The 108901-nt window shown below is 42.9% G+C and overlaps 1 protein-coding gene across 1 annotated transcript; it reads left to right on the top strand.

Annotated features, from left to right (window-relative positions):
- The first annotated feature begins 32735 nt into the window (after nt 1–32735).
- On the top strand, nt 32736–108551 carry LOC144681605 (inter-alpha-trypsin inhibitor heavy chain H3-like). The gene is made up of 23 exons (XM_078543341.1): nt 32736–32921; nt 33007–33063; nt 35211–35240; nt 35568–35728; nt 38792–38896; nt 44098–44260; nt 44371–44481; nt 44563–44691; nt 44781–44897; nt 52426–52594; nt 55811–55936; nt 63116–63297; nt 66175–66360; nt 69796–69935; nt 70273–70430; nt 74307–74357; nt 80399–80428; nt 81760–81783; nt 93176–93289; nt 94744–94945; nt 98126–98298; nt 108018–108129; nt 108235–108551. Exons 1-23 carry the CDS (start codon nt 32832–32834, stop codon nt 108377–108379), a joined length of 2775 nt encoding a protein of 924 aa, XP_078399467.1. The 5' UTR covers nt 32736–32831; the 3' UTR covers nt 108380–108551.
- The last annotated feature ends 350 nt before the right edge of the window (nt 108552–108901 follow it).

Raw genomic sequence — 108901 nt, 5'->3', positions numbered from 1 at the left:
AATGAGTTCCAAATTTTGTCATAAATTTCAAATGGAAGTACTTTCCCAGGTAATGTTTTTGACAGATTAATAAGACTTTAAACTGAGATGCCCTCTGACTGCTTAGGTGAATGCAAAAGACTTCATGGTGCCATTCAAAGAAGAGCAGGGAGTTGTACAAGTGCCCGTACCAAGACATTTATCTAAAACAACACCAAAAATAGATGAATTGACCATTCATTCACTTGCTGTTTGTCACACTCTGCTTTGTGCAAAGCTACATTTTCCAGCGCAACAAGAACGACTGCACTGCAAAAAGTAATTCATTGTCTGTAAAGTGCTTTGGGACATCGCAGGGCATGCTAAGGCGTTAAATAAATACAAGTTCTTTCTTTATCATAAGTCAAGTTCTATGTGACTAAACTTTAAAAATAATGTGCCCAAAAACGATACACTAAGGCCTGACTTTCTACAGACTGGTTGATTGTGGATGGTAGCAAGAAGGTGAAGAGAAAGCTACCAGTTTTATTATATTAGTGCCACATTTAATCACTGATGAATATAATTGAAAACAATTTACAAAAAGCAGAGTTATTACTGTGAAAGGGATGACTCAGTGCTCAGACTGATTATACCCAACATGCTAAGTGATAAAAGCATGAATAATTGAAAATGACATTGTGTTTGGGTCAATGTTATGCATCCTAATATTATGCTTCCTCAATTAGGTATAATGTTAACAAATGAAGGGCAGGTTGCATTTGTTTGAAATTTGAAATTTTGTGCAGGAATCAGAATTCACCCACCTTCTCAAGGGCAATTAAGGATGGACAATAATTGCTGTTAATGAATGAATGAATGAATGAATGAATGAATAAATTCTAAAAAGATCAGTTTTCTGTTTTTAAGTTGCATTTACATTTTGAATAAGTTGTTCTCAAATATTTATTGAAATTATAAAAATGCTAAGCCAGCATGTATTTCCTCTCTGTCACACTTGAAGTAGCAAGACTAAAATTTCTGTGTAACAAAATATAGTGAACTAAAGTAGTAATTTAAGCCAGGAACAAGTGTCTGTAATGTGTGAGTGATCTTGCTAGAAATAATGAAAAGTAAGCAGGGTGATGACCTGGTGTTCAAATGGCAATTAATTGCTGACCTCATCCAATGTGTATTTAAGAACAGTTAGGCTTTTTGGCCTTGAAGGGATATAAATCACCTTAGCAGCAGAATAATATAAGCTACGTTCTGCATTACAATGTGGACGTGGTCCTTATAAACATGTTATATTCTGACCCACAATGAATAATTCCATGGACGACCACTAGAATATATATAAAAAGATTGAAATCGATCCCTCGCACCTCAGATGTTGCACTTTGTCATACATGTGAGGCACTGTGTCACACACAATAAAGACAAGGAAACTATAAAAATGGAGGACACCTCACAACCAATTTTGGCAATGTCACAGACGAGAATTTCCCCTATGTATTTTCCATATATAAGTGCATAAAGGATCCATTTCTGAGTGTGAGTTTATAGCTCAATTTTTTTTCTTTTCATTCCAGAAACAAATATAAATGATTCTCTGCTACTAGCTGTAAATTTTCTAGACACAGCTCACAAACAAAAGCAACTGCCTGAGAGGAGTGCCTCCATAATTCTCTTGACTGATGGTGATCCAAATGTGGGTTAGTTTAAAAAAAATCTTCTTACTCGTTATAAAGCTATTGAAATAATCAGAATGATCAAATATTATAAAGGCCTTACACTTATAACATGCATTTTTTATCTTCTAAGATTTGAATAATATTTTTATTTACAGAGAGGTTAATGTGAGCCAATAGTTGTTTAATCATAAACATAATCATGGTAGATTTAAATCAGAGATGAGGATGAATTACTTTTCTCAAAGGGTCTTGAATCTGTGGAATTCTCTACCTCAGAGTGCAGTGGATGCTGGGATGCTGAACAAATTTAAGGAGGAGATAGACAGATTTTTAATTAGTAATGGGTTGAAAGGTTATGAGGAGAGGGTGGTGAGTTGAAGCTGAAATGAGATCAGCCATGATTGTATTGAATAGCGGAGCAGGCTCGAGGGGCTGAAATGCCTACTCCTGCTCCTAGTTCTTATGTTCTTATAATCATAATTATATCACTAATGATTTGATCAGACTTATATTCAATAGTAGGACTTAGTTTTGCACCTGATCATATGAGTTTCTAATCTTGGACACTGGATGCTCCCCCAAAAATTGTGAAGGGAACTTGGAAGATGATGTACATTAACCCACCGTATTATTGTTAGGAAGCGGCAGATGATGTGTGCCAAATGGACCAAATCCATAAGAGAAATGTGGTTGCACTATCACAACTGCTTTTATTACAAGATGTGTGCACAAATTTAGAAATAATAAGTCCACCAAGACCTTTAGAGATTTAAAAAAGTTAAATTAAAATATTTATTAACACAATAAAAGATGTCAAGCACATACATAAGACTACAATTACTACTATAATAGCTCCTAAAATTCCTAATTAACCTAACTCCCAGTTACACTCCCTTTAAGGCAACAGTCCACATAGATTTTGGATTTAAACCAGACTCAGAAAATTAACACTATACCCTGGACAGTGCAATTCCAAATGGCTTTTCTCCAGTTTCAGTTTTGGTAGACAGCAGATTTATGCACAAATGCGGGAGGCTTCATTAAGATTATTTCAGACATTCCTGTTAGATCTTACATGGCCTTCTCCAGACACATAGCCTTTCATTCTCCTTTATATGTTTCTCTCTTTTTAATATGTAAATTCCATTGTTTCATACATCTTTGAAACTGTATCTCCCTCATAATATAAAAACTTTCATGTTGTCACTATATATTATCATTAACCTCTGGGAAAAATAAACACATTCCTTAGCCTTGCTTATCTGGCTATTGGTAAACAGACTCAAATCCCTTTGAAATCCAAATATCCCTTAATTTATCTAAAAATGCAAATTCCCTTCACACCTTACATGCTAAGCCAGCATCCATGTTTACTCATTAGCATGTCAAGCACCTAGCTTCTTTTGATGATTTAAACTTGCAGTTTACTTGACTCCAAATGTAATTAAATCACACATAGACAGATTCAACTATAAACATACTTCACAATAAACCAGAAAAATATTATGAAAATTATTATACTTTCATGGCATTACACTCTTGTAATTGGTAACACAGTGGAGTTAATAAAAGAAAGTTATTTAACCTTTCTCACTGCACAAAATTGTTCATTGCTTATGAAGACCTAAAAACTGGAAGAAAACTAATTTAAAAGGAGTTTAAGAGAAACAAAAAAACAAGTTGCTGAATAAGATAAATTTATTCACTTCTATCACAGGAGAAAAAGACCCAGTAAAAATCGAGATCAATGTTAAAAATGCCATACGGGCAAGGTACAGCTTGTACTGCCTTGGTTTTGGTTTTGATGTTGATTACAGTTTCCTGGAAAAAATGGCACTGGATAATGGTGGTGTGGCTTGACTAATTTATGATGATTCAGATTTAGCCTTGCAGCTCCAGGTAAGCAGATGATTCATTATATTAATGAATTAATAAAGATTAATTCATGTCTAGAATCAGATTCCAGCACAGTCCCCTCATTCATGGCGGGGCGGGGGGGGGGGGGGTGCGGGTGGGGGGGGGGGGGATAGAAAAAGGTGGTGCCATTAGTGCAGTTTGCCTTTGCTATAACAGAAAGGAATTTCATGTGAATAGAAGGAGGAGAGGTAAAGTAGAATAAATGTTTGTCAGGAGCGGAATATTGCGGAGAATTGATAACATTTTGCCTGTTGTACAGATTACATAGGTAAACAGCCTCACACAAAAATAAAAGGAAACACTGAAGTGATACAAACCTACAAAGATTTGATTGATCACATTGCTCTGTAAAGAATACGCCTTTTTTACCTCAGCATTGCTGATAACCTTGTTTTACGATGGAATAGCTTCATTTAATTCCATTCCAATTTTTTACTGAGGGAGGATATGATTGGGTTAGAATTTGGGTTAATATGCCCAAGGTGTATAAACTGCTGATAATAGCTGTCAAGGTTCACATGAGAATAATGTGAAGTACCAAAGGACGTCAAGTATCCATAACCTCGATTTGCCCACTTAATGTCTTCAGGAAAGTAGAAACTGGAGAGGTAAAACATAAAATTACCTTAGCATTCAATCTATGAGCCGTATTCTATCTTTTTAACTTCCAGTTGGTTAAGGACTCTATATAGACCAAAAATGGTAGATTTGATTTTTACATACCGTATGTATATTTGCAATAGAGTCCAGGAACTTATGACTTTGTTGTTAAGAGGAAAGCCATCTTGTTCATGGACCATATCCTTCCTCTGGGTAATTTCTCCCAGAAAAAGAATTTCTCCACAGGTGCAGGCTGAAACATTGTACAGTGCATAGCTATCAGCATTTGTGTCAATTCCCCCATGTTATTTACATAATATTTCAATACTAACTTTCCCTCCTGAATCCAGACTCCAACTGATAACTTAAAATTGGAGAGATTTCAGGAGGAGGATAGAAGGAAGGAAGCTAGACTGATGCTGGGAGGAAGAATTTTTGACATTCATAATAAGGATCGGTTGGAACAACATCCGATAGGGATTCTATATATTTGCACCTACCAGCTGAATATGAAGATGAGAATTTTGATAAATAGAAGCTCTGGAATGTTTGCCCTCGTCTTATATGAAGGTGATAGATTTTTGAGTGAAAATGTGAGGGTAGAGTGGCCTATATTTTAAGGAGCCAACTAAGATTGTTTACTGCTAGGTTTAATTCTTGACATAATTAATATTCTGTAGAAGTGCTTATTTTATGTAAAGAAATGTTTGTGGGGTGGAATGTGCACAACATAACAGGAAATTTAAAATCACTATACACACACCAAACTCTTTGACCATTTCAAAGCCTCTGAACCCCACATCTGGCAAAATCATTATTTTACATTGGAGTCCCCTGGTTTGACTGCAAGCCAGAAACATAGCAAAATATTTTCTCACTTTTTCATAACTCTTAAGGATGCAAAGTGGAAAAAAGGTCTCAATGCGAGTGGCCACAACCTACCTTTGAGACAAAACATCCAAAACCTTCAATAACTTGACTTCCTTCACCAGTAATCAAAGAAGAATTCTCTGGACTATCCTGAATCATATTCCCTTTCCTGTGGGTTCTGAGGGAACACGCTTCTCTTGTACCATTGCTACAGTTTTAACAAGCATTCCCTTTTCTGATGCAACCTTTCCTGAGGATTCCTTAAACATTCCTACTACTGCAATAGTACTACCATTTAGTTTCCAGCAATCAGCCTAAAGATGTCCCACCTTGTTACAGTGGGAACATCTGGGCCTTTGAATGTCACTTCCACCCTCAGCACCTTCCTTTCTGGCCTGAGGAGGAATTTCCTGGGATTCCCAACTGCCCCTTCTCTTCCCTGATTACTTGCCTTCCTTTCAGCTTCCCACCTTCTCTCCTTCTCGGGTTTGTGGGGGTGACAGAAAAAACTTTTGGATTTATGGAATAGTTCATGATCGTCAGTCACCTCCGCTGCCTGTCTAGCTGTTTTAACCCTCTGGTCTTCAACATGGGTTTTAACTACAGGAGGAAGTGAATCTTTAAATTCTTCCAAGAAAATTATTTTTCTAAGAGCTTCATACATTGAATCAAGCCTTAATGCCTGTATCCAATGGTCAAAATTACTCTGCTTTACTCTCTCAAACTCAATATAGGTCTGTCTAGACTGTTTCCTTATATTCCAAAATTTCTGCCTGTATGCCACAGGGATCAATTCATATGCACTAAGAATAGCCTTTTTCACTGCATGATAAGCCACAGAAAGCCCTTCTGACAGTGATGCATAAACCTCATGAGCTGTACCCACCAATCTACTCTGTAAGACCAATGTCCAGATTTCTTTTGGCCACTTCATTTGCTTAGCCACCTTTACAAAGGAGATAAAGGATGCCTCTACATCCCTTTCCTCAAACTTTGAGAGGGCTTGTACAAATTTAAACATCTCCCCACTGGGCTTTAGGTTGGAGGTGGTTGTTTCACCATCAGAACCTTCCTCAGCATCTGAGGCCTCTTTTTAAAAGTTCAGTCTTTTAAGTCAGTATTCCCTTTCTAGTTCTTTCTCTCTTTCCTCCATTGCTAACCTCTCCCTCTGGAGGTCACATTCTCTTATTGTATTTCATTTCCTTTCTCTCCCCTGCCTTTCTACTTACTCCCTTTGAAGTACTCTGTTTTTCCTTTTCCTCTCTTTCTCTTTCTTTTTTTTTTCCTTTTGCCTCTAGCCTTTTCGATTCCAATTCTCCTTATTTTTCCTTTTCTTTTGCCTCCAATTCAAATCTTTGCTGTTGCGATTGAATCTTAGCCAATTCAATTGACTCACCCCCTGGGGAACGTGGTCTCTCTGGTATCCTTTCCAATTTCAAATGTCACACTATTATCTCAACTGTGTCTACTTTCCTCGCCCCTACAGGTAATTCTAAATCCAGTTTATCCACCAATTCCATTAGCTTACTCTTGGTTCATTTTCGTAAACCAGTCAGGATTACCTCTTCCATCTGTAAAAAAGTCTTAGCAACCCCCAAAGCCATTTCGAATTCCAACCTGTATCCTATACTTCACTGCAACTCCAATTACTATGCCCAGTACCCCTACATACTCATTTTTTAAGGATTCACAGATCCCACCAAAAGTCAAGCATTTCCAATGCCACAACTGATCCTACCTTATGACGATTATCCTAGACGAGCACCCACTTTGTCATGATCCCAGATGATGTTACTACTGGACAGGTCAGATTCCAAGGTGGAATCCGGCTTGATAGATCCTAACTTTTATTTTTGGTTTAGAGACGTGGAGAGTGGCTACTGAACAGAGTCACAAGAGTCAGCTGATGAACTTTAACAAAAGAATAAAACATTTAGTAAACAAGGAAAGATGAACTATATTACAATAATCCTTGCCCACAGCTATACCTTTACAGATGTATACAGGTTTGTAAGGATAACATAAGTTACACAAAGCTATTTTATACTCTAATGTTCACAGTAAGTACACAGTCCATGTAAACCAATAGATGACCTGTGATCAGGCACACCACACTCTGAAACCAAGTGACAGATGCCACCCCAAACAGATGCTATGGATCTCTCATCAACTCCCCCCAGATGATTGTCATACTGTGAGCCAACTGGTTTCACTGAACTCAGTCTTTCACATGAAGGCTTCCAATCTCCACTCTCAAAGAACCCACTTTGCAATCTTCTCCCAAGCTATGCTTTTTCTTGGACACCTTCCAAAAGGATCATTCTCCAGGGTTTCAAACTCTCCTTCTGATGTTCCTCTCTTCTGAATTGCCACATGCAATCAAGCTATGCCTTCCACGCACTCTCTCTCAAATGCTCAGCCGTGCCATCAGAACGCCACTGCTTCACATGCCCATAGTAAAGAGTTACAGACCTTCGGCTGTCTCCTTGGATCTCCTGGCTTCTCACAAACCTATTTTGCTTTAAGTCCATGTTCTGCAGCTTTCTCCCTTTAAGCTTGGAGCCTTCCTCTGCTCCTTACTTTTAACTTCACTTAACAGGACCTTTTCCAGATTCCTGTCCTTGCTCTTTGACTTAACTGTCCTCTTGGGACCTTTCCTGTCCCACTCCCTGTTTTTGGGACTTCTTTAGATTTTGGAACCTGCTCTTGCAATTCCCTCTCCTGTGTCCAGCTTCTCCTGGTTCCTGCCTTCAACTGAACTCAAACTGCTTTCGGTTTTTCTGATTCTCTCTGTGTGGGCCTCCTGTTGTTAGGCAATAGCAGAGTTTTCTTCTACCTCATGTTTGTTTTAACTCCCCTTCAAGAGTCATAAAATTTAATTAAAATGCAGGCATCTTTTAAAGTGAAACTAAAACTCAAGTTGCCCCCTTTCTTAATACACCAATACAGAAATACAAATCAAACTTAAACTTAAAGCTAAAACTCATTTCTAACACCCACAAATACAAATATAACTTACGTAAACTATCTCTAGTTCCTAACAAGTAACAAAATATCCCTACTTTTATATTCCATTCCTCTTGCAATAAATGACAGCGTTTCATTCGCCATTTTGCTAACATATATAACCAATTAGAAATATATAACATTTTTACCTCAGCCTGCACATCAGGGTTGGTTGTGTTAGCAGACACTTTGTACATAAGAGGGAATAGTAGCGTTTGGCCAGTGCTGTACCTAATCTGATGATCTGTGTTGCTTGTTGGTATGTTAATGATTCATTTAATTAGCTTTAAATGAAATGGCTTTTAAAATTGCCTGAATCCTTAAGATTGTGTAAATGCCTGCACTTATTTGTTTTCCTACAGGGTTTTTATAATGAAGTGGCAAATCCCATGCTTTTGGATGTTGAGCTGCAATATCAGGAAAATGCCATTTCAGAATTAACAGAGGTCAATTTTAAACAGTACTATGATGGATCTGAAACTGCGGTAGCTGGCAAGATATCAGACAACAGTCTAGATGTATTCATGGTAGAAATTACCGTTCAAACTGTAAATACCCAAACTCCTCATACGTGATATTTCACTCTGCAGTGTAGCATTTTCACAAGAAAAAAATTAGCTTTAGAGCAAAACAGATCTAAATTGTTACAGAATATTAGTTCCACTTCTAAAATACTTGCTACACTTTGAATAGCATCATAAGTGAAAACAAGAACCACAGCAAGTTGGCCAGCAGAAAGGCTCAATTTTACATGACAACTTATAACTCTCTCAGAAACATTTCAAAGCTTCATACAATGTTAACTACTCTCTTTGGACTGCAGTAACTGTTCTTATGTGGTAAATGTAGCACATAAGAACAAAATCTGACAAACAGAAATGTGAGGAATTATTCACGTTTTTTGTGGTTTTGGTTGTGGTCAGGTGGCGGGGGGTGGGGGGGGAGTGGGCAGTAGTGAGCGGTGGTGTAGGCAATACAGTTCTTAGCTCCTTCTTAAATAGTGCCATTAATAACAAAGAGCTTCCATCTATATAGCACCTTTAACATAAAAAAATAACCCAAGTGTTTCATAGAGGAGTCAAAATGAACATTGTGCTTAAGTGGGCGGATTGGAAAAGATGATCAAAAGCAGGGTTGGATTTGAAAATATGTTTAAAGGCTTCAAGAAGTGGCGCAGGAGGGCAGAGAGAGGGAATCCTAGGAATTACAGCTGACAGCTCTGCCATTGATGGTGGAAGGGAAAGAGGGAAGGATGCATACATGGCCAGAATTAGGGAAATGTAGAGCATAGCATAGGGTATAGCAATGGAGATTATCATGGAGGCCCATGTCTTGAACCTTCTAATTTAGAGAAAAGTGTGCCACCAACAAAGCCAAGGTGACATTGACTTAAATGGGTTAACATTTTGTGTGTAACCTTCATCACATCTTCTGCTGTGCCTCCTTTATTCATACCTCTTTAATCGCCTTTGCCCATCTTTCCCCTTTTGCAAAGTTCACTTTGGGATCTGATCTCCATGTGAAGTGCCTTGGGCTATTTTGCCATCTTAACTTGCCTTATAAATGCAAATTCTCATTACTGTTTTTGTTTCTCTTTCAGATGCTGATCAAATTGAACTTTTAAAGCAGCTTTTCAGGTCTCAGAGGTGCTTTACAACTTTGAAATGCAGTGAAAAAACCGAAAGTGCTGACAAAACTCAGCTGGTCTGGCAGTATCTGTGGAGAGAGAAACAGAGTTTTGGAAAAGTCATATTGGACTCAAAATGTGAACTCTGCTTCTCTCTACATGGATGCTGCCAGACCTGCTGAGTTTTTCCAGCACTTTCTGTTTTTATTTCAGATCTCCAGTGAGTTTTGCTTTTATTTGAAATGTAGTGCCTGTTTTTGGGTAGACAATCGCAGCAGCTATCTTGCACACAAGATGATTTTCCCTGTGTCTATTTGCATATGCATTTGGCTGTTTTTTTTTACTTTTTAACTTCCCTTTCTTTAATTTCTGTTCTTTTACCCCCTCATACCCATATCTCTTGTTGTCAAGCCTCCTTTCATTTCTTCCCCTCCACCGTATATTCTCTGCCCTCCTAAATCCCCATTCCAACCTTTCAGTACTCCTCCATCTTCCTACTCTCCTGCCAGCCCTTCAGGCTTGACTCCTCCTTAGATAGTCTACAACTTCTCTCTGTGCTTCTGTTGGCATCCTCTGAAGGGCCCATTGAGGTATTCAGTGCTGTGTCATTACAAGCAGTAACCCCAACTGCTCCATCCTGCTCTTTCACCAATTTCCCAGCCAATGTGCCCGCTGGGGGATAACCTTGCCCAATTCACCACTTCCTTGCTGACCCATGGACTTTGACAGTGAATTAGCTACTACTGCCCCTCTGCATCCCTCCAGAATGTCCATTCACTTGTGAACAAGGCCCTTGTCATCCATGAGCTTGTCATGAATGATTGCATTGACATTGTGGCCTTAATGGAAACCTGGATGAGGGGTGATGACACTTTCCCCTTAAATGAAGCCTCCCGTCTGGCTATACCTTCCGTAACTTGTCTCACCAAGACCACCGTAGTGCAGTGTGCCTGTTATCACCAAATCACACCTTACTCCTCTAACACTTTCCCCTCCTTTGAGCATCTTACCTTGTTCTGCTGCTTTGCCTCTGCACTGAGCAACTTCTCATCCTTGGTGATTTCAAACTCCATCTTAGTTCACCATGCTGTCTTTCCTCTGAGTTCACTGCCTTTCTATCCTCTCTTAATCTCTCCCTCCATGTAAACTCCACAGCTTATGTTCACAGCCATCCCCTTGACCTTGCCATCTCATGTGGTCTTGGTATTTCCATTGTATCAATTATAGATAAGGCCAACTCTGATCACTTCTTTTTAACACTCTCCACCCACATCACGTTCCACTATCCCAAAACAACCTCCTTCTGTGTCTGCCCTTGGAAAAACCTCTGCTAACTCACTTACAACTGGGCTTTTAAAATTCCAATTGTCTAGCCTTTGGCCCTCCTTTCACCACAACATTTCTACAACTGATGATTTGCTCAACCATATTCTCACCTCCACCTTTAATGCCCTTGACCCCATGAAAGTCATTATTCTCTCTCACTCTGGCCATTCCCCTTGGTACGGTCCTCATCTCCGATCCCTAAAGTTCAAGGACTCAGACTTGAAAAAGGATAGGGCATTCAGTAGCTTTAGCCATTCATCACCAGATCAGGCTGGACCACAGAAAGCACTGTCAGGTCCTGCTCTTGTCTCCCAAACATGCTAAGTCTTCCAGGATCATCCAGGAGTGCAAAAATAACTCCCATTTCTTTTCTCAGTCTTCTTAAACCCCTTTCTCCTGTCTCCTCCACCCTTACCTCCAACAACTAGTGCAAGGACCCCATGGACTTCTTTGTAACAAAGATTGAGACTGTTCGATCAACTGCCTCTGCTACTTCCTTTCTGTCTCCTAGCCCATTGACCAAACTACCTCTAAAACATCTCGACCTATCGCAGAACTCGCATCTTTCTCTATTCTTTCTCCTCTCTCCCTTTATGGCATCTCTGAGCTCCCCTTGTCCATAATACTCACCTGCTCTTTCCATAACTCTACTCCCACCAAACTGCTGATCACTCAACTTCCCTTCCTGGCTCCCACGTTAACATATGTTGTTAACGGCCTCTCTCTATTCAGATACTTTTCCTTTCTCCTTCAAATCTGCCATCATCACCCCCTGAAAACAATGAATACTTGACCCCATCGTCCTTGCAAACTAGCATCTCCATCTCCAAAGTCCTTGAATGTGCTGTCACTTCCCAAATCTGTGTCCATCTTTTCCAGAACTCCATGTTTGAATCCTGGCATTCAGGTTTCCGTCCCTGCCATTGTACCAAACTGGCTCTTATCAAAATCACAAATAACATTATTGTAACCGTGACAAAGGTACGCCATCCCTCCTCATCCTTCTCAACCTGTCTGCTGCCTTTGGTTGACCACACCATACTCCTCCAATGCCTCTCCACTCTTGTCCACCTGCATGGCTAATCCGTAGCCAGAGAATCACCTGCAATGGCATCTCTTCCTGCTCCTGCATTGTTAGCTCTAGTGTCCCTAAGGAGTGATCCTTAGCTGCCTCCCATTTCTCATGTACGCGCTGTCTCTTGGCGACGTTATCCAAAAACACATTGTTAGTTTTCAAATGGACACTGATGACACCCAGCTTTACCTCTCCGCCCAATCTCTCAACCCTCAGAATGCTTTTTTGACATCCAGGACTGGATGAGGGAAATTTCTTCCAATTAAATATTTGGAAGACCAAAGCCATTGTCTTCAGTCCCTGCTACATACTCCATTCCCTAGCCACTGACCCCATCACTCTCCCTGGCAACTATCTGAGGCTGAACCAGACTGTCTGAAACTTGGTGTTATATTTGACCCTCAGATGAACTTCTGACCACATATCTGCACAGCCACTGAGACTACCTATTTCCACCTCCATAACATCAATCAACTTCATCCCCGCCTCATCTTATCTGCTGCTGAAACCCTCATACATGCATTTGTTACCTCAAGACTTTCCCATTCCAGTGCACTCCTGTTCGACCTCCCACATTCTACCCTCTGTAAACTTGACGCGATTTAAACTCTGCTGTCTATGTCCTTATTCACATCAACTACTTCATCCATTACCCCTGTGCTCACTGATCTACATTGTCTTCTGATTAATCATCTTTATTTTAAAATCCCAGAATGGTCTTGACCCTCCCTGTCTCTGTAATTTCCTCCAGCCCCACAACCCTGTGGTATGTCTGAGCTCACCCAATTCTGAGCATCATTGATTCTAATTGCTCCACTGTTGATGACTGTGCCTTCAGCTGCCTTGCCCCTGAGCTCTGGAATTCCCAAGCTAAACCTCTCCACCTTGCTTTCCTCCTTTAAGATGCTCCTTAAAACCTGCCTCTTGGACCAAACATTTGTTCATCAGCCCTAATATCGCCTTATGGGGCTTAATGTCAAATTTTTGCTTTGTAACGCACCTATGAAGCACCTTAGGACATATTATTACGTTAAAGGCAATATATAAAAGAAAGTTATTTTTGTTAAGATAAACACACCCTTCAAGTGTGCTTTCAATGGCTGAGGAGATCAGTTTACAATCTTATTTGGTGTACAGCTGAATTAAACACTTCCATCCACACCAGTGTGGCAGTCCAAATTATGTGCTGAGGTTCTGAAGTGGAGCTAAACCCTCGATTTTCTGACTCAAGGGCAAGAATGCCAGCAATCAAACCAAGTTGGCAGCCAGTGCATGAACAATATGATTTATTTTGATCATAAAGTTCCCGCATTCAGTTTTTTTATCTCTGACAACATGCCATAGTTGATTTTACGTAAATTAAAATGTCTTCCCAAGAGCAGAATGATTTTTTTTTAGGGAGTCAGATTGAAATCTTTAATATCAGCAATTTTGATGATGTGATTCCCTTGCAGGCCAGCAGTAATTTATCTCTTGAAGGTAAAGTCAACATGTCAGAGGCAGAGAGCATTCTTCAATATCAGCAATATATTTTTGGTGACTTTACTGAGAGATTGTGGGCATTCTTGACTATTCAACAACTCTTAAAACAAAGGTAAAGTTGGGATTTCTTGCTTTCTACAACATCATACCATTGGTGATTAGTATGCAAAACAGGATGAGCTCATATTTGAATAGATTTCTGAGCAATTTAACAGATATAACACAATAAGCTTGGATCATAAAAGGAGAATGTAATGTGTTAGCCAATCTAAGCTAAGGCAGCAGTGGGGAATGACAATGTGCCCCTCAGCACCTCTGCAGCTGGGAAGGGGAAAATGCTGACCAAATTGGTCTCCCTAACGATTACCAAAATTTCTTGCTATGGGTACAGTAGCATAGTGGTTATGTTAAGGCCTGGACTAATGATCCAGAAGCATGAGTTCAAATCCCATCATGGTACCTGGTGAATTTAAATTAATTCATTTTTGGAATAAAAAGTTAGTGTCAGTAATGTTGACCATGGGCAGAATCATGCCAAATTTGCACTAAGTGCAGTAGCGGGCGGGAAAAGTGATGTTTTACCTGCTGGCTGCAATGGCAGCTTTTCATGCCATATCATCCCAATCCAGTCTCATTAATCATACATTCCTTGGAAACACGCCATTCCGATGGCGGGCAGGGTCTCACCTCGCCGCTTCCTCATGTCGGGTGCCATATTTAAAGTGCAGCCGCGTGCACACCTCTCAGTGCCTCCAGCCCAGGACTGCTGTGCAGAAGACATTTCCCTGAAAGTAAAAAAAGATTGTAGCCCTCTGATTCAGTGACGCATCCCTGAAATGCCTTTTCAAAGCCGTGGAGGCCTGCCACGATGTCCTCTAACCCCACTCTGGCTGCAGGAGTCCTGCAATGTCACCACTTCAGCTTAGTAGGCGATGGCAGTGGTGATCAGTGCCAATGCTGCATAGAAGAGGTTGGCCATCCAATGCAGATAGAGGATGAATGATCTCATCCGTGCAGCCAGGGTAAAGCACCATCTCATCATTCGAAACTCACACATTCAAGCCCATCACACATTCACTGCCAGCTCAAGGGACATCACCTCTCACTCTCTCACCCTTACATTTCCATCTGGCCTCATCTCTGCAGACTGCCTCCCCAGCCTTCACCATCTTGAGGCCACTTGCACAGATCAACATGTGTCCCCCGCTCCCACACCCTCAGATAACCCTATTCCCCAGTACAGCCCTTACCCTACGGCTTATTACCTTGCCTGAGGCCACTTCTCCCCGTTCTGCAAGCAAGCCCTAGCCGTGCAACTGTTGAAAAGCCACCCCCGCCTTATGGCTGGTCTGGTAGGTACAGACCCATCCGTAAGTCCCTCAAAAGTGATGTGGTGCTGTCTATGAAATCTGGTGCTAATGACTGCGAGTGCTGCCCATAGCAAGGTAGGCAAAGAAACCTGAGCGAAGTGTAGCTCGCCAAGTGCACGTTGCTTATGTACAGTTGTGAACATGTCACCAAGCAATCACGCCAACATGCTCGGATGATCCAGAGTGGAGGGAATAATTCCAGCAAGCAGGGCTTTTAATGATGTGCAGTTGTATTACAATGAAGTTCCCGACGTCTGATGGTGGGAAATGCAGCCCGCTGTTGACGAGCAGAGCGGACAATTGCAAACTGGCTTCACGACGTTGTGAAACCAATTTTTGGCTTCCTTGCCACATTGTCCGCTCACGCCGCTAAACACGCCCGCCACCAACGGGCACAGAAAATTCCACCCCATGAAACTACTCGGTGAAGCTGCAACACAGGATGACATGCATGCTGAACAGCAGAAGTAGTAGGTTATATACAGAGCTTTAGCAATCTCAAGACCAACGGATCTGATCGAAGCTCTTGCCGCATCCAGTTGTGAATGATAGTGGGCAATTAAGCAACTAACCGGAGGAGGAGGCTTCAATCATCCTCGTCCTCAGTAATGGCAGAATGCAGCACAGGAGTGAAAAAGACAAGGCTGAACATTTGCAACCATCTTCAGCCAGAAGTGCCAAATGGGTAATGCAACTCAGTCTCTTCCTGAGATCCCCAGCATCACAGCTGACAGTCTTCAGCTAATTTGATTAACTCCATGTGATATCAAGAAGTGGCTGAAGGCACTGGATACAGCAAAGGCTATGGGCCATGAGGATTTGTAAAGATTTGTGCTTATGCCTATCAACCATCTACATGGTCAGGAGTGTGATGGAATACTCTCCACTTGCCTGGAAGAGCGCAGCTCCAACAGTCAAGAAGCTCAGCAACCTAGGACAAAGCACCCCACTTGATTAACACTCTATCCGCAACCTTAATCATTCACTTCCTCCACCAGTGGCCTACTGTGACAGCAGTGTCTTCAAGATGCATCACAGCAACTCCCAAGGCTTCTTAAATCAACTTTCAAATCTGGGACTTCTCCCAACTAGAAGAACAAGGGCAGCAGACACTTGGAGGCACCATTGCCTCTAAGTTCCACCCTAAGCACATCCAATTTGAAATTATATCGCTGTTCCTACATTGTCACTGGGTCAAAATCCTGGAAATCCCTTCCTAATAGCACCATGAGTGTATCTACATCGCAGGGACTGCAACAGTTCAGAAGGCAGCTCACCACGAACATCTCAAGGACAATTAGGGATAGGTAATAAATGCTGGCCATGCCAGTGACACTCACATTCCATGAATTAATTTTAAAAAGCACTTCTATTGTTATGATCCCCATACAGACCATTAACTTCTAAAAAGATATTTGAATTCCCAGTCACCGACTTAAATGAGTTGCACGACAAGATTTCCCATTTGAAGACTTTTACATTAAATTAACAAACTAAAAGCAACATTCTGATGAAGGGTCATATGGACTCGAAACGTCAACTGTATCCCTCTCCGCAGATGCTGTCAGACCTGCTGAGTTTTTCCAGGTATTTTTGTTTTTGTTCTAGATTTCCAGCATCCGCAGTATTTTGCTTTTATATTATATTGACTAAACATTACTTAGTAGGCAATACTATAAACTACAGAATCGATAACCTTTATCACTGTCTTAACTCAACCAAAAATACCACACCACGTACGCAACATGCTCTCCATCAGGACAAAACAGCCCACTTGATTGGCACACCATCCACAAGCATTCACTCCCTCCATTACCGACGCACAGTGGCAGCAGTGTGTACCATTTACAAGGTACACTGCAGGAACTCACCAAGCCTCCTTAGACAGCCCCTTCCAAACCCACGACCAGTACCATCGAGAAGGACAAGGTCAGAAGACACATGGGAACACCACCACCTGGAAGTTCCCCTCCAAGCAACACAGCGGCCTAAATTTTACCTTTGGCGGGCGCGCGCGATCAGCGGCCCAGCATTGGCCCACGACTGCGATTTCATGCTGGCTGGCTGTTAATTGAAAAGCTCAGCGCTGCCAGAGCAGAGGTGGGAAGAGGGCGGGTGATGATGTTTCCCCGGGCACTGGCGAGCACTGTGAGAAAGCTCCCTGAAGGCAGACAGCTGCCTCAGGGAGCTGCAGACCTGAAAATCATCAAATAAAGTTTTAAAAATTAGCAAAAAAATGTCCATACATCACGATCAGGCACCTGAAAATATAGCTGATAAAAATGCCGTCCACAGGTTTTTATTTTATTCCAGAACGGAAATCTCATCCTGCCCTTGGATGGGATTTAATGAAAAATGTAAAGGCCACCTGGCCGATTCACCCGTCCGCCAACCATAAGGTTGGACGGACCATGAAAAATCAGAGACAATTGCACCATTAATGGGCTTAATTGCCCTTTTAATTGTTGGTGGGTGCTCTTCCGACTTTTGTGCACACCCGTTGAGCAAAATATCACACTCACCCAGCGTCATCTTGCGTGATTTTACGCCCGATCGGGTCATGTGTGTCCGCCCGTAAGATGTAAAATTCAGCCCACCATCCTGACTTGGAAATATATCACCGTTCCTTCACTGTCACTGGGTCAAAATCCTGGAGTTCCTTCCCTAAAGGCACTGTAGGTGTACCTACATCACATGGACCGCGGTGGTTCAAAAAGGTAGCTCACCACCACCTTCTCAAGGGCAATTACGGATGGACAATAAATGTTGGCCTAGCCAGCGCTGCCCACATCCCAAAAATGAATTTTAAAAAAGTCCACAGGTTCAGTCTTTTCAGGAATCAATCTAAAGTCACTCCCAATAGGTTCATGTCTCCTCGTTTTGCCAAGTTGTAAGTCAAGTGACCATTGCAGTGCATTTCGGAGAATTCCCAAACTGACTACCAGCAGTGAGGCCCACTCTGCAATTTCTCCTCCTAGCCTCATCAGAGCAAATCTTTCATGGTCTTTAGAGTGCCAAGGGGTGTATCGCTTCGTCCAGAGACCATTTTCCCTCCCACATTCTGTCTGATCGCTTACAGGGAACCCACAACTTTCTCCTCGCAGCTGACCAAACCAGCTGCAGCCCTTGCCCTTTGTGAGGCATCTTGACCTCTCTCTCTCTCTTTCTGTCCAAAGACTCTGGGACCAACAGTCTGTCCACAGTCAGCCCAGCTGCTCCTGCCTTTGTTTTCAGATGTGAACATTTTGCACCTTGCTCTCAATAAGTCTCAACTTGGGTCTTTGGCTTGTTGCCAGGCAGAACTTCACTACTTCATTTTACCCTGAATTAAAGAGATAGCCCAAAACATAATCATCTTCTAAAATCTCACATTTGTAACAATATGGATGGGAATAAAAATAGATTTGGATCGTCTATGAAGATCCCTTGGTCAAATAACCTACCAATACTAGGTCCAGTCTCTTCCATGAACAATGGCTAATTGGGGAGGTTGTCTCTGCCTTTGAAAGTATACCCTGGCATGAGTCATTGCTTTCAGAAGAGAAGGCGTAAAGGAGAAAATTGAACAGAAAGTTGAGGAAAAAATTGATGTTTTATTTGTTGAAACATTTCTCATAACTCATGCAATCTGTCCCATTTTCAGAATTTCAGCTTGTGCAGAAGAAAAGAAAATACTAACGGACAGAGCCTTGGAGCTTTCACTAAAGTACAGCTTTGTAACGCCACTAACTTCTGTGGTTGTGACTAAACCAGAGGAGGAGAAAATGGATGTAATCCTCATGGCTGACAAACCCATTGAAAATGGTAACCTTTTTGTTTAGTTCTTTGGTTTAAATTACTCTTCTTCGGATGTCGCTTATATTTTGGTATAGTTTTTACAGAGGAAATATTTATTGTAGAAAATACCTTGACAGTAATTCTCAAAATTGCTTTTGGTGATTACAGCTGATAAAATAATAGGTTCATAAGTCATTCCTCATGCTATTTTAAAACTTCAAAAATTAATAATTTATTTATTTGGATGGTCATGGTAATTTTTAGACTTTGTATACTCTTGCAATATTTGCACTTCCCAAGAATGTATTAACCATGATAACAGTGCAGAGGGCAGTATTTTAGGCAATACGTCTGACCTGGGGTGGATAGAAAACCTAAAATTTCATTATTTGGGGCACAGATTCAATAAGAAATCAATTCTACATTTGTTTACTACCTGAACTGGCAGGCAGCTGAGGATTTAGGATGTTTGATAAACAGCTGGCCCTAAGTTTCCACACTGGGTTTCATCCTCAAGCAGGAACGTGCACTCATCAATCTTCTGCTGAAGCGAGTAGCAGCAAGCTGGAGAAACGGCACATAAACAGGAAACAGGGTTCCTGTGCAATCAACCTGTATCACTGGGGCCTCAGTACAAACCCCTTACCCACTGGTGGAATGACAGAAACAATACTGCACATTACTTCTAAAGACTAAGTGGCGGACTAATCACCTTAAATTGAGCAAATGAGGAGGCTATCACTTGGCTTCGGGGATTTGCATTCGCTAAATAAATCAATATATAGGAAAGTGCTTGCCTCAGTGTGTTGACCAGGTCACTGAAATGGATGATTCATGTGTGATGTTGTGCAACTTCTAAAGAATACCTTCCACTTGAAGGTTCTGACAGAGACACCCAAAGAAGGGAGAAAGGCAATGCACAAAGGCAAAAAAGTTGAGCACACAACTTTAGTGAGACTGACTGACAATCCCTCTTGGCTAGGGTATAGCAAAAGGAGAGTGAGGCTATTGGGTTCATGGGAAGCAGCCAAAAAAATGTCCATTATCTGGCATGCGTGGCAAATTGGTGGTGCAGATTAATCAAGAATGCCAGTTACCTAAGAGTTCCACGTTTTCAGCCACTCAGAAAGCTCCTGGACGAATTGTGGTGATGCGGGTGTTGAAGTCTCGCGAGAGATGCAGGAATGCGCAAATCTGATGAGCAGTGCTGCGGTAACATGGTGCTGCAGAACAGTGGGAGGCTGAGGCCGAATTGAGGGCAGGCCGCATATAACAACAACCTGTGAGTTTGACAATTTTTAGCAGCTACGTGAGAGTGGGACTGACTGGGAACATATGTTAGCCCCAGCTCCAGTCAATAAACAGACTCAGCAGAAATCTCGGTCAGTAGAGAATTCTGGTTGGTATAGAGTGCCGATAATAAAGTTTACTGGAAAGGCTTACACAATAAAATTTATGTAACAAAAATTGAGAAGCCACTGCATACTGCAGATTGAATTCCAGTCACCTTAAAGTGATTACATTACAAGTTTAAAATTTCAGTGACAATGACCTCAAGTGGTCCAGAACTGGGGAGAGAAAAAAGCAGCACACATATTGGAACAAGTCAAATATAGCACAGCTATAATTTCAGTAAACTTAATTTCATCTAAAACCCCTGATGACAAACTGCTTGAGATTATATTCCAGTAATCATTCATTTTTACCTATGCTTTTCAAAAGATTTGAATAATTTTGGATTGATTATAATTGAATGCATAAAAATAATCTCTACCTAGCTTCTCAGTCTCCGTCGTGAAAGAAAAGAATCTCACAGTAACGGTGGGAGATGGTGCAACATTTATTATTGTACTGCATCGGGTCTGGAAAAAACACCCTCTGCACAGAGACTTTCTGGGGTTTTATACACTTGACAGCCACAGGCTCTCAAAGATGGCCCATGGATTACTGGGCATGTAGAGTGTTCACTTAATTACCTACACAGTGGAAAGAATTTCCTTGCATTTATGTAGCATCTCAGGATGCCCAAAGCATTTCATAGCTATTTAAATTTATTTGAAGTAAAGTCACTGTTGTAATGTAGGGAAAGGTGGTAACACTATGCACACAACAACATCCCACAAATACAAATGACCTAAATAACTGTTTTAGTGATGTTCGTTATGGATAAATGTTATACAGGACATTAGGAGGGCTCACCCTGTTCTTTTTTGAATAGTGCCATCTAACAAATGGTAAGTAACATTCATGCCACACAGGTGCCTGGAAATGCCCATTAGAATCTAAACATTTCCCCTTGACATTCGGCAGCATTACCATCGCTGTGTTCCCTCACTACATCCCAGGAGTTACCATTGACAAGAATATTGTGATTATAAACACTGTGGCTACAAGAACAGGTCAGAGGCTGGAAGTTCTGCAGTGAGTAATTCACCTCCTGACTCCCACCATCTACAAGGCACAAGTTAGGAGTGTGACAGAATACTCCTCACTTGCCTGGATGAGTGCAGCTCCAACAGCACTCAAGAACTTGACACCATCCAGGACAGAGCAGCCCTTAATCGTCACCCCATCCAGCACCTTAAACATTCACTCTCTCCATCACTGGCTCAAAGTGACAGAAGTGTTTACCATATTTAAAATGCATTGCTGTCACTCAACAGCACCTTTCAAACCCGAGACCTCTACTACCTAGAAGGGCAAGGGCAGAAGATCCATGAGAGCTTTAGCATCTGCAAGATCCCCTTCCAAGCCACACACCATCATGACTTGGAACTATATTGCCCTTCTTTCACAGCCGTTCAGTCAAAATCCAGGATCTCCTTTCATTACAGCACTGTGGGTGTATCTCCACACCATACAGACTGTAGCAATTCAAGAAGGCATCTCATCACCATCTTCTGAGGAGCAATTAGGGATGGGAAATACATGCTGACCTTGTCAGCAATGCTCACATTCCATGAACAAATAGAAATGATCTTTTAAATCCCCTCAGACAGCACACAGGACCTCAGTTTAATATTTCATCTAAAGACTTAGCTTTGTCAGTGCAGTGCTCTCATAGTACTGAAATGTCCATCGAGATGATATGCTCAGATCCCAGGATTGGGGCTTGAACCCATGGCCAGAATTTTACATCCCAAGGTCGGGCGCGTGCCTGACCTGATCAGGCGCAAAAATCACACGAGATGACATCAGGCGAGCGTCCCAACGTCATCGCGCACTCACGCCATATTTCACTTGGTGGGCACACGCAAAAGCCAGAAGCGTGCCTGCTGACAATTAAATGGGCAATCAAGCCCATTAACCGCCTAATTGTCTGCGATTTTCCGTGGCCTGCCCAACCTTACAGCTGGCGGATGGGCAAATTGGCCAGGTGGCCTTTACATTTTTCATCAAACCTCACCCGTGGGCGGGATGAAATTTCCGTTTGGAAATAAAATAAAAAATAAATGTCTGGGGATAGCATTTTTACGAGGTATCCTTTCAGGTGCTTGAGTGTGATTCATGGATACCTTTTTTTGCAGTTTTTACATTTTTATTTAATTATTTGCAGGTCTGCAGCTCCCTGAGGCAACTACCTGCCTTCAGAGAGCTCCCTTGCAGCACTCACCCGTGCCCACTGGGACGTCATCGCCTGTCCTCTATCTGCCCCCACCCCGGCAGTGCTGAGCTTTTCAGCCCGTGTTTCATGCTCTCTGGCCAAAGGGAAAAGTTTTGGCCCATGCTTTCTTATTCAGAGATGATTGCTATCACTGAACAAAGATCTGCACCAGCTCTAGCTCAGTTTGCATTTTGGAGTGGGGATATTTTATATTTCTTAGTATACTGTAAGGCAGAATTTTACCTTCCCCCGCTGGCGGGTTTGTAGATAGGGGGTGATGACCGTCAATTTCTCGGATGGCCTTCCCACTGGGCTCCCTCTCGCCCCAACCTCTCCACAATTTTACACTTGGACAGGCAAAGACTAGGCATGCCTGCTCGCCCTTACCTCAACTGAGGCCTTTAACTGCCAGTTATTGACCAGTTATGGGCTATTTCCCACCAACCATCAATTTTTAGACCGGTGGGAGGAGTTCAGGGACAGAGGGAAAGCTCGGAAATTAACCGTGTTCACGTCTCAGGCAGGAAGGGGGTGGGGGGGCTCCTCAATCAGCAGCTTCCTTTTAACATCGGGCACCCACCAACTGCCTTCCCCCCCATCCTCCAACAAAGTTCCAGCCCCTCCAGGTCCCCCACCACCACCACCCCCACCAGCCTCTCCACCAACACACCCACCCCTCCAGCCCACATCCCTGAGCCTCACCTCCCCACCCTGAGGCCTCTACACTTACTTTGTCCTGAACCCTTGGGACTTAGGCTCCAGGGACTGCTTGCTGTCCCAGTCCTGTCCACTGTAGCTTCTGGCACTGCAGGGTCTAGAGAGCTGCCGGCCAATCAGATTGGCCAGCAGCTCTATCAGGCGGGACTTCCACCCAAGTGAAGGGCAGAAGTCCTCCCTCCAACCAATTAATACTTGTTGGAGCGTTGAATGGCTGTGGGGCAAGCGGTACCATCAGGGATGTGTTCTTCACCAACTCCTCGGATGGTGGGAAGGGAAACCCCACCGTCCTAAATATCCTGATGATGTATTTGTGAAATTCTAATTTTTAGCCAGAAGTGATTTTATTTGATATTCACACAGGTCAATTTTACCATGATGTTGATTATAAGGTAGATAACATTCACCCTGGATCAGACCCAGAAAAAACAGATGCCACAATGGTTGTAAAGGGTCACAATCTTATTGTAACAAGGTAAAAATTTCAATTATGCTTTAAATTTACACAGCTGAGAATATTTTAAATGATATTTTTGGAAACCATAATTTTTTGCATATAATTTTCTTTTACTTAGAGGATGGCAGAAAGATTACCGACTGGATCCAAAGCAGGGTGCCAATATCTCATGCTGGTTTGTTCACAACAATGGGAAAGGATTTGTTGACGGAATTTATACTGACTACATTGTTTCCTCTTTATTTGACTCAACATAGCCGTAACATCTGAGCAGTTTAATAAATAAGACAGTGAATGCACGTAATTATAGTTTTTATCTTATTCATACTTTTTCATGCAGATCATGTCAAAACCTTGTAAAGCACTACACAGAATAAGTTAAGTTTGAAGTCCAGTAATTGATGTTATGTAAGAAAGCAGAAGTCACTGCTTTTCATTGATACTATGGGATCTTTAAGAGCCACCTGAATAGAGAGCTGTGACCTTTGAACATACGAAGATATGAAAATGCCTGACTAGAAAAGATTGGCTCGTTGATCTAACCTATCACTATTAATCATTTTTTATTCATGTGGGTCTACATTGTCTCCTGGGTCCATGTTGGCACTTGCGAGAGGCAAAAAAAAAACCCCAGATAATAATCCAAGCAATTATAGGGAAAATAAATCTGAATCGTTCTTCTCTAAACCAACTTTTCCAACCTATTTAATTTAAATAATTTGTCACAATCTAGTTCTACCATTATTTTAAATTCCTCAATCATATCATCTCTGAGTTCTAAATGATGTCTCACCTTAGATCTTATTAAAGGATAAAATAATATGTTTATAACAAATGCCCGTGAGGATGTAAGATCATTCCCTGTTTGCTTTAGATATAGCTTCACTATACTGGCTGAGAAACTTTAAAGAATATAAGCTATGTGACACCTAGGCCTTTTCCTTTCAACACTTGCTGCAGTACCATGACCTGTAGGGTATATGTATAAGTATCTATTTTGTCCATATGCATAACAATGTACTTGGCTAAGTAATATAATTTTCAAATTGCAGGCTAATTTGCTCAACATATCTAGGTGTGAGTTTAGTCTCTTCCATGGTAACAATGTCTCTATGAAGCTGGAACTTAAAGAACCCATGACATTTTGACAATGAGTACCACCTCCCAAAATGCAGCAATCACTTAGTATTTTAGCCGTCCAACTGTACATTTTACAGATTGATTGTAGCAGAATAAAATGGATATTTTATTCAATCATTTCTCTGGCAATCCTACTTGAGTATTTGAGGTATTATTTCTCATCAAAAACTCTCTAAAATAAACAAATATAATTTTTGAATCATTGCACATGCCAAAGGCCACAGTTCTTTATCACCACTCATCCAGCATGTAGAACCTGATTAAAGCAGCAGATAGAAGAATTTCAGATGAATGTAATAAGCATTAATATCAGCTACGCTCAGTTGGTAATAATCTTGTCTCCAAGTCAGAGATTGTGGATTTCGTTCTAGGGCTTGTGCATTTTGCTGCTGGCTGAGCAGCCCTCTCTTGCTGTGTGCAGAGGCTGCCAGCTTATTGAAGATGCCTCCCTGTGGCAGGCAGGTTATTGGAACCAGAGACTCCATGTCACATTGATGGGATCATGAGCTTGAAAAACACAATCTGGACCAAACCCAATCCAGCGGAGGGATCTCCCCCTTCATCCCAATGGATCCACCGGCATTGACCTTATTTATTTCTTCACTGCATGCAGGCCAGAGAGGATGCCTCCATCTCCATGTGAGTGTTGACGAGGATGTTAAGAGGCTTCAAGGCAATTTAGACAAGCTGAGTGCGTGGACAAATACATGGCAGATGCACTATAACGTGGATAAATGTGAAGTTATCCACTTTGGCAGGAAAAACAGAATGGTGATAGATTGGGAATGGTTGATGTACAAAGGGACTTGGGTGTTCTTGTACACCAATCACTGGAAGCAAGCATGCAGGTACAGCAAGCAGTTAAGAAGACAAATGGTATGTTGGCTATCATTGCAAGAGGACTTGAGTACAAGAGCAAGGATGTCTTACTACAGCTGTACAGGGCCTTGGTGAGACCACACCTGGAGTATTGTGTGCAGTTGTGGTCTCCTTACCTAATAAAGAATATACTTGCCATAGAGGGAGCACAGAGGGCTGTGGAGGCCAAGTCACTGAATATATTTAAGAAAGAAATAGATTTCTTGACTCTAAAAATGCCAAGGGGTATACGGAGAGAGCAGGAGTATGGCGTTGAGATTGAGGATCAGCGTGATCATATTGAATGGCGGAGCAGGCTTGAAGGGCCAAATGACCTACTCTTGCTCATGTCTTCTATGTTTCTATCTTGTGGCGCCTTCACTGCAGCACCCGCCAAGCAAAATATCGCGCGAGTGCTCACCCGATGTAATCTCGCACTATTTCACGTCCGTTTGAGTCGGGCACGCGCCTGCCCATGGGACATAAAATTCTGGCCATGGTATGATAGAAATCAATTAAATTTCTAAAGCTTTGAATAATTCTTTCTGGGAGCTGACTATTCTTCACTATCCTTCTGGAATTCAGTTAGGTTTAATAAATCACTTACAGGCCACATATCAGGATATGGCTTGTCTATACATCCAAGCTGAATAAATTAGTTGCCCCCTTGTGGGTGTTGCAACTATCTTGCATCTGGTGGGCAATGGATGTAAAAGATTCATTGTGACAAATATTCAGTTCCTACTTCAGTTCATATTCTTCTGAGCCATAAGCACAGAATAGATACAGATTCAGTACTGAAAAATAATGTCCTTTATGTTAATCCTCAGGAATCAAATGCTTTCTCTTAGGATGTGGTGGGATTCCTATTCTTCATTCAGCTCACAGACTGCTGAATATCATTCTGTTTGGGGAATAGAGTGTACTAAAATAAGGTTATGGGTAAAGTAGAATAATGTAATGTCTGTGCTCTGTCTATGACTGAAGGGCTTTGCTCACTTGCATCAATTGAAATTCATCCCAGTGCATACATTAATGGAAAGTGTTATATATTACAGGTTCTTGTTGAAGCAGATTACAAAGTAAAGGACACAATGTTAACAAACAACATGCACAATTTTATACATTTATTGTACAACTCTCCTGCAAGACTTAAAAAAAACTGACTATTTCAAAGCAACATGTCCTTCTCAAAGCTTTTCTCTTTTCTATTATGTGACTCACCCATTTTAAACATATGCTTATAAAAATTGACACAAAATATGAGACACACCAAATTGTCTTCCCATTTCAACCATCCTTACAGCATCTCTGAGTGATGGTCAATTTATCACTGATCTGAGGAAAATTATGGGATGTGGATATATGCTCAGTTGGAACTGGTTGAGATTTATAATCTTTTTAACTAGTAAAGAATAGAAAATTCCTACCTAGGAATGTGAGTTTGATTCGTATTCAGATCCCATAGGTCAATGTCAAGAAACATCTGAACTGCTTCTCTTAACTGTCCCTCATTGTTTTTCTTCAGTTTCTTCACATTCCCTCGCTTGCTCAAGCTCACTCATTTGTTCTTTGTTTCTGTCACCCTGTTTCTCTGTATCTTCCGAGGTATGAAAGGAGTTCTTCAAGATGGTGAAAAGTGCTATATCAGCTCCTTACTCCACAGTTTGCTTTGTAAAATCTTAATGGCTTTATAAACCCTTGTAGCCCCAGATAATGTTCAATTAACCTTAAACCAATTGGGTGGAAGCAGTTAAAATTGACCGGTTGATCTCCCATCCAATATCCCACCATTTTCCATTTTAACCGGTGTCGCCTAGCAGGTGGTAGTCTAAAGCTGGTGGGGACCTTATTTAAATAAGCATAATTTTGTCACCTGTGTCTGTTGGAAACTTCAGCTCCTGCTAGCTCCCCGCCACCACCGCCCAGGCTCCCCACCCCCCAACAACCTTGTGGTCTCTAATTAAGTGGGTCCATCTGTATTTCTAAACTCATTAGGGGGCTGCTGGCCTGGATGATCCCATCAATGGGAATAGTTGTGGAAGGTGGTACACCTTAGCTCATCTGGCCACCTCTACTACACTGAGGCACCTTCTGAAAATACGAACATGCGAATCAGGAGCAGGAGGAGGCCACTCGGCCCCTCAGGCCTGCTCTGTCATTCAATAAGATGATGGCTGATCTGAATTTAACTTCAACCCCACATTGCTGTCTTCTCCCGATAACCTTTCACCATCTTGTTAATCAAGAATCTATCTAGCCCTGCCTTAAAAATATTCAAAGACTCTGCTTCCACCACCTTTTGAGGAAGAGGAAGCAACCTCTCCAAATCCATTCTGTCAAGACCCTTCAGGATCTTAAAGGTTTCAATTAAGTTGCCTCTTACTCTTCTAAATTCCACTGGATACAAGCCTAACCTGTCCAGTCGTCCGCAGCTAAGACCACGGAATCTTGGCTTATGGGTTTTTTTAAATTTGTATAAGAGATGTGAGCGTAGCTGGCTAGGCCAGTATTTATTGCCCATCCCTAATTGCCCTTGAAAAGGTGATAAGCTGAATGCATGAACTACTGCAGTCCATGTTGTGTAGGTACACCCACTGTGCTGTTAGGAAAGAAGTTCCAGGATTTTGAACTGCTGTAGCGAGGGAATGGCGATATAGTTCCAAGTCAGGATGGTGAGTGGCTTGGAGGGGAACTTGTAGGTGGTGGTGTTGCCATGTGCCACCTTCTGTCTAGGTGATAGAAGTCATGGGCTTGGAAAGTGCTGTTGAAGGACCCTTGGCAAGTTGCAGCAGCACATCTTGCAGATGGTACACACTGTGCCATTGTGCACTAGTGGTGGAGGGAATGAATGTTTAAGATGGTGGATTGGGGTGCTGATCAAGCAGGCTGCTTTGTCCTGGAGGTGTTGATCTTTTTTTTTTGAGCTGCACTCATTCAGGTAAGTATTCCATCACACTCCTAACTTGTGCATTGTAGATAGTGGACAGGCTTTGAGGAGTCAGGAGGTGAGTTACTCATCAGAATTCCCAGCCTCTGAACTGCTTTCATGGCCATTATTTATATTGTAGGTCCAGTTAAAATGCTGCCTCGATGTCAAGGGCAGTCACTTTTTTTTTCATTCACGGAATGTGGGCTTCACCAGCTGGGCCAGCATTTATTGCCCATCCCTAGTTGCCATTGAGAAGGTGGTGGTGAGCTGCCTTCTCAAACCACTGCAGTCTATATGGTGTAGGTACACCCACGGTGCTGTTAAGGAGAGAGTTCTAGGATTTTGACCCAGCGACAGTGAAGGAACAGCGATATATTTCCAAGTCAGGATGCTGAGTGACTTGGAGGGGAACTTCCAGGTGGTGGTGTTCCCATCTATCTGCTGCCCTTGTCCTTCTAGGTGGTAGTGGTCGTGGGTTTGGAAGGTGCTGGTCTAAGGAGCCTTGGTGAATTCCTGCAGTGCATCTTGTAGATGCTACACACTGCTGCTGCTATGTGTTGGCGGTGGAGGGAATGAATGTTTGTGCGTGCGGTGACAATCAAGCGGGCTGTTTTGTCCTGGCCGGATCAAGCTTCTTGAGTGTTGTGGGAGCTGCACTCATCCAGGCAAATGGGGAGTATTCCATCACACTCCTGATTTGTGCCTTGTAGATGGTGGACAGGCTTTGGGGAGTCAGGAGGTGAATTGCTTGTAGCATGATTCCTAGCCTCTGACCTGCTCTTGTAGCCACAGTATTTATATGGCTAGTCCAGTTCAGTTTCTGGTCAATGGTAATCTCCAGGATGTTGACAGTGGGGATTCAGTGATGGTAATGCCATTGAACATCAAGGGGTGATGGTTGGATTCTCTCTTGTTGGAGATGGTCATTGCCTGGCACTTGTGTGGCGGAAATGTTACTTGCCACTTGTCAACCCAAGCCTGGCTATTGTCCAGGTCTTGCTGCATTTGGACATGGATTGCTTCAGTATCTGAGGAGATGTGAATGGTGCTGAACATTGTGCAATCATCAGCGACCATCCCCACTTCTAACCTTATGATGGAAGGAAGGTCATTGATGAAGCAGCTGAAGATGGTTGTGCCAAGGACATTACCCTGAGGAACTCCTGCAGTAATGTCCTGGAGCTGAGATGAATGACCTCCAACAACCACAACCATCTTCCTTTGTGCTAAGCATCACTCCAACCAGCGGAGCACTTTCCCCCTGATTCCCAATGACTCCAGTTTTGCTAGGGCTCTTTGATGCCACACTCGGTCAAATGCTGCCTTAATGTCAAGTGCAGTCACTCGGGAGTTCAGCTCTTTTGTTCATGTTTGAACCATGGCTGTAATGAGGTGAGGAGCTGAGTGGCCCTGGCAGAACCCAAACTGGGCATCAGTGAGTAGGTTATTGTTAAGCAAGTGCTGCTTGATAGCACTATTGATGGCCCCTTCCATCACTTTACTGATGATCGAGAGTAGACTGATGGGGCAGTAATTGGCCAAGTTGGATTTGCCCTGCTTTTTTTTTTGTGTACAGGACATACCTGGGCAATTTTCCACATAGCTGGGTAGATGCCAGAGTTGTAGCTGTACTGGAACAGCTTGGCTAGGGGCGCAGCAAGTTCTGGAGCACAAATCTTCAGTACTATTGCCGGAATATTGTCAGAGCCCATAGCCTTTGCACTATCCAGTGTCTTCAGCCATTTCTTGATATCATGTGGAGTGAACTGTATTGGCTGAAGACTGGCCCCTGTGATGCTGGGGATCTCTGGAGGAGACCAAGATGGATTATCCACTCGATATTCTGGCTGAAGATTGTACCAAATGCTCCATCCTTACCTTTTGCACTGATGTGCTGGTCTCCTCCATCATTGAGGATGGGAATATTTGTGGAGACTCCTCCTTCAGTGAGTTGTTTAATTGTCCACCACCATTCACGACTGGATGTGGCAGGACTGCAGAGCTTAGATCTGATCCGTTGGTTGTGGGATCAGTTAGCCCTGTTTCTCACTTGCTGCTTATACTGTTTGGCATGCAAGTAGTCCTGTGTTATAGCTTCACCAGGTTGACATCTCATATTTAGGTATGCCTGGTGTTGCTCCTGGCATGCCCTCCTTCACTCTTCATTGAACCAGGGTTGATCCCCTGGCTTGATGGTAATGGTAGACTGGGGGATATGCCGGCATGAGGTTACATATTGTGTTCGAGGATAATTCTGCCGCTAATGATGATGGCCCACAGCACCTCATGGTCATCCAGTCTTGAGTTGCTATATCTGTTCGAAATCCATGCTATTTAGCATGGTGGTAGTGTCACACAACACGATGGAGAGTATCCTCAATGTGAAGGCAGGACTTTGTCTCCACAACGACCGTGCGGTGGTCACTCCTAATGATGCTATCATGGACAGATGCATCTGCGGTAGGCAGGTTTGGTGAGGATGAGGTCAAGAATGTTTTTCCCTCTTGTTGGTTCCCTCACCACCTGTCGCAGACCCAGTCTAGCAGCTATGTCATTTAGGACTTTGCCAGCTCGGTCAATGGTGGTGCTGCCGAGCCACTGTTGGTGGACATTGAAGTCCCCCACCCAGAATATATTCTGTGCTCTTGGCCCTTGCTACCCTCAGTGCTTCCTCCAAGTGTTCAATATGGTGTTCAGCTGAGGGAGTGCGGTACGTGGTAATCAGCAGGAGGTTTCTTTGCCCATGTTTGACCTGATGCCATGAGACTTCATGGGGTCCAGAGTCGATGTTGAGAGCTCCCAGGGCAACTCCCTCCCGACTGTATAGCACTGTGCCACCACTTCTGCTGGGTTTTTACAAACAATCGACAATGATTCCATGGTCATCATTAGACTTTTAATTCCAGGGCCAGAGTTTTATCCTCGTTGGGTGGGCTCAGCGGGAGCAGGCGGGGGCTGTTGGGAAGCCGGCCGCCGCCCATGGTTGGCTCCACTCCACGAATTGGCCCGCCTGCGTCGATCGCGAGCATCAGCGCTGAGTGCTACCTGTGTGGGCGGGGGGAGGAGGATGAGCGAGCCTGGTGCGCAGTTTGTGCATGTGCGTGAAAGAGCGCTTCAATCTCCCTGAGGCAGCTCTGTGCCTCAGGGAGATTGAAGCACTTTTAAAAAAAATTAATAAATACAATAAAAATTTAATGAAATATGTCCCCTCATGTGACCATGTCAGTGAGATGGGACATGTTTTTAATTTCAACATAAAATTTTTAATTAATTTGTTTTAGCTTTAGGAAACCTCATCCCGCTTGTGGATGAGGTTTCCTAAAAAATGTAAAGGCCTCTTGGCCTTTTTGTCTGCCCACCAACCGTTAGCTTGGACAGGCAGCGTAAACTTCAACTTAATTACCTTGTTAATGGCCTTAATAGGCCTTTCAATTATTGGCGGATGCGCAGCCGACTCCGGCGTGCGCCCACTGAACAAAATACCGTGCGAGTGCGCGATGACATCGCATCATATTATGTTTGGGCGTGTCAGGCGCGCACCCGCACGCCGAAGGTAAAATTCTGGTCCAGATTTTTATTGAATTCTATTTCCACCGTGATGGGATTCAAACCCAGATCACCCTGTGTTTCAGGATTACTAGTCCAGTGACAATACCACTACGCCATCGCCTCCCCTTATCTTTCAATTCAGCTCTTCTGCCCATGTTTGGTCCAAGACTGTAATCAGGTCTGGAGGTGAGTGTCCCTCATGGAACCCAAACTGAGCATTGGTGAGCAGTGCGTAGGTGCCACTTGATAGCATTGTCAACGACACCTGCCACCACCTTAGCGATGATTGAGAATAGACTGATGGGGTGGTAATTGGTTGGATTGGATTAGTCATGCTTTTTGTGGACAGGACGTACCTTGGTATTTTTCTCATTGTAGGGCAAATACCAGTGTTGTAATCACTCTGCCTCTGTCCATCATTTGCCTTCTAAAGAAAACATGGAAGTTCTGCCCCCTAGAAGACAGGAGGGAATCTCAAACTGAGGAGACCCAGCGCAACCATTTTTTAAAGGTGTTCTGCCAATCTTCTGACAGAAATTAATCAGAATATCCACTAAACATCCTGACCCTAAAAGTGGGAGACCGGCAGAACCCTGTGGAATTATCCACTCCTGTAACTAAAATAATCAACGAATTTACATTTCAGCATTAAGCCCCATATACAGACTAATCTTTGTTCCTGACTGTTCAGGTTTCACAATTTCTCTATAAACATCTTTGTTTGCTTTAATTATGCTGACTGTTATATCCTCCACTGGGTCAATACTTTTTGGCAATTGTAGGAGTATGGTCAATGCCACTGTTGCTTATTAACAGAGTTCAGAATAAAACCTAGTTTCTTGTAACTCAATTGATGCATAGCATTGTGCAAAATGAAGACAATGTTGTCCTTTCTTTTATTAATTTCTATTCCAGCGTTAATATCCTCTGATTTCATAACAACAGAAGCAGAGCAGCATAAGGTAATGTATTATTTATAATGACCAAATATTTATAATAACCTTAACTGGCTGATAGTTCAAACATTTTAATTTTTATTTTGAGCAGGGTGATTATGCGAACACTTTGTCAAATGATCTGAAGCTGGCCAGAAGAACCCTGAAGGTATGCAGCAGCTAACCTGTACATGCAAAAATACTGAGCTTCATTTAAATACTTTGAAATGCTATCTCAAGTAAAATTTAACAGGATTAACTATTGATTATATGCCTCATGTCTGAGTTTTGACCAATGCCAGTCATAGCAGACGTTGTCCTCACCAGTCGTGATTTACAAGCCTCATACACAACTGAAACTATTTTCAAACCACCCACTAATTTGATAAAAATAATACAACAATCGAGGTAACTTTTCCAATTGAAATCCTGTGCGAGAGTAAACCAAGGACAATTTTATTAATCCTCATTAAACCCTCTGGTTAGGTTCCAGACTTATGATCACCATCTAGCATCTAATTTTCTTCAGCAGTGGATACTGCTTCAATTTGCTGTAAGTCTTGCTTTGCTTTGCTCTCGGTTGATAACAACTGTCAGTGCAGCCACCAACTGTGGATGATTTTTGTACCAAAGGATCAATTATTATGATGTCTTTGGTGCAAAAATCATCCTGAGTTGATACCCTATTTATTGCAATTCATAGTACATGATTCCTGTTTATTAAATGTGAAATATATTCCCCAATTGCAGTGGTATATGAGCCTCTTATGAATTCATGAGGTATAACTGCTGATTCACAAAATTAGCTGGCACATGTCAATGAACTTTAGTGGAAACATTTATTTAATTTATAAACCCTCATGAAACCTCATCCCACCCATGGATGAGGTTCCATGAAAAATGCAAAGGCTGCCTGGGCTCTTTGCCTGCCCGCCAACCTTAAGGTTGGACGGACAGCTTTCTCAATAGGGTTAATTAGTTAATTAATGTCCTTAACTGCCTTAACTGGCCTTTGATAGTTCAGCGGGCACGCAGCCGAATTGGCTGTGTGCCCGCCAAACTGAATATCTAAATGACACGCGGTGACGTCAGGACACACGCCTGACGTCACCCCATGTCATCTTATGCCTTGGCGAGCGGGCCCCAACCCCACTCGCTGAGCCGAAAATTCTCCCCCAAATAAACTTTTGCACCATTCTGAGCGATTGTATCAAGGTCTGTTGTGCATTGCATGGGATACATGGCATAGAGACAGGCAGTCTGGCCCAAGCAGTGCATTTTGGCATTTATGCTCCACTCAAGCCTCTTCCCATTTTTCTTCATCTAAATCTATCATCATAACTCTCTATTCCCTGCTCCCTCATATATTTGTCTAGTTTCCCCTTAAATGCATCTATCTTATGCATTTCATCCATTTCCTGTGGTAGCAAGTTCCACATTCTTAGCAGTCTTTGGGTAAAGAAGTTTCTTCTAAATTTCCTATTAGATTTCTTGGTGACTATCTTACATTGATGGACTCTAGTTATGCTCTTCCCCACAAGAAGGAACATTCTCTCTTTATCCACTCAATCAAAGTCTCTCATAATTTTAATGACCTCTAATAGGTCACCCCTCAGCCTTCTTTTATCAGGAGAACAGAAACCCAGTCTGTCAATTCTTTCTTAACATGTATACCCACGTATTTCTGGTATCACTCCTGTAAATCTCCTCCGCACCCTCTCCAGTGCAACTATATCCTTTTTATATGGTGACCAGAACTGCCACTGTCTACATGCAGTCTAGCCAAGGTTCAACACAGATTTAGCATAACTTCCCCACTTTCCAATTCTATCCCTCTAGAATTCTATCCCTTTTTTTAAGGCCTTGCTAACCTGTGGTGCAACTTTTAGCGATTGATGTATTTGTACTCTGAGATCCCTTTGTTTCTCTACTCTACTGAGATTTGCATCTTCCAGGTAATATGTGATCTCTATCTTCCTCCTACCAAAATGTAACAAAATAAATGTAATTTATTTGTGTTGAACTTCATTAGCCAATTATTTGCCCATTCTTTAAGTTTATTAATGTTCTCCTGTAAATTATTGCAGTCTTCAGTATTGACTAACCCTACCCACCCCTTGAAATTTGGTGTAATCAATATTTTAATTCATAAAGGAGAGAGGAAAACTTTACAGTGCTGATATTTTAATTTATTTTTCTGGGTATCAAACATCTAATTCTTTGGAATTTAATCGCATTTCTTCTGTAATTCCATTTGCTTGCATAATATGTAGTTTGAAACATTGATGCCTTGGTCCTTTTCTTGGCTGTCAACAGAAAAGAAGCACCGAGGAGCATGTCAAAAAAGTAGGTTTAATTTCTCTGATACCATTTATTTCAGTAACAATTTGTGTTTATTGTTGATATGTTGGGTGATTTTTATCAGTCCCATTAAATTCTCTTCTTCCTCTACACAAATGCTGAATTGACTTTGTTTTGATGATTTATTGGGACTGTGATTTTGTGAAATGTATTTGAGGCTACCATTTGTACACTGTGACCATTTAGTGTGAAAATATTAGATGCTTTATCGTTAATGTTCCACTAGAACAACAGAAAGCATTGATTTAATTTAAATTGGTCTTTCTAGTTATTTTAGTTTCTTGCACTAATCATTTTTCATTGAAATAATAGGGGGATCTTGAAATCTATGGTATGAAGATTGATTGCAAAGTTACATCTAGATTTGCTCACAATGTGGTAATCACCCGGGTGGTAAATCGAGCAAATGAGTCAAGGGAAGCTTTCTTTGAAATGGAATTACCCAAAACAGCCTTCATTACCAACTTCAGCATGTGAGTATCAGCTTGATTATTCAGTCAACTTAACTAATTAGCATGAACTAGCTGTTTTATACTTACTGTGTGAAAGTGTGTGTGAAAAATTTGTAGATATAGTACAGTATATAAAACTAAAGATAAACTATTGTGATTCTACCTCAACAAATTAATTTTGCTTGGCTTAGGGAGGGTGAAAGCCATTTATAAAATTATAACACTTTATAAATAGAGGCATAGAGTATAAAAACAAGGAAGTTATGATAAAATAACTTAAAATGCTGGAAATGCTTAGCATGTCAGACAGCATCTGTGTAGAGAGAAGCAGAATTAAAGTTTCAAGTTGATGATTTTTCATCAGTTATAATGAAACTTTAAAAAGGTTTTGCCTAAAGTTCTGTGAACTGTACATTAAGAAGGATGTGAAGTTTTATGGAGGATGAAGAAAAGATTTATGAGGATGACTCTGGGAATGAGGGACTTCAGCTACACGGGTGAATTAGAGAAGCTAGGTTTGTTCTCCTTAAAGGAGAGAAGGTTGAGTGGAGATTTGATAGGGGTGTTCAAAATCTTGAGGCTTCTGAACAGGGTAGTTGAGGAAAAATTGTCTCCATTGGCGGAAAGGTGAAGAACCAGAGAGCACCGATTTAAGGTTCCTGGCAAAAGGACTGACGGTGAGATGAGGTAAAACCTTTTTACACGGCGACTGATCTGAAATGCACTACTGAGATTATGCTGGAGGCAGATTCAATCGTGGCTTTCAAAAGAGAATTGTATAAGCGTCTGAAGAGAAAAAGTTACAGGGCTGTGGGGAAAAGGTGGGGGAGTGGGTCTAGCTGATTTGCTCTTGAGGAGGGCTGACATGGACACAAATGGCCCACTTCTGGACTGTTATATGATTTATGATTCTTGATTTTATTGCATTTTGCTTGTTTCAAAGTGATTGCTACTGACTTATTATTTCTGCCAAATCAAAATGTAATTTTGTGCAGTTAAAAACACATAAGGCTATGGGCCTAGTGCTGGAAAATGGGATTAGAATTAGTACTTGTTTGACCAGCGCAGAATCGATGGGCCAAAGGGCCTTTTTATGTGCTGTAGACCTCTATGACTCTAAGAGCACTCCCATATTTAGAAGTCAGTAAGCCTATTTGAATTTGCTGCAACGATCATACGTCTGATTTTATGGGGTTTTTTTGAACATTGGGGAGGAAAAAAGTGCCATTGTGAACTAGGAAGGGAAACAGTTTATTAAATAATTTTGTGAAAAGGTTACTGAGCTGGATTTTGTCGGGGCAGTGGTGGCCCCAATGGTGGTCTGGAAAGCTGGAGTAATCATGCTTAGGCTGTTCTAGAAATCTCCGGATCCTATGGTAATCAGGCAGCTAATAAACTGCCCTCAGGCCTCCTGTACCATTAAGAGGTGAAATCCCACATCCAGGAGCTGCCAGCCATTTGGAGGGTATGGAGGCCTTGAGGCCCAGCAGTGCCACTGGGAGCAGTGGCCAGCGTTGGAACTGTAGCCAGCCCAGTGAAGCAACTTTACCCTCAGGAGAAGATAAGTGGGGTCAAGGTTGCCGGGACTGATCAGGCAGGCACAAGCTAGAGGGGAGGAGAATGGTTGGTCAGAGCAGTGGGGGTGGTGTTACCATGGGTGGCCATGTCACAGGATGGCCCCTCTATGGGCCTCCGGGTGCCCTACCCTCCTGCTCACAGGAAGGCTGCAGTATTTACCTGGTGATTTCCCAATGCAGCAGAGGCCCCCCCCACCCCCTGCCATCTGCTGGTAAACTGCCAGTGGCAGTGGGAAGAAGCACTTAGATGGCCCTTAACTAGCCACTTAAGGGCTCCAATTTGCCTCTGGGCAGGAAGACCTCCCTTCACTATCCCCGCCGCTGATATAATTCGATGGCATCTGGAAGATGACACCATTATATGTGACCCCCCACCCCTGCAGTGCCTCCCAACCTGCTCCCGAGGGATTCATTAAATTCTGTCCACCATTTAAGATTCAGCTGGAGAATACCAATACATAACGACAATATTGTCAATTCCTCTGCAAGAAATCACAAAAATTTCAGCAATCTTCTAACTGGCTTGTAGCTATTATTACAAAATCATTTGTAGGCATTTGAGAAGTTATTGGCCAGTTTCTCTTTGTAAACCCCTTTTCAACTTGCAATATCCCTATCATTTGTAAAAATTCGATGACAGGATGGCAAATGCTATAAAGTTGAGTTAGAGCATGAAATAGAATTACTGAATGGCTCTAATTCACACTAACTTTGGAGCACATTGAAAAAAGATGTCTTTCCTTATTTTATGCCTTCTTGTTGAAATGCTACATGATAGAAGAATATTTAATTTCTTTCATAAGAATTGACACGACTGTAATTTGAATGAATTGGGATAAGAGCAACTGGTTCAAATCAGTCCAGATGAGAACATTTCTCCATTCCTTTCTATCTCTGACAGTTTTTTTTTAGAGATTTGCAACTAATGTTGTCTCCTGCCATACACTCCATGCTCCTGAGATTGTCTGTTCAATGGTTTTAAGTTCTCCCTGCTTTATTCCTCCAAGGTCTCATTCTTATCTCCTCCCTGACTTTGCTGTGCTCTTACGACCATCTTTCCCCTTTCATTTTGCTACATGACTCCAAGATATTTGCAACCCCTATAACTCTGGGATTTACCCCTCATGTTTCTGAAGTTATATCTCTTTGCTCCCTGCCTCCAAGATTTTTCCCATCTATTACCTGGTATCATTCACCTAATCTCATTATCCCAGAGATGTCCTCAATTGTGTTCAAGCCAAACTTTCTACTCATTTTTCTGCATCCATAGCCCTCTATACTGCCCTCTCAGTATTTTCAAGATCATCCCGCTAGGTGTACAAATATGTGTTGAAATATAGTACAGCAATTAATAATTAGAAGCACATTAAATTAATGCGTATATTCCTCCTCGAACAGAATGAATGTAATTGAAAATAGTTGGTTAAAAGAAGGAACCAGGGGAGGAGGTATAAGAGAAGATGAATGAACCAAATTCCTGTTATCCATGTGATTTCTCTCTCTGTAGGACTCTAGATGAAGTGACATATGTGGGAGCTGTGAAAGAGAAAGAAGTTGCTCAGCAACAGTACAAGCAAGCAGTTTCACGGGGACAGACTGCAGGGCTTGTAAAGTAAGAACAATTTCCTAACTTTTAACTAATGACTTCCATTCTTCATCATTTTATTCCCTACACTATTTGATGAGTGAAACTCCTTGGGATTGTGCCCATGTCAATATTAACTGCAAAGAAATGAGAATAGGTACATGAAATTCCAATGGGCAGTGCCCCTCCTCCCACCCCGAAACACGTCCATTTATCATCACCTCTTGCCAAGGCAGTTTTCAACACGCCTGGTGATTATTTAATTAATTCTACGCAATCTTACCTTTTTCCCAATAGAAAATTCCCTGGGAATGAAATTTCAGAAAATAGAGTTACAGTGATGTATTGCAGTGATGTTTCTCCACACTGAATGATTGCGCACAGAGATTCCCTGCTGGCAGTATGGGATCACAGAAACGCTCCATCTACTTAAATAGCTTTTGACAAATATATCATTCATAACACAGTTTTAATGTTTGGATCTAACCAATTTAAAGGTGTAACTCAGGCAGATGCAATTGGAAAAGCTGGCAGAGACCCATAATGCCATATCTTCATCCACTTTGTACCCATTCAGGGTAGTGTCCTAGGCCCAACCATCTTCAGCTGCTTCATCAAAGACCTTCCCTCCGTCAGAAGTTCGCTGATGATTGCATAATGTTCATCACTATTGATGAGCCCTCAGATACCAAAGCAATCCATGTCCATGTGCAGCAAGAACTGAACAACATTCAAGCTTGGGTGAATCAGTGGCAAGTAACTTACATGCCACACAAGTACCAGGCAATGACCATTTCCAACAAGACAGAATCTAACCACCTCCCTTGACATTCAATGGTATTACCATGGCTGAATCCCTCACTATCAACATCCTGGGAGTTACCATTGACCAGAAACTGAACTGGATCAGCCTTATAAATACTGTGGCTACAAAGGCAGGTCAGAGGCTGAGAATTCTGCAGCGAGTAGCTCATCTTCTGTCTCCCCAAAGCCTGTCCACCATCTATAAGGCTCAAGTTAGGAGTGTGTTGGAAAACTCTCTACTTGCCTCGATGAGTGTGGCCCCAACAACACTCATGAAGCTTAACACCATCCAGCACCTTCCAATCCAGCAACTTTTACCACCATGAAGAACAAGAGCAGCAGATGCATGGGAACACCAACACCTTCAAGTTCCCCTCCAAGTCACAAACCATCCTGACTTGGAGCTATATCGCAGTTCCTTCAGTGTCACAGGTCAAAATCCTGGAACTCCCTTCCTAACAGCACTGTGGGTGTACCTACACCACATAGACTGCAGCAGTTCAAGAAGACAGGATCAGCACCACCTCCACAAAGGCAATTAGGGATAGGCAATAAATGCTGGCCTAGCCAGCAATTCTCACACCCTGCGAAAGAGTAAAACAAAACTGGATGCATCACATCCATTTCTGGGAAAGGGGAAAACAGCACAGGGAGCTCCTGACCAAAACAGGTAGGAACTTCATTTAAATATTGATTCGAGGACAGCACATCCTGTTTACCATTTCCCGAAATATTTGCATGCAGGATAAAGGAAATACTCTACTTCTGGAAAAATTAACTTCTCTGCAGCCAGGATTTTCCATTCGTCGGGTGGGCTCGGCGGGAGCCACCAGCGATCAGCTCTGCACCGCGATTTCACGCAGGCGGGCCACGAACAGCAGCGCCGAGCACTACCTGTGCAGGCAGGGGGAGGAGGGAAAGTTGGGTCCAGCACTCTTTCGCACAAAAGAGCGCTTCAATCTCCCTGAAGCAGCTCTGTGCCTCAGGGAGATTGAAGCGCTTTTTACAAAAATAAATAAAAACATTAAAAATTCAATGAAACATGTCCCCTCATGTGACTGTGTCACATGAGATGGGACATGTTTTTAGTTTTCAAAATAAGCTTTTATTTAATTTGTAATAGCTTTAGAAAACCTCATTCCGGTCGTGGATGAGATTTCCTAAAAAACATAAAGGCCATTTCGCTTGCCCGAAATATCGCAAGACAGCGCGATGACGTTGGCCCAACATCATCGCGCGTCATTTTATGTTCTGGCGTGTCGGGCCCATGCCGAATGTAAAATTCTGCCCCACGTTTCTGGCAGCACAAATAATCCCCAGCACAAATAATTAATTCATGCCACAGTTCAGGTTAATTCTTCCGCTGAGGTATTTCAATAAATAAACTAGTGCTATTTGCTGCAATTCTTATGTTTGATGCAATTGTTGTCGTTGAGTCTGATGGATAGAGAGGAGTGACTGCAAGGTTGTGGTCTGCTGAGTAATTCATATACCATTAACTGAGATTGAATTACATCTTGATAAAGGCCTGAATCCTGTGCTTGTCAGGCGCGTGCAATTGGCAGGTCTGGAAGCAGATGCGATATGCGTTTCTGGCCATGATCCGCCACCAACTGTGATTTCACACTGGCTGGCTGGCCTCTACAGCCCTCTGCAATAGAGAATTCCACAGATTCACTACCCCCTGAGAGAAGAAATTCCTCCTCATCTCTGTTTTAAATGGGTGACCCCTTACTCTGAGATAATGGTCAGGATTTTTCAGTCGGTATGCAGGGGCGGACCCGACACGCTGGCACGTAAAATGATGCGCGATGATGTCGGGCATGCGTCCTGACATCATCGCGCTGTCTTGCGATGTTTCGCTCTGCGGGCACACGCCAGAGTCGGCTGCACGCCCGCCAATAATTAAAAAGCCTATTAAGGTCATTAAGGAAGTAATTAAGTTCAACTTTACGCTGCCCGTCCAACCTTACAGTTGGCGGGCAGGCGAAAAGGCCAAGCGGCCTTTACGTTTTTTAGGAAACCTCATCCACGAGCAGGATGAGGTTTCCTGAAGCTTTTACAACTTAAATAAAAAGTTTCTATGACAAATAAAAACACAGTCACTCGAGGGGACATGTTTCATTAAATTTTCATTGTTTTTACTTTTTTTTTAAACAATCGCTTCAATTTCCCTGGGGCAGCTCCGCGCCTCAGGGAGATTGAAGTGCTCTTTCGCGCACTGGACCTGACTCTCCCTCCTCCCCCCGCCTGCATGGATAGCACTCCGTGCTACCGCTCATGTATTACGCTGGGCAGGCCTTAATTGGCCCGCCCACGTAAAATGGCGGTGCGGAGCTGATCACAGGTGGCGGTTGGCTCCGCGACCACTCCCACTGAGCCCGCCCGACGCGGGAAAAATTCAGATCTAGGTCCCCTGGACCTAGGGGAAACAACCTCTCAGCATCGATCCTGTCAAGCCCCTTAAGAATCTTATATGTTTCAGTAAGGTTGCCTTTCATTCTTTTAAACTTCAATGAGCACAGGCCCAACCTACTCAACCTCTCCTCATAAGAAAATCCCTCCATCCCAAGGATCAACCTAGTGAACCTTCTATGGACTGCCTCCAATGCCAGCATATCTTTCCTCAGATACGGGGATCAACAGCTGCTGTGGAGCTGCAGTACTGTAAAAATGAAATGAGGTGAATAAAATTGCTGCAAACTGTGTCAATACTGCAAATTCAAGCACCTGCCAGCAGACTACATAACATCTCATCCCTCAAAGGTCTTCTTTATATTTTTTAACCCTAGACAACTTATCCCACCCTGGATGGAGTTTGTAATGAAAACGTGAAGGCTGACTGCCCGATTGGCCTGTCCGCCAACCATATAAGTGGACAGGCCACGTAAAATCGGTGACAATTGGCTCCTTAATGGGCTTAATTACCTGCTTAATTGTCAGTGGGCACGCTTCTGACTTCTGTACATGCCCACCGACAAGTAATGTTGCGCGCGAGTACGATGATTTCGGGATGTGCATGTTCAACGTAAAATCCTGGCCAATATTTTCTTCTATCCATTAGGAGTTCCTTCAACCAACACCTCAAACAGAATATTTGGTCATTTATTTGATTCTTATTTGTTGGATTTTATTGTATGCAAAATGGCTGTTGCCTTTGCTTACAACAGTGGCTACGATTCAAAAGTAATTCAGTGGCTGAGAAGTGTTTCAAGATCTTGTTAGGGTGTGAAACACACTATGGGCAGGATTTTCGGGTTGTTGAGCGGGTGCGTTGGGCGGGCCTGGGAGCGGCTGGGAAACGGCCCACCGCCCGCATTCAGCACCTGACCGTGATTCCACACTGGCTGGCCAATTAACGCCCAGCCACCATGAAAGGCTCAGCGCTGACGGGATGGGGGCGGGAGGAGGGAGAGCACTGGCGTCAACGCGGAGCACACAATCAAAGCTCCCTGAAGGCAGAGAGCTGCCTCAGGGAGCTGGAGAATTTAAAGCCAAGAAATAAGGATGTAAAAACACATCAGACTCAATCACCTGAACATATAGATAATAAGAATTCTGCCTAAACTTTTCTTTTTAATTGATATCAGAAATCTCATCCCACCCTTGGATGAGGTTTCCTCAAAAATCCGAAGGCTGCCTGGCCGGTTCGCCCGCCCGCCAACCGCAATGTTGGACGGGCAGTGAAAAATCACTGCTAATTGAAACTTTAATGGCCTTATTAGGCCTCTTAATTGTCGGCGGGTGCGCTGCCAACTCTCACGTGCGTCCACCAACCGAAATATTGCGCATGGGTGCAATTACGTTGGGACACTGTCCCGGCGTCATTGCGCGCTATTTTACGCCTGATCGGGTCAGGCATGCGCCCGCTCACGAGACATAAAATGCTGCCCTATATAATTGTAAGTCTTTCTTTTACTGCACCCAAAAATGGACATTCTTTATGCATCCCTCATCATAATGATGTAAGCCCTACACTGGGACAGCGACATATCATGAGAAGACTGTTGTAGGGTGGCCGAGTTGCACTATTAATGATAGCGTTGATCAGCAGACACTTCCTAGGTGGAAACTTAAAGATTATTTACAATGCACTCAGCAGTAACTACACGTGTACTTTCAACTCCAACTCGAACTCTACACTGATTAAAACAAAAAACTGCGGATGCTGGAAATCCAAAACAAAAACAGAATTACCTGGATTGCTCAGGTAGCCCGTGCTACTCTCCTATTGGTTACTGCAGATCATGTGATCTTGCCTAACCAATATTATTCTTAAAGGTACATTACACACTAAATAAAACCATAATTACTACAAATACAATGAGAGTTCTTTTCCTCAACGTTTCACGTAGGATTCCATTATCTTCTGTGGAAGTAACACAGATATTTTAACTTGTGGGTTTTTTCTCTGATTTCCAAAGAGCATCTGGAAGAAAAATGGAGAAGTTTAAAGTGTCAGTAAATATTGGACCGACCAAAAAAGTCACATTTGAACTAACATATGAAGAATTATTAAAACGTAACCTGGGGAAATACCAGATGAATATCAGAGTAAAACCTCAGCAACTTGTCAACCATTTCCAGGTACATTTCTAAAGCAGCAATATTACTAATGCATTTTAGTTGTGGCTGTTGTTGATTTTTTTTATTTGATGATAATTAAATTCTCTTACATTTTGAATTGCTGTTTCCAGATTGATGTACACATTTTTGAACCACAAGGGATTGCCTTTCTGAATATTGATGCAAAGTTCTTAAATAATAATCTGACTTCACTTGTGAAAAAGACTCTTACTGGAACAAAGGTAGGTACATAACATTGTAGAAAAAAATCTTTACCTTAACAATCGCTGTAAAAATTAACATTGAGTCACTGCTTCATTCAGGGACATGTTTCCTTCAAACCAACGCTTGAACAACAGCGCAAATGTCCTGATTGTCATGAAACAATTCTGGATGGAGATTTCATCATAGGGTATGATGTCAATAGAGACCTGTCTGCTGGTAGTGTTCAGGTAATTGAAAGTTATACTTAAAATGGAAGTCTCATAGGGTTCTATACTCTGATGATTTTAAAAATTTTATATTGTATATTCTTTTCCAGATTGTAAACGGATATTTTGTACATCACTTTGCACCTGCTAATTTATCCAGAATCCCTAAAAATGTCATCTTTGTGATTGACCACAGTGGATCCATGTCAGGGACTAAAATGCAACAGGTAAGAAAAGCCTTTGGTGCAGGCGGGTTTCCTTACTCTATTTCCTTCCCAGGTTTTCTCAAGCTCCAGACAAAAGAGTGACTAATCTGTTTCACATATCCATCAATATGAGAAAGAAGAAAAAACTTTCATTTATTTAGCAGCTTTCACAGCCACAGGATATCCCAAAGTGCTTTACAGCCAATGAACTTTTGGAGTGTAGTCACAGTTGTAATGTAGGGAACACAGCAGCCAATTTGTCCACAATAAAGTCCCACAAACTGCAGTGTCATAATGGCCAGGTAATCTGATTTAGTGATGTTGGTTGAGGGATAACATTGGTCAGGACATCAAGAGGCACCTCTGCTTTTCTTTGAAGTAGTGTCATGGGTTCTTTAACATCCATGCAAGAAGCATGCAGGGCCTTGGTTAATATCTCATGTGGAAAATCCCTGACAGTGAAACAAGCTCTCTGTAGGGCACTGGAGTGTCAGCTTTGATTTTGTGTTTGTGTCTCCTTCTGACACAGAGGCAAGCGTGTTAACGTTGAGCCACAGCTGTTCACTAGATGCTGTTTAACTGGTCACAAGGAAGCACATGACTGTGCTCCAGGCAAAAGTATCCCTCTGATTCTTTTCTCCCTCGGTGGGGCTGAACATTCATCCAGTGCCCCTGCGCAGCAACTGATGAAGACGGGAATATTAGTGACATGGAAGGTTGAATCTGTCTGACCCACATCAGTGGTACTCTGCTTTGGTGGCTTCAGTGCACTAATCTTGCAGTGAAGAAATCCTCCCTAAACCTCTCAGCCACTCTACCTACCTTTCTTCCTTTAAGCCATTCCTTGAAGCCTAGTTCTTTGACCAAGCCTTTGGCCATCTACATTAATATTGTCTTATGTGACTCAGTGTCATATTCTGTTTTATAATGCTCCTATGAAGTGCCTTGGGTCATTTTATTAGAGGCTATATAAATACATGTTATTGTTGAATTTCCACTGATAGACAGAGAGCTCATATGATGGATCAATAGGAATTCAATAGATGTATATTTATTCTTACCTAACAAAGATCACAATAAGAATGCCTTACTAGATTAAATACAGGATACAACATGTTGTACTCCTACACTCTTAAAGCGACATTGTTAATATTTGGCTTATAAGTCTATAAGATAGATAATCAGCTTGGTTGAAGAATTGTCCACTCCATATGGCCTTTATGAGAAGGTTGCAGAGGAGCAAAGTTATATTTTAATTATCTTTCTCTGCACCCTTCCCCCCTCCAACTACATCTGCCGCCCGCCCGCACACACACTTGCACGCACGCACACAGCCTGCAGATAAACATTCTTTCGGCAAAGCACATTGTGCTGGAAGTACACAGCATTTGTAAACAGAAAAGTGTGGGAATTTGACTCAACTGCAATTGGATACAATGGCTTGAATTTTGCTGTGGTAATAACAGTGAAACTATTGTTACAAATGGGTGAGGTTTCCGCAGTTCGTTATGGTCTCGGTTGAGGTACCCCAAATTGTTATGCTCCTGGGTGAGGGGGGGGATGAACTGGCTCCCTTTCTGTATTCAACCCCCTCGATTGGATGCAACAAGGTTAATTCAAAAAGGATCCCTTCCCTCATGGATACCTTTTCCCAGTCCAAATGTATTTATGTTTTAAAAGGAGCCAATTTAACCATGCTGTCTTGAGTCAAAGAGAGAGTGAGTTTATTAGTTACTAAACGTGAGGAAAAATAATAAAAACACAACACACATACACACAGATAAGAAATAAGAAATTGAGTTCAAAAATAAAAGTTAAAAAAGATATACGAATCAGTCCTAGATAGTGAAATGTTGTGGCCATTAGTTGGGGTGATTCCGGTAGCGCTGACTTTGGCAGTTGAGCAGTTGAGTTGGAGATTCTTGATTCTGCAGGTTAGCTGAAGGGAGTTGTCCTGTTTCCTTTCTGACTGTGGCTTTGCTGACTTGTGACTTGCTTCTAGCAATCAGTGAGAGAGAGGACTTTTTTTTACCTGCAAGCTGCAAGGATGCCCATTGGTGTTCTTCACACACACACACACACACACACACACACCCACCAGGACAGAACACCAGACTAGCACACAGAACTAGGGTTGCAGTTGGCATTTTAAAACCCGTTTCCTTGTGTATTCCTGGAAGGGAAAAAAAACAAACATGTCTTTCGTCCAGATCGGTTTCTGTTTCAACTCAGTTCATGTCCACAGTCTGGGATATAACTCAACAGGGGGTGGTTTAGGCTGAGATGGTAATCATTTTTCATTATCTCTGCAACCACAGGAGATTACAGTTCAGTTTTTGCACTGTATATTTTCCTTTGAAATGCCTCTGTCTGGAGGGTCACTCCTTTTAGGTGTGACATTCCATTCTCTCTGAACTAGTTGGTCAAGTAATCCATATATGAATTTTCCAACAATTGGTGCCTTACAGTCTCAGCCAGTTCTGCCTTGTATGTCATTTTTAAAAAACACATGTCTTACTTAGAAGTTCAATATGTCCATAAGTAATTCAGGGATGGGATCCATGGTCATGACACTATTGGTCTTTGCCATCATTACTCCACTTACAGTGACATCACCTTTTGACTTTGCACATGCACAGAATAACATGGAAATCCAGAACTTGATGTCAGGGAGTCTACCATCAGCCATATGGTGCACTGTACAGGCTTCCAGAGACATCAATTTCCATAATAACAATGAATTGATGGGAACAACAACTGTAACACTGTTAGTTTCATTGCAAAAGCCCTGGAAAAAATGTTATGTCTTGTTGAATGAGTACATTAAGTGTACTAATTTCACACTTAATGCTAATCAGCCTCACTGGTCCTGAAAGGCTGATATTTGCGGAATGTCAAATTTCTCCATGATGATTAAAAATTTCTTATTCCTAAAGACGTAGAGTGGGATTTTCTGGTCCAAAACCAGTGGGAATCATTGCGGGCAGGACAGGAAAATTTGGAGAGCCATTGACTTTTAACGACTCTCCAAATTCTCCCATCCGGCCACAACAATGCCTACTGGTACTGGGGCTGGAAAATCCCACGCATAAACTATTTTTTAAAGTCTATTTATCATTATTTTAGTTTCTATATTAATGCAGTCAGACATTTGTTCCTCTATTTGAAAATTTAAATTAAAAATGAAGGATTTTAAGTGCCTTAATTGCCTAGCTTGCTCTGTGAATACTTAAACGTAATTGTCTAACTGCTTACTCACTGCCCCTGCACACCAAAATATTGCCTTGATTTGGCGCCAGATTTAAATTGCCTTCGGGAAAGGGAAAAATCCCACCAAAGAGATTGCTAGATTTTTGTGGAAAGCTTTCTTCAAGGTCAGTGTTGAATTCCTTTCTTTCACCACTGACTCCAAAATCCAGGGCAATTATACTTTATTTAAGTCTAGTAACATTTAACTCCTTACAGTGCATATGCAATAGTTTACAGAACCAAACAAAAAGCATATCACCCTCTCCATCCTGGATAGAAGTGTGTCTTTTAATGTAACGCAATAGATCTGTTTCGTTTTTTCTGGGTGTTTTTCCTCTTACCTCTAAATTCTTCTACTCTAAACAGCCTGAGCACTTGACTTTTACATACCTAAAATGGAACCACACACAGCCTAATGCAATCAATGTGTACCACGTTTACTTCCCTTGTTTCCGATCACACCACTGTCCTGCACCAATCAGACTTCTGACCATGTCTTGTCTTCAAGGTTCGTTCTGCCTATAGCATACAGTTTGCTGACTCGCTGCTCTTCATAGAATAGCTGCTTATTTTTAGTGCCTGCAGATGCTAGTTAGGCATTATAAATGTTTTCACCAACTTTTTAAGCTTTTTCTTACAGCCCCACCTTGCGGGGGAAAAGGTACCCCCTGTCACCCCTCAAATACTGCAGCCTATTCACAAGTAACTCCACGGTCTTCAAAGTTTTTTGGCGCCTGTTGATGACTCTCAATGCATGTCTCAGACAGCAGTTGAGACAATACCTGGTGCTTTTCAGTCAGAATTCCTTCTGATGTTCCAGTTTCTTCCTTCATTAACTCTTCTAACCGTGTCTTCATTTTATATCCATCTCCCACATAGGGCAAGATTTTTCAGTTGGCTTGCAGGGGTGGACCCGACACGCCAATGTGTGATGACATTGGGCATGCGTCCCAACGTCATTGCGCTGTCTCGCGATGTTTCGTTCGGCGGGCGTGCGCCGAAGTCAGCTGCGCACCCACCGATATGTAAACAGCCTATTAAGGCCATTAAGGAACTGATCAAGGTAATTGTTAACGCTGTCCATCCAACCTTAAGGTTGGCGGGCAGGCGAAAAGGCCAAGCTTAGCATTTATTAATTTAATTAAAAATTTTCCATAAATATAAAAATATGTCCTACCTCATGTGACACAGTCACTTGAGGGGACATGTTTAAATAAATTTTTAAACCTTTTATTCATTATTTACAATAGCGATTCAATCCCCCTGAGGCAGATTGAAGCGCTGTTTCGCGCGCATGCACGAAAGAGCCCTGGCCCCGACTCTCGCCTCCCCCCCACCCGCACAGGTAGCGCTGAGCGCTATGGCTCGCATCTTGCGCTGGGTGGGCCTTAATTGGTCCACCTGTGTAAAATGGCGGCGCGGAGCCGATCCCAGACGGCGGTCAGCTCTGCAACCGCCCCCACCTGCTCCTGCCGCCTGAAAAATTCAGGCCATAGAGCCATTATCCATGTGGATTATGCCTTCTATCCTTCCTGCCATGCCTATATTTGTATCAGCTGCAAATCTGGCTACAATACACTCTATCCCTTCACCCAAGTCATTAATATAGATTTTAAATAGTTGAGGCACCAGCACTGACCTTTGGCACTCCACTAGTTACACTTTGTTAGCCTAAAAATGGCGATTTATCCCAACACTGTTTCCTGTTAGCCGGCCAATCCTGTATTTATGCTAATATATCACCCCCAACACCATGAGCTCTTATCTTGTGTAGTAGCCTTTTATATGGCACCTTATCAAATGCCATTTGGGAATCCAAATACATTACATCTACTGGTTCCCCTTTATTCACCCTGCTTGTCATATGCTCAAAGAACTCTAATAAATTTGTCAAACACGATTTCCCTTTTATTAGGCAATGTTGATTCTACTTGATTGTATTATAATTTTCTAAATGTCCTACTACTACTTCCTTAATAATGGATTCCAGCATTTTCTCAATGACAGACGTAAAGCTAACTGGCCTATAGTTTCCTGCTTTCTATCTCCCTCCTTTCTTGAATAAAGAAAAAAACTTTTGCAGTTTTCCAATTCACTGGGATCTTTCCAGAATCTAGGAAATTTTGGAAGATTAAAACCAATGCACCCGCTATCTTTACAGCCACTTCTTTTACTACCCTAAAATGCAGGCCATCAGGTCTAGGGGACTTGTCAGTCTTTAGTCCCATTAGTTTTGCCATTATTTTTCTCTAGTGATTGTGATTATTTTAAATACCGACTTCCCATTTGCTTCATGATTTCCTACCATTCTTGGAATTTTTTTTGTGTCTTCTGCTGTGAAGACTGATACAAAATACTTGTTCAGAGTCTCTTCCAATTCCTTATTTTGCAATATTAATTCCCCTGTCTCACCCTCTAAATGTTCAATGTTTATTTTGACCACTCTTTTCATTTTTAGACACTTATTGAAGCTTTTACTGTCTGTTTTTAAATTTCTAACCAGTTTTCCCTCATACTCCCTCTGGGACTGGCAACGTTTAGGAATCTGGGAACTATTGGGGGAAGTCTAGCAGCACTCAGAGTGGCAACTGATAACATTCAATGTATGGTTTTGCACCGTTGGAACATGACAGCACTAAAGAGGCACATAGCAGCACTTGCAGAGATTGGGTTTGGCAATACTTGGGAAAGGTTGGAACGTGTCAACACTCAAGAAAACTGGGGTTTGATTGCATTTGTTATGGGATCTTGTATCTGGGGATACTGTGGACATGCATCGCTTGCAAATTATGGTCTAGTCATAATCGCTGGAGGCAAGCATCTGGCAGTAATTGGAGGAAGTGCTGTGGTTTTGCAGCATTCAGTCTAAGGGCAAGAGGAGCTGGAGCTTGATAGCAACTTGGTGAACACTTCGGATGACTACACATGAAGGGCGAGTAGTGGCCCTGAAGTTAAAAACCCACCTATGCTACTATTCACATCATCATGCTACATTGGTTGCAGAATGGGAAACATCTCTGGGAATTGTAATTAGGCAGATATTTCTCCACATCTGCATCCAAAAAAAATCAAACTCCAGAGATTGTTTTGTGCAGTAAAAAGTGCATTGTGGAAGCCCATTCCTTCTGTTATTCAGTTTCAGAGTTATAATGCAGGGGGTCAAGGGATATCAAGGGATATAGGAAGAGGGAAAAGTGGAGTTGGGGCAGAAGATCAGCCATGATTGTATTGAATGGCAGAGCAGGCTCAAGGGGCTGTGTATTTTTTTTTATTTGAGCTGTGGGTCTGGAGCCAGACAAGGTAAGGATGACAGATTTCTTTCCCTAAAGCATATTAGTGAACCAGGTGGGTTTTTGCAATGATAGTTTCATGGTCACTATCACTGAGACTAGCTTTATATTCCAGATTTTTTAATTGAATTCAAAATCCATCAGCTGTAGTGGTGGGATTTGAACCCATGTCCCCAGAGTATTAGCCTGGGTCTCTGGATTACTAGTCCAGTGACATTACCACGACGCCACCATCTCCTCCTGTATGGTCTACTCTTGTTCCTTTTCTGACTTTATGTTCTTATTACCCAGGGCTTTGTCATACTTGTATACTCAATTATTATCTTAAAGCATATAATAATATGGTCATTATTGGCTAGATGTTCCCCTGTTTTTACTTAGTTTATCTGTTCTGGCTCATTTCCCATTGCTAGATCCGATAGCAAATCCTCCCTTGTTGGAATTCTTAGATATTGGGTTAGAAAGGAGGTTTGTAAACATTAGAGGAATTGTACTCTTTATCCCTTTTACCTAGCTCTTCTGGCCAATTAGTATCACGCGAGTTGAAATAATCTGTGATTATTGTTCTATGTTTCTTACTAATTTCCCTAATTTGTTTGCATATTACAAGCTAAGGTTTTGGTGTAAAGCATCATCATTTTGTTTGTTTCATTAATATGGCGTCATCTATTTAGATGTAAATGCAAGTATCAACTGATTATACTGTAACACAATTAAATTATACATACCTACTTCAGATTTAAGCAATAAATAATAACAATTCTACAATTCTACAACATGCTTTGTAAATCTACTTTAGTACAAGTCAACTTCAAACTATTTGGTCAAACTTACCAGTGCATTCTCTTATTCATTGTGTGTTCAGCTGGGTTTCATAAGGGCTATCTTCATAGCATAACAACATGGTGACAAAAATTGAATCAAACCCTGTTGTGGCACTACAATTAATGTAATTGTTAAAGTTGATGCTCTTAAGTTACAATTGTAAACTTTTGTTTTATCTCTTCCAGACAAATGAAGCTCTTCTAAAAATTTTAGATGATATGAACCCAAAGGACTATTTTGCAATTATTATATTTGATGATACTTATAAAACATGGAAAAATACCATATTTCAAGCAACTCCGAGCAATGTGAATAAAGCTAAAAAATTTGTACAAACTATTTCAGCCAGAGGAGGTAAAGATAACTGCTTTCATTAATGAAAACATGAGAATTTTTTATGCAACAGTTAACGAGGAAGGTAAATATAGGGGAATACTTATTCTTCAAAGTGTACCCCATTCATTTGTCCTGTTCAAGGTCTCTCTGCTGCTTTTATTCCAATCAGGCTATCAGGTCACAAGCTGGTTACTGGGTTACAGATGTGAAGAACGCTGTGGATGGCTGTGGTGGGAGACTTTGGCAGAGTTATGTCTGTATTATCACCACCTGATTTGAAGGGGACAAATGAGGGTTAGCTTTAAGTGCCAAGGGTGAACAGGGTTAGAATTGACTGCAGCTTGATGTGCAGAATGTAAATGGAGAGATGGAAGTAAAAGGGGAACAAGTGGATAAGGCATGATGTCTTCTCAAGCTTGCCATTCAACACAGCCTTGTTCATAAGACTTCTCCCCTGTCCATGATGGCCAACACGTTTTTTTTTCTTCCACAGGGTAGAGGATAAGCAGGGTGGTTTTGGTCTTCCACCAGAAAGAATGGTGTGTCTTAGTGGCATCCCCATGAGGTGCTTGTCTGTCATGGTTGTATAGTTCATATGTAATAGGAAATATGTGAGGTCTGAGAAATTGAGAATGGCAGTAGTGGGGAAATTAAAAAGTGCAGAGAGAAGGAGAGGTATATTTTAGTAACTTTTGGTGAAGGAAAGCTGAGAATTGTATAAAACACTGGTGAGGCCACAACTGGAGTATTGTGTGCAGTTCTGGTCACCACATTACAGGAAGGACGTAATAGCTCTGGAGAGAGTGCAGAGGAGGTTTACAGGAATGTTGCTAGGGTTAGAAAAGTGTAACTACAAGGAGAGATTGGATAGGTTGGGGTTATTTTCCTTAGAACAAAGAAGGCTGAGAGGTGACCTGATTGAGGTGTACAAAATTATGAGGGAAATAGATAGAGGGGACAGGATAAAATTGTTTCCCTTGGTGGAGAATTCTAGAACCAGAGGACATAGATTCAAGATAAGTGGCAGAAGGTGTAGGGGGGACATGAGGAAGAACTTTTTTACGCAGAGGGTAGTGGGTGTCTGGAATTCGCTGCCCAAGTTGGTGGTAGAGGCAGAAACTCTAAACTCCTTTAAAAAGTACCTGGATCTGCACCTTAAGTGTTGTAAGCTGCAGGGCTATGGGCCGGGTGCAGGAGAATGGGAGTAGAAAGGGCACCTGGGTGTCCTCGGGCTAGCATGGACAAGATGGGCCAAATGGCCTCCTTCTGTGCTTTAACTTTTCTATGGTTCTATGGTTCTAAGGGGTATTGTGAATAGTGAGGCTACAGATGGTGCAAGTGTGAGGTTGGAGTTGTTGAGGTGAGAGGAAAGATTCTTATCTTTATAACTGTGGTGAGGATTGAATTTATTTTGACATTTCAGTCATGTCCTCAAAACTAAACTCGTGGCATTAAGTTCCACAATAATCACTTCCAGTGCACAGTGGAGATGTTTCTTGGAGTGATTTCTGCTCCAGACAGAATTTGTCTCCTCCTATCCATTACCTGGACCAAAGCCTCCAACATCATATTAGGAAATTTGGTTGCTGTCTCTGGACCTTGGGCTGCCTGTAGCAACATAGCTGTCAGCCAGTCCACTGGTGCGTTAGGGGACTGGTGACCTGCTCTGACTGGGTGGAGTCTAAAGTTTTGAATATAGCTGCACTTATGACCTGTTACGCTATATTTTTGACGAATCTTGATAGCCAATGATTTGATATCCTAACCAATATTGGTGGCAGTGATTAAACTTTGTTCAGCACAAGTGTGACTTGATACATTCACAGTATCTATCTGAGTAGCAGCTTACAAGGTATAATCATGTGTTATATTATCACTCTGATGCGTTGGGTAAAAGTCACGGTCACCTCAACCCAAACTCCTACTTCTTCCTGAGTGTCTTGGCCACATCACCTGCCTTATCCTCAAGTTTCTTGTTCTGCCTGTTTGTATCCTGCTTTTTAAACCCCTTTCTCTAATTCCAAACTCCTAAACTTCACTAAACCAATTATTGATTGACATTCATCATCTTATTATCCAATTACACAAATGCCACACACACATGGCCATTGGTTTGCTCAAGTTTCGGTCTAATAATTCCTAACATCACTTATTTTTCTACTGTTGGAACTGTTATCAGCACAGCAGTGGCACTACAAAGGACGTCTTTTACACTGGAGATATCTACTGCCCTTAATGGTCTAATGTTTCCAGATGGAGGGACTTCTTTCTTACCATGACCTGAAATAAGGCACAATCCATTATTACTCCTTGTTACATTCCAATTGAGGTGCCTGTTCTACAATCCCATAGGAACATAAATACCACTGCTAGCCATTCTTTCTTATTTCTTCTCTTTTAATTTAATTTTAATTAGCCACACTGTCACAGTTCTACCATCCCCACTCCCCTCATCTTTTAAAGGAAGGAAAGAAAGACTGGAACCTATATAGTATTTTCATGCCCACTGGATGCCTCAAAGTGCTTTACAAATGCTTTTAAAGTGTAATTGCTGTTGTAATGTAAGAAACGTGGCAGCCAATTCACTCATAACAAACTCCTACAAACAGCAATGTGATAATGACTAGATAATTTGTTTCTTTGTGATCTTAATTGAGGGATAAATATTGGCCAGGACACTGAGATAACTTCGCCACTCTTCTTTGAAATAGTGCCACGGGATCTTTTACATCTACCCAAGTAGGCAGAAGAGCCCTGGTTTAATGCCCCAACTGAAGAACAACACCTCCAACAGTGCAGAGCTCCCTCAGTACTGCACTTGAATGTCAGCCTTGGTTTTTGTGTTCAAGTCCTGGAGTGGGACTTGAACCAGAACCTTGCAACTCAGGCAAACCAAATGAGTTACAGCTGCAAGGCGTAACAGTTTCTTAAATTACTACAAAGGTAAAACAAAGCACAGATATATGTATAGGTATTATTGGGTTTATAGAGTAGCAGTGTTTAAGCAGATACATTTTCCAATTATGTGGTTATTCTACCAAGCAACTGGTGCATATACTGGAGGACTCCCAGATACTCTACAGAGCCACTTTGCAGCTTTGACCCGATGGTTGTTAAAAACAGGAAGTCAGCTGACACTTTAACGTCTGAAATTTAGCTTCCTAATTTATATTTTGGTGGGTGTCGTTATGCCGTTCTAATTTCTGTAAAAGACAAGAATATCTTTTGTTGCAGGAACAAATATAAATTCTCCTATGTTGGAAGCAGTAAGACTTCTGGACAAGGCGCATCAAGACAAGCAACTGCCTGAAAGAAGTGTCTCCATGATTATTTTGTTAACTGATGGTGATCCAAATACAGGTTAATGAAAATAAATACCTTCCATTTCTGTTTTTTGAAGATTTAGTTACAAAACTAAAGCTCAAAACTGGACAGGGACAGGGTAGATATGGGAAGGGTTTTTTTTATTCATTCATGGGATGTGGACATCGCTGGCTTGGCCAGCATTTATTGCCCATCCCTAGTTGCCCTTGAGAAAGTGGTGGTGAGCTGCCTTCTTGAACCGCTGCAGTCCATGTGGTGTAGGTGCACCCACAGTGCTGTTAGGAAGGGAGTTCCAGGATTTTGACCCAGCGACAGTGAAGGAACGGTGATGTATTTCCAAATCAGGATGGTGAGTGACTCGGAGGGGAACTTCCAGGTGGTGGTGTTTTTGTCCTTATCTGCTGCCCTTGTCCTTCTAGATGGTAGTGGTTGTGGGTTTGGAAAATGCTGTCTAAGGAGCCTTGCATTCTGAGGATATTAAGCCTTGCATTCTGAGGATTCCTTAATTTGCTGCTGGTAAAAAGTTGTTTGATAAATATTGCAACATTTTATAACCAATGCCTTCAGGTACTAAAACACAAAAATAGAAAGAAAATGCCCAGTTGCCTTCCTTCTAGAAATTTCCAAATCAAGGGGGTTGTCCCTGTTACAAATTCTGGACTGTATTTGAAATCTCCCTTGGTTCACTTGCTTAAGCAGTCTGAGCTAATTCCTACTGCCTTTAACCTATGCATTAGTGGGACCCAGGAGCATAACAGTTGTCCCTTCAGATTATATTTCACTGCCTGAAAAGAAACAGATTGTGTTCATGTAGCTCCTTTCGTGACCACAGCACCACCCAAAGTGCTTTACAGATAATTATTTTTGAAGTTTAGTCACTGCTGCCAATTTCCTCAGGGACAGGTTCCACAAACAGCCATAAAACCTGCTTTTTGTGGTGTTGGTTGAGAGATAAATATTGGTTGGGAAACTGGGGAGAACTCCCCTGCTTTTCTGCAAATTAGTGCTATGGGATGTTTAAATTCACCTGAGAGGATTTAATGGGTGAAATTTTCCCAAGTTTGCACTAAGTGCAGTAGCGGGTGGGCAAATAGGCATTCCACCCGCCAACGGCGATGGCGAGTTTTCATGCCGTATCATCCCGAGCCCGTCACGTTATTTATGCATTCCTGGGAAACACACCGTTACCATGGCAGGTGGACTCTCATTTGCCCACCCGCCATTGCATCACACTAGCCGCCAAGTTAAAAAGGCAGCAGCCAGCACAGCGCCCATCACCACCAGCTCAACACCACTGTCTGGGAGACATGGTCAGCAAAGGGAAAAAGACTGCAGCCCCCTGCTCCAACGATGGGTCCCTCAAGCGACTGCTGGATGCCATGGAGGCCCGCCAGATGTCCTGTACCCCAGCTCTGGCTGCAGGATGGGCAGCATGACAAATCCAGCTTGGGAGGCAGTGGCAGCGGTGGTCAGCGCCAATGCCCTTCAGAAGAGAACAGCCACCCAATGCCACAAGCGAATGAATGATGATCTCCGTTCTGCCAGGGTAAAGTCACTCTTCTCATCACTCTCAACTCACATGCTCACAAACCCATCACATATCCACAGGGCCCTCACTCACTGCCAGTTAAAGGGACATCACCACTCACTCTCTCACCTCACTGTCATCGTCCTCATCCATCCATGGGAACACTTACCACCCACACAGGCCAGGCATACTTGTCATCTGGCCTGGCAGGTGACCTGCTTACACTTTCTCCATCTCTATCCATGCAAGACAAGCTGGCACACAACAAGAGAAAGAGGGCGCAGACCGGTGACAGAATGCCCAAAATCAAGGTCCTCAAGGACTTTGAAAACAGCCATTCAGCTGGCCGGCCACGATCTGGACTGGTCCTGTGCTGACAGTGAGGTTGGAACTGCTCTACCAAGTGAGGATCCAGCAGTGCGACATCCATCAGACAACCATGCCGTGAGTGATGTCTCCTCTTTCACAGGCCACCTTCATGCACTAATTATCTCCCCTTGCTCTCACAGGCACATCTGTCAAATGGCCGACAGAGTCCATGACTGAGGGCCTCCAATCAAGCCCCTGAAGAAACCTCTGAAGAGGAATCTGGAGGCACCCTCCCTGAATTCCCGTCACAGCGCTCACCCACACCCTCCACCAGAGCAGAGACACACACTTCGGTGGGGCCTAGGTTTAGAGTAGCCCGGGATCACAATCTGGTGAGCACATCGCACTGTCTGATTCACAGCAGGCAGCGGCAGGGGCTTCCCTGGTGTCCGGCACTTGGAGGACTGCTGGAGACTAGAACATTGCTGAGTCCAAGTCAGATGATGAGCCTCTGGACTCGGTCATGTCACAGTTGCTGGAACTGCAAAGGAAAGCTCAGGAACATCAGGAAGGGATGTCCGCTGCACTCCTCAGATTGCAAGGCACGATGGAGGAGTCCTTCAGCCTTCAGGCTGAGGTGATAGCACCAGCATGCCAGCACACCAAGGTCAACAATGGTAAGGCGGTGGCCAACATGGAAACCTTGGTCTCGGGCTGCACTCCAACAGTGTGTATGCGAGAGGGGTACCAGGAAGCTTGATCTCACTCCAACTACCCCTGCTCCTCAAGGAGTCAGCCTGGGGCCCCCGGGCACCTATAGGGAGGAGGATCAGCAGGTGCGCACACTGGGTCCATCCATCCAGGTGACTCCTAGAATATCTAGCCATTCCGACTCCCCTCTTCCTGTGACTTCAGCAGCTCCAGCTCCACAGGCTGAGGAGCATGCCACTACCACACAGAATGACCCCGAAAGCAGGCTGGGGCCCTCCCAGCCTCGGCCCTCCAGAGGACGCCCACCAAAGTCATCACAGACAGAGCATCGCAGTCAGCAGGCTGCCTCCACTTCAGGTGTGGATGTCCGGGCAGCAACAAGACAAGATGGCAACACCACCACCTGGAAGTTCCCCTCCAAGTCACTCATCATCTTGACTTGGAAATATATCACCGTTCCTTCACTGTCGCTGGGTCAAAATCCTGGAACTCCCACCCTAACAGCACTGTGGATGTACCCACACCACATGGACTGCAGTGGTTCAAGAAGGCAGCTCACCACCACCTTCTCAAGGGTAATTAGGGATGGGCAATAAATGCTGGCCTGGCCAGCAATGCCCACATCCCATGAATGAATTAAAAAAAGATGTAGCGACAGCATTAGGAAAGTTAAAGAGAATTAGTAGCATTGCCTGGGCACGGGTGTTAATCACTTGTACGTACTGTTCATTATGGTCAATTAATTCCCAAGAATGTCATCCTGCCTATGGCTCCTTGTTCTGATGAGCAGTGTTCGTGTCACTCAGATGTAAAACCTTTCTGCACAAGGTAAAGGCAGGTGTCTCAGTCCAGAGCCTCTTCCCTGTGCTCTGTGCAGCCTTCAGGCCAAAGTGATGGTCTGGCCTCACACTCCTTGGAGACATTACTGATGCCTGCATGTCAGCGGTGCTTGTCATTGCTGCCAGAATGTAATGGGTGAGCACCACAGAGTTCTCTCATTCTCTGTGTGCTCTCAGCACCTTTAAGGAGGGGCTGGTCCCCATCTCTTCAGCATCTGTGACCACAGATGCTGTGCTCCAGCTCCCGAAGGGCTCAGGTGCTGAGGGCAGCCAAAGCATCAGATGCTTCTAAAGTTTCATGACTATGTCTCTATGAAATGACCCTGATCATGGAGGCAAGCGAGCTGCCCTCAGCCAGACAGGAGTCAGACGTTCTCATAGGTTGTGTGAAGATTTATGGAATGTCCTCAATGTACGTCATCATCATCCTCCTGCAACTGAGCGACCATTAGGCCTCCACTGCATCTCCATGACAGGAGCATTCTCACAGAGTGTATTTGCGTTGCTATAAGCTAGACTGGAATCAAACGTTCACAAATGCGATGTGAGGAACTGTGAGCTCACCTCACTGCACGTCATCATCATCCTCCACAAATCTAGCAGCTATGAGGGCCTCCAGAGCGCGCCTGCCTCGTCTGGCCAGTGCGAGGGCCTCATTCCCATCATCGTCGCCTCCAAGGACCTCTTCTCCCTTATTCCCTTCGGCGTCCTCCTCATCGGAAGAGGCATGTGGCTCTTCCATCTCCTCCTCAGCCAGCTCATCTCCCCGTTGGAGCGCCAGGTAGGAAAGGGCACAGCAGACGATGATGATGTGTGACACCTTCTGCGGACTATAATGCAGGGCTCCACCAGACCAGTCCAGGAATTGGAACCTCATCTTCAGCATCCCAATGGTCTGCTCCACCAAGCTGCGAGCTGCAGCATGAGCCTCATTACGCCATCGCTCTGCTGCAGTCTGAGGCCACTGTACAGGTGTCGTCAGCCACAGCCTCTGCGGGTAGCCCTTGTCCCTGAGGAGCCAGCCCTGCAGCTTCTGTGGACCCTGTAAGACTCCAGGGTTCTGTGACCGACTGAGGATGTAGGCTTCGTGCACACTCCCTGGAAACTGTGCGCACACCTGCAGGATGCATTTCTGGTTGTCGCACACCAGCTGCACATTCAGCGAATGGAATCCTTTGCAGTTGACATAGTTGATCACTTGTTGCGACAGAGATCTGAGCACCACACGAGTGCAGTCGATTGTACCCTGTACCTGTGGGAAACCCAAGATCTGGGGAATCCAATCGCTCTTGCATCCTGGAAAAACTCAGTTCTGTTGAAGCGTCATTGGACTCGAAACGTCAACTCTTTTCTTCTCCACCGATGCTGCCAGACCTGCTGAGATTTTCCAGGTAATTCTGTTTTTGTTTTTGTTTGGGATTTCCAGCATCCGCAGTAGTTTTTTGTTTTTTCGCTCTTGCATCCTGGCTGTCCTGGTCCCAAGCAAAATGCACAAAGTTGTGTGCCCTCTCAAAGGTGGCATCCTGACCTCATGGATGTATTTGTGGGTGGAGGCTTGTGAAATCCCACAGAGGTCACCTGTGGAGCCCTGAAAGGAGCCACTGGCATAGAAATCGAGTGCCGCAGTCACTTTCGCAGACACTGGCAGTGGATGCCCTCCATGTCCCCTTGGCGTCAAATCCTGCAGCAACTGGCAGATGTGAGCAACTGGTTCCCTAGACATGCGCAGTCTTCGGCGACATTGGTTCACAGTCATCTGCAAGAATGAAAGGCGGCGTCTTAGACCCTGAGTGTCGCTAGGCACCGGTTCGCTACGGCTCTTGGGCGGTGTGTGCGGAAGCCTCAGCCGCCCTTCTTCCTGAGGGTGCTGCTCCTGCCTCTGCGAAGCCAGGAGCCTCAGTCACTCTCTCCTCCATCTTCTTCATGCTCTGTAGGCCATCAGGCATACAGCTAGTTCACCAGGTTCCATGATGTAGTTCTCCTGCAGGATGAAAGAGAGAGACATGTGGTTAGCATGGGTGTACTAAGAACCCGTCCTGGTTAAGTGTGAAGGCCCCTTAACGTTTCCTGGAGAGTGCTGGCCACTATTTAGATGGCCAGAGATTAGTGCGCTGTGTGGCTGCCTGAAACCCCACAGCCTCTGCCCCAGTCCACCCGACCAACTGGTGGCAGCTTTGCCCATTGGACTGCATGCTGTACTCTCAGCTCATTCTCCTAACACACACTGCAAGGCTGCGCTGTTAGCTTTAACCATGGGGGAGACTGGTCCAAACCGGGATGCTGACATTGCAAGAGACTGTGAGCACCTCCGGCAGTAACTGCTACATGGCCAGCTTTAGTGAGGAGATTGTACAATATGTGAAGTTCAACTGTTCTGCAGCCCACTAAAGTGCTTATTACTTTGCATACTGTGCCCAAGGGGTGAAAAGCATTAGAGCGCTTGGTGGCACTTTGATGCCTCTGCATTTCTTGAGTGGGCAGATAAGCTAGGAGCCCGACCCCAATCGTGTCTGTGTGGCTGCGCCTGAACTGTCTCAGTTTCAGAGGAATAGTCACTTTCTACAGGTTTTCCGAAAGCAGGGCCACTTCCTTCACCCACCCTGCACCTCGTTAGCCCAAATTCTTCTGAGCTATATTCAACGGCAGTGCTACCCTTGCCCCACCCCCCACCACCAGTTGCCTCAGAGGCAGGGCTGCCCTTAACCATCATCCCCCCTGCCATCAATTGCCTCAATGGCAAGGCTGCACTTGACCCCCACTCCCCCTCACCTTCAAACGTAGCCTCTGAAGCAGGGCAGCACTTAACCCCCCCTGGCACCTCGAAGCCTGAAAAGCAACAGGTGACCCTGGCCAGCTCTGCAGAACGTTGCTGTGCACTCACCTCCAGTTCACCCGAATTGCAGGCCGCCAAGTGCACATCGCCTCTGTGCTGATGTGAAACAAATCGGCGTGCTTTCCCACTGACATGGATGGACGATCCGGTGGGGATGCAAGAGCCTGGCGGGATGGCCTGATAATGATATGCTGATGTATTACAATGAAGTTCCCGGCGACCGATGGCAGGAAACACAGCCCGCCATCAGCGAGCTGAGCGAACAATCGCGACTTGCCTTCCCGCCGTCGTGAAACCGATCGCGCCATATTGTCCGATCGTGCCACCTATCAAGTCCACCGCCAGTGGGCATGGAAAATTCTGACCAATATCTCATTTGAATGGCAGCACAACTGACAGTGTAACTCCCTCAGCACAGTACTGTCAGCCTAAATGATAGTGCTCAAGTCTCTGGAATGGGCCTTGAAGCCTCAACCTTCTGTTGCAGTGGCCTGTGAGCCACAACTAACACCTTACAGACTTGTACTCCTTCCTTTTCTCCAAAGGCAGTTGTTAACACAGGCTGAGGTAAAGTTTGGCTTCAATCAAAATTTGCTTTATACCATAGTAGGTTAAAATACACAGAATAATGAGATTGAGGAGAGTGGCTTGATACAATTTCTCCAATATCTATTTGTGCATAATTACAGAAGAGTTCAGCTGTCCAATAGAAGCTAAACTATTTCTGAAGTATATGTAATGCAACACATGTATCAGTAATAAAAATACTAGAATGTATAACTTAGTCATTCTATAATTGGGACCTAAGCTACTAATAATGAAACCCAAGTTAAACCTTCTCCCATCCTGACAGAACCCCTTAAAAGTCTGTGAAAAATAGAAATACTTCAATAATAATTTATTTTGCCTTAGGTTTGTAGCACATTTACTCTAAGAGCTCAGTTCACTAAATGAATGTTTGCAAGATAAATTATATTTGTTTATTTTTGTTACAGGAGAATCAAACCCAATAAAAATCCAGCAGAATGTTAAAAATGCCGCCAGCGGCAGGTACAATGTGTACTGCCTTGGTTTTGGTTATGATGTTAAGTACAGTTTTCTGGAGAAAATGGCACTGGAGAATAATGGTGTAGCACGGAGAATTTATGAGGATTCAGATGCTCCCTTACAGCTCCAGGTAAAATTATTAAATATTTACAGAATACTGAGATTGAGGAGAGTGGCTTGATACAATTTCTCCAATACTATACTTACTATAGTCCAGAATTTCCTCAGAGATGCTCCCACTGCTGCTGTAACTTCAACGTAAGTGCAGCCAAAAGCCTGTTGACACTAGTGAACTGGACTACAATCGCACTTCTGGTAAAGTTGTAGTGGTGGAGTGAGAGCCTCTCTGAAGAAATTCACAGTACTTCATTCACCTCTTCCCATAAGTCATTTTATGTACTGGGTGATATTTGATGGTATAATGGCTGGTAACTTGTACCTTGCAAGTCTGACTTGCAGTAAAAATAGTCAGGCACACTACAGCTATTTAATCCAATCTTAGTTCCACTTGTGGGGCTACATATAAACATAAGAACTTAAGAACAAGAATAAGAGCAAGAGTAGGCCATTCGGTCCCTCAAACCTGGTCTGCCATTCAATAAGATCATTATTGATCTGATTGGGCCTCAACTTCACTTTCCTGCCTGCTGTAACCCATAACCTTTCACTCCCTTATGATCCCCTGCTTTTTGGAGTCGTGAATTCCAAAGATTAACAGCCCCAAAGAGAAGAAATTCCCCCTCATCTCCATCTTAAATGGGAGACCCCTTATTTTGAAACGGTGTCCCCTAGTTCTAGATTACCCCGTAAGGAGAAACATCCTCTCAGCATCGATCCTGTCAAGGCCCCTCAGAACGTTAAATTTTTCAATGAGATCACCTCTTTTTCTTTTAAATTCCAATGAGTGTAGGCCCAACTTTTCCTCATAAGACAACCCCTTTATCCCAGGAATCAACCTGGTTAACCTTCTCTTGAACTGCCTCTAAGGCAAGTATATCTCTATTCCTAAATAAGGAGACCAAAATTGGATGGAGTACTCTAGGTGTGGTCTCACCAATGCCCTGTACAGCAGTAGCAAGACTTTCCTAATTGTTTGCTCCATCCTCCCTTATAATAAAGGCCAACATTCCATTTGCTTTGCTAATTACCTGCTGTACCTGCATGTTAACATTTTGTGATTCATGTACAAGGACACCCTGTTCCCTTTGTACTGTGGTCACCAGCAGTTGCAGTATTAGTATTTAGTCAGCCTGACTGGGGTCTTGCCCACCGGTCTGAGAACCGACAGTTCTGGGGGAGACCTGATAGCATTAAGAGCCCCTCAGGCACTTAAGTGGCCAATGTTGGGCCCTCCCCAGAATTCAGGACCCCAGCGGTGGAAGTTCCATAGGCCAAGTGCCAGCCAATCAGTGGCCGGTAGCTCTCCATTGCTCATCAGTGCCACTTGGCCTATGGAACTTCCATAGTTGGTGACAATGCAACCATTGGAGGCCCAGGAATGCTGAGGGACCCCAGGCCAAGGATTAGTGAGGGCAGAATGAGCTCGGAGGGAGGGGGAGATGGTGATGGGGGGGAAGGGTGGGGGAATTGTGGTGGCAGCAAGTTGTATGCAAAGGATGGGGTGGTGGCTATCAGCACCTCCCTCTTTCTGATGCAGAGTCCCTCAGTCAGGCAGGGAACCATCCTGTAAGGCCACCGACAAACCTGGATTTGCTGCACTGCCTTTGGGAGACACAGGAAGGCCATGTGGCTCCCATTTAATCCCTGTGGCACTACTATATTGGGGTAGGCTCAGGGATAATGGGTGTCAATTAATTGGCTTAGTAATGAGCATAATTGACATCCCACACCAGCGGCCAGGAAGCTAACACCAGCCCCTTCCGCTCTCAGACTTAATCCGGGGAGGTTTTGCTGCCACCGAGAGTGACCTGTGGCCTGTCCTGCGATTAAGTGGACCCAGTCGTCATGTTTCCCACTGTGACAGGCTATATTAAATCCAGCCCTATATGTGTAAATTAAGGACTTTGCAGCAGATTTCCTCTATGTTACTTTAAAAGTGGTGTAGTCATCCAGGATTTCCTTGGCTTGTGTTAACGCTTTGCTGTCCTTATTATTCTGTTTTTCAGACATAAATACACAGAGAAAAGTAAGAGATTCAATCACCAGCAGCCATTTAAACCATATATGAAAATAAATAAACAATGCAATCTTTCATGTATAAAGTTCACCTATCACACATGCACAATACAGTTTGGGTATTTTGGAAAGATTTACTGCTTAGGGCCATTTATAACATTTCAGTATAACAGCAGTTTCACTTATAAGTCACAGCTTTTATTTTTGTCCTGCTGATGTATATGTGAAGCATTCAAAGAGCTCTAAGGTTGTCAGAATTCTTTGAATGGAATAGCAACAGTAGAGAACATTATGATGAGAAGATTTTCTGACAGGCATAGCTTGGGTCAATTACTTGGCATAAGAAGTCCTTGCGTAGTCTTGTCTTGACATCTTTCGATAGGTTTACCATCTTCTTTCAAATTTGAACCAGGGCCTCTGGGTTTCATAGCAGTTTTTAGCCTGTCAACGTGCCAAGCTTGTGGTAACATTTTTTTCGTTGGAAGGTGTCCTTCAGTGCACTAACCTCATCTTTTCAGTATACATGGCAGTATGAAACTCAGTGCTGCATCAGTAAATTGAGAAGCCTTCCTTGTCCAGGAATTCTGCAGCTAATTGCTCCATCCTTTAGATGGCAGGCAAGAGCACAGATATTTTGCTGCTGTGGTACTTTAAATAATCAACAGTTTTGAACGGTCCCTGAGCAAGCCAACTGTCAAGTTTGCTAAAGCTGAGCAGAAAAATCATATAAAACCTCAATATCAGGAGCAAATATTCCTGCAAGTGCATTCTGACCTCTGTTCATGTTTTAATAGGAGTTTCCAGGCTAAAAACTTATCAGTACTATGATTATTTAGAAATAATGTCAAATTCTTTATTTTCTTTTTCACAGGGTTTTTATGATGAGGTGGCGAATCCTTTGCTTTTGGATATTGAATTGCAATATCCAGAGAATGCCATTTCAGAATTAACGCAGAGCAATTTTAAACAGTATTACGATGGGTCTGAAATTGTCGTGGCTGGCAAGATTTCAGATGATAACCTGGAATCACTCATAGCTGAGGTCCTTGCTCACACTGTAAGTACTCCATCAGTTATTTCAATTTACATTTTGAATGAATCATAGAAGCCAGTATTGCAATAGAAAGCTATTTAACCCTTTGTGCTTTTGCCAGCTCTTTGAAAGAACTATCTACTTACCTTTACCTCTCTCCCCTTCTCTCATACCTTACCAGAAATGTTCTCTTACAATTAATTATCTACTTCCCGCTTAAAAGGTATTATTCTGGATTCCATTTCCATCACCTTTTCTGGGAGCTGTAAGGTTATCCTAAAAAATCCTATAACAAAGATTTTCGAAAATCATAGACTGATATAGCAAAGACCATTTGGCCCATCATGCCTGTGAAGGCTCTTTGAAAGAGCTAACCAATTAGTCCCACTTCCTTGCTTTTTCCTCATAGCCCAGCAATTTTTTCCATATCAAATATTTATCCAATTCCCTTTTGAAATGTATTACTGAATCTGCTTTCACCACCCTTTCAGGCAGTGAATTTCAGTTCATAACAATTCACTGTATAAAAAATAGTTTCCTCCTGTCACCTCTGGTTCTTTTTCCAATCACATTATATGCATGTTCCCTGGTTGCTGACCCTTCTATCATTGGCAACAATTTTTCCTTATTTATGCTATCAAAACACACGCACATTTTGAATACCTCTTTTAAATCTCCTCTTACTTTTCTGCTCTAAGAACAATTCTAGCCTTTCCAGGTAATTGAAGTGTTTTATCCCTGGTACTATTCTAGCAAAGCTCCTTTGCACCTACTTTAAAGTTTCTTTCTAATATGTGATGCCCAGAATTTTTAAAAAATTCATTTATGGGACGTGGGCGTCGCTGGCTAGGCCAGCATTTATTGCACATCCCTAACTGCCCTTGAGAAGGTGGTGGTGAGCTGCCTTCTTGAACTGCTGCAGTCCATGTGGTGTAGGTGCACCCACAGTGCTGCTAGGGAGGGAGTTCCAGGATTTTGACCCAGTGACAGTGATGTTGAGTGGCTTGGAGGGGAACTTCCAGGTGGTTCCCATGTGTCTGCTGCCCTTGTCCTTCTAAATGGTAGTAGTTGTGGGTTTGGAAGGTGTTGTCTAAGGAGGTTTGGTGAGTTCCTGCAGTGCATCTTGTAGATGGTGCACACTGCTGTCACTGTGTCTGTGGTGGAGGGAGTAAATGTTTGTGGATGGGATGCTAATCAAGCGGGCTGTTTTGTCCTGGATGCTGTCAAGCTTCTTGATTGTTGCTGGAGCTGCACTCATCCAGGCAAGTGCAGAGTATCGCATCGTACTCCTGACTTGCACCTTGTAGATGGTGGACAGGCTTTGGGGAGTCAGGAGGTGACTTACTCGCCACACGATACCTAGCCTCTGATCTGCTTTTGTAGCCACAGTATTTATATGGCTAGTCCAGTTCAGTTTCTGGTCAATGGTAACCCCCTAGGATGTTAATAGTGGGGGATTCAGCAATGGTAATGCCATTGAATGTCGAGGAGCAACAGTTAGATTCTCTCTTGTTGGAGATGGTCATTACCTGGCACTTGTGTGGCAGAAGTTTTACTTGCTACTTGTCAGCCCAAGCCTGGGTATTGTCCGGGTCTTGCTGCATTTGGAGATGACTGCTTCTGTTTATTGAGCTAGTATTTTAAGGGCAGAATTTTCCCCCCGTCAGGGGGGGAGCTTTAGGATTTTACGTGGGTGGGCCAATTAAGGCCCTCCCAACGTGATGTCCGCCAGAAGGGCTATGCACTCCCGGTGCGGGCGGGAGGGGATTCCCTAAGCCGAGAGTGCGCTCTTTCACGCGCATCTCCCTGAGGCTAAGTACTGCCTCAAGGAGATCGGCGCCAAATTCAAAAATGTTAAATATAGAAAAATATAACTTCCTTGACATGTCCCCTCATGTGACACTGTCACGAGTTGAGACATGTCCATCACTTTTAATTAAACACTTATTAAATTTTTAAAAACCTACATGAAACCTCGTCCCACCCGTGGATGAGGTTTCATGCTTCTTCTGAAGCCTGCTCTTTAATGAGTTCAATTACTTTTTAAAATGGCCTCAATTGGCCGTTGACAGGTCGGTGGGCGCACAGCTGATTCGGCTGCGTCCCCGCCGACCTGAAAATTGAAATGACGCGGGCCCCGCCCCCCCCGCCTCAATATCCTGCCCTAAATGTCACTAAATAGAAACGTATTTTGCACTATCCCCTTAGTTACCTCTGTGTTCCAGCCCTGCGCTAGAATATTTGATATTGCCACCCTTCCTCCTCCTATTTTTCCTACATTCCACTGGAATATTTATGACCAGAAATGTTCAATTTCCAGTCTTTCTCTGGCCTGAACTATTGTATTATACCCCTCCCCCACCCATAGATACTTGTACTTCAACATTGCCAATTTTATTCACAATACCCTACCTATTAACACATGGGGTTGAGTTTTACAGCCCCATCACAGCAGCGGCAGGGGTGGAAAATGCAGCGAGCTATTCAAAAGTCCATTGACTTCTGCGGAACTGGAAAATCTTGTCAAGATCTGTTTCTTTCTATCTTTCCTAGTCTTCATCTGTTTTTGATTCGTTCTGCTTCTTTGTCATGCCTGTCCCCTTCCCCTACATAGTAATTTAAATCCTCCTCCCCATCAGCACTAGGTTGGATCCAGCATTGTTTAGTTGAAGTTTGCAGATCACACCTCTGATAAGAACATAATCATAAAGAACAAAACAAAAATAAAAATACCTGGAAAAACTCAGCAGGTCTGGCAGCATCTGAGGAGAGGAACACAGTTAACGTTTCGGGTCCGTATGACTCTTCAACAAGTTCTGTTGAAGAGTCATACGGACTCGAAACGTTAACTGTGTTTCTCTCCGCAGATGCTGCCAGACCTGCTGAGTTTTTCCAGGTATTTTTATTTTTGTTTTGGATTTCCAGCATCCGCAGTTTTTTGCTTTTATCTTAGTGCTATAATCATAAAGAAAGCACTTGAACATGTGCTAAGGATCACATCCTTCACATCCTTAGCACATCTCACATTGTGTCATTTACTTTTGAAATGTAGTTAATGTTGTTATGTGGCAACCAACTTGCACATAGACATAGTAAGGTGCCAAAACCAACCATGAGACCTCTGACCAGTTAATCTGTTCCAGTACAGTTGGTTAAGGGATAAATGTTGGGCAGGACAGTTATAAACTTCAAATCAACACAAAATGGTAATAAAATACTATCTTGTTCATATTATATATTGTGTAAATCCTATCAGTTTTTGTTGTGCAGATTTATGAGAATAATTCAGGTGCTTTATGCCTAACACGTAAAAGTAAAAAGATCGCAAATCAACAGTGTCTTTAAAAACATAATTAACTGCAAATTGTGAGCTTATGTCATGGAACAAAGAACAAAAGTGTAATATATTCTTCTGATATTTAAGCACAAGTTTCAATCAAACCTTTAATTCTCCCACAGGCCAATGAAAACCTAACTCTAAAAGTTGAAGTGAAGGTATCAGAAGTTGAAAATGTTACTCAGCAGCAGCAATACATTTTTGGTGATTTTACTGAGCGACTGTGGGCTTATTTGACCATACAACAGTTCTTAGAGAAGCGGTAAAGTAGCAAGAGTTTTTTGTCTGTGAGCTTGAAATATAGAAATGTAATTTATGTACAAGTGGTAACTGGCAGACTTGCACAGCTGGTTTATCAACACCTGAAAGATAGATTAATGTTTTGGTTCTTAACCCTTCATCATTCTTTATTCTTAGCTGTCACCAGAGTAAAATGACTAATGATCATTTAAGTTTAATCATCTGTTTTGATTACTTGTAGAGGAATATAAGCAGTTAAAAATGATTGCAGGAACATTAGTTTAAAAGGTAGGACAAGTGTTTACTGCACTGGATAACAATATGTTACAAAATTAATTGCCACCAATTGTTATATTCAGGGTTTCCGCAGAGACCAATGAAAAGAAAATCCTAACAGACAGAATCCTGGAACTTTCACTGAAATACAGCTTTGTAACACCGTTAACATCAATGGTTGTCACAAAACCAGAGGAAAATAAGAAAGACAGCTTTGTGGCTGACAAACCGTCAGAAGATGGTAATGTTTGAATAAAACTACATTTCGTTAAGCCTTGATTTTGCAATTGACATTCACCTTGTATATCAGTCAGCGCATTGTGTGTAGGTTTGATTTAGAAAGCTACAACTTTATGTTAATGCAGAACATTTTTCAATTAATTGTCAATTATATTTCTCTGTGCTTCTAAACATAAAGATCAAAAATTAAATTTTACAAAAAAAAGCATTCTGAACAAATCAAGATTTTTCATATGACTATCAAAGGCAGCAAAGAGTTTTAATTGTATTGAAGGAAGGCTGACCTTCAATGAAATTGTTCCTTACAAGTCGGTACACCATTTTATATTGAAAGAAACATGATGCGATGAAACAAATTATGCAATAATAATCCGTTGCCGTTGCTTACCAAAAAAGGATTTGAAAACAAAGCAGGAAGGCTGGCATGGGCAGGTATTGAGGGAAGGGCCCAACGCACTCCTTCCGCCACGTCATTTTAGCAACAGGAAGGAGGCAGATTACCTGTCTGCTGGGAGGCCAACTGAGACACTTAATTGACCAATGCTTGTGTCAGGGACCAATTGGCATATGTGGAGACCACCCAGTTTAACCTGGCAGCCTCCCAGCAGGCTTGAGGGGAGGGAAGGGGCAGATGGGGGCAGGTCCTACTTTTCACAGATGCTCCATGGCTCAAGAAGGGTCACCCTGGCAGCAATGCCCACCCTTGTGGCAACAGTGCTGCTGGTACTTAATGACCATCAAAATTCCAGCACAATCGTCAGGGCCTGCCTGCTTCCGGCCATTGAGGCTCCTTCTCTCTGGTGTTGCAGTCTCAGCAAAGGCCACCGCGCTGCTGAGGCTGGTGAGCCGCCAGTCAACAGATGAGCTGCCATCCTTAACTGGCAATATGCCGCCATGAGTTCTGCTTCTGGCTGAAGCAGGGTTTAATCCTGTGTTCAGCCCTGGCAGAAAGACTTCTGCTGTCATGATAAAATTCACCCTGAGGTTTTGCCTTCTTATTGAATACTTGCGTATTTATATAAATTGTAATCTTACAACATAAGTTGCAGTGTAACAGGGGCAGTATTTGCTTTGCAGGCTCTATGCAATGGTTTGTTTTGAAACCCCTACATTTTACTAAATCTCGTTAATGAAAACATCAATCCAATCTATCATGACAGATCTTCAGTCGAATTTTGAGATCTCTCTGACAGATGAATGGCCCAGGGCCCTATTGTTAGTGCAGAAACCGGGCATACTTGCCGGTTTTTTTTTAAGTTTGAACCCATAGTTGATTTGCAGAATCTAGATGGCCAAGTGTTGCCACAGTTCTGACCCAGACAATGCTGGTATCCCGTGCCCAGCTGTTGCTGTTTTCTGTGCATTCAAAGTGAGCTGAGGAGCTTTGTGAATGTGCTAATGTGCTTTTAGTGACAGCCTTCCTGGAAACCTGCATTCAGGCTCAAGGTCTGGGCCCTGAAGTCAGCGCAGAGGCAACTTAATTTCAACCTAGCTTGTCGTGTGTTTTCCTCTGCCTCATTGATTGGCGATTAGTCGGCAAACACCGTATGATTGTTTCATATGATTATTAATCAGAAAGCTGCAGTTTCCAGTTATGATTTCAGTGTTCAAGCCTTTAGTTAGAAGTTTGTAGTTTCCTGTGGAGGCCCTAAATGTTGGCCAGGTCAAACTGTTCTGTCGGTCATATCTGGCCGGATTTCAAATCCCTGGTAAAGCCTTTGGCCCTTCATTCACCAAGATACCTCTGGAGTTATTGTTCTGCCCATCATTCTCTCTCATCCAGCTTTGATATGGTATCTCAGTCCTACTGTCTTCCACCCCAGTTATTTCCACCTTATACTCCTGTCTACACTCTCTCAAGTCCCAGGGGACAGTCTTGATCATGTCTGATGCAGAACTTGTTTAGCCATCCATCACTATGTCTGACTGGCCACATCAAGCACTAAGACCTTGCTGTCCTGTGGAAAGAAACAAACATGCATTACTCCATGATAATCCTGAAGAGCAAAAATAACCTCAAGCCTCATTTCCCCTCTACCAACCTTTTAACCATCACAAAGATTAAAATTATCATGCCTCTTCCGCTTCCTTCCTACTTCAATTCCTCCATACTTGCAAATGATCATCCCATCTGAAATGTCCCTTTCCTCAACAAAGTTGAACATGTTGGCACCATCCAAATCCGTGTCCGTCTTTCCCACAACTGCATGTTTGAATCTCTCCAGTCAGGAATCTGCCCCTACCACAGCACACCAATTACATCCTCAGTGACTTTGGTGCATTATACCTCCATGCAAGCTTTGACAGGTTGGTCACATCATACCCTCCAATGCCTCTTCTGTGTTGTCCAGCTCAGTGGGACTGCCCTCATTTAATTCCATTCTTGCTTATCCAATTGTAGCTAGAACACAGCCAGTCTCTTGCACCCCTACATAATTACCTCTGGAGTTCTTCAGGGATCTATCCTTCAGGGGCCATTTTCTCATCCAAATGCTGTGCCTTAATGACTTGATCGGAAGCCATGGGTGTCAAGATCCAAATGTACGTCAACAACCTGGAGATCTACCTCTCCACAATCACTTGACCACTGCACTGTGTTGTTAGATTGCTTGACTGACATCCAGTTTTGGAAGAATTATAATTTCCTCCAGGTAAAATTGGGAACACTGAAGCTTCAGCTCTGGACAATCGCTACCAATTCCATCCCTTTTCCCAGCCACTGTCTCATGTTGAACCAGGGTATTCACAACTTTGTCACCCTATTTCAACCCAAGCTGAGCTTCCAACCTCATATCCTCTGTCACAAACTGCCGACTGTCACACCTGTAATCTCGCCCTACCCTCTGCTCCTTCCTCAGCTCACTGCTACTGAAACCCTTGTTAATGATCTTTTGATCTCAAGACTCAACAATTCCTTTGCCGTCCTGGATGTCCTCCCATCCCCCACACTCTAGAATCTTAAGCTTATCAAAAAAAATTTGCTGTCTGTATCCTATTTCATAGTAAGTCCCTTCTGCCTAACATTCCTGTCTGTAGTTATCAACCTTAGTTTCTAGTTCGCCCAATTACTTAAATATAAATTCTCATCCTTGTGTTCAAGTCACTTCATGGCCTTGCCCTTCCTACCTCTATGAGCTCCTTCAGTCCTACAACCCAATGAGAACTCTACATACTTCTGACTCTGACCTCTTATTCATCCACCATCTCTCTGGCCCCACCACCAGTGACTGTACATGTAGCTGTCCAAGCTCTACTTTCAAGAATTCCCTCCCTAAACCTCTTCACTTGGTTGCCTCCTTAAAGACCTTAAATAAAACCTACTTCTTTGACCAAACATTTAGTCACTCATCTTTCTTTGAATTTGCTTTCATCTTGATCTGATTATACTCTTGTGAAGTATCTTGGAACAATTTACAACATTAAGGATGCTATAGAAATGCAAATGAAAGGTCAATGACCCATTTCTCTCTCTAGAAATGCTGCCTAATCTGGTGAGTAATTCAGGGGGAGGGGGTGGTGTAGTGGTAATGTCACTGGACTAGTAATCTAGAGATCCAGACTATTACTCTGGGGAGATGGGTTTGAATCCTATCATGGCAGCTAGTAGAACTTAAATTCCATTAATAAATAAAATCTGGAATTGAAAGCTAGTATCAATAATGGTGTCCATTGTAAAAATCCATCTGATTCACTAATGCCCTTTAGGGAAGGAAATCTGCCATCTTTAACTGGTCTGGCCAATGTGTAACTCCCGATTCACAAGAATGTGGTTGACTCTTAATAGCTCTCTGAAATAGCCTAGCAAGCCATTTAGTTCAAGGACAATTGTCTTGGCAAAAGATGCTGGCCTTGCCATATGTTTTCATTTATTTTCCAGACAAAGTCCCAACACCACAAAGACAATTCAGTTCTCTAGGACACCAAGTGGGTAAGTTTTTGTAAACAAATCTCAATCTTATTTTGAGGTGTTTCTGAGAGAAGTGGTAAGCTGCTATACAAGTGTAAGAGATTTTTTATTAAGACAAATATGTGAAGGAAGCCATGATTTCAAGGCATTGCCACCTCATTTGCCAGAGTGTAAAGGATTGGGTCTAGCAGCTCCATTAGCAGGAGAATCAGAAGAACACCTTCCAGTGCCAGAATGGCAAAGGAAGAATGTATGCCAATGGAGTGGAAATGAGAATGCCTGTGAAAACAGGAAACAGGAGATGGAAAGAAGCGCATTATATTACACATTCACAGAAGTCCTAGTTGTCTGATGATTCCTCAAAATTGTAATTGGTTTCATGCCCGAAAGAGTTTTAGACGTGTAACGAGTGCTGTGAATTTCTGATTTCATAAGTCATATTCTTTAGAAATACAACTTCTAGTTTGGGAATTGTTTTTTTAAATGTGAGATAAATGGAAACACCTGATTGAGAAACAGGTAACAACCTGATGTAAAAGTGAATCCAACAAGCCTTTATTAATTACAATTAGAAGGTAACCTGCATTTATTCAATAAGGTCAGAGTTGATTGTGGAAGCTAAAGAATGGACTTTTTTTAAGCTTTGGTAGGACCATGACATCTACAGTTACCTTCCAGTACGATTTAAGTTAGTTATGTGGTCCCAGATCAAAAGAAGCAAGGGACAACTTTATAAACATGGTGGGGGGGCTTTCTTTGTGGACCAGTAAGTTTGGAGCAAGGGCAATTATATCTATTAGAGGTATAAATTATTAATGTAGGTCACAAAATCAAAGGGTTGTCTTGAAGGGAAAAAACGTTTTGTTCGGAGCGTTCCAAAGCATGCCACATTGTCATGGAGATGGACTGTGAGAGTCAGAATGGTTCTTTTGTTTTAATTTATCTGGGTGTTTCCCACAGAAAGCTGGCAGTTTTGCAGTTAGCTTGGTCAGTCAGAAGAAGCTGTAGGACCAGGAGCTGTGAACCAGCCATGGGACTAGAAATATAGAGCTCATTAGGAACCAGGTATGTTCCAGTTTTTAAACCACTAAGCAAGAATGGAGTGAGGCTCTATGCTTGAGCCAACCAAAGAGCTGGCTATTCTAGACCTGGTAGTATGCAATGAGGCTGGTTTAATTAATGACCTTGTAGTAAAGGAGCCTCTAGGTAGCAGTGATCATAACATGATAGAATTTCACATTGAGTTTGAAGAAGGTGAGAAGTGTGGGTCCAAGACTAGTATCTTAAACTTAAATAAAGGCAATTACAAGGGTATGAGGGCAGAGTTGGCAAAAGTGAACTGGGAAAATAGGTTAAATGGGAGGACAGTAGAGGGACAGTGGCAGACATTTAAGGAAATATTCCATAGCTCTCAGCAAAGAGAGCTATGGAATATTTCCATGTTTAATGTTGCCCCGTTTAACATTGTTTCACTTTAACGTTGGTAAGTTAATGGGGCCTATAATCTCGTTGAGCATTACAACACTCGTTTTAATGTGTCCCACGTAACCCAATTAGCAACATTTTGAAGCAGCCTCTCCCCCCTCCCTCAAGTTGTGGCCTCTCCCCAACCCAGACCTCTGAATTGCGGCCTCTCCCTATTACCTGACCTCCGAGTTGCAGCTTCTCCCACACCCCACCCTCTGTGTTGCAGTGTCTACCCCTCCCCACCTCCGTGTTGCAGCCTCTACCCCTGCCCGACCTCCATGTTGCGGCCTCTCCCCGTCCCTGACCTCCAAGTCGTGGCCTCTCCTACACCCCTAACTCTGAATTGCAATCTCTCCCATTCCCCAACTCCAAGTTGTGGCCTCGGCCCCTTCCCCAATCTCAGAGTTGCGGCCTCTTCCCCTCCATGACTGACCCTCTCACCGACCTCCTACTCCCTGACTCTTGCTGTTTCCCTCTCCTGGACCTGCCTTTCCGTTCAAGGTCCGGATCCAATCCAAAGCCAGAGCTCTGACGTTGTGGAAGTGCAAGTCCCAATGGTGCAGAAAGGCTAAGTTGGGGCTGCTACAATCCATGTTTTTTTTTGTTAAAAGGACCATCAAAATTGCTCCTGCCTCAAAGTAAAGGTTCAGGCGAGGGAAGCAGTGACCAGGAGCATTTCAAAAAAATTATGGATTGTAGCAGCCCCAGCTTGGCACTTACGCACCATTGGGTCTCCCAAAATACTGGTGCTCTGGCTTCGGATTGGATCTAGATATTGAACGGGAACACAGATCCAGGAGGGGGAAATGCAAGAGGGTAGGCCAGGGGGTGGGAGCTTCAGTGAGAGGCCGAGTAGAAGAGGGATAGAGGCTGCGACTCGGAGGTCATGGAGGGGGAAAGGCCACAATTCAGAGGGCAGGGAGGGAGAGAGGCCACAACTCAGAGGTTGGGGAAGAGGGGGGTGGGGGTGGGGGGATCTTCAGTGACCAGAAGGATCAGGGAGTGAGAAGTTTGGGAAGTAGGATCCATGGCAAGCAGTAGGTACTGTAAATAGAAGGTTACATTTTTCTTTTATATTCTTAAACTTATTTTATTTTAAAAGTTACTTCATTTACCACTGTAGGAATTTAGCAATGCTTTTTATTTCAACTTAAGAGGGTATAATGTCTCAATATTTGTTTTTTTCTGATAAGGTAGGTCCTACAGAACCTAACCACAGTTTTAATATTGATTCCTATGGAAACCAATGTTTCACTAAAGTCATTTCACTTAGTCACAATTTTCAGGAACTCAACTACAACTTTAATTGAGGGCTTACCTACATTGATAAAGAAAGACTCTAGGAGAAGAATGTATCATCTGTGGCTAACTAAGAAAGTTAAAGATAGTAACAAATTGAAAGAAAAGGCGTACATTACAGTGAAGATTAGTGGTAGGACAAAAGATTGGACAAGTTTTAGAAATCAGGAATGAATGACTGAAAAAATGATGAGGGAAAAATTAAAGTATGAGAGTAAGCTAGCTAGAAATACAAAAACAGATAGTAAGAGTTTCTATAAGTATCTAAAGGGAAAAGAGCAACTAATGAGAGTGTTTGTCCCTTAGAGGGTGAGACGGAGGAATTAATAATGGAAAATAAGGAGATGGCAGAAGCATTGAACATGTACTTTGTATCTGTCTTCACTGTAGAAGACACAAAAACATCCCAAGAATAGTTGAAAATCAAGAGGTGAAAGGGAGGGAGGAACTTAAAATAATCACAAACACTAGGGAAAAAGTACTGGGAAAACTTGTAAAACTAAAAACTGACAAGATTCCTGGACCTGATGGCCTGCTTCCTAGGGTCATTACAGAAGTGACTGCAGAGATAGTAGATGCATTGGTGGTGATCTTCCTAAATTCCCTAGATTCTGGAAAGGTTCCGGCGGATTGGAAAATTGCTAATGTATCACCTCTAATCAAGAAAGCTGGGAGACTAATTATAGCAGGAAATTATAGGCCAGTTCGCCTAACATCTGTCATAGGGGAATACTAGAATCCATTAATAAGGAGGTAAATAGCAGGACATTTAGAAATTCATAATAGAACCAGGCAGAGTCAACATGGTTTTGTGAAAGGGAAATTGTGTTTGACTAATTTATTAGAGTCCTTTGAGGAAGTAACAAGCAGGGTGGATAAAGGGGAACCTGTAGATGTGGTATACTTGGATTTCCAAAAGGCATTTGACAGGGTGCCACATTAAAGGCTACTTTACAAAATAAGAGCTCATGTTATAGATGGTTATATATGCATGGATAGAGGGTTGATTAGCTAACAGGAAGCAGAGTGTTGGGATAAATGGGTCATTTTCGGGTTGGCAAACTGTTACTAGTGGAGTGCTACGGGGATGAGTGTTGGGGCCTCAACTATTTACAATATCAATGATCAATACAATAATACAATCAATATAATAATCAATGATTTGGATGAAGGGGCTGAAGGTTTGGTAGCTAAATTTACTGATGACACAAAGACAGGTGGGAAACTAAATTGTCAAGGGGACATAAAGAGTTTACGGAAAGATCTAGTTAGGTTAAGCGAGTGGGCAAAAATTTGGCAGATGGAGTATAACGTGGAAAAATGTGAACTTGTCAACTTTGGCAGGAAGAAAAGAAAAGCAAAATATTTTAATGGAGAGATACTGCAGAACTCTATAGTACAGAGACATCTGTGTGTCCCGGTACATGAATCACAAAAAGTTAGCATGCAGGTGCAGCAAGAGATTAGGAAGGCAAATGGATTGTTGGTGTTTATTGTAAGGGGAATTGAGTATAAAAATGGGGAAGTTTTGCAACAGTTGTAGGACATTAGGGAGACCGCATCTGCAGTATTGTGTACAGTTTTGGTCTCCTTACTTAAGAAATGGTATAACTGCATTAGAAGCAGTTCAGAGAAGATTCATTCGACTGATTCCTGGGATGAAGAGTTATGAGGAATGGTTGAGCAGGTTGGACCTATTTGAGTTTAGAAGAATGAGAGGTGATCTTATTGAAACCTATAACATCCTGAGGAACTTGACAGGGTGAATGCTGAGTCAATGTTCTCCTTGTGTGGGAGTCTCAAATCAGGGGACACAGAGTAAAAATTAGGGGTCTCCCATTTAAGACTGAGGTAAGGAGAAATGTTTTCTCTTAGAGAGTTGTTAGTCTGTGGAATTCTCTTCCCCAGAGGGCAGTGGAGGCCGGGCCATTGAATATGTGCAAGACTGAGTTAGATAGATTTTTGATCAGCAAGTGAATCAAGGGTTATAGGGACAGACAGGAAAGTAGGGTTGAGGGCACAATCAGATTAGCAATGATCTTATCAAATGGCGGAGCAGGCTTGAGGGGCCGAATGGCCTACTCCTGCTCCTAATTCATATGTTCTTATGTTCTTGAGGTTTTGAGGTCTTAAAAGAAAGTTGGAGGGTTACTTAACCAAAAGCTAATGGAAGGATCCCCATGAAAATCTTGTACCTCGAAAAGTTGGAATACCAAGATTCAAACTGAACTCCAGAGAGCTGTGGTATATCTTTGGGTTGGTCCCAGAAAAAAAAATGAATGAACCTATAAGATTTGAGTAAAGTATAAGAAAACTCTTGGGGAAAAGTAAAAAATAGAATTGGATTGATAATGTAAGTCTGTACAAACAATAATGTTAAATTAGGAGTACTGGCTTTGTTTAATTTTTTTTTACATAAAAGTTTGTTTCTGTTTCTAAAAACATGAAATGTTGTGACATTGCTCTTACAGTTAATCACTGGGTGTTTGAATTTCTCTTTAAATGCGAACAGTCCCTATGGAGGTCATGAATAGTGACAATGAAGAATAGGTTGGAAATAGGTGGAAATGGAAGGAGGTTCTCCTTGAAGACTAGTACGGTGGATCATAATGTTGGTGGAAGTGGGGAAGAAAGTATTTGGTCACAAGTTTCTATGAATTTAGCTATTTTTATAAAGAATCAATAAATACATTCAAAATTATATAATGTTATCAATTACATTGTTAGCTGCATAGAGTACTGCATAGGGAGGTCAGAAAAAAAAGACACAACTAATGAAAATTGAATAATTTGACCAGTCTCTTTTATAGTACTTGCTGGTTATGAATTATTGTGTGGTGCGGAAACGCTTCCTTCAATTTCTGCAGATTACACATTCCTCGTTTTTGCTCTTAGTCACTGAGGGAAGGGAACTGTTTTGGTTCATTTGTATTTAATCAAAAACTTGATTGGTAATTTAGCAGGAAAGTGTTTATTTGAGCCAATGATAATTCTTTTTCATCCCATCTAAAGGTGTGACATTACTGAGATCTAATGCCTTTGAGGCACATTTTCAAATGTAATGCCCATAAACCAAGATGTATCGCAAAACTAAGCTATCAAATTTCTCAAACTATTTTTCAGTGTTTCCCAAGTTATCAAATTATCTACAGCTAATAATTAGATTTGGAATTCAATAAGGCTTTCAGAAATTACATAATTCTTTTAGCATTATACTAAACTTGGCATTACAAACACATGCTGGACTTGGATTTTTCAAAATTGAATAAATACATCAAAGTTTTCATGTTTTTCAGGATTGCCAACCGCAGGGATAGCCTATAACGGTAAGCTTTTTTTGACATAGGGGAGAATTTTCTCCCCGTTGGGCGGGCCGGTCGGGAGCGGACGCGGAGCTGATCGCCACCCACGATATTGGCTGCGCGCTGCCATTTTACGTGGGCGGGCCAATTAAGGCTCGCCTAGTGTGATGCACGCCCGGTAGCATGCGCTACCTGTGTAGGCAGGGGGGGAGGAGAGAGAGAGTCGGCGCCTGCGCTCTTTTGCACATGTGCGCGAAAGAGCACAGAAATGCAGCTCCGTGCCTCAGGGAGATTAAGTACATGTTGAAAAGTTGTGAGAAAAAAAAAGAAAATTATTCAGACATGTCCCCTATGTAACAGTGTCACATGAGCTGGGATATGTTTATGAATTTTAATTAAAACATTTATTTAATTTATAAAACCTTCATGAAACTTTATCCTGCCCGTGGATGAGGTTTCATTAAAAATGCGAAGACCGCCTGAGTGCTTCACCTGCCCGCCAACCTTAAAGTAGGAAAGGCAGCTTTCTCAATAGGGTTAGTTAGTTTATTAAAAGCAAAATACTGCAGATGCTGGAAATCTGAAACAAAAACAAAAATACCTGGAAAAGCTCAACAGGTCTGACAGCATCTGCGGAGAGGAATATAGTTGATGTTTCGAGTCCGTATGACTCTTCATCAGAACTAAGGAAATATAGAAATGAGGTGAAATATAAGCTGGTAGAGGGGGGTGGGACAGGTAGTGCTGGATAGGGGGCCAGTGATAGGTGGAGGCAAAGAAGAGATTGCCAAAGATGTCATAGACAAAAGAACAATGGCCTTAACAGGCCTTTGACAGTTCGGCGGGCGCTCAGCCGACTCCGGTGCACATCCGCCAAACGGAAGATCGGAATGACACGCGGTGATGTCGGGACGCACGCCCAACGTCACCGCACATCATTTTACGCGTTGGTGTGCTGGGCCCACCCCCGCACACCGAACAGAAGATTCTGCCCAGACATTCCGATTTTGAACTGTTTCTGATAATTGTGGTAAGTTGCTGTAACACATGCAACAGTTCCCTGGTCAAATATAAATCATTGACAATTGCATGATGTTTTCTCTTGTACAGTGATTTTAGCTACTTTGAAAAGCTTTTTAATTGACACACCTAATGAATGAATTGTAACATAATCCATTGTATTCTAATGAGTTATAAATGCATTCAGGTAACATGATACAAAATCATGGCAATACCTAATAAATATACATGCTCCCTTGTAATCCAGGAGATATTACAGAGATGTTCACTAATGAAATTCCTTAAGCTTCTGTGGTTATTTGATCACACATTGATTTTCATTTTCTTCTCTGCAGTTAGAAGACCCATTTTAAGTTACGGTAAGATGCAGCTTAAGCATTTATTGTTTTATATAGCTTTATTAGTAAACCTTTCAACCGTGTAACATTTACATTTAAAATTGATGGACAGGAAAAGTCAGGTGATCCATCAAGTCTGCCCCATTCTCATGTTGGCCAAAGCATCATGTTGAAATAATCCCTCCCTTCCTCCATTCCTGTAGCCATGTAATATCTTGGGATAGGCAAAAAGAGGAAAAAAAAATTATGGCTATTAAGGCACAGGGAAATTCCTCTCCATTTCCTTCAGTCCAGAAGATTACATAGGCAAATCTAATAAAGACACTCATCTTCAATATGGTGCGACCTTTGCCCAGTCAAGACCACCAAGCTCCCTCTTGAAAGCAGATAGTCATCATCCTTCACAGCAGCTAGTAACATATTCTAGAGGCTAACTACTCTTTGGAAAAGAAGAACTGCCTCACATTCAGTCTATTCCCAGTCTTACAGAGTTTAACCATGTCTGTTAAAATGGAATAATCTATTAATAGGGATTTTATAGACCTCCATCTAAGTCTTTACTGCTTTAAAGTAAATAGACCAAGGTCCTTGAGATTATGAGTAGCCAAGGTTCTTTAAACTGGGAATCATTCCTGTACCTCCTTTTCCAAGGCCTCTGTATTAGTCATTATTGGGGGGGACCAAAACTGGGCACAGTCCTCCATATACATTCTCACCAGTGACTTGTATTGTGATAAAATGGGCTTGAATTCTTGCTACATAGCAAAATGGTGGACGCGCCTGGAGTCGAAAGTCCTGCCCCCGAACACAGCACCTGCCATTTTCGTGGGGGCGCAAGTGGGCTCAGGTTGGGGTTTGTGCATGCGTGCTTCACGGAGACAGCTGCCCATATAAACCAGTAGCTGTCTCCACTCAAGTCAGATTTTGATCCCACGGGTGTCTGAAATGTGACATGCGCAGTGTAGTCCTGGTAGGAGCAGGTCTGAACTTTGTGCTTTTATTTGGATAGCCACAGTACCCCTTTGGGGAGGTGCAGGTGCCACTGTGGAATTAGCTTTCAATTTGTCTTAACTGTCCCAGAATTGGCAAAAACTAAATTCAAACTGTCTTGCTTAAAGCAAAGGTGTAAGATGGTGGGTCTGCCAGAATCACAGCAGGTTTTTTTGCCCCTACTGACTCGAGCACCCAGGTGCTGGAAAGAACTTTGGTCTTGAGAAGAGTGTATTGTGCATCATGTGAAGGAAAACGCAAGATAGGCATGGCACCCTTGCACATAGAAGCTGTAGAAGCCTGTCAACGTGAGGAGTCAGAGGCCAGAGAGAGGGCAGAAAGTCAAGAGAAAGAGGCAGCGCCACACACACCAAGAAGGAGGATGAGGAGAGGCAGGACAACCTGTGGGAAGGATGTGCAGACCTAGGACATCATACCTCAATATGATGGAGAACCAGTGCCGAAGTTAACTGAAGCTGAACCGTGAGGTGTTGACAGACATATGTCACATAGTTCAAACAACAACTCAAGCCACAATCTATTGACTCCCATGACCCGCCAGTGGCTGCAAAGGTAACTGTTGCTCTCAAATTTTATGCCTCAGGCTCTTTCCACGGTTCAGCAGAAGACCCATCCGGTATATCCCAATCAGCAGCACACAGCCGCATTAAGGCTGTAACTAATGCCCTGTTTGTTCGTGTGGGGAATCACATTAACTTCCCTGTAGAATTGCTGTCACAGATGCAAAGTGCCATGGCCTTTGCCCAATTAGTAGGCTTTATTCAGGTGCAGGTTGTTACTGATTGCACCCATGTTGTCATAAAGGCTCCAATTCATAATTCAGACACCGAAAGTTCTTCCACTCACTCAATGTATATCTGGTTTGTGACCACAACAAGGCCTTCCTTCAGGTGTGCGCAAGGTTCCTTGGTAACTGCCACAACTTCTTCAATTGAGGAGCTCCCAACTCTCTCATATATTTCAGTCACCCTCACGGATCCATGATTGGCTTCTATGGGACAAGGGCTACATCTTAAGAACCTGGCCAATGACCTGCTTTAGGACTGCTCAAACTGAGGCAGAATACAACTACAGCAGCAACCATGTCATCACAAGGAGTACAATTAAACAGGCCTTTGGCATTTCAAAAATGCTCTTCGGATGCCTCGATTGATCAGGCGGAACTCTGCAATATGCCCCAGCAAGGGCATTGAGAATAGTAGTGGTGCGCTGCATGCTGCACAACATTGCACGGCAGAGAGGCCTAGAAATCGATGACAACAATGCCATGGCAGAGCTCCAACCTTGGAGGGTGATGAGGCCCCTGTCCATTCTGATGATTCCCAAATGGAGGAGGAAGATGAGGCCGCTAATGGCTGAGCAGCCGGGGGGCATGGCCATGTTGCCAGGGCTAACTCTGTGCAGGAGGGGATCATCGCCAGATGTGTTCTTGTGCGAAATCGATTCACATAAGGTCTTTCTATCTTGCACTCTCCAGCAGCCTGTCCCTGGTGAGAAACTTGCGAGTAAAGAACCTTTGACATTGACACCGCAATTACTCAGGGGAACGTCCATTTCCCACAAGGGAGAGAATCAACCTCAATAAGTTTGACTCAGTTACATTAAAATGGCTGAACCGCTCACCAGCCTAACCATGGGCCTCATCATGTTACAAAGACACATGGTAAGAAGTCCTTCACAACCTGGGCCCCCCATATAAACACCAGTGCCTGCAAATGAGGTGCCAAAGTTACCACCTTGACCATAATCAAACCGTACCCACAATGCTGAGACTTAAGACTTTACACCCTCTACATTCTGATAGGATTCTATGTGCCAGCAAACATGCAGCTAAGGCATAATGTGCAGGATGAGCCCACAATTGTGCAACAACAGCTCTTTGAAAAGCTTGCACACCAGCCATTCTGACCAATGTTCCAGTCTCAAAGGTGGGTACCTTATGCAACATTCCAGGCTTCCATAAACCTCTGCTTTCCTCACAAAGCACATCCTCTGAAGTAGTGGGGACAGCAGACAAGCAATATACCCTGAAGCATACATGGCATCTGGAGCTACCATGCTTACACCTGGACCAATGCATGACAGTGCCATGAAGATGAATGCCTTGCACCCAGCATGCATGCTTGTGATGCGCCTGCTTCCCAGCATCTGTTCGTGGAGTTTGATCATTGAGCCTCCCTTAAAGTCAAGTTTGGATGGACAATGAAATATGCAAGGAGCATCTCAGTACTTGGGCCTTTGAACACCGGATTCTTCTATGATATACCAGAGAAGGAAGAAGCCCTTCAATGCCTCACAAATATGATCTCACTTTGAGAAGGACCTCAGCATGCTGCCTTCATTATCACTGGTAAGAGTACCCTTCATAATGTTACCATTATTTTGGAATTCTGTAGTATACAGGGCAAGATGGCACCCTACACTCACTCACTCCTACGAAGTACCTCTAGGTTGCCTTGGAGGAGGTGGAGGCAGGCTGCTCACTTCTCGATCAAAACGGCAATAAGGAGCATAGTGGCTGGCGTTGTCATGCAGGCACCTGTTAGGGATCACCTTCAGACTGTGGCCTCTCCATTTCTGCATGGGCAGCCGTGGTCACTGGCAGTGGAGCAGACCAAGGTTCTGGCGGAGAGGTGGAAGAAGATGAGGGTGCTGAGAAACTCCAGGTACCTTCACCCTCCTCAGTTACCTCCACAGCCCTGAGGTTGATGGGGCTGGCTGCTGGTGCACAGCAGTTGTCCATTCCAGCAATTGCTGTGCTAACAGTGTGACTGCCCTGTTAAGGGTACACATCTCCTCATGTATTCCACAGATGTCAACGCTCATACTCAAAGTAGACTGATGCAGGCTACTGAGGGAGGCTTGTACCCTTTCCTGGCTGAAATACTGTTCTTACATCCACTCTGAGTGTTGCTGCTTGTCTGTCTTCATGAGATTGGCCAATCTCTCATGGTCAGAGCTCGTGCGGTTGAGCCCCAGGATAATGTGGAGCTCATGACGGCAAGGGCCTCCATCATTCACAGTCCAAGAGCTCCCACTGCCTCAGGAAACTCGTCTAGATGTCCACACATCTGCTGCTGATTGTCCAAATATAGTATCCCAGAAGGCAACTCTTGAGGCTCCACATTCATTCCTACTGGAGCATCATTGTGACTTTCCTCCCCCCTCAAAGGGTGACTTTGCACAGATGTCTCTGACTCTGATACCTCATACTGCACTCTGGTGTGGTGACTTCCACACTATGCCATCGACTACACGTACGCTAATTCCTTCCAATGTGCCGGTATTTGTGTTGGCAGAGTATGGGCTAGTCCAAAGTTACTCTGCCTCCTTGAACATCACTTCCTCCTCTTGATACCTGAGGGATGTCTGGCTTGGGGGGATTAAGGAGCAGAGCTGGGACTTTGTGAGACATAAAGAAGTTATTTAGGTTTAGCCCTTCTCAGTGTGAAAGCACTCTCTAATGCATGCCATTGCCTTTAGCTATGCTCCTTCTGCCCATATGATGCAATCCCATCCTTGCACTCCCTTTCATGCCAACATGCCCTTGTGTTCAGTGAACTGACATCATGACCTCCACCATTACCACCATGTTCCAAGGTGATTTCAATACCGCCTTTATCACCTGCTACTAGCGATTCACCATCACCAACAGACAGCTGCTCAGGAACATGGCAATCTCCATGGCCATCTGTTCAACCAAGTGAATTGTTCTCAGTCAGGAAGACCCACCCCCAGTATGGGCATGTTGCACTCCATAACTACTGACAGTGTTATGATCCCAGCTGTTGTTACCACTGGACAGCTCAGATCCCTGTGTGGAACCTGGCTTATAGATCCTAACTTTTATTTTTTGTTTAGAAACAGCTATTGAACAGAGCTGCAGAGTTTGCTGATGTACTTTTAACAAAAGAATAAAACAATTAAACAAGAAAGATGAACTATATTACACTACTCCTTCACCCACAACCATACCTTTACAGATATATACAGATTCGTAAGAACAATACAGCTTACAAAATCTATTTTATACTCTAATGTTCATAGTAAGTATACAGTCCATGTAAATCAATAGGCGACCTGCAGTCGAACACACCACACTCCAAGATCAAATGACAAATGCCAGCCAAAGCAGATGCAACGGGTCTCCCATCAACTCCCCTCAGACACTTGTCACACTGTGAGTCAACCAATCTCACGGAATTCCGTCTTTCATATGAGAGTTTTCAATCTCAATGCTTCACTTTGGAATTTTCTCCCAAACGCTTTCACTTCTTTCACAAGGATCCACCTCCTGGGTTTCAACCTTTCCTTCTGATGTTCCTTTTCCCTAGATCGCCATATGCATTCAAGCTACGCCTTCCACGCACTCTCTCTCAGATACTTGTCAGTGCCAACAGAACACCACTACTTCACAAGCCTGTAGTAAGGAGCCAACAACCTTTTGCTGTCTCCTCAGATCTTCTGGCTTCTCGCAAGCCCACTTTGCCTTGATTCTGCTCCTTGCAGCTTTCTCTCTTTAATTCGGACCTTTTCCTCTGCTCCTTACTTCAACCTTAGTGAACAGGATCTTGTTCCAGATTCCTGTCCTTGTCCTTTGACTTAACTTAAAAGAACTTCTTGGGGCATTTCTCCTTTGTCTTTAGGACCTGCTCCCTGCAGTTCCCTCCCCAAGTAGACTGCTGACAACTTGGTATCTCCCTTGACTTCCAGAACTTGCTCAACATTCACGATTACTTTAACTTTAGAGCAACCCATCCAAGATTCTTAGACTTATTTTTCTCAGCAATTTGCTAGCATTTCCGGCTAGAGATATTTAAACTGTTCCCTTCACCTTAGAGCATAATCACCAACTAAACTCAAACTGCTTTCTGTTTCTCTGTCTCTGTGGGCCCCCTGTTGCTAGGCAACAGCAGTTTCCCCTACTTTGTTTTAATTTCCCTAATCCACTTTAAGGGTCATAAAACCTCATTAAAATGCAGGTATACAAACAAACCCACAGACTTGCTGACTCCACTCTGAAATGAAACAAAAGCACCAGGCGTCACCTTTCTAACATGCAAATAAAAACATATATAAAATAAACGTAAACTTAAAGCTATAACTTATTCCCAACATACACAAATACATATATAACTTACTTAAAACTACCTCTAGTTCCTAACAATAGCCCTACTGATTTCCTCTCTCTTAATCATACTGTTATAACATGACAGTGTGCAGATGTGAGGGACCTGGTCAAGGCTCAATATTGTGAGCACATCCTGATAGATGGGTGGCAAGAGGGCAAGTGGATAGAATAATGACCATGGCACTATTCATCATTTATCCACTTAGTCTTGGCAGTTAACTACATGACTGCAGAATATCTATACCAATTAGCAGTGGCAAGACGATGGATGTCATGTCCCTGGCTATTTTGTGAATTCATTCAATGCATTCAGTGCTTCAGTATAGTACACTGTGATTAGGTAGCAACAATGACTATTTTTTCCTAAAGAAAGCCCCTGATGGGCCATCTGTTCCAGGGTCAGCTAACAGTTAGACATTTACGGAGTTCCCACTCACATGACAAATCAATGATGTCTCCGCCAAGGCACAGGGACTTCACCATGGATGACCAACCCCTCAGATGGGCATTTGAGGACCCACTTTTTATCTGCGCCCGAGTTGCCCAACCTACACCTGGCCCACCTCCAACCCTTCACTACTTCCAGGGTCGGCGGATATGTCACCCACCCCTGCAACCTCCTACGCTCCCCTCCCCAGGACCAAAAATCTGATGCTCATTCAGACGTTTTTAGAAGTCGGGTTCCCAGGGCCAGAAATTCTCACGTCTCTGCACACCTGACGCGCAGACGAAAATCTAGGCCACAGTGTCCTTTGATTTATAATTCATAGGTTTGAATTTTACCCTTGGGTTGTGCCCAAGTTGGCACAGCCAGAAGTGATGTAAAACCTACTCCCAGCCGAGATTATGTTTTGAACGCGATCTTATGCTGGGTGGCCAATTAAAGCCCACCCAGCATGAAACGCAACCGCCGGATGTGTTCTCCGTGCACGGGGGCAGGAACGCGTCTGGCGCAGGGTCCAATGGGGACCTGGTGGGGTGTTCAAAAATGGAAGAGGCAGCTCCCTGAAGGATGCCAGGAGTTGTGGGGAGGCTGAGGGAGCTGTCTGGAAGCTGTCCAAGAAGTATCCTGGTGTGCAATCATGGCCTCAGCACCTGGAAGTCATGGAAGGCAGGAGGGCAACTTGGGTGGGCACTCTGCCCACCGTTTCTCAGAGAAGTGCCTGGGAGTGCTAGTGGAGGTGGTCAGTGCCAGGCAGCACATTTTAATGCCCAGGGACGGCAGGAGAAGGCCGCTTTACCAGACCAAGAGGGCCTGGACAGAGGTCACCGTCCAGGTCAGTGGACACGACGTGGTGTGCCACATGTGGCTTCAGTACCACAAAAAATACCCTTGCTGACCACAGCAGGTCATTGCAAGCGCAGAAATGGCATGGACCTGTGCAGAGAACTTTAGGCGGGTGCCCGTTTCTCGGAATGTTCAGGGGTCTAAGAGTGTGTATGCGTCCGAGGCAGATGATGAGCCTCTGGAATCTTCCATCAGGTGGCAGATGCTGGATGTCCAGTGGGATGCGCAGGGAGAACTGGCAGAAATCCATGAGGGTCTGCATGCCATGGTCTCCGTCATGGAGGAGGAGTCCAAACAAAGCCTGAGTTCTGCGTTGACCCTTAACACCAAGTGCACAGCCTCCTCCATTGAGGAAGTGGCGACTCTCATGGAGAGGCAGCTTCAGGAACAGACTCAGGAGGTCACTGCCAGTGTCACAGTGTCAGAGATGGAGGAGGCACCTAGTCTCGCTGCTAGGTCCCAGTCCATCAATGATGAGCAGGGGGGTGCAAGTGCACATCATGTTGGCAGACGAGCTGCCTGTCATCTCTGTGGCTTCTCTCAGGGTGCTCTGGATGAGGGCACCAGCTTCTCTGCCCCTCTGCCAGTGGCTGCTGTATCTGATGATGCCGCAACAACTTAAGAGTGCCCAGCTATGGGGCTGGATGCACCCTCCCAAGCGGAATCTACACAGGCTCCGGCGGCCAGAGGACGACCGCCAAGGTCATCAGGGCCACCAGGCCAGCACAGTCAGCAAGCTGCCTCCAATCACTGTCGGTGAGAGGGGGTCTCCAAAATGCAGCACCCATAAACATAAGTTGAAGGCACCTTGAGCACAGCAGGGGCGTGTCACAGGTGACATTTTGTGTGTCTTCTTTTTTTACTCTTCTTAGGAATGGACACTTTGTTTGTTCATGTTAAGAGCCATAAGTGTTTATTTTATTAAATGGGCTGAATTGGCTGGATGGTTTGAACAGGTGCCAGGTGCAGCACTGGCTTGTAAAAGTACGGCATTGTAGCGTGCTGGTGTTATGTGTTGGCTTCTCATTTATTGATTGTTAGCAAAGGAGACAGTGCCATTGGCTTGACGAGGCACCGTGCCTTGGATGCCTAGCAGAAGGTTTGCTGGATCAAAGCATCCCTGGCGTCCCTGCCTCCATGAGGGTTCCTGTCCTCTGCCTTGAGGTCCTCACCCTGCGCCTCTCCAGGCTCTTCCTCTGAGCCATCACTTCAGCCATCCTCCATGGCCTATGGAGCTGCCTCACTTTCCTCAGCCTCCAGTGGCTCCCTCCTTGCTAAAGCCATGTTGTGCAGGGTGCAACATGCGACAACTATGAGGGAGACACACTCTGGAGGATACTGTAATGCTCCCCCGACTGGTCCAAGCATCTGAAGTGCATCTTCAGCAGCCCGATGGTCCTCTCCACCACCGCCCTTGTGGAGGCATGACTCCTGTTGTATCTCTCCTCGGCCTCAGTTCTTGGGTGACGGAGTGGGATCGTCAGCCACCTCTTCAAAGGATAGCCCTCGTCACCCAGGAGCCATCCATCCACTTGCGCAGGAGCCACAAACAGCCTTGGCACCTCTAAGTGCTGCAAGAGGTAAGTATCCTGTGAGCTCCCAGGGTAATGGGCACAAACTTAGAGAATCTGTGTCCTGTGGTCATAAACGATCTGAACAGTCTTTGAGTGGAATCCCTTTCTTTTCGCCTGCTGGCGCCTTGATGGCCATGTGAGTGCAATCTATTACAGCTTGGACACGGGGGAATTCAGCCATTGCAGCGAAGCCTCGTGCTCTCTCTGCCTGGCTTGCTTCATCTGTCCGGAAGTGGATGAAAGTGCAGACATGTCTAAAGATAGCACCAGTTATGAGCTTAACACAACTGTGTGCAGCTGGTTGAAAAATGCCGCACAGATCCCTCACTGAGCCCTGAAAAGAACCAGAGACATAGACGTTGATAACCACTGTGACCCTCAAAGCCACCAGCATGGGGTGTTCGCCCATGCAGCTGGAGGCGATTTCCGGACCTATCATGTGACATATTGCTGTGACTGTCCCTGCAGCACTGGACCTCGGACATCTGGAGGTAGTTGGAATGCTTCCTGAATACTCTAGACGCTGGGTAGTGGTGTCTTTGGCATGCCCTCCCGCCTTGGCCTCCCTGCTGGCCCTGCACCAACTGAGCCCCTGCCTTGCGCTTAAAGGTCAGTCCCTGGGACGCTGCCCGCCTGGCCTCCTCTCCTTCCTGCCCCTCTCTTCCTCTCCAGGGGAGGTTCTACCAGCGGAACACACTATCCCCTTTAGATGGGAGGCAGAGGAGCAGTGCCTTGAAAATGAAGGAGAACTGTGCTGCAATACTCAGGGGAACCTTATAGGGAAGATAAGGACAAGAGATGCTGAAATACAGGCTTGACAATCCAATGTAATGCCAAGAAACTCTGGGAAACTCTGTACTTCTACAGCAAAGAACTGGCAATGACAGAGAAAGTGCTGCCGCTCCGGAGGCCTTTTATCCCGCCCGTGGATGAGGAAATGATAAAAGTGTGAAACCCACTCACCCGTTTTGTCCGTGCGATGAGCTAAAAATTGCACGGGCAACGTAAAATCGCTGACAATTGGCTTTTTAATAGCCTTAATTGATCTTATAATTGTCGGTGGGTGCTGCCCCGACTCCGTGTGCCACCGTCCTCAATATTGCACGTGTGCACGATGATGTCGGGACACATGCCTGATATCTTTTTGCGCTATTTTACATGCGTTCAGGTCGGGCACGCACCCAGCCTCAGAACGCAAAATTCTGGCTGAGTTCTATTAATACAATTTAATTTCCTGTCAGCTTTAGCTACAATTTCTCTACATTGATCATGGGCCTATAGTGATCTGTGCTCCATAACAGCAATATCTTTTTCTCCCTCAACCTGTAACTTTCCCTGTAAATGATATGTATATACTGTGTTGGCCCAAGATGCATGTCACTGCATTTACTTAGATCAAAAGTCATTTGGCATTATGTGGTCTGCTTTCTTAGCATATTTAAATCTGCTTGCATTTGCTTGCACTCCTCTACTGTCTTAATCCTTGCACAGATTTTGCTGTCATCTGCAAACATACTGACCACAATCCTAACACCACTGTTAAGATCATTGATAAAGACAGTGAATAGAAATGGATCCAGGACTTATCAGGTGGTCACTACTAGCAGCATATCTCCAGGTTGAACCAGATTCACTAACTACAACACTTTGGCTATGAGATTTGAGCCAATTCATAAATCAGCACTTCAAATCCCTACCAATACCACCAGAATCTATTTTGTGAAATAAGCTAGTGTAAAATTCCTTATCAAAAAGTTCACTGAAAGTCTAGGCCTACTGAATTCCCTAATCTGCTACCCTACCTTGCTTTCTCAAAAACATCAATACGCTGCCTCCAAAACACATTCCGGAATTTAAGCATCACCCTTAGGAATGTTGACTGATAACAAAATAATCCTAACTTGAGAAACGGTTTGAATCTGCGCTACAGTATTCTTTAGTGTTCCTAATGATCTTCTGATATAGCTGAAAAATCTTTTAATATTGTTACCATAATTCTACTGCATCTTCATTTCCAGAGATCTCTTGGCTACTCATATGTTTGTTTTGTCTCCCTCAATTGCATGTGATGCTTTTCCCAGTTCCCCCTGTGAGGTAAATGCCTTGTCCTGGTATTATTTTGCTGCTAAAATGGAACTGTGTCCCTTTAAGGCCATAAAGTCTAATGACTGTAAATACCCACGGCCAACTAGAGGCCAATTTCTCTTCAGCACATCATGAGATTTAGTACAAGATCCATTGCTTTAAACCCTGGCTCCCTGCCAAATTCAGAACATGCAGAAGAAATGCCTGGCTTTCATTCACGATTGTTTTACATCTGTGAAATTGAAGTATCATGGATTCAAAGCTTGCTTTATATTAAAGTGGCAACAATTTAAATGTTCTAAAACTTTTGACATCTTTTTCAAGTTGACAGTGATCCTCATTTTATCATTTCAATAAATGGTCAGAGTGATGCCATTTGTTTCAACATTGATGGGAAACCAGGTGCAATTCTAAATCTGGTCACAGATCCTTATACAGGTAAGTGCAAGCTGTGTCACAAGCTGTCACAAGGAAATAAAAATTGCAGCACGTTGCTATCAAACAGAAACATCTGAGTTTGCAGATTGTACAGTGACATTAATGCTGGCCATTCTGGAATTTTACTGTTTGACCTGCCCACATTCCTGGCTGATGAAGGAAGATCTGATAGCAAAACATTTACTACTGTGATTTAAAAGGAAAAATGGATCAGAAAATAATTTTTGTAGTGAGTAGCATACAAAATAAAGCCTCAGTTTTATTAAGGTGCTTTTCCACGTTTACATACGAACAAGGAGCAGGGGTAAGCCATTCGGCCCCTCGAGCCTGCTCCGCCATTCTATAAGATCATGGCTGATCTGATGGTAACCTGAAATCTGCATCCTGCCTACCCTCGATTACCTATCACCCCCTTGCTTACCAAGAATCATCCACCTCTGTCTTAAAAAGATTTGAAGACTCTGATTCCACTGCCTTTTCAGGAAGAGATTTCCAAAGACTCATGACCCTCTTGAGTGAAAAAATTTCGCCTCATCTCCATTTTAAACGGGCGACCCCTTATTTTTAAACAGTTGACCCTCAGTTCTAGATTTTCCCACAAGAGGAAACATCCTCTCCCCATCCACCCTGTCAAGACCCCTCAGGATCTTGTATGTTTCAATGTAAAAGTCAGACGAAACCAGGATTTGAACTTGTGGCCTTTTAAATTGCCAGATCAGTATGATGCTTCTAATTTTAGGAAGTGGCTTAAGGGTATTTTTTTTTCGTGAAAATCTTATGGATAATTTAGTTGATGTTTCCACTATATGTTCATTATTTCCTCTTACTTTTACTCATGGATCTCTGAAGTAGCCTTCCAGCAATAAAGGACAATGGGTACAGACTGCTTATATTTGCAATAAATACCTTAATCATTGACATCATAGCCACTTCACTGAACCTCAACCATCCTTTGCCTTTCTAGAGACGCAAGTCATTGTAGATTATTTAAAGCACGATTTTTTTTCAATTTAGTTAATGGTCCTTAAAGCAATCTACATATAAATAAAATCAAAAAGGAACTTTTTCTAGAAACATCATAGCTATTATAATGAGGGTTCCTCATTAACATCACCAAAATGTTAATGAGTCATACATACTCAAAATGGTAATTCTGTTTCCACAGATGCTGCCAGACCTGCTGACTTTTTTCCAGCATTTTCTGTATTTATTTCAGATTTTCAGCATCGACAGTATTTTGCTTTTACCAAAATGTATCCGTTTCCTAGCATTTTGTTCATTTACTCAGCTGTCAATAATTCAGCAGGGCCCACATGATTACCAGTTTGCTAGTTCCTCCCTATAACAATTATTTGCATTCATCATTTGACTGCATGAAAAAGTGATACTGATTTTTATTTGACATTATGACAATGGATTAACATTAACTAATCTTTTTTGAAATTCTCATCCAGATTTTGTGGTAAATGGAGAGTTGATTGGAGAAAAGAAAATAGAAAATATTGATAAAATAAACACTTACTTTGGAAAGTTTGGAATTGTGAACAACAGAATGGATGTGAAAGTTGAAGTATCAACTAAAATGATTACGGTCTTTCATGGAGAAGACAAAACTATTTTCCCTTGGTCAGCAACAGCATCTTTAACAAAAGAGAGGTACATTTTATGCACTAATGCAACAGCATTACATTTGTCTTTCAGGATACAGTTGGTGGCAACAAATATAGCCAAGAAGCAAAATGTTCAATTAGTTTGAATCTCATACTTTGCAATAGCAAAGTAATTTGTACAATAAATGCACTATGATAGACATTATTTTTGGTTGATCTTTGCATTTTTCAAATTATAATAGTTACAACATTGCAAAAATACAAAGAACCAAGAAGTCAACATCACACACACAAGACAGAATAGCAATGTTGCTGCAATAGCAACCCTAAATGAAGATTTATAACAGTCAAATACCTGAAGCAAGGTTAACCTGTTCTATTACTAAGTATGTCTTAACAACGTACTTAGAAAATCATAGTGTGATTAGGTAAACTCAACGTAGTTTTACCAAATTGTGTTTGATGAATTTATTTGAGTTTCGGAGGATGTAACTGGAAAGGTAGATAAAAGAGAACCAGGTGTAGTATACCTGGATTTCCAAATGGCATTTGATAAGGTGCCACATAAAAGGCTATTATGCAAGATAAGAATGCATGGAGTTGTATATAATATATTAGCATGGATAGAAGATTGGTTAATGATGAGGAAGAAGAGAGTAAAGATAAACAGGGCATTGCCAAATTGTCAGCTGTAACTGGTGGAATTCAGCAAGGATCAGTCCTGGGACCTCAGCTATTTACAATCTATGTAAATGACTTAGACAAAGAGACCAGAAGTAATGTATCTAAAACAAAAACAAAAATACCTGGGAAAACTCAGCAGGTCTGGCAGCATCTGCGGAGAGTAGCACAGTTAACGTTTCGAGTCCGAATGATCTTTCAACAGAACTAAGTAAAAATAGAAGAGAGGTGAAATATAAGCTGGTTTAAGGTGGGGTGGGGGGGTGGGACAAGAAGAGCTGGATAGAGGGCCAGTGATAGGTGGAGGTAACCAAAAGATGTCACAGACAAAAGGCCAAAGAGGTGTTGAAGGTGGTGATATTATCTAAAGGAATGTGCTAATTAAGGGTAGAAAGCAGGACGAGCAAGATACAGATAGCCCTAGTGGGGGTGGGGTGGGGGGAAGGGATCGAAATAGGCTAAAAGGTAGAGATAAAACAATGGATGGAAATACACTTAAAAATAATGGAAGTAGGTGGGAAAAGAAAAATCTATATAAATTATTGGAAAAAACAAAAAGGAGGGGTAAAATCGGAAAGGGGGTGGGGATGGAGGAGAGAGTTCAGGATCTAAAATTGTTGAACTCAACATTCAGTCCGGAAGGCTGTAAAGTGCCTAGTTGGAAGATGAGGTGCTGTGCTGAAGATACAAAGCTAGGTGACAATGTAATCTGTGAGGTGATTGCATGGAGGCTGCAAAGAGATAAAAACAGGTTAAATTAATGGGCAACAAGGAAGCAAATGGAGTATAATGTGGGGAAGTGTGCGGTTATTCACTTTGGTTTAAGAACAGAAAAGCAGAATATTTTTTAAAAGGCAGGGAACTTCTAAATATTGATGTTCATAGAGACTTGGTTACATTCATATAAGGAACACAAAGGTACAGCAAGCAATTAGGAAAGCAAATGGCACATTGGCCTTTATTGCAAGGGGATTGAAGTACAAGAATAAAGAGGTTTTGCTATAAATATACAAACTTTGGTGAGGCTATATGTGGAGGACTGTGTGCAGTTTTGGTCTCCATATTTAAGGAAGGATATACTCGTATTGGAGGCGGTACTGTGAAGCTTCACTAAATTGGGCCTGGGCTGTTTGATGATGAGAGGCTGAGTAAATGAAACCTATACCTTCTGGATTTTAGAAGAATGAGAGGTAATCTCATTGAAACATACAAGATTCTGAAGTGGTTTGACAGAATGGATACTGAAAGGCTGTTTCTCCTCACTCCGGAATCTAGAACATGGAGGCACAGTCTCAGAATAAGTGGTCACTCATTTAGCACTGAGATGAGGAGACGTTTCTTTACTCAGTGGTTTGTGAATCTTCAGAATTCTTCACTCCTCAGGGCTTCAGGTGCTCCATTGTTGAGTATATTAAAGGCTGAGATAGATGTATTTTTGGTCTCCCTGGGAATCAATGGATATAGGGAGCAGGCTTGAAAGCGGAGTTGAGGCAGAAGATCAGCTATGATCATACTGAATTGCAGAGCAGGCACCAGGCACTGTACGGTCTATTCCTGCCCCTATATCTTCTGTTTTTACGCTCTTATCAGCATGCTCCAACACCATCATTAGACAATGTTCAGGTTGCTCTGCCAAAATTTGAGCCCCAATATCTTTTGTACTTGATTGATGTTGGCAGGAGGTTGCACCACAAGCAGTCCTCACTGCTTTCAGGCTGACAGTTTCCTCTCCTTAGTATCTTCCAATTCCCTCCATGCATCTGCTCTGATTGCAAATTACTCTTTCAAGTCCCTTTCCAAGTCACAGCTGAAGTCCTATTCAAAGTATACATTGTTTCAAAAAGAGTAAGATTAACACTGAAATGCTTCGCCACACCGTGTTAACTCAGCATAATTACAATTACACAGCTCTCCCTTGGGGCTTTTCTGTGTTTTATTGATGCTCTTTAACTACAAAGCTGGAAAAGTAAATTGTTTTATTAAGAACTTTCATTTCACAGAGGAGGCTTCAGGCCAATCCACATCTAATAACCTGCTCTGAAAACTCTGTTCACATTTTGACAGCTGTGACAAATTCCACCACAGCAGCTGAGACAACCCACATTTTAAAACAATGTTCAAAGTAAAACAACATTCTAAAAAAAGTAAATTGCCCCTATCCCCCAATGTTAACAGATCCTTTAAAAAAAAATCCAGGATCCAGATCAGCAGCTTCACCAAAAGCTAATCAGTTCTTCATTGGGCCATACACTAACTGTGGAGCAAGCTTTGTTAAAATCCGTCCATTAGTTTTTGAGTTTTTTTTTACAAACAGACTAACAAAAGGGCAAAAACCTTTCCCCTGCCCACATTCAGTGGCAGAGGGTAAGAGAGTTACAACAGACTACTATCTGTGGTGTTTCTTTATGGATTGTATTCTTATTAATATATAAAAGTTATGAATAATGTATTAATAAAATGGATAATTTTGAGAGCTTTATTTGTTTACATTCAACATTCAGTTTAGATACTGAATAATTTATCATCTCTAACATTTACTTCCTAGTTTCTCAATTTCAATCATGAAAGAAAGGAATCTCACACTAACAATGGGAGATGATGCAACATTTGTTATTGTACTGCATCGGGTCTGGAAAAATCATCCTCTACACAGAGACTTTCTGGGATTTTATACAATTGACAGCCACAGGCTCTCAAATATGACCCACGGATTACTCGGTATGTATTCACTTCATTAGCTGCTCAAACATAATTAAACATGTTACCATTGATGGCCATGCCTTAAGCTGCTCGGGCCCTAAGCTCTGGAATTCAAACCCTAAAGCTTTCTGCCTCTTCATCTCACTTTCCTCCTTGAAGACACGGCTTAAAATTGACCCCCTAACCAATCTTTGGTCCTCTGCTCTAATATCTCCATATGTTGCTCTTTGTTATGTTTTGTTTTAAATGCCCCTGTGAAGTACCTTGGAACTTTATATTACGTTAAGGATGCTTTATAAACAGAAGTTATTGTTGGTGTTGTTATAACTACTAAATGCCAGTAACAGTATGTACAGCTCTTGTACAGAGGTTTTACAAATTCTTTTGTATGAAAAAGCTATTATATTCCAGCATCATATTTAGTGATGACTCTGCAGGATATATGTCCTAAAAGCAGTAATTTCCATTATTTACTGAAATTGACTGTGAATATGACACCATAGGCTGAATTTACCTTGTGAAAAGGGGACTGTTTTCATCCTGTGACGATGTAATATCCAGCGTGATCACATCGAATCGCAATCGCAATATCATCATGCCTGCTGGCAATAATATGGCGGGCGGGCAGACTCCAAGATCGGGAGTCATTTTGAAATTAGCAATTAAAGACTGTTTAACCTTGTTCGCAGTCTAATCGACTGCAATAATACGTCCTGGATGCGGTAATTTCGATGGATAACAAGGGCAGATATAAAGGCTACAGTTGGGTCTGTGTCTGACTTGAGCAGGACTGCAGCGGTTCAAGAAGACAGTTCACCACCATCTTCTCAAGGGCAAATAGGGATGGGCATTAAATGCTGGCCCAGCCAGCGAAGCCCACATCCTGTGAATGAATAATAAAAAAAGGAGAGACTGCTGAGAGGCTTTTGACTGGCTACTCTTGGAAGTTCCAGAATCCCTAGATAGTACCAGGGGTCTTAGGCATTATATTGTCTGCAAACTGGCAGATTTAGCAATATATCACCACTGTGGCATTGTCATTCTGTGTCTTATGGGCATAGTTATTTCTGTTGGAGATACATCCTCCAATGAGGAGGACAGGAGGAAGGGGAAGAGGAGAGGGAGGTGGTGTAGTGTTATTGTCACTGGGTTGGTATTCCAGAGACTCACAGTAATGCTCTGGGGACTGAGGTTTGAATCCCACCACGACAGATGGTAAAATTTGAATTCAATGAAAATCTGGAATTGAAGTCTGATGATGACCACAAAGCTATTGCCAATTGTCATAAAAACCCTTCTCGTTCACTAGCGCCCTTTAGGGAAGGAGATCTGCTGTCTTTACCTGGTCTGGCCTGCATGTGATTCCAGACCCACAGGAATGTGGTTGGCTCTTAAATACCCTCTGAATGAGGGCAATTAGGAACGGGCAATAAATGCTGGCCTAGCCAGAGAAGCCCACATCCCATGAATGAATTTTTAAAAAAGGCCAGATGAACAGGGACAGGAGTCACAAGAAGTATATGAGGGAGCTCAACCTGCAGAGGAGCAAGGGGCTGCTGAGGGCAGGGAGCTGCAGCCACAGAGGATGGAAGTTACATGAAGCTATACATGTATACAGAGTACAAATGACTTACCTGCAGATGATAGAGATAGAGTGCTTGAGAAGACTTCAGCTTCCCAGACCGACTGTGACTTCTCTTTCCAACATAGTGGCTGAGGGGCCACCCAATGCCTTTGCCTCAGTCTCATTTCAGGTCATATGTAGGGACTTGAGTGGCATTACCCAGCTTGCAGTGCAACATTGTATAAAGTTGTTCATAGATGCCACATGCAGGTTAATTCATAGCCTTCACCATAGACCACAATAATCAGACTGAAAGACCCAGAGGCTTTATGGCCATGGCTGGTTTTCCAAGGGTGCAAGGTATGACTGACTGCACCTATGTCACTAGCAAAGCACTAGCAGGCCAGCCAGGGGCATTTGTTAACAGGAATTCCCTTACAAGAATTATTTAACATCAAAAACTTCTAACAAATAGCTTATTGCATACTATACAGATAAATTTATCATTTTGTTCCCCAGTTACACATATATTATAAAGTTACAAAGATTTAACCAAACCAAAAGCTAGTACATGTAACAAGTACGATTAGCAGGATTTAAACATCATAGAATTATCATAACTCAGAATTATCAATTCTCAGAACCTACCCTTTCTCCTATATCTTAAACTCTGAATAGAACATCGATTACATTTGGGCTTTTCTTTAAAGTGAATAGAATATCAACAATCACACAGTCTTTGGTCATAATTCTTTCATGGTCAACCAAAAGTAGTGAAGATGCATTAAAGTTTTCTTTAGAAACATCTTGACCAGCTTGTACCTCTATTTTATATCAGGGTTTTCAACCTTGTTGATGTGATTGCAAACCAAAACTCCGGCAGTTTTCCCCTCTTCACATACGGATGTAAATTAGTCACGCTATGTGATACAAATGATTTATGTATCGGTTTCTCAACTTTAATAGAGAACATGGGTTTTTTCTTATTCTTCTCCTCTGTTAATGGAAACAAGCTTTCAATGGGTCTTTTAAGTTTGCTATGGAAACTGCATATGTCTGACTGACAACCAGCTTCAAATTTATATTCTTCACTCACTTCTTCCATAACGGACTTTCTCCTTTCCTCAGATGAATAAACTTGCACTGAGGAAGTTTTCCTCTTTTTACTCAAGTCACTTTCTAGTTTATCCAAGAGATGTTCCAGTCTTCTGAAAACATTCATATTTTTCCCATTGATGTTTCAAAAATAGAACCTTCATTTCCACTTCTTTCACAATTACACCCAAAATTTGATAACTCTCATCTTTTCCAAGTTTGCTAATCTTTTCATTCAGCTCAGCAACTGTTCTGGTCAGTTCAGTTGTTTGTTTCAGAGTTTTCTGTGGAATTCCTATACAAGCTTAACAACTTCACATGGGCATTCAGTTCATTTCAGGATCTTGCTTCTATGGCCACTGACTGCCCCTTAGACTTTTCCAATTCACTTGTTAGATCCTCGATCTGTTTCTTCAAATTTTCCTTATTTGCTTTCAAACCATAGATCTGTCCTTCCATGCTGCCCATCTCATTCTTTTTGTTCTCCAGATTGTATCAGAGTTCAAGAATCTCATTGCTTATTTCACAATGAAGTTCTAACAGTTCAACAGTCTTGGTTTTTAATTTTGCATTTAACCAACTGTTCTGATTCATCAGCAATTCCTTTTTCTGTTCAAGGCATTTTTAAAAAATCATTTTATGGGATGTGGGCATCACTGGCTAGGCCAGCATTTATTGCCCATCCCTAATTGCCCTTGAGAAGATGGTGGTCAGCTGCCAAAAAAAAATCACGATACTTGATTAACTTCAAGTATCAGAAGTCTCAATTAAGTTTTACTTGAAAATTTACTTTTGTTGAATTTGCTTCTACAAGTTTATTATTTAGATGTATCAAGTCCTCATTCAAGTGTTCTGTGACCAATGCTCCAACGTTCTCAACAGTTCATGTTTCTCATTAGCAAATGGCTCTTTTGTGGGGAAAGGTGGGTTTTCTACATTGATCAGTTTTCCCTTCAATTGCTCGTTATTGGCAATAAGCTTCTCATGTTTGGCTACAGTAATTTTTAGGAGTTTGGCAAGATCAGCATAATCAAGCACCTGCTGCAACCCTGTCGTTGACATTTTACCATCTATGCTGACCAAATCACTACCCATTATAAAATCTACCCCTTCAACAGGTAAACTAGGAACAATTGCCACAGTAACAATTCCATTAACTAAGTCACTTTGTAAATTGACTTTACATAAGGAAACAGGTTCATAAATCTCATAAATAACCTCATTAATACTTTTTCCTTCATCAAGTCATCTGGGACACAAATCGTATCATCAGCCACCATCTATTTTCCCCAGTGTCTATCAAAATATTAGTTTGTTTACTTCTTTTGTTGGAGGAGTAAGAGGACACCGATCCCTTAGAGACAAAACCTCTAAAATCTCCAGTAACCTGACTCACTTTAGCTGTAGTCAAGGAAGAAATCCTTTGACTATCCTGAGCAATATCCCCCTTTCTAGTGGGTTCTGAGGGAAGACGTTTCACTTGTACCATTGAGACTGTTTTAATACCCATTTTCTTTCCTGGTACAGCCTTTTCTAAAGACTCCTTAAGTGTTCCAATTATTGTCACCAGTTTGCCATTCAGCTTCCAACAATGGACTTTCAGATGCTCTGAATTATGGCAATAAAAGCAGAGTGGCTTCTTTACATCCCTTTCATCTTCTACACTAACATTTTTCTTGACTGGGACAGCTTCTGACTTCTCTACAAAGCTAGACTCTTTTCTGTCCCTCCAGCTTCTCTGTGGATTTACAAATGGAGATCTAATTCCTCCAAGCTGCTTATTTAGTATATCATACCCATCTGCCAGAACTGCTGCTTCCTGTACCTTAGAAATCTTACAGTTTTCCAGGTGTGGCCTAATAGCGATTGGGATGCTATTTTGAAATTCTTCCAGGATCATTATCTCCCTCACCTTCTCAAAATTTTGTTCGAACTTCAGGGATCGAAACCACCAGTCCCGCAACATTTCTTTCTCCCTAGCAAATTATTCAAATGTTTCATTTGGTCTTTTCGGTAAAGTCCAAAATTTCAACAAATAGGCTTCAGGGAAAAGCTCGGTAGCATTAAGTACCACAGTTTTAACAGCCTCATAATCTGAAGATTGTTATTCTGAAAGGCTATAAATACACCGATAGTCTTCAAAACCAAGATTCTTTGCGAAATGAGAGTCCATGTGTCCTTTGGCCACTTCAGCTTTGCAGCACCCTTTTCAAATGAAATAAAATATTTCTCAACTCCACCTTCAGTGAATTTAGGCAAAGACTCTGTTATATCGAAGATCCAAATGGGACTCAATGCATCATTTGAAGTTCGAGACTCTCTTTCACCCTGTAACCTAGCTTTTCTTGAGCCAGTTCATGCAATCTTATTTCTTTCTCTCTTTGAATCTCAAGCTTTGGCATTTCTCACTTTTTCTTTTGTTTAATTCATTCATGGGATGTGGGCATCGCTGGCTAGGCCAGCATTTATTGCCCATCCCCAATTACCCTTGAGAAGGTGGTGATGAGCTTCCTTGAATCGCTGCAGTCCATGTGGTATAGGCACACCCACAGTGCTGTTAGGGAGAGAGTTCCAGGATTTTGACCCAGCAACAGTGAAAGAATGAAGATGTATTTCCAACTCAGGATGGTGAGTGGCTTGGAAGGGAACTTGCAGGTGGTGGTGTTCCCATCTGTCTGCTACCCTTGTCCTTCTAGATGTTAGTGGTCATGGGTTTGGAAGGTGCTATTGAAGAAGCCTTGGTGAGTTGTGCAGTGCATCTTGTAGATGGTGCACACTGCTGCCATTGTACGTCGGTGGAGGAGGGCGTGAATGTTTGTGGATGGATTGCCAATCAAGTGGGTTGCTTTGTCCTGGATGGTGTCAAGCTTCTTGAGTGTTGTTGGAGCTGCACTCATCCAGGCAATGAGAGAGTATTCCATCACACTCCTGGCTTGTGCCTTGTGGATGGTGGTCAGGCTTTCAGGAATCAGGAAGTGACTTACTCGCCACAGGGTTCCAAGCCTCTGACCTGCTCTTGTAGCCACATTATTTATATGGCTAGTCCAGTTCAGTTTCTGGTCAATGCGAACCTTCATGATGTTAATACTGGGGTATTCAGCGATGGTAATGCCTTTGAATGTCAAGGGGAGATGGTTAGACTCTGTCTTGTTGGAGATGGTCGTTGCCTGGCACTTGTGTGGTACGAATGTTACTTGCCATTTGTCATCCCAAACCTGGATATTGTCCAGGTCTTGCTGAATTTGGACATGGACTACTTCAGTATCTGAGGAGTCGTGAATGGTGCTGAACATCATGCAATTATCAGTGAACATCCCCACTTCTGACCTTATGATGGAAGGAAGGTCATTGATGAAGCAGCTGAAGATGGTTGGGCCTAGGACACTATCCTGAGGAACTCCTGCAGTGATGTCCTGGAACTGAGATGGTTGACCTCCAACAACCACAAACATCTTCCTTTGTGCTAGCATGACTCCAACCAGTGGAGAGTTTTCCCCGATTCCCATTAACCCCAGTTTTGCTAAGGGCTCCTGGATGCCACACTTCGTCAAATGCTGCTTTGCTGTCAAGGGCAGTCACTCTCACCTCACCTCTGGCGTTCAACTCTTCTGTCCATGTTTGAACCAAGGCTGTCTTGAGGTCAGGAGCCAAGCGGCCTTGATGGAACCCAAATTGAGCGCCAGTGAGCAGGTTATTGCTAAGCAAGTGCCGCTTGAAAGCGCTATTGTTTTTGTGTAGAGAACTTGCCGCACCCTTAGCCAAGTTGTTCCATACAGCTACAATACTGGCATCTATCCGGCAATTGTCCAGATATGTCCTGTACACAAAAAGCAGGACAAATCCAACCCGGCCAATACCGCCCCATCAGTCTACTATCGATCATCAGTAATGCGATGGAAGGGGTCATTAATAATGCTATCAAGCAGCAATTGCCTAGCAATCACTTGCACACTGACACTCAGTTTGGGTTCCACCAGGGTCACTCAGCTTCTGACCTCATTACAGTCTTGGTTCAAACATGGACAAAAGAGCTGAGCTCCAGAGGTGAGGTGAGAGTGACTGCCCTTGACATCAAGGCAGCATTTGATTGAGTGTGGCATCAAGGAGCCCTAGCAAAACTGGAATCAATGGGAATCAGGGGAAACTTTCTGCTGGTTGGAGTCATACCTAGCACAAAGGAAGATATTTGTGGTTGTTGGAGGTCAATCATCTCAGTTCCAAGAGATCACTGCAGGTGTTCCTTAGGGTGGTGTGCCAGGCCCAAACAACTTCAGCTGCATCATCAATGACCTTCCTTCCATCATAAGATCAGAAGTGGGGATGTTTGCTGATGTTTGCATAATGTTCAGTACCATTCACAACTCCTCAGATACCGAAGCAGTCCATGTCCAAATGCAGCAAGACCTGGACGATATCCAGGCTTGTGCTGACAAGTGGCAATTAACATTCATTCTACACACGTGCCAGGCAATGACCATTTCCAACAAGAGAGAATCTAACCATCGCCCCTTGATGTTCAATGGCATTACCATCACTGAATCCCCCAATACCAACATCCTGGGGGTTACCATTGACCAGAAATTGAACTAAACTAGCCATATAAATACTGTGGCTACAAGAGCAGGTCAGAGGCTAGGGATCCTGTGGCAAGTAACTCAGCTCCTGACTCCCCAAATCCTGTCTTCCATCTGCAAGGCACAAGTCAGGAGTGTGATGGAATACTCTCCACTTACCTGGATGAGTGCAGCTCCAACAACACTCAAGAAGCTTGACACCGTCCAGGACAAAGTAGCCCACTTGATTGGCATCCCTTCCACAAACATTCATGCCCTCCACCACGACGAACAGTGGCAGCAGTGTGTACCATCTACAAGTTGCACAGCACAAACTCACCAAGGCTCCTTTGGCAGCATCTTCCACACTCACGACCACTACCATCTAGAAGAACAAGGGCAGCAGATACATGGGAACACCACCACCTGGGAGTTTCCCTGGGAGCCACTCACCATCCTGACTTGGAAATATATCGGCGTTCCTTCACTGTCACTGGGTCAAAATCCTGGAATTCTCTCCCTATCAGCATTGTGGGTGTACCTACACCACATAAACTTCAATGATTCAAGAAGGCATCTCATCACCACCTTCTCAAGGGCAATTAGGGATGGCTAATAAATGCTGGCCTAGCCAACAAAGCCCAAATCCCATAACTGAATTTTTAAAAAAATCATGTGCAGTGATTCAAATTGGCTGAAGACTGGCATCTGTTTTGCTGGGGACCTCCGGAGGAGGCCAAGATGGATCATCCACTCTGCACTTCTGGCTGAAGATTGTAGCAAATGCTTCAGCCTGATCTTTTGCATTGATGTGCTGGTCTCCCCCATCATTGAGAATGGTGATATTTGTGGAGCCTCCTCCTCCAGTAAGTTGTTTAATTGTCCACCATCATTCTTCATCACTGGCTAACTTTGCTAACTTCTCCCTCTGAAATACAAGTTCAAGCTTTCATATCTCTCTCTTTCCTCTTTTTCAAGATCAAGCTTTTTCATTTTTATCTTTCTGCCTCAAGCTGCACCATCCGCAACTGAATTCTAGCTAACTCAACTGAATTGCTATCTGGATCAACTTTTCCTTCTTTCAATCCCTGGTGCTGTGCTATTACTTCAATTATGCCTGCTTTCTTAGCCCTTGCATTCAACTCTAACTCTTCTATTAATGCAATTAACCTAGCCTCGGTCAGTGGTGAAAACCTTCCCACTCCAGAAAAGTAGTAGTAATTGACAAAGCCATTCTGCTTTCCGATCACTTAATAAAATTCACCGTTGAAATCTTATCAGCCTTAACCTCAGCAAGTACCAGCGACTCGTATTTGTCTTGGATGAGCCCCCAATTTAAGCTTTGATCCTAGAGCAGACCCTCAATTTTTTGGTAAGATCCAGTTGGGGACCAATAATGTGTTGTTTAAAGTAGGCAGTCTGAGATTCAAGATATTTGCTAAGTGAATAAAGCTACAAGATTCCACAGGGTTTTGAACAAACAAAAATAAACTTTACTACACAAGGTCAGAAAGATAAAACAATTTATAATATCTATCTCATACTCTAATATTCAGGGTAAATATGAGGAACAGATGAATTAACAAGCAAACTGTGGTCAAACACAGCACACTGCACACTAAATAGCAACTGCAACCAAGACAGGGTCCACAGATTTCTCAACAACCCAACAGACATCAGTAAATACTGTGAGTAAACTAATCTCACTGAAACTCTGTCTCTCTCATGAGGAATTCCGGCCTTCACCTTTGAAGATCTCGCCTTGGAATTCTCTCCACAAGTCGCTCCAACTCGTATGGCTTCAATGACAGCCTCCCTTGCAGGGTTTCAATCTAGTCTCCCAAGACTCCATTCCCTTGGATTCCTAAGTATACACTCAAGCACCAACTCACAAGCACAACTTCAGCTCTTCAGCTGCAACAAGCAGAATACCACTGTTCCAAAGGGATACCTTCACCCCAGTGGCCTACAGCACAGAGTCACCAAACTTCGGCTGCATTCTTGGATCATCAGGGCTTCTCCCCAGCCCTCTTCAATTACCAGATCTTCTCCTGAGCCATCTTCACTTAAAGCCTGCTAACTGCAGCCCTTTACCTACTTGTAACTTAACTAGGACTACTTCCTGTCCCTGTGTGGGACCCTTCATTTGGGACCTCTCCCTGTCCCTTGCCTGTGATAATAGTCATCTATGGCACTCTGCCCAGTCACATGATCAAGGTTTTTGTGCCATTGTTTTCTTCATGCACAGGTGTAGCCCGCTCCTGATCTGCGCATGCACGAAAGCTCTGAGGTCCATCAGCAGTTGAAGTTCCTACACTCTTAAGGTCAAGATAAGTTGACTTTCATAACAGTTTAACCACAAAATTTAGCAACAGCTTTTAAACTCATTCATCTCGTATGAACCATTAGGTCACCTTCATTAGTAGAATGAAATATATTTTTTTTTATTCTTCTTGCATATCCTGCACTACACTACTGTATTTGTGACTTTCCAGTAAAATTAATTTATCTTTATTTTGACACAGGCCAGTTTTACCAAGAAGTAAATGCTGAGATATATAACATTCGCCCCGGCTTAGATCAAGGCAAATCTGATGCAACAATGATTGTTAAAGATCACAAACTTAGAGTAACAAGGTAATGTTACTAAGATAGTGTTAATGCTTTTGACATGTAATATTTAATAGTTATAATTTTTCTGTACATTTCTTACATGCATTTTATTGATGATTTTAATTTTAGGGGGTACCAGAAAGATTACAGATTTGATCCAAAGCGAGGTACCAATGTCCCATGCTGGTTTGTTCACTACAATGGGAAAGGATTTATTGATGGAATTCCCACTGACTACATTGTTTCTTCTTTATTTGACTCATTATATGAATAACCTAAGACCAGATGACGAAAGTTTATCCCTTTAGTATTCCTTGCATGGCTTCATTATTCAATAATTTTATATGTCAATTGCATAATAAAAATCACATCTACAAGCACTTGCCGTCTCTTCAATTATAAATTTCTATGTTCATTTATAATGAAAACTGCCAATGTAAAATGACTCTATTTGGTTTGCGTGTGTTAAAGAGTGGAACCAGGAGTTGTAAGGTGAGCTCTAATGCTGACCCAGTGGGCTGAATTTTCCAGACTCTGAAAATGTTCAGGCATCGGGAGCATTTTCAGATCCCAACCCTCCTCATGGCAGCAGAGGGATTTCATCTGCAATTTCACTGTCAATTGAAAACCCTCCTCCAAGATCACCTTCCAATTAGGGATAGCAGGTGGGCTGAGGAGGTGGAAGGGTCAATCAGCGCCTGGTCAGCAGACTTCACTGTGGAGACAGTGAGCGTGCTGAAGATTCTGGGACATGAGGGAGCAATGCGATGAAATAGAGATGAGGTTGATGGTGTTA

The sequence above is a fragment of the Cetorhinus maximus genome, chromosome 6, assembly GCF_964194155.1.
Source record: "Cetorhinus maximus chromosome 6, sCetMax3.hap1.1, whole genome shotgun sequence".
NCBI lineage: Eukaryota > Metazoa > Chordata > Chondrichthyes > Lamniformes > Cetorhinidae > Cetorhinus > Cetorhinus maximus.
Note: the sequence above shows the minus strand (reverse complement) of the source record. Positions and strands in the feature narration are given on the sequence as shown.

Excerpts from the sequence above, each read along its gene's own strand:
- LOC144681605 (XM_078543341.1), top strand. The coding sequence starts at position 32,832 with ATGAAGACAATGTTGTCCTTTCTTTTATTAATTTCTATTCCAGCGTTA. Across the intron at positions 44,692-44,780 it reads TGTCTGCTGGTAGTGTTCAG|ATTGTAAACGGATATTTTGT; the intron begins GTAATTGAAAGT and ends ATTCTTTTCCAG. Across the intron at positions 93,290-94,743 it reads GGTCACAGATCCTTATACAG|ATTTTGTGGTAAATGGAGAG; the intron begins GTAAGTGCAAGC and ends ATTCTCATCCAG.